Genomic DNA, 143,807 nt, shown 5'->3' on the forward strand with positions numbered 1-143,807 from the left:
TTCAAGCTATGCTCTCATTCATGGTATGCTAGGCGTTATTTTTTTAGTTAAATTACCAGTATGGCTTAAAATCACGATCTTTCATTTAATATTATTTGTTATTGTTTGTGTTAATTGCTATTTTATGAATCATATTCATATGGCATCATTTCTCAATAAAGGTTAGATAGGAGTCAGCCTATAAATTAGATGCTAAAATGTTTAAGGCAAAAATATGTGGACGCAGGAGTGTTGAAGACAAGGAAAAAAAATTGGACTTTGAAGACCAAAATAAAACCTGGACGCACAAATATTCAAGTAAAAAAAATTGCATGCCCAAGGATTCAATCTTTAGACCACCATGCTCATTTTTTAGATGCACTACCATCACACCAAGTGTTAACGGTAATCAGGGGTAACCAATTTAATTTATATGTTTCATCTCGCCCACAAAGTGTTAACGGTAATCAGGGTAACCAATTTAATTTATATGTTTCCTCTCGCCCACAAAACCATCAAAAAATTGGGGCAGAGGGGGACTCGAACCATGCACCTGAGACTTTAAGTGAATCGCGTGTTCCATTGGGCTTGTAGTCCACTCGTGCTAGGCAAGCGCATTAGGAAGTTTAGTACCAATGCTCGTTGTTTGTCTGGAAAATAAAAAGAGTTTAGTACCAATGCTCGTTGTTTGTCTGGAAAATAAAAAGAAAACTTGACCTCCTGAGGAATCGAACCTGCGACCTGGCTATGGTAAAATCAGAGCACTACCACCGTGCTACACGCTTTGCTAGTGATTGTTGGGCATTAAAAGAGTTTTATTCTAGTGCCACGATGTGAAGAACACAACTATGATTGATATTTTTCTTTTTAATTCAGGATTAAAATTCGTAACTGGTATTTCTCCCTCGTATAAATTCCAAATTTGATGGTTCTTTTTCCTAATTTTTTCTAAAATCATGTTCTTTCGTGTAATTACATTTTTTGTAAGTTAATTATGATTTCTTGAAGCTTCTTCATATAGCTTGTTTTCTTTTATTTAAGCATAGAATAGCAATACATATTTTTACATAACAATAAATAATTTAACTTCATAATTTCTATTATTATGGTCAACATAATCTTCAGTCCAAATTTGAGATCCATACGAATTCGAAAATGTTATCAAGTAGTCTAATCTCAAAGATTGATTTGAGTTATAAGAAACTCTTTGAGAGATATATCCATTTGTGAACCATGCATGGTCCAACTTTACTAAAACTATTTAAGTTTTTTATCGTAAGATTGTAGACAAAAAATATGTTATCATGTGAAATTTTAGGATTTTTTGACCAAATTTAGATATTATTATAATTATTATGTGGTAATTTGGAGAAAGAAGTTTGAATTATCCATATAAGACAATTGAATTTGTCATCTATCTATAGGACTTGTACTGTAATAGAACATATGAGTTTAAATATAATTTTTGTTCGATTTTTCGAAAATTATCAGATGTAATTGTAGCTCAGCATGGAGTAATTATTGATAAGTTTGTAGAAATTCATTTAAATGATAGAAAATAGCAAATATACTAAAAAATTATTGAACCATCTACATAACAACTCCGATGTTGTCCACTACCTGTAAAAAATATTAGGTATTTATAATATAATTATTTCGCAAGTTATTTTGAAGGGTACCTTAATTAGGTGAAAATTTAAAAAAGAACAGTAAACTGGTCTGGATCTGGGCTGTTTTCTCGGTGTGCACCCAAGGTCCAACATATCGTGTCCGTCCATCCCTTATCAACGGTTTGGATCAAATCCTCATGTTATAAAATCACCTCCATCCGATACGCCACCGCAAACCTAGCTCCTCATCCTCCCTCTCGTCTCTGTGCCTCAGATCCACAGCCGCCGCACTAATCCTCTCTTTGTGCCTCAGATCCAGCCCACTGCACCTCGCTCCACCACCTCCTCGGCCTCTGGCGCCGCCTCCCCTCCTCCGCCGGCCGCATGGGCGCGGAGGTCGAGGTGGAGGTGGAGCCCCAGCAGCACTGCAGCAGCAGCTCGCGTCGGGACGGATAGACGAGGCGCGTGGCGGCCGGCGGCGGGCCTCTGGCCATGTGCGGCCATGGTGCGGGTGAGATCGCTGGCGTCCCAATCGTCGTCCCCAGCAAGGGAAGCAGCGCCTGAGGCCTGTTCTTCGGCCATCTTCCCCGCAGCGAGGATGGCACGGAGCTGCAGCGGCAGAGGCACGGCCGTCTTCCTCAACCTCAGATCCGCCTGACGAGCAAGCAGGTCGCACACGGCCTGGGCAGTAGGTAGCCTGGTGGTCCTCCATATCAACAGCCAGATGAGGCTGCTTCGCTCTAGCTCCATCCAGGTTGTAATTTCTATTCCCCCTTTTTTCACCTAGCCACGACTCCCCAAACCCACCGTGCCCTCCTCTCCTCTCATCCTTGCACCTTTAAATGATTATTGAACCCGCTGCCTTGTTGTCTCACACCCCACTGCTTGATTCGTATAACCTGATTCATATGCCTGTGTTATTAATCCATACTTCAGCTCTAAACCATGATGTGCAGAGATAAACGAGACCATGTTATGTTCAATTCATTTGGTTACTTACCAGATAAAGCAATGCAGTCAAACACAGATCTGATCTCAGCATTGCAAAATACCTTTTTCCACTAATCCTCATCCTGACTCCACCATGACAGCCTCTCCTTAGTTTCTTTCAATTATATTATTATCTGTTGTTGTTTGCTTGATTGTTCCACGATGCATGCCTGATTAGCATCTCTCAGATTTGATTAGCATGTCTCTGAATATTATCTCCTTGCCTTGGCAAATGTAAAAAAACTAATAAGTTGTCTTTCTTCTTTCAGGTAGCATCAAGTCCATTGAGGAAGCCTTCTGTGTTTCTCATTTTAAACAGGTATTAGGAGGTTGTACTGCAGCTTTGTTATGGAGTAGGACATTCTAAATTTACCTTTGTACTGCAGCTATTTGGTAACAGGCTTTTCAATACATTGTATATGCATTTGCATTGTCAAATATTGAGTCCATTTTACTGCAACCTTGCTATATGTAAACTGCACTCTAATTTTACACCAGTAATATGCATATTTTTATAAATTTGGTGTTCAGTAACTAAGCACTTATCTTTTGCAAGCCTGGTCGTTTAATTTTATTTTTATCTTGAGTAGCTGCTCGTGCATGTCATCGAGTACAGAAGATGTTAGATTGTTTATTTGTATGACTAGCACTGAAGCTGTTAAGTTGTTTATTTGCATGACAAATCAGCAATTCTTCCATATTGAGTGAATGTTAATACAAACTATAATACCCTTTTGTTTTGCAAAGACTAATTTCTTGTATCCGAGCCACTTTGCTTGGCTTCTCTATTTTTCCTTTTCAGAAAGATTTAAGTTCTTTGCATGCTTGCAATTTTCAGGGAGAGAAGTACAAAGATCAAGAACAAGTGCATCGAATTTGTTTGAGTGCCTCTACAGGAAAAAGAGAAATGATGCACGTTATGTACATATTGCCATTGCATATTAGCTTTCAAATACAGCTTATAGCAATTCTGGATGAAGTTTTTTTATGTGATTTAATGTTGTATGTGATTAAATACTCGATCAAAATTTATTTATGTGATGAGATGTTAATTTCTTGTTGATATATCTTGAGTTCGGCTGAAATGATCATGCAGTTTATATGAGCTGTGTAAATGAGGCCCAAATTGGTTCACGTGCTTGCTGCCACATCATTGTCCATGTCAGCGTCCATGTGGTGCCATGTCATCACCACTTTCCACGTCACTGCTATGTCATCGATCATGTAAAATTACACGTCATCATTGTTATCCACGTCATCGCCATGTCAGCAGCCACGTCATCTTCCATGTTATCATTGTGTGACATGGCAATTGAATCTGTGACGAAAATTATGCTGTTTGTGACGTTAATTTTCGTCATAGAAAACAGGCTTGGTTGGGCTTCAGGGGCCCGGGGACATTCCATGACGGTTTTAAAACATCATGGATCATGCAATCTATGACGGAAATTTAAGAAACGTCACGAGGTGTGATCTATGACGCTCAATATATGACATTATTTGAGATCGTTATAGATACTGTTTTATGACGGTTTTTCAGTGATCTGTGACGAAATTCAATCGTCATGGATCAACAGATTTTTTGTAGTGGGAGTGCCGCCGCGGCCTCGTGGAGGGGCAGGGACGGATCTACAGGGTATGCCGATTTGGGGCCACGGCATACCCTGCACTTGCGGCCAATACAAGGCAACTGTTATGTACTTACCGATAATTAGCATCAACTCTTTTTTGCTTTTGGAGTGCTGCTTGCCCACCCCCCAGGCTCCAGCGACTGCAAGCGGCAGCATCTGGACTAGAACCCACAGGCTAACTCAAGTAGCAAAACTCAACGTGAGGACGTCTATTGGTTTTGCATGGTTCTGTATATGAGAATGGCAATGGCTGCATTTGTGCCGGTGATAAAATGACCAGCGACCACCACCGATTGAATTGCTTCTGTTATATCAATTTTTAAACTTCTTCTGACAAGACATAACTAGCAATTGTTACTATATGGTGCAAAGTTCGCTAGGTTTCTGATTTGGAGAAACTGCTGGGGTCACCAGATCAAGTCCAAACTAATCCAAAAATTTTGCTCTGTCGTATACTCAATTTAACATAATTTTTCATAATTTTGATCACATAACTCATTCTTGTGTTCTAGAGAGTGCTTTTCAATTCATCTTTATGGCGATCTAGTAGCCATGCCGGCTTGAGTCTCCTCTTGTTCATTGAGCAATTTTAGATATTAAGATATATAACCATGCTTTTAGGTATTTACCCTTAGTTATTAAATTGCTTGGCAAATTTTAATTCTTTTTATCAAATTGTTCACTGTATCTTACCAAATTATATGTTGTAGGAGCAGCATGACTTGTAGTTTGTTTTGTATTTTTTTTACTCAAAGAATGTTTTGTACTCGTTACTCAAATACTCTCTTGTTGGGTTTGCCGGCTATAATGGATGTTATTTTTAGCGGATAGACCTATGCACAAAATCCACTCTCAGTGGCAAGCTTTTTGTTTCCCATGACTCTTAGTGTCAAGTTATGTGAATTTTTTACACGCAAATAGCGTCTGGATTCAGCTATTAATAACTGAATAATGTTCTCCCGGGGATTTTGATGCCTAATCATAGCGAATTTGATGCCTAATCCTAGTGAATTTAATGCCCTAATCCACTTAGCGAACAACATCCCCTCACGAAAAATGTTACAAGTTGTGTTATTCTTTTGTATATAAATAGTGTCAAGTTACATAATGTTGTAGCGTCAAGTTTGCAGAGTTGTGATATAGTGTCATATTAGGGTAAGGGCACCGTCAAAAACTACAATATAAAGTGTCAACATAGATATATTTTTTTATCTACCATTTTTCTGCACCACAAGCTATTTGTGTTATAGTGACATGTTTTTACTCTTTCTCTATGTCTCTTCAGCATGGCTCGGAAACAGAAATTTCAAACTTTGGATCATCCTTCTCCATCGAGAAGGAATATAAGAGCATATTCTAAATCAGATTTGGGAGTTGGTGCTGGTGGTGGTGGGAGAGGAGGGAGCTCACAGGCACAAGATGATAGTGATGATGCTCCCTGGCCAAAGAGTTTTTTTAGAAAAAAAAAACTAGCTTTGAACAATAAGGTCTTTATTTTTTTTGCGTGCTTTTTTTAGACAACAAATGAGATGTGTCGAAGTTTTTATGGTACACCTGTATCAACTTACATAACTCGTAATATCAAGTTAGTTATATGAGGTATCAAGTTATATTCCATTTTCACTTGTAATTATTGGTAAGCCTGTATCAACTTAGGAATTTTTTTTTAATCTCAAGTTAAGTTATCTGAGGTATCAAGTTATTCTTTTTTTTCTACATGTAGTTATGATACACCTTGGTTTGTGCTTTTTTTATACTGCAATTGAGATCTCGGAGTTACGGTACACCTGTATCAACTTAATCATTTTTGTAATCTCAAATTAACTTTTCTGATATATAAGTTATTTCATATGTCATGTGTCAACTTATGTCAAATATGTCGCGTCTTTCTTTTTTATCACAACATATTCATTTTTATCATAACCTGCATGTCCTTTTACTATCACCAAGATATTCTGGTATATTTATTTTTTTTACAGCATGGCAAGAAAGAGAACTTAAAATGCCAGACCTACTCCCTCTCCGTGGAGGAAGATGAGAGCAATGTCTGGGATGAAAGTTGAGGAAACTCAACAGACCCAACAAGATAGCAAAAATGCTCCCTCCTCGAGGAGGGTGACAAGGGCAAGTTGTCAAATATCAAGAAAAATTCAATAAACGAAGATGCAGCAAACAAGTGTAGGACTATCAAGGTAAATCTGGAGATGCTACAAGCTCAACTTCTATAGTTGAAGGGGTCAAGGCGAGCGCTCAGAGATAAGAAAAATAGTGAAACACTCCCCTAAGGTTGACAAGATTTATCTTATGTGGACACATGACAATTTGCTATTTGTGTTTCTCATATTTTTTTTCACGGTTTGTTTGCAAGTTTAGTAGCAACTTACAGTCATATATTATGTAAACTTGTGTGGTTATATTTGATAATTTATATAGTTCAATATACCAAACACAACTTTTTTTTTAGATATTGTGCTATCAATCTACATTCATTCTGATATCAACTTGTATAGATTGTTCACTATCAATTTATGTATGCTCTGACTATCAACCTACATCCCTTCTGACTAACAATTTTATCAACCTACACATATTTATGACTATCAGTTTGTGTATTCACACTGACAAATTGTAGTAACAATTTTCTATGCCATTCATCTTTTTATATAAATTGATACATTATCTCTACATAAGTTGTTACTATATTTTCATGAGTGTTAAGCAATAGAAGTTGTAACACTTTCTCTACATAAGTCAATACTAATAAGTTGATATGAAGTATCTATTTAATTTAAATTGCTATGTGTGTGTGCACATGAAGGATAAATTATTGTTTGTAAAATATAACACAAATTGTTATATAAGTTGTACATATGTTGTGACTACATATTCAACATAAATTGATAATTGTATAAAATAGTCTGAAAATATACCTAATATGGATCTAGTTTTGTAGATCTCTTCGTAAAGAATACAATGGTACAAACAGATTTAAAATATGATGTGTGATGAGAGAGTTATACTCATTTGAAGTTAATATGCCTATTTCGTAGTGGTGACATCAGCAATGATGTCAGCTGAAAGCATTAGCTTCTCCTAGGTGCTGCACGGCTATTGAGAATCAACCGGGACCAACCATGCATGAGCACGCGTCAGCAGAAGAGAGGGAGGTGCGCTTGCGTATGCTTTGATTAGATGTGGGAGCACAGGATAGAATAGGGTCGCGCGGTCGCATATAGCGCGACCGGTCGCGCCTTATCCCGATCCAATGCCTAAACCGGAGACGTTGGAATGTTTTTGGCCCGGGAACTTTGGTTGTGATTGTTGGTAAGCAATATGCAATTTCGCACGTCCGATAATTATAGGCAGCTAAGCTACTCTCTGTATCCTCATTTCATTACTACTGTATCTCATTAGCCATAAATATTGTAACGTCCCGACCCGGGATAACGGCCAAGATCTACTCTGCACGTTGAGTAAATCACACCTGCTAAATAACTCTCTTGCGCTTTAGTCCTCGCTTCGCGCAAAAGATTGCAACCAGAGTTATTCAGCCTCCCTGGGCCTGGTATTTAAGTTGGGCTGAGTTCACCTCCATTCTCAGTATGGGACTAAATCCCGGCGCTACTGTGTTTTCACGATGCTACAGTAGTCCTGCTATAGTAACTCGGAATTTGGCCCAGCCCAGCTAGCCCACGGGCTGTTACAATCACCCCCCTTAGGACTCGACGTCCTCGTCCACTACCAGAAAAAAGCTCATTCATCCCTGCACGTTAGTACCGGTTGCATATTGGACCGGTACTAATAGATCAATTTAGTACCGGGCGGAACGCACAGTACCCCTGGGAGCCAGTTAGTACCGGCTGGAACCCCGAGCCGGCACTAAAAAGCGCCACCGACACGAGCACCGCAACTGCTAGCAACCATTTAATACCGGCTTGTGACTCCAGTCGGTACAAAATACACCTAGAATATTTAGTACCGGGCATAGTCTACATCCAGTATAAAAAGTACTCTGTTAGTACCGGGTGGAGCCTCCCCCCGGTACTAATTTCAGCACGCGAAAAAAATCAACGGACGAGTGGCCAGCAGCGGCTCTTTATCTTCATCCTTTCCCTTCTCCCCTTCCCCTTATCTCCTCTCTCTTCCCCTTCTCCAATCCCTTCTCTCATCTCTCAGCTCGAGCAGCCAGGCCACGACGGCGGCACCAGGCTGCGGCAGCGGGGACGCGCGCGGCGGCGCGGCCAGGCTGCAGCGGCCGGGGACGCGCGCGGCAGCGGCACCCGGTCGCGGCGGCCTCGAGATCGACATCTCCAGGCTGAACCAGCCGCTCCCGGCCTCGCAACTGTCCTCGCTGCTCCGCGCCACCGAGGAGCACAACCCGGAGGTGCTCGTCTTCAAGGTGACCGGCTTGGACCACTACCTCGGCGGCGTCCCCTTCCAGCTGCCCTGCTTCGCGAGGGCCACCTCCATCCACCTCCGGAACTAGAGCCGCAGCTTCGCCCTGCCCCCCGCCGGCACCTTCGCCAGGCTCGAGCGCCTCGCCCTCTCGCTCTGCTGCGTCGACCCCGCCGAGTTCCTCCCCCGCTGCCCGCGCCTGCGCGTCCTCCACATGGACTGATTCTAGATGCAGCATGCCGTCGAGGTCCACTCGCCGTCTCTCCAAGAGCTCGCGGCGGCGGACACGCGCACGGGCGCGGCCGCGGCCAGGCCATGGCGGCGGCACCAGGCTGCGGCGGCCGAGGACGCGCGCAGCGGCGAACACGCGGACGGGCGCAGCTTGTAATCTTTTTTTTGTAATTTTAGGTTTTTATAGTCTTGGCTTGAATGTTGTAATCTAAGTGGAGCTTTTCTTGTTCCTCGTTCCTTTTCTGATCTCGGTTTTCTTTCCACCGTCGCTTGCTCATCTTTTTTCTCTGTTCTTGACGAACAGCAAGAACAGAGCAGAGCTGACAGTGGTAGAAAGAAAAACGAGATGAGAGAGAAAGAGACGTGGGGGTTCCCGCCCGGTACTAATAGCTTATTCTCTAGCAGTGGTCGAGTACCATACCAACCTAAATATCAGGATCTCCTCTCTTGGCCACGTCTCATACGTCTAGTGCTAACGGTCCCATGTCCCATACGTCTAGTGCTAACGGTCCCATATGCCACGTCCGTGCGTCCAGTGCCAACGGTCCCTGTGCGACGTCCGTGCCTCGCACGCGCCCGTCCACATGCCTTGGCATCTGCAACCACGCGCCCGTGCTCATGCCCGCGCCCTTATGCCCATATGTGCTCGTGAAACCGCGAGAGTCGGCTCTGATACCAGAGTAACGACCCGGCCCGGAATAACAGCTAAGATCTAGACTGCACGTTGAGTAAATCACACATGCTAAATAACTCTCTTACGCTTTCGTTCTCGCTTCGCGCAAAAGATTACAACCGGAGTTATTCAGCCTCCCTGGGCCTGGCATTTAAGCTGGGCTGAGTTCACCTCCATTCAGTATAGAACTAAATCCCGGCGCTACAGTAGTCCTGCTACAGTAACTCGGAATTTGGCCCAGCCTGGCTGGCCCACGGGCTGTTACAAATATCATCCGCACTGCGCGCGAGCCGCCGGTGGCCGCGCGCCCCGCGTTGCTCCTCCGCTCCACGGCGACTGCCCGGGTCGGCAATTGGGTGCCGGCTGCGGCCGTGCCTCGCCCCAGCTCGCGGCAAGATCCGCAGGCCGGCATAGTGAGCTCGCCCCTTGAGCACAATCACAAAAGTTCCCTGACGCCATCGCTGCTCTCCACGGCTCGGCCACCCCGCTCTGCTCGATCGGCCACTCGGCGCTCGCGAATCACCTCCGCCGCCCGACGCAGTCCGATTCGCCGCCGCTCGCCGGCATCGACCTACTCAGGGCTCAGGCGCTCGCCCACCTTACGCCGCCGCCGCTGCCCCCTCCGCGCGCTCTTCCCTCTCGCATCGGCTCCGCCGGCGGCACCGTCCCCCCGCCGCGCATCGGCAGGCTCGGGGCTCAGGCGGTCGCCCCACCTGCCGGCCGCTCGCTCCCCCTTCTCTCCTCTAAGATCCATTTCTCAATTTAGCACGATGGCGTCCCCCACGATCCTGCGATCGTACCGCCTGTGTTCGCGATCCGTGTGAATGTGCCCCTGAGCGCCGCCATCCCAGAAAGGTACTACGAATCAGAAGAAGCTTACCTTGGGTGCAGGGAGGAGGGAGCGGACACCGCGTCTGCAGGGATCGGAGCGGCGGAGGAGGGAGCGCGTCAGGGATCGAAGCGGAGGAGGGAGCTGACACCGCGGCCTGGCCGAGCGAGTGAGCGAGAGGCGTGCGAGAGAGGTAGAGCGAGAGGAGGGCGGAAGGAGAGACGGGCGGCGAGAGGGGAAAGCAGGCGCGGGGCGAGAGCTAACCGGCCGTGAGAACGAATATGCCTGCCGGCCGGCGGTGAGGTGCAATGGCCATCGCCAGTGGGTGCGCTGCTTGCCCTAACCAGCCAGACCGGCTGAAAAGGCATCCTTCCCGAAACGGGAAGAGGACGTGGGGCGCATGGGCATGGCTTTCTTCTGCCAGCGGGACCCACACAGAGAATTTCAGATTAGCGATTGCCGTGTACTCTACCTCCGGTTCCAGCAGTTTCACAATCATTGCCATACAGTAAACTGGAGTAGTACTAACTCACTCTATCAGACTAGATTGCGAGAACTGCTTCTATTCGTCTTATTCAAAAAATCATAAAGTCTCAACGATTTTGTTTGTGACACCCTTTATTATTATTGTTTACTTTAAACATGCATGCATGACTCGTTTTCTATATTTTTACACTAAATTTTTGAATAAAACGAATGGCTCAATGCATTCACTCTCATTGGACTCAAAATTTCATTACAATTCGTATAGATATGCATTCATTGATTTCATCCATTCCATCACAAACTCATGTAGACATAGATCAATGTCATCATAAATTCATATAAAGACACATCTATTTTTATCAAACAGTTTAATATACATCTCTTTCATAGCACCATATATGGGCCAAGGGGCAGAGTCAGAAAGTTGATTTTTTTAAATGTTGGGGGGTGGGGGAGGGAGGGACCGTGTTAAATTTTCAAATTTTCTGAATTTCAAAATTTTCAATGAAAATGTAACATTCGGTAGTTGTGTCCCAGGCAACCATCCTGGCCCCAGGCTGAGGAAATTGATGGCCTGCCTGGCACACATAGCTTTGCTAGCGGCACAACCAAACAAGCCTACATGCTGGGGTGGTAGCCCAGCCACTACACTATCTGCAGGGCCGGCCGGCACAAGCACCATGGCCATCGGACCGGGCTATGTTAGAATCGTGCTTTTTACAGCAGTGGCTTGGAATTTCTATCCTTCTTTCTGTAGATCTTGGCTTACCCACCTTCCAGTTTTGAGATTTGTGCAAACCAACTATACAACCCTTGAATCCCGTCCAAACCCTAACACCCACCTCCTTCTTCCTTCTCCCTCTTCACTCCCCACTGTCCGCCATCCACCCATGCTCTGCCCGCTGCCAGCCGCCGTCGGTCGACGCACCGACGACCCACGGCTCTGACGGATGCGCGCCGCCGTCTCGCGGCCCCGAGCCCCTATCTTGTGGCCCCAAGCCGTCGTCCCTGCGTCGCTGCACCGGGCCGCCGCGCGTTGTGCGCCACCGCCTGTAACCCCGCCGCCGGTGCTGCGCCGAAGAAGAATCCCGCCGAGGAAGACACTCACCGGAGAAGGAGCTGCGGAAAAGCAGTTCAACATTTCAATTTTACCATTTCAACATTTTGTTATTCTAGTTTCAACATTTTGTCTTCACAATTTCAACATTTGAACATCAAATGTTGAACATATTTAATAAAAATGTTGAATCAATTCTATCAGATTATTTAAGTAATTTCTATTTTTTCCATCATATCTTAAGTTAATTGTGTCAAAATATGGGTTTTAAAGATAAATAACTTACCTATCTTCCACAAGATGGATAGGAAGCCCCACCGTGCCTCGGACCATCCACTAGGCCCAGCCTATTGGGCCATCTATATGCTGATGTCATCTGCGTCTAATTCCCCATCTATTCCTTGTGTAAATTTTATTTTTCTGCAGGTTACATTGGTACGTCAAGCTAGCGAGGGTCTAGATCGATTTGGTTTTAGTTAGTGCGATATGTTCTGTATATTTTATCTTGCTTTAATAATTTCCTTTGGATAATGACCTGCGTTCGTATATATATGGCCGGGCCGAGGAACCGAAAGCAGCAGCCGTGCAGTCACGAGTAGCAGGCAAACAGTACAGCTAGCTAGCAGCAAGCGCAACACAAAAATCTTCCGGCTGCTCTGACACACGACATTCGTTCGATCTGTGTCACGACTTGGTAGCGCCGGGCAGCTGTTCGATCAGGTCTCCCTTGCCGGCCGCTTAGCTTGCCGGCCGTCGCATGACACGACAAGCTGCCAACCCTCAGCTAAGCCTGATAGTGGATCGAGATCCTCCCCTAACCCTGCTTCGGCCCTAGTTACGCTAGAACGGATCCTAATCCTAACCCAGCCCACTGTTCACTAGCTAAGTCCGATCCTGCTCAAACCTTCCTGTTGGAAATGAACGCTCCAATCATAACTCAAGTGAGATCCTTGGATCCGGTCCTTTCTTAGCCCGTGGGCTGTCTGCATGCTGTACGCCTGTACACCATGACCAAGTTAGCTTCAATCCGTGGGCTGACAATCTGACACTTGAACAAGCTAGATTCAATCGCACAAACAAGCAAGCATCTACTGGACACTATCACTAGCTAATAATGATGCCTAATCTAGATGGTAATAGTAATAGATTACATCCACTTCGGTTACATTAATATCTGAAAAATAGAAAATGAAGGAGCGGCTGCTGCTCGTTGAAGATACCTCAGTCAAGACCTACTCATCATCCGAATCTTCTGAATCAAACATCCTCTTTCCAGTCATTGGTTCACCTGATTGCAAAAGGTAAATATTAGACATCCACAGAATAGGAGTAAATAAGCAAAATCTAACTTTTTATATGAGAATGTACCTTCTTCTTCATCATTGAACCCAATTAGCCAATCTTTAGCACAAACTAAGGCTTCAAGAGTTTCTGGAGAGAGTGATGTCCTATTTTTTCCAAGAATCCTTCCTGCAGCACTAAAAGCTGATTCTGAGGAGACTGTACTCACGGGAATAGCAAGAAAATCTCTAGCCATCAGGGACAAAGTTGGATAGGCATCTGCATTCTTCTTCCACCAGGCTAGAACATTGATACTATCATCCGCTCTTTTGGGCACTCTAGGATCCTCCAAGTAAGCATCTAACTCCGATCTTTCTGGGTGAGCACTTGAGTTTTGAGATGCAAATTGCTCAAATGCAAACTCTACTCGTCTTTTACCACAAAGCTGCCCTGATCCTGATGGTGAACAAATGAAGGTATCCTCACTTGTATCTTGCTCATCAGGTGGAATGAAGACATGCAAGCTTTGACACCTCACAATTTTCTCATATTCTAAGTAATACCTCCTCATGTATTGTTTCAGCTCTCTCATCTTCACCTCAACATTTTCTCCTATAGTGTAGAAGTAGAACTTGATTAAGTCCAGTTTTTGAGATGGATCTAGCACAGCCGCTATGAGAAGAACCATATTGGGTTGAGCCCAATACTTTTGAAACTTGGTATACATAGCATTGGCTATTGCGTTGAGAAGCTCATTAGAGTTCCATGCTTCATCAAGCAACACAAGTCTAATAGCCAACACCATCTTCAAGAAGAAGTGTGCCGTGGGATGTCTGTCCGCAGAGAAAGCTTTAGTTGCCTCATTGAACTCTTGGAGAAACCCATGGAGCGCTTCAGCTTTTGCCCAGTCTTCGTCTAGTGGAGAATCCATGAAATTTTCTCGTGCGAATCTATTGAGAGCAGTCTTATACTTTAGGGCTTCATGTAGCATGTCAAATGTTGAATTCCAACGATGTGCAACATCTAGGACTAGACCTGACTTTGCTTTGAGGCCCAATGTTTGAACAATTGCATTGAAACTCTGCAAGCGAGAGGGTGTAGATATGACAACTTTAATAATATCCCGCACCCTGCCAACTGCATTTGGGATCGCCGGGGGCCGCCGAGCGCGCTGCGGCCGAGCGGGTTACGGTGCTGCTGATGGCCCCGCCCCTCGCTAGGCCATGCCGGCCGTCCTACTTAGGGCTGGAAACGAGCCGAGCCGAGCCCGGCTCGGCTCGGCAGTTTGGCGAGCTCGCCGAGGAGGCTCGGCTCGGCTCGAAGCCGGCTTGCGATCCTGGCACAAAATATATAGTGCATATATATATATATATATATATATATATATATATATATATATATATATATATATATATATAACGTATACATATGTTGAAAGTAATCAATAAACAATAATCATGTTAAGCATAGATATAGATTAATATTGATATTGTCACACCACAAGTTAGTGTTAGAGTGTTTCAAAATAACTTATGGGTCATTATGAGCCTCAGTGGACTGAGCTCGCGAGCCGGCTCGCAAGCCGGAGCGAGCCGGCTCGGCTCGGCTCGTCATTTTCGCGAGCCTGAGAAGTAGGCTCGGCTCGGCTCATTGGAGGCTCGCGAGCCGCTCCGAGCCGAGCCGAGCTGAAGCGAGCTCGAGCTGGCTCGCGAGCCTCAAGCTATTTTTCCAGCCCTAGTCCTACTCTCATGCTCCGAGTACGCAATAGCATACACTCCACCGGTTTGCTCAAATGCCTATGGGAGATGGAAATCAGTTTGGCCTAGGAGTAGCATGCTGTAGGATCCAAGGATCAAGGTTAGACATCTCTTTGGAATATCATTGGCTGATCCAGTAGGTGCATACTGATCTATCCATGCTAATTCAAAGTGTAGTGAATGGTGATTAGCACATGTGTAATACTCCTATATAGACTGAACATTCCAGTTGAGCAACAAAGCAGGATTAGTTGATTCAGTAATACTGATATGTTTTCATTATGTCATTAAAATCTTTTATATCGAATATGAGCATTTCACCATATGCTTCTGTCTTGCAGAATACATAATTGGATATTGTTTATCAGTATTGTCTCTTATTGCTTGACAGCAATCTTCAGACGGTACTGTGATACCCCCAACAAAATTGTATAGAAATAATTGATGTCATGGTTTAGAAGAAATATTCACCTCACTATTTCAGGAATTCTAGAATAACTATTTCATACACTAGAAGATTAACCGTCTTCAATCAATATTCAGTATTTGGTATTTCTATCGCCATGCAAAAGAAATGGTAACCATATGTTAAATATTAGATTCTAGGAGAATAATTGCAGGAGTACATATATTGTACCATGTCTTTTAATCAACAAAATTTGCGATGTTCAAAAAGAAAAAGCATATTACTTTTGCAAAGAAGACAGAACTGCTCCTAAGATGCTAACTTCCACCAATAGGTTGTTCATTTGAATCGTGACAAGAAAATATAAAATGCAAAACAAAAATTCTTGCAGTGATGAAACTGTAAATGGGCTACATGTATACTATGTAGCGGTGTAGCCAACTAGCCATTTATAATCTGTAGAAGTTTGGGAATTGAGAAGATCGCTAAGTGTGTGGATTTCAGCTGGGCTACTTATATATTAATAACTCGAACACGCTCAGCTCAACACCGACAAACTCAAAAACAATATAATTTTAAGATTATAGGTTAGTTTATGCATGATAGGCCATGTTTGGTTTCGCGTCCGTGTCGAGATTGAGCAAAACAATGCAATCAAGAAAAATCCACCTAACGGTTGGCGGCGAACGCTCTGCAAAAGGAACGTAGCCAGACGATTTCGAAATGGCATCCTCCGAGCCATGTTGGCTCAAACGCGGCCAAGCATTCGCAGATATGGGAAACAAACAAGCCCTGCGTACACTTAAGATATATCCAACAAAATTTCTAAAATGCTCTACCTCTGCGAGAAGAAAAAAATATCCTAATTTAAACCAATCTAATTATTTAGTCATACCCCATACCTAAGGTGTATATTTGTCAATACTGCTCCCTTTAATCTTAATTGAACGACATTGCTAAATTTTCAAATACAACTTTGACCATTCATCTTCATCTAAAATTAGTGCAAATAAATATAAATATTAGTCATATTTAAAGCATCCCAATGATAAATAGTGTCTAAAAATACTTATATAAATTCTCTGCATAATGCCAGTAGTCAAAGATTTATCTAAAAAATCAACGATAATATACATTTGAAAATCGGGGGACAGAAACTCAGAGTTGGCATCAACAAAATGCATGGTTGCTAATTCAAATATAATTGCTCAAATAGAGGAAAAAGGAAAGAAAATATTATTGCATCTCCGTTTCTGCTTCCGTAATTCTAGCCTTTTGTGATCTCACTGAGACACTGATAATTTACACAGTTACACCTGAACTATATATCCCAACACAATGGCCATGCGCGGCAAAGCCGGGTGCAATTTCTAGTTCATATAATTGGTGTTGAGCCGGTGAGGAATGGTGATATCTATACTTGTATGTGGATTGATAATATCTTCTGCACAACTAAAATATTACTCGCTCCTTGTAGTGGGACTTACAACTGGTGAAATAGTACTGCAGATGTCAATGGAGCAACATAAATACTACTGTCAAAGCCAAAAAGGTTTCCACAATAGCTTCCTGACTTTTGTTGATCAAGAATTGATTCACTCCATTGATTTCCACTTTGCCCCCAGGACAACAATTCAGCAAAACTGATAGAACCATAATTAAGCAAGCAGTCTTCTCAAAGCCAACCATTTCCGCCTTCCTCAACTTTGGACCGAATTCATTTTTCCTCCATAAACCACAAAACCGGTTATTTAGACTCCTTGAACTTCCGAAACCGTTCGCGCGACCTCCTTTGAGCGGTTTCAGGGTGACGTGGCAGCGGTTTTATCTTTTTCTTTTATATTTATTTTGACTGAATCTTTGAAAAATTATATTAAATAAAAAAATCATAAAATAGAAAATCTAATTTTGTTGGACTCCACATGAGTAGATCTATGCAGTGAATATATTATATAGTATACTTTAGTATAAATTTTTTATGTAATTTTATATATATACTTTTCTATAATTAATTTATAGATACAGTTTCGGTTGTCTAATTATGGTGAAATTTTTATGGTGGGCTAATCATTATATGGTGGAGCTGTAGCAAATACTGTAGCTTGAGTACGGTAGTCGGTGGAGTACTATAGCTTCGGCACATTATTCCCAGAGATAGTCCCACACTGAAACGGTAGCTGAACCAGACCAGCTTAAAAGGCTGGGCCTGGGAAGCTAGTAACTCCGATTCGAACCTTTTACGCGAAGCGAGGACGAAAATGCAAGAGAGTTATTTAGCAGATGTAATTTACTCAATATGCAGAGTAGATCTTAGCTGTTATCCTGGACCGAGTCGTTACAACACCGTATTCATATGTGTGCACCGGAGTCAGGTTGAGCAGAGCCAGCATGTGTGTGCGTGCAGGCAGGTGTGATTGGTTGCTCGGTTCACTCAGGCCAGGCTGATTTCGGATGGTGATTGGTAGCATGTTCAATGGATTGGGTTCCGTGTGTGCTGAGTCACTGATTTCCCGCGCCCGCGTGCGCTTGCACCGTGCCAGCCAGGACCGCGCGGTACGCTGGCGTTCCTCTCGAGCGGTCGAGCCTGGCTCGGAGGCTACATTTGCACCGCGAAAGCCAGGCCCGGTACCCCATGCAGGTAACCAAACAAATCTAAACTGCGCCTCGCGAGCTTGGTCCGGGTGGATGCGAGCAACCAATCAGGTCCTACTAAATTTGAGTGAGTAAATGTCCATTTAGAAATTAACTTCTAAATTTTACTTATTCAAATATGAGCCTTCACTCCAGTAGGCTGACTAAATTGGGTTTCTATTTTTTTCAACTAACAACTAGGCCCCATTTGTCATTCCCTCGGCACCCCACCCACCTCTCCCACCTCCTCCGCGGTGTTTGAGGACCAGAAGCCCTAGGAGCCAGCATGCAAGGGAGGCGATGAGGAGGAGGCGTACGGCGTGGTGGACCGCATCGTCTCCAGCCGCACGGTCAAGAACCCGGTGTTCGCGGAGGACGGCTCGGCCACCACGTCCGTCGCCACGGACACGGAGTACCTCGTGGAGTGGAAGGACACGGAGTACCTCGTGGAGTGGAAGGACGGGCACGAGCCGTCCTGGATCCCCGCGGAGGCCATAGCCGCGGACGTCATGGCGGAGTACAAGAGGCCGTGGTGGACGGCGGCCAAGAAGGCGGACGCCGAGGAGCTTGCCGTGCTGCTCGTGGACGAGACGCTACAGTGGGACCCGGACGCGGAGGACGCACAGGGGCCCACCGCGATGCACTTCGCCGCAGGGCTGGGATCCGAGGATTACCTGTGCGCGCTCGCCGCGGCCGGGGGCGGACCTGGGCCACCAGAAGCGCGCTAGCGGCGGCCTCACGCCACTGCACATCGCGGTGGGGTACGGCCGCGCCGTGGCCGTGCGCACGCTGCTAGAGTTGGGCACCGACCCGGAGGCTCCCGACGGGCAGGGCCGGACGCCGCTGGAGCTGGTCCAACATGTCCTCAAGAAGACGCCCAAGAGCAACCCGGCGGCGTTCCAGCTCCAGCAGGGGCTGGAAGCGGCGCGGAAGGGGCTGGAAAGCCGTCTACGAAGGGGATGGACGGGCGCGGCGAAGGCAAGTGGCGCGAGCAAGACACGCGAGTACCTGGTGGAATGGTACGACAGCGAGGAGCGGGAGTGGGTGAAGGCGCCGTGGGTGGCGGAGGACCTGGTGAGCGACTTCGAGGCCGGGCTGGACTACGCCGTGGCGGAGGCGTGGTTGAGAAGAGGCAGGTCGCGGCGGAGGACGGGAAGAAGAAATTGGTGGGGCCATAGGTGGCAGACCAAATAGAGGGCCACCAAATTTTAGAGGGGGTAAGGGGAGAAATTTGGAAAACCTGTCAAAATGGCAGCTCATTTGCTCCCCCTGGTGGAGATTATTTTTTATGTGCACCGACTAAATATTTATATGATAGCCTATTTGCTCTCCCTATTAGAGTTGCTCTAAGATAGCGCTGGAAGCCCCGGAATTCACGAAACATGAATTTAGGCTCCAAATACTAGTAGCTAGTAGTAGTACTCCAGCAGTTAGGCCTACCAATCAGTGAATACACTAACCTGATTCGTTGATTAGGCAAGTACTCCTAAGGATTAACCTGATAGAAATAAATATTAGCACTCCTAAGGATTAACCTGATAGAAATAAATATTAGCACTCCTTGCCGGGGGCTCCTATATGTCTTCTGGTAGGTAGTTAAGCAAGTTATCTTTAGCCCAACAGCAGCCCACAAGACAGCCCACGGCCCATAATTCGTTTCGGCATCACCGTGTCCTGCAAAATTCTGTAGACAAGCAGCACCGTAGATAGATAAGTCAGATGTTCAGTGGATAGAGAGGCCATCCTACCCCTTCTTTTCTTTTCCCTCCCTTTCTATCCCGTTTCTCTTTTAGACGATTTTATTCAAATACTTCAATTAATTCATCAAGTGTGCAGTGTACATATGTGCCATTCAACAATTTCAAATGGTTAATCAACATTTTTCTGTAATCTAATTCAACATTCAGTATAAACTAATTCAACATTTTATACGAAAATGTTCAAACAATATACTAAATTGTTGAACTAGTTAATTCCAAATGTTGACTTTTAAAATTTAATAAAAATATATTCATATTGGATCTCATTGTGTTGGATTAATTCTTAAGAATATAGTGGTTTAAAAGGATTCGAAATTGAGTGTACCATTTATGAGAAAAATACATTTGAACTTCCGAATCCAAAAAAAACCTACACCTACATGTGTCCAGCTAACTCCCTCAACGTACCAACTCTCGAGCCTGCTGCCCGCTGGGCGCTGGATGGCTGGATGGTCCGCTCTTGCTCTGTTGCCTTAAATCCGATGGTAGAAAATATTTGCACGGATTTCAAACATTAGAAGATACGTAAACAATTTTCTTCCGGAAGATGGACATGATCCCTGCTCCTTGCCAGGGCCAAGGGATAAAACCGGGAAAAAAAAAGAGTCAATCCAGCCCAACGAAAGCCCATACTCATACTTTGCCACTGTCAAGGCCCATAATTCAGGCCGGATTGTCAAAGCGCGTGCAGGCCCACTGCTGGCGTAGCCCAAGGCGACCACGGACGGCCCAGCCCAGCCCGCGCCCACTCGCTGCCCACCCCCTGTATCTATAAAAATCACCCATCATCCCTGCGCGCTGCGCCTCTCGCCCAAAGCCCTAGCCCTCGCCCTCGCGCCGCCGCCGCCACCCGCCAGCGCGCGCCGCGACGTCACCATGAAGGTAAGACCCCCGCGCCTCCCGCTCTGCTCCGCTCAGCGCCGCCGGGATTCGTGGCTGGCTGCCTGCTTGTTTGATCTCTGATCCGTGCGGGTTTTTTTGTCTTCCCTTCGCAGTTCAACATCGCCTACCCGCCCACCGGGTGCCAGAAGAAGCTCGAGGTAGATGACGACCAGAAGCTGTGAGTGCCCCCCCCCCCCTGAATTCTCCCTGCTCCTTGTACTAGCGCCCACTTGCGTAGCCGCTGCGCGCGTTCGTTTCCGTTAGTTAGATCCGCGGGCGTGCCGGCCTTGGTTTGATCCGCCGTTCACTGTTGTTGGCTGTCTCTGATGGCGGCGCGGTGGCGGAAACCGTAGTGTTCTATTAACATTCGCCTAACTCCTTTGCTGTTCGGAACCCGTATGGTACCATGTTTATGCTTGTTGATTTTGCGTGCCGGTGTCTCCCCGCTTGGCCTGGCTATCTGGTGGTTAGCGTCAGGAGCGGTAGGTGTTTGAACTGCTGATTGTTAAAATCTAGCTGAACATTTGGAATACTATTGTTTCATTTTTGGGGCAGGTTATTCTTGTATGTTTTGGTATGCTGTAGCTTAAGTTTTAGGGTCTCTGCGACGTTGTGCAGTAAATTGGGATTGAATTGTTGAATTATGTCTTCATTATTTGTTTTCCTTGCATCCCTTCTGTAATGATTTGCAGGCTTTGTAACTCTGCAAGTCTTTTGTGTTTTATAGAAACGAAATGAGGTATTATGGAGGAGTTGAAAACTGCTGTTTAAAGCTGTCCATTGAATTTTATGGCAATGTTCCTTTAGGAATATGATTGTTTTGTCTCGAAGAAACAACTTAAACTACATTTCCAAAATCAATGTGATAGCTGACCAGTTGAATGTTACCCTTTTGTGTGGCCTGTAATTTTACAATAGTTTACCCTTTTGTGCTGTGAATTTCCCATGCTATTTTCTCGGACTGTTCGGTAGTTGTATACTGTATGTAAATCAGCTGCTTATTCATATAGCTAATGCCTTTGTATCAACTACAGGCGTCCCTTCTTTGACAAAAGAATATCCCAGGAGGTCCTTGGTGATGCTTTTGGCGAGGTAAAGGCTTGAATATCTATTTCTTGGTTGTTCCACTCACTAGTAGTGCCTGAATGTATCCATATGTGACATTTCTTAGTACTGCAGGAATTCAAGGGCTATGTCTTCAAGATCAATGGAGGCTGTGACAAGCAAGGTTTCCCAATGAAGCAAGGAGTGCTGACTTCTGGCCGAGTCCGCCTTCTGCTCCACAGGGGTACAACACTCCTGCTTTTGCTTCCAAGGACTGAGATATGTTTATTTTGCCCTGTGTACTGAGTTTCTTACCTGAGCATTTGGTATGGGTTATGTAGGCACTCCGTGCTTCCGTGGGTATGGTAGGCGTGATGGTGAGCGCAGGAGGAAGTCGGTCCGTGGTTGCATTGTCAGCCAAGACCTATCTGTTATCAACCTGGTGATTGTCAAGAAGGGGGAGAATGATCTTCCTGGGCTGACTGACACTGAGAAGCCCAGGATGAGGGGACCCAAGAGGGCATCCAAGATCAGGAAGCTCTTCAACCTTTCCAAGGATGATGATGTACGCAAGTATGTCAACACATACCGCAGGACATTCACTACCAAGAATGGTGAGTGATTTTTTGCATTGTCACTTTGGTCCCCTATACTTGTTTGGTCTACTTGCATCTGGATGTCTGTTGGTCTAATATCTGTACAATGTTCTATTGAATCAAGATGTATAATTTATTTTAGCCCTTGCACACCTGTGATATAGTTAATGTTGGGATGGACTGTCTATTCTGACTACAGTTTTGCCAGATGTTCTACCATTATAGCTTTCATGTTATCTGATGGTTACTTGTGCTGCAGGCAAAAAGGTTAGCAAGGCCCCCAAGATCCAGCGTCTCGTGACCCCTCAGGTGCTGCAGAGGAAGCGCGCCAAGATTGCGGAGAAGAAGAGGAGGATTGCCAAGAAGCAGGCTGATGCTGCAGAGTACCAGAAGCTGCTGGCCCAGAGACTCAAGGAGCAGAGGGAGCGCCGAAGTGAGAGCCTGGCCAAGAGGAGGTCCAAGCTCTCTGCCGCTGCCAAGGCCTCGGCTGCCACATCCGTCTAAGGAATGTCCAGATGCTTTGAGTTGTTTTTAGAAGCCTTCCTACCTACCTAAGAACAATGTTATAGCTGAAAACCCCATGCACTATGTTTGCTCTGTTCCAAACCTCTATTCTCTAGCTACATCAGTGCAATTTTGCGTGGACATGATGCTGGCTTGTCAAAAAAATTCTGAGTACCTGAGATTTATTACGTTGGTATTGTCTTTATCTTGGAACTTTATGCAAGTCGTCCTAATATTGTAAGTTAATTGGTATGTTGAGCCCATAGTCACCAGATTCGGGGTCGACCTCACGTTCCTCGACCCGGGAACGTCGTCCCAAATCGAGGGTCGGGGACGACGAGGGTTGTCGACCCAATTCTAGCTGGTTCACGTCTCGATTCACCACCGGAGCGCACACGGCCGGCCTCTCAGTAGAGCGCAGATGATGGACCATGCCGGCGGGTCTCGCTGGTGGAGTGCGGACTGCGGAGGCATGAGAGAGCCATGGACTACCAATTTTGTTCTCGGATGGTGCCAGATGCTGCAGTCAGCTACCATATTGGTGAAAGCGGTGCAGAGCAGAGGCAGAATGGGGAGGAAAGAGATGGCGGCGGCGGCTGCAGCAGCCAGCGACTCAAAAATAGGGTTACGTTAGATGAGTAATGGGCTATTTGGGCCAGCATGGGCAGCCCAAGTTTCTTTTCTCCTTTTTTGCTTTTATATCTTTGCCAGACCACACATCTCTAATTGTAGGACATATGAGATCTACGTGACTTGTGTCATCGATCCGGAGGGTCGACCCGGATTAATCGGGGTCATTCGTTCCAAACTACTCCCTTCGACCCGCATTTTTATACACATTCGACCCTCGATCCTCGACCCCGATCCACGACCCGATCGACCCGGGAACTATGTGACTATGGTTGAGCCTCTCTACTCACCAAAATATGTAACTAACATTTGCCAGTGGTTTTCTGCACACCATCCACAGTAGTTTTACAATTTGTTTTGTGCTCGAAATTATGCAAACATGGAAAGCTGGTGCCAAAATTTAGAATTCTATAACTTTCATATCTGTGTTGCAAAATCAGTCGATGAACGGAATGAGATGCTAATATTTTGGAGCTCTGCTTAACTCCAGTGTAGGTTAGCAAAATGTAAACTGTTCAATCCATGATCCATCTAGGCATTTAAGAACATGATGCGAATTTGAGGATAAGCAAGATTCATATGTTGCCAGTTTGCCACCGATCTTACGGTAACCTTTTTCTCTGACAGTATCTTCTTTTCTTTTCTTCAGCTTGTCTTTTGTGTTGTTGCATAAACAAAACAAGGCCAACAAACTAAAATCACATTTGCAGTTGAAATGAAAATGCTACAGAAATGAAAGAGGAACAGATCATCAGAGTACTGTGTTGATTGTGTCTTCTGGCAGTAACTTAGAAAAATCACACGTTATGCTGGGAAGGCTGGCCATATTACAGCACTATGCAATCATACCCACAGACGGAAGGTAACGAAGGTCGAACGGGGCCATTGCCCACTCACCAATCTGCTAAGCATGTAGTCTTAAACTCATCAATAGATTAGAGAGAAATTAAGGATTTGAATATAATGGTTCGACAAAAAGAGAAGGGGGCAATCAGAAGTTGAGGACAGAACAAACTCGTACAACAATTGATTAGTCTTTAATATATTGGTTACACAGTTCTAATGGCGTTGGCTTTCGCTTTTCTTTTCCAAAGCATAGGACTGCCACTCTCCATTCATAGGCTCGTAGCAAAGAATGCCAGATACTATGCCAATGCACATTTCCTTCTGTTTCTACTGTTGCACGACATCTTCTCTGATTTTCTTTGACCACGGAGTGAAAACATTTATATTTACATTTTCAAATGAATACGAATAAACTTGTATACTAAAACAAAATCAGATTATTTGACTTCCCAATATCAATATACTATTGTTGATTGTGGATATCCTACAACTTCAAAAAATGTATTATCGACAACAATTAAACATGAAGTATTGTCTTATCCATATCTGCTTGGTGGCCACTTCAACCTTTTTCGAGTATTATTTGTTCATGCAGCTAGTGGAATGCCGCTATTACAAATTCACAAATGCTTTACAATTCGTGCAACCAATAATTAAGTGGAAGGTTAACTAGAAACGAAGGTTAACTAGAAACAATCTGTCTACTAGACACTATGCACGCAACACCACGTGATGACCCCATCCATCCCTTGCCCTTGCCGCCCAAACGTAACCACCACATGCCCCTGCGAGACCTGACCACCACTGAAGCCACCCTCTCCTCCCCCATCCTCCTCCAGTTCACTCGGCACCAGCAGCAAAAAGCTCACGGAAACCGCCGGGAAAAGGACCGGTGCATCAGCTCCCCCACTACCTCAGGCTCCCCCCGGGCGTCGCCTCCTTCCCCTTGTCCCTGCACAAAAGCTTACACGCCTCGCTATTCTATTGCCACTCGCCGGAACGGGACAAGCTTAAGGCCTAGCCCGGGAGCAAAAGCTTACACTGCTCACCTAATCCCTGGATCAAGCACTAGTTTATGCGGCGGTGCCTGTAACTAGCCCTAGAAAAAAGTGGCCTCCAGGACATGGGCTCGGCTGGGGAGTGTCTTTGGAGGCTCTTTTTAAGGTTGCCCTCTCTGTGTGTGAGAGTGTTGTGATTAGGAAATCATGAGGAGGAGAGAAACTAGGCTTCCAAGAGAGATGTTGTGTGTTGTGTTGTGTCTCAAGGGGGGAGTAGGAGGAGGGGAGCAGGGTGTCTGGAATGGAGGCTGATCCAAGATCCCCGGGTGCGAAAACATTACGAAAGCCTTGTGGCGAGGGCCTTTCGGTTTCGCGGTGCTACCGGGGATCTCGGACCAGGCTTCATTCCTCACACAATGGTCCCGGTGGTGAAGGGAGAGACTTAACAGGTTGTGATAGAAGAAATCGCCCTTCCGGGTTGCATGAAGATGATGTGGTTGCATTATTTGCAATTTTGCAGACGATGATTTGTGCTTTTTGTGGAATGCTTCCCTTTTCTTAACCATGAGTTTCTATGCTCGCTGAACTACGTACTCTCTCTCCGGTCAGATGTACATGAAGTTTGATCAGACATCAAGGTTGAACCGCATGTTCTGTAATGTCATGTAAAACTGACCGAGAGTAGTATATTTTTAGCCTTTTTTTCAGCTTATTTTTGCAGTTTTAGAAAAATACGTCTCCGTTTTTGGATAACTTCTGATGCCTTGCAGCATTTCACACTGACTTGTCTCAAACTCCAGCACATTGTATTACTCACTCTGTAGCGAAAATGGCCTCTCATGCCATATTTCAATATATTGTTTTGGCGATTGATGACACACACAACACTTGGACTAATATGATTGTTAAGATGATCATTCTCAGGCTTTTAGGTTCAAGTGATGACAAAGAGAAGAGAGGCAAAGCTCTTCGGTCGGTAGCACCGGAAGAACCGACGCATGAGCATCGGTGCATCCGATGGTTGTCGGAAGAACCGACGCCATTGTATTTTGGTGCAGAGGGGAATCGAAGCCAAGTCAGCTTATAGGCACCGGATGAACCGATGGTTCAAAAAGGGGCATCGGTGCATTGGGCGTACTGTGTTCCAGAGACGATGCAAGTCGCACAAGAGCCAAGTCTTCAGCACCGGTTGAACCGGTGAAGCATCTGTGCATACCATCGGTGTAATGACGTCAGCTGTCAGGAGTTCAACGGCTACTTCGGGTTATGAGTGACCGGATGAACCGATGCTACCCCATCCAGAGGCATCGGTTCATCCGATGATACGCAGATTTTCTGCTGACCGTTGGAGCAACGGCTACAAGACTTGGTGGCCTATATATATACGCCTCACCCCGGCCATTTGGAGTTTGCTGGAGTTGCTAGACTTCCCACACATACTCAAGAACACCTCCAAGCCATACAAGAGCATCAAAATCATATCCTTAGCCCTTAGCACACTTTGAGAGTGTTGTGTAAAGGTTAGCTCTTAGTGAGTGTGATTGCAAGGCCTTGAGTCTTTGTGCTGTGGTTCTCTAGTGAACCAAAACAAGAGCTTGGTGCGCCGGCACCTTGGAGCTTTGAAACTCGCCGGCAACGTCATCGACCCTCCGACTTGGTGTGGAGCGGCGACGACACTTTGTGCGGGGGACGTGGAGACCCCCATCCTTTGTGGAGAAGCTCCTTAGTGGAACCCGGGGCCAAGGTGACCGTGATTGTGTTCACGGAAGAGATTTGGTGGCCGAGTAGCAATACTCTTAGTGAGTGCTACAACAACGTGGATGTAGGTGTGCCTTTGTGACTAACCGAACCACGGGATAAACACTCACGTCAAGAGTTTGCTATCTCCTATCCCGCTCATTAAGCTTCCGCATTTCATACTAGCATGTGCCTTTACTTTCATAGAATAGTTTCTTGATAGGAAATGCTATAGATTGCTAAACTCTTTTGGAATAGGGGTTTCACACTAGAACAACCTAGTTGCACATCTAGATAGCATATTTTAGTTTAAGTTTTGTGCAAACTAGTTGGAGCCATATGTCTAAGTTTTAATTAGTGCCTAATCCACCCCTCCCCTCTTAGGCTAGAGCACCCGATCACTTTCACACTCACCTTGGTTTTATTTTGGAACAATTCATTCATATTGTTTTTCATCTGTACTCTAATCTTTCTCTACTTCTTGCTGCAAAACCAAAACACAATGAGAACTACCAGGTTAAGAAAATTCAAGTGATCCCTTAATTGCACATTATTTTTTTCTGGGGCAGAATGTTTGGCAGGTCACCATGGTGCCCGTGTACTTTCTTTCAGAGTGCGGAAGTCCTTGAGAGATGTCTGTAGACTGACTGGGTTGACATGCATGGCTGAGGAATTCTGCACAGATCGTTATTAGATCTGGTCCACGACTGTTTTGAATAGCTGCCCCACAATGGAGATTTCGTGACTTGAATTGCTGTACTTCTTCTGGTTCTCGAAACTTGTTGACTTTAGTTACCTGCCCCACAATGGCCCAATATTGTCAATCCTAAAACTCGACTATATAGCAGGTGTAAATAAATGCAAGTCAAACACTCCTCCAGTTGGTCAGATGTCGACATTAACATGGCTTGTGTTTCCTTCCAATGTCTACAATTACAACTTCTCCTACACATTTCATATTCCAATTCCAATTCGATGCAATTCCCATTTAATTTGTACATCTGGTGAGGTATGATGAATACGGTAAAGAAAACACTACAGTTTTTTTCAGGAACAAAAATGCAAATCCGAATTCTGTACGTGTGGTGTGAGTGACCATAATAAATCTCATAGGAACATCTCAAAAAAGAAAGAAAAAAAACATTGGCACACCATTCAGACTTTCAGGTTATGAGAGTGACGCACACGCACCAATGGTTGCGTTATATTCTGATGTTCATTTCACTTTTTCTTTTTGTGCTGATAATAGATGGTCATTTAATTTCGAGCAAAATATCTAGCTGGCAAGAGATATTTGAGTTTTTCGAGGTAATTCATAGTAGAGCATCATAAGTTTCAAACTTTGAAACCATTGTCTTGATAAATATCCATAAAGTGTGCACCCATTCTAATTATGAGAATGGTGTCCTGGGCCCACATGCCAACTAAAACCACTAAAGATAGTGTACATCTCTCTGAAGTGTCAACCACAAAAACTTGAGATTAACGTCTATCTAAAGTAAAGCATCTGCCTCCTTCCTAATGTTCTAGCCTGATTGTTTGGCACCCGTTACGAGCTTCTGATGTCATCATATACGTACCTCAACGCTTCACAAAAGTCACACTACTATTTGTGTAAGTAGTTGTGGAAAAAAGAGGCAAAACTAGTTGTATCTAAAGACACTAAGTAAGACTACACAAGCTGATAATGGAACTGCATCCTCTGAGCAATACTTCAAACTGACAACGCTTGTTCAACTCGATCACTTTGATCCTATTTACTTTTGCAAGTATTTCATTTGGCAAAAACAAATACGATTCATTTCAAGCATATCGCAATTTTGCTGCCCATAAAACCGTGTGCAACTCATACGCTAATGTTTTTAATGGTGTTGGGCTGCACTCTGGTGCTCCTTCTCATTTCGTAATTCAAATCCAAGTAGTAAACTTTCTAAATTTGACTAGTGAAGTAGTGATATGTTTGGAACTAATATTATTAGCTGTATGAGAGCTAAATCCTCATATATATATATATATATATATATCACTATACTTTTGTCATTATTAAATGTAAAGAGTAAATTGCACTTTAGGTCCTCAAACTTGTTCCGAGATTTCGCTTGTGTCCCTGAACTCTCAAGTCGTGCATCTAGATCCCTAAACTCCGCTAAGTGTTTCATCTAAAGTCCCAAACACATCATGCAAGCGTCCGAAGCCGACGTGACATGCCACGTGTTGCCACAGTGTCAAATATTTGCAAAAATCCTCCTGCATATTTTTGTCTTCTCCTGTTTGCTCCTTTTCTCCCTCCCTCTCCAATCTCTCACTCTCCCTTCCATCTACTCTGCTTGCATTCCGTTGAGCACCTCCGCCCACACAGGCCGGCGGCGTCGTGCGTTGCCTGCGGCTGCAGCCCACGCAGGCCGCCGCCGCTATGCAGACTCCCGCCACGCCTTGCCCATGGCCGACGCGTCAGTCGTACATGCCGCTGCCACGTTGTGCGACTCAGTGGAGGCTGAGCCCAGCTTAGACTCCTAGTCCTTGCCAAGGCGCTCATCAGCCACCGTGTCGTGCCCCTCCCTCCGGCCCCTGGCGCTGGCACCGTCCGAGGCGAGCAAGTGGTGGCCATGGCCGTGGCGGCCCTGCAGCTGATGGCACATGGAAGTTGGCGAGGAAAAGGCCGACGAGGATGAGGGGAGTATAGGGAAGGTCATTGTGCTCTTGATTAGGGCTGATGGGGCCACATAACACGGTCGTCGGTGAGGGGCGAAACTCGTGTGGCTCCAATGGCGACTGGCAGTGGTGCACCCATTCCCGGCCATGGAGCAATCGGAATGAGTTGGGAAGGGGGTCAGGCGGTGGAGGAGCAAGTGAGAGGGTGCTTAATTGGTGGAGGAATCGAGTGGGAATAACTGATGGATTTGGCCTGCGAGCGGTTGACCTACGGTGGTACAAGAGGGAAGAGAAGAAAAGGGGAAGGGAGCAAAGAGCTCCGCAACGGAGCGTGGTAGAGCTCACGGGCAGCGGTGCGTCCATCGCGGAGGCCACGCACTGCGTCCTGCACCTCCTCCTCATCCTCCTTCCCTGCATGTAGGAGGCGAGGTCGAGGACCACCGCGCCGAGTTCCAGAGCCACAGCCAGAGGAGCACATCTGTGGCTGCCGCCGGTGCCAGAGAGAGAGGATCAAATGGGAGAAGATGGAACTCTGGACGTGTGCTTTTGTAAATATTGACCACCGTGGCAACACGTGACATGTCACGTCGGCTTCGGACGCTTGCGTGGCGCTTTTGGGACTTCAGATGAAACACTTAACAGAGTAGTTCAGGGACTTAAATGCACAATTTGAGAGTTCAGGGACCCAAGCGAAATCTCGGGATAAGTTTTGGACCTGGAGTGCAATTTACTCAAATCAAATGTAAATTCATGATACAAAAGATTACTACTATGCAACTTGAATGTTTCTTTCTTGCAAAATAAAATAGATGTATAGTCAAAGCGACGTCCCAGAGCTATTAAACAAATCAATAACGTTGTAAAAAAGAATTGAGAGATATGGTACCACACCAAGTACTTCGCCATTTTACTCAACAATAAATCCAGTAGCAGATTGTACATACTACACACCTAATGAGCTTGCACTTGCATTGCTCTTTCAGAACCCAGAAGTAGAATAGTTTGCATTTAATTATAGGTTCCTTACAATCCAACGTATCCCTTTTTCACATGATACAAGAATGGATACAAATTTTAATGCCTTCTTCATGGTGAACCCTTTCGTGGAAAATGTCATAGTTAAAACTTAGGCAAACATCGCAGTTGTGCCTGTGACTACTAAACTTAGGCAAGTTTAGCTTAGTGCTCATCTATTGGTATTAGAATACACCTATATCGATAAATTCGGACTATAGCCCTTTAGCCTAATAATCGCTACACACTGAATCTGTTTTGGGCATATGCAGTACAGTTGGGGGCTCGCGTTACACTTTTCGGCATAGTGACGCCATGCTCAACAAGCTGCGTCTACAATGTTCAAGGCTTGTTGAGGTGACCTTACTATGTGTCTGTTTTGATAGGCTAACTTTACTCAGCTACAAAAATAGCTCTAGATAATCTAAACAGGGGCTAAATATGGCCTAAAATTAGCTAACTCTCCAAGCAAATTTTAGTTCATTAGCCCTCCAAACCCAGCTAATGAGAGCTAATTTCTAGCAGTAGATAGTAAAATATCAAAGTACCTTAGAAAAACATTATTCTCTGGCAGCGCGGGCATGGTACAGGATATAAACAACTTTTCATATTACAACTAATGTTTATCCTAGGCATCCAAACAGGACATGACTAATTTTAACCAACTAAAATTTAGACGTCTAAACTTTAGCTATGGCTAAACTTTAGTTTTAGTCCATCTAAACAGACCCTATAGCTTAATAAGATGACAAGAAAACTACATTAAGTCTTGAAATGGAATTTATGGGAGAAAGGAAAGGTTGTCGGGGAAGATAAAATCTATATATAAGCAGAGGCTATTATTTAAAATCTTTCTCATACTTTTGGCTTGCCTAGTTACACATATATCCAATTGCGTCTAATCTTAGCTAAAACTTCTAGCAACCAAATATGGCAGCTAATAATCACTAGTCAATGTGTTCTTAAAATATTTGTTGTGCAAAAGGCTAAAACGTCCAATAGGTTTAAAATGAAATTTTGGCAGCTCAACATCACTGATCAATGTTCTCATATTTTCTAATTTGCGTGTAAAATTAAAGAATAGAAGTTGCCATAGAGAAGGTTATCACTAAGCCCTTCCTTGTTGGGTTCTTGCAGGTGCTGCCATTACTACCATGAAGAATATATAAAATTCCTACCGTTAGAAATTGATTACTACAATTTTGTATATCTAGCCTAATAGCCCATGGATACGGTTCACATGGTATCAGAAACCCATAGCACATGCTCTATGATCTCATAAGCCAAATATAAATGTTAGCGTCCATGGCACATTCAACACTCTCTAGCCGATGGAAGTGGATCTGACAAGTATCGGAATGCACAATAACTACTGTTTTGTAAAAAAAGTGTTTAATTTAACGACATGCAGTAACTAATCTAGCTAGTAGGTTTGTATCTGTCAAAAACCCAAAGTAAACATGTCACGGCAATCCATAAGAGGATACCATAACTACAGGTAAAAAAAATGTTACAAAAATGTAACTTTAAATTGTTCCAACGCCTTGAGTCCCGAACGAGCAAGGTAGGCTGCTGCTGCTGTTGTGGACTCTGCTGGGATGAAGACGAGAGAGCTCCGAGCTCAAGTCCCAAACACTCCTGAGCTCTGTGTCCTCCTCCCCCTTGCCCTGCTGGACCCAGCGAAATCCCCAAATTGCCCTCCGACAGCACGCGACCGACCTCTCTGCCCCCTCCCCGCATCAGCAACTTCCCCTCGCCTCGCCTCGCATCCGCCCCCGACCCTCTCCCAACCCCTCCTCCTCCGCCCCCTCTTCCCGCCGCCGCCCGCCGCCTGGCGGCCGCCCTCTCGCGAGTCCACCGCAGTCGCCGGAGACGACGGCCCCATGACTATGATGACGCCGCCCCCTCTCGAGGTACGTGCCGCTCCCCCCTCTCACTCCGCCCGCCCCGATCTCGGCGGCTCGCCCCCCTCGCCAGCCCCGGTCCCGGCGCCGATCGGGTGGGGCTCGGCTTCGCTCTAGGGTTCGCGCGCCGCGCCGGATCTGACACCCCCGCGTGCCGGCTCCCCGCAGCAGCAGCAGGAGGACGAGGAGATGCTCGTGCCGCACCAGGAGCTCCCCGTCGCCGGCCCCGAGCCCGCCCCGCAGCCCATGGAAGGTGAGGACCAGGGGCCTCCTCGCGATTAGCCCCCCCCCCCCCCGCCCTCCGTCCGCCCTTGCGTGTGTTTGCGGGGTTTATGCGTTTCTAGCTCGCGGTTGATCCCATCTTATCTCACGCGTGGTGGTTTCTTTTCTACTGTGGTTTCTGCTGCCAGTCGTTGCGCAGACGGAGACCGCCAACACCGCGGAGAGCCAGCCGGCGGAGGACCCGCAGACGTCGCACTTCACCTGGACGATTGAGAGCTTCAGCCGGCTCAACACTAAGAAGCACTACTCCGACGTGTTTGTCGTCGGAGGGTACAAATGGTGAGCCTGGGATCTCTTGCCACTGCAACCGCTACTGGAAACACGGGTAAAGGTCTCGGGGGGTTTTGATGGGAGAGTGCTGCTTTTTGGTTGCAGGCGTGTGCTGATTTTCCCCAAGGGGAACAATGTGGATCACTTCTCGATGTATTTGGATGTCGCGGATTCAGGGAACCTCCCATATGGGTGGAGCCGGTATGCTCAGTTCAGCTTGGCCGTTGTGAACCAGATCCATCCCAAGTTTACGATACGGAAAGGTATCTATTTCGTCATTTATTTTTGCCCGCGTGTCTTGTGAATGACATTCCATCATGGAAGTTTTGAGGGGGCTATAGCGTACATGTCCTGAACTGAGCTGGAACATGTTGAGAGTATTGGCAGCTATTTGATCGTTGCCAAATGTCAAACTTTAATCACGATAGCATGTAGGTTGCTGCAAATTTTAGTAGTGCAACTGAAGGCGAACCGTGAACTTTGGATAGGAGCACTTGGAGACTAGCTATCAATGTGCCTGAACCGTGAACTTATTTCTTTCGGGTTTCATCTCTAGCCTACCCCAACTTGCTTGGGAAAAAAGGCTATGTTGTTGTTGTTGTTGTAACTGAAGGCGAACACATTACATGCCTGGTTGTATGGGTGTATATAGTGAGTCAAAAATCCTGCCTGCTTGCATGAAGTTATAACTGGAAATAATATGCAAAATAATAAGACAACTATTCCCCCTCCCCTTAATGATGAGACGTGGTTTACTATTCTGAATCGAAAACAATATTCAAAACACGTACCACATGCAGGGCACATAAAGTTCTTCTAAAGCTTAATAATTTCTTTTTAAGTTACTTCAATTTTGAGGGGGCCAATTCCCTTATAGATAAGTATTTTGGTTTTACTTATTTACTTTATTTTTGTAGGATACTCCTCAGCTGTGAGCATCTTTTTTAATTGCCTTTCTGGCAACTCAAACTATGGTTACTGCATTGGTTTTTCTGTTTTGAAAAATGTCAGTCGGTTGTAAAAGATTCTTTTTTGACTTATATTTCTATATAAATAGTTGTGTCAATATTGTTGAATGTGGCTTTTTGTTAGGATCAATGTAGATCATTAAGCATATGCGTAGTTGATTGTTGTTATAATGCATGATAGAATACTCCGAATGATGATTCATTCAAATAAATAGAACTCTGGATAAATGCTTCTGCAAACTCATGCTGTTTGAAAATTGCCAATAGATGTCTTACTGACGTGTGGACAGGAGTACAGTGCCCGCATTTCAGCCTCAGAGCATTTTTTTTTGAAAACTACGTTGGTTGCAGTTAAGCTTATTTACATTTTCCCAGCAGCTCCTAACATTTTTGGTTCTTATTTTGAACTTTTCTGCTCAGTTGCCAACTCAAAGTTGCTTGAAGCCCTAATCTTCAGTTCAGTTGCTATTTGCTAATAATCTATTAAGTGATGTATAGATACAAACACAATTGTCTTAGATGGGTTTGATTGCCATTTTACTTCAGTTACATTTTAGTTTTCCAGTATTTCTGCAATATTTCATTTGATTGAATATATATGTTGGTCCCATGTTTGGCAGATACCCAGCACCAATTTAATGCACGTGAGAGCGACTGGGGTTTCACATCATTTATGCCTTTGAGTGACCTGTATGACCCAAGCAGGGGCTATCTCGTGAATGACACAGTTGTTGTAGAAGCTGAGGTTGCTGTCCGAAGAATGGTTGATTATTGGACTTACGACTCGAAAAAAGAGACAGGTTATGTAGGCCTCAAGAATCAAGGTGCTACCTGTTATATGAACTCTCTGCTGCAAACATTGTACCATATACCATACTTTAGGAAGGTGAGATCAAGCATTGTTCTATCCCACATGTGTTTGTAAGTGTTTGAATATCAAAACTAATTTATAACTGTTTTCTTAGGCTGTATATCATATGCCAACAACTGAGAATGACATGCCATCTGGGAGTATTCCTCTAGCCCTGCAGAGCCTTTTTTACAAGCTCCAGTATAGTGACAACAGTGTAGCAACGAAAGAGTTGACCAAATCCTTTGGATGGGATACTTATGATTCTTTCATGCAGCATGATGTGCAAGAGCTCAACAGAGTTCTTTGTGAGAAACTTGAAGATAAGATGAAGGTAAATATGACAATAACAAGTTGCAATACGGCTATTACTTTTTATTAACTTTATTTTCTTCACAGGGAACTGTTGTGGAAGGAACAATTGAACAATTATTTGAAGGTCACCACATTAATTACATCGAGTGCATTAATGTGGACTACAAATCCAGCCGAAAAGAATCATTTTATGGTAGGCCTTGTCATTTTAACTATACTTGCATGATCTATGGTATAATAATTGCTTATGTCATGGCCTTGCAGATTTACAGCTTGATGTGAAAGGTTGTCGTGATGTTTATGCATCATTTGATAAATATGTGGAAGTGGAACGTCTAGAGGGTGATAACAAATATCATGCTGAGCAATATGGCTTACAGGTTCCCACAAATCCTGTTCAGTGCATTGCTTTGTAGCGGAATATTAATTACCTGATTCTTGGAGTTTTAGGAAGTTCTAGGTGTTTCAATTTATATGATGAATATTTTTCTGACCTTTTTGTTATTATAATTGTACCTTGATTTCATTTTTTTTTCATTTTCAGGATGCAAAGAAAGGTGTGCTCTTCCTTGATTTCCCTCCTGTTTTGCAACTTCAACTGAAGCGTTTTGAATATGATTACATGCGAGATACAATGGTTAAGGTTAGAACTGTGCTAAATGTCACTGTAAAAATGATAAATCACTTGCATTAGATATTTGTGATTGTTTCACGTAAATTTCTTAACAAAATGCTGGTTACCATGGCATGCATCTGGATTCGAGGGTTTGGCATTGACTAAACTGTAAGGCTTTAGACTGATGAAAAACAGACATTATTATGAGATTTCTGAACCTGTCCCCATTTTGGCACTGGTATCGATTTTGCTTCTTTCAAGTTACATGTAGTATTTTTAGATATTTGCAAGGCTGTGTATTTCTTTCAAATTACATGGAACAGTTCTCTAAAGGTTGGCAAGAATTTGCATAAAGTAATGTGATCGTATCTGTTACACCTATGTCATGAAGTACGTGGCAATCACTGTTACTTGCTAACTCTTTGAACCGAGAACAACACAATGGGGCTATCTATGCATTGGTAAACCTAGTGTTTTATTTTTCGGGCTCCTGAACTGAACCTTTTATGAACCTACTTCTGCAGATTAATGACCGTTATGAATTCCCGCTACAACTTGATCTTGATAGAGATGATGGAAAATATCTCTCACCAGATGCAGATCGAAGTATTAGAAACCTTTATACGCTTCACAGGTAATTTTATTTATCATATGTTCCAATTCTATGAATGGTTTTATATAGGCACAATGGCTATACTGAAGAAATCTAATCCATGCATGTAGAACTGAGTTTCTGATCAATGTAGCACTTTAAAAGGTGTCCCTTTTCTTACTGGAGAAATAGGTTTGTGGCACAATGTTAATTACTGTTTTGATATTTGCGACTGCTTTTATAGTATTTAGACTTATTCCACCACTGTGTAAAACTTATTCTGTTTATGCCACTACCGTACCTCTTTGAGGGGCATACACTAAAATTGGTATGGCAGTGGCATAAACTGAACAAGTTCCATACAGTGGTTGCACGAGTCTAAATATTACAAAAGGCATGGCAAATATCAAAACTCTAATTGACACAGTGCCTCAAACCAACTTTTTCCTCCCTATTCTAGATGATGATACCTTGTCTCGTGTAATTGAAAAGAATCTGAATGTAGAAATTGGTCGATAAATTGTACGTATTCAATATTGTTCGCCTTCTTAACAAAGATACTCTGCTCTCCTGCATGTTCGAGAAAAAAATATTGTTCGTCTGCCTTATATTGTGAAGCTCTGTTAGAAAATGTGCAAATTTGAAAGTTTGCTCTCGCCCTTGTATTGACTGTTAATACAAGCACATTATTATTATTTTCTTATGACAGTGCTCACACAGACATGATCCATTTTTTCGATGCTGATGTTGCCTATGTTTTGTTCAGTGTTCTTGTTCATAGTGGAGGAGTACATGGAGGTCACTATTATGCTTTCATTCGGCCAACTCTCTCAGATCAGTGGTGCGTTTTCATCTCATGGGTTCTTGTATTTTATGGTACTGTGTGTGTTATTTTTTTGCCATGAACCGCAATTTTGACTGTGGTCCGACATTAAGCTTGAGAACATATAATTGTGAGTTTGTGACTATCTAGTTCTGAAAATGCCTCATGTTCTTGTTACCTTGGGATAATTGGTATGAAGATAATCTCTCAATTAGACTTGATGTCTATATATACAACGTATGTGCTATTATGGGCCTAGAGTGGTTGGGCCTGATATTTACATAACAGTTTCATGCTCCTCTGCTCATCATTTCAGTCTACTCATTTCTGGCTTCACTATCTTGTGTCAATATGCAATCCTCTGAATCTGTTAGTTAGCTTTATCAGTATCTTCTATCAGCCTTACTGGTTGACATTTCAGAGTGTTGTGTTGAATAGCCTTTCACAACAATTTCTGGCTTCATCACCATTTTGTGTCAATATGCAATCCGCTGAACCTGTTAGATATTTTTATCAGTAGGTTCTACGAGCCTTACTGTTATGGGCGGCAGAGCGTACGAGCGTAGGAGTTGTGACTGAAGGAGAGGAGTGTGCCCACGTTCCGCTAGTTGCTTTGTAATTTGAATTGTGATCGAGTCGGTTGTATCCTGTGTCCTATATCTTGTGTATTGAACAACTAATGGAAGTTATGCTGAAGATCAATTAGATCTTTGGGCGTCCAGTTGTGCTCTTGCTCTGTTCTCGCTCGACGCCGGCCACCAGGACGGCGTCGCGCGCTCGCCGCCGGCGGGAGCCGAGTTCCCGGCCAACCGTCCACCACCACTACGCTCTGCGACGCACGTACCCTAACAATCTGGTATGAGATGTTATGGGCAGCAGAGCGTACGAGCGTAGGAGTCGTGACTGAAGGAGAGCAGCGTGCCCACGTTCCGCTAGTTGCTTTGTAATTTGAATTGTGATCGAGTCGGATGTATCTTGTGTCCTATATCTTGTGTACTGAACAACTAATAGAAGTTATGCTGAAGATCAATTAGATCTTTGGGCGTCCAGTTGTGCGCTTGCTCTGTTCTCGCTCGACGCTGGCCGCTAGGACGGCGTCGCGCGTTCGCCGCCGCCGGGAGCCGAGTTCTCGGCCAACCGTCCACCACCACTACGCTCTGCGACACACTTACCCTGACAATCTGGTATCAGAGACCTCGACGATGCCTGGGCACCCCACCGCCGGGCTTCCCACCGCCACCGCCGCTTCCACCGCCATCCCCACCACCTCCGCTCCGCCTGCAGCCACCAGCAACACATCCCGGTCCGATTCTGCTCTGCATCCACCCAATTCCGTGCCGGCGCATGTCGATTCGCCTGCCGCGGCTTCCGTTCCGGTGGCCGCCCTCGACACACTCACCACGGCAATCTACGGGCTCCAACGACAGATGGGTCAGTTCGTCGCTCGCCTCGCCGTTGTGGAGCATCGGCCTGGTCCGTCCGTGCCACCAGGGGAACCGCCGCCTTCAACAACCGTCATCTACGGCCTCCAACGCCAGGTACATCAGATCTCCTCTCGGCTCGCCGATGTGGAGAGTCGGCCGCCAACCGCCGGCGGAGCACCTGCCGCCGTGCCGTACCCCACCCTGGGGCTCGGTGTCCCGCCCCTGCCGCTCCTCTAGGGGGCGTTGCCGTCCTCCGCGCTCCACTCCGCCGGACCTTCTTTTCCTCTTCCGCCAGCCCCAACCACGGTATGCCCAATTTCCATGGCCTGTATAGCCAATTTGTTGCGCCGGCTACTACACCCAGTCCGTCCCCGCCACCTTCCCACCCACGGACCGCGACGGCACCCGCAAGCCTTCCATATGGCCTGCCGGGCTACGGCGGCACGCCCCAAGCGCCGCCGGCCACCTCCGTCGTCGTCCACACATCCACAGCAAGCCACCCCATCCCAATTACACAAATCTCCTTTCGACACTCCCCATCACCGATTCCATCACTGCCATACCAGCACTCAGTCCACCAAGCTCCTGCAGCACACTCAGATGAAGCTCTCAGCATCCCCCGATATACCAAGCTTTCCTTCCCAGCATTTGACGGCAAAGAAGACCCTCTCGGCTGGCTCAATCGCTGTGAGCACTTCTTCAGAGCACAGTGTACCAGAGACAACGACAAGGTCTGGCTCGCATCCTTTCACCTCACAGGAGTTGCTCAGCATTGGTTTTACATGTTAGAGCGAGATGCAGGGGATATCAACGCTATTTCCTGGACCTTGTTTCATTCACTCTGCCAGCAACGTTTTGGACCTCCGTTGGGCACTAATCATTTGTCCGATCTAGCAAGGCTGCAATTCAGAGGATCAGTGGCAGATTATCAAGAAGCTTTTCAGAACCGGATGGCTCATGCAGGCTATTTATCACCTGAACAGCAAGTCCAATTGTTCACAGGAGGCTTACCGGATCCCATTTGCACGGATGTGGAACTTCAAGCACCAGCCGATCTACAACGCGCCATGTCTCTTGCTTGTGCATATGAGCGACGTGCCTCTTCGCTAGAGTTCACCTCATCCAAACCTCCACGGCCACCACAACAAACACCAAATCTATCTCAACCACAGCAGCTAGTGTCGACCGCAGCTCTGTTGGCAATCACTCCAGCCCAGTCAGCTCCTTCACGGCCATTCCGCCGTCTGTCGCCACAAGAAATGGCAGAACGCCGTCGCCAAGGACTTTGCTATAACTATGATGAGCCTTGTGTTCAGGGTCACAAATGTCAACGTTTGTTTTACCTAGAAGTGTCTAATTTTGATGCCAAGACCAGACCAGTCAAGATGATTAACCTGCAGCAGACATGCCACCACTAATTTCTCTTCATGCTCTCACAGGCATTCGGACAGCTGACACTATGCAAGTTAAAGTACGCATGGGAAATCATCAAGTCACTGCCTTGCTCGATTCAGGGTCCACTCATAACTTTATCAGCGGCCCAGCAGCGCAGCATGTCGGCCTTAGCTTCTTGAAAAGCCATGGTTCCAATGTCATTGTGGCCAATGGCGATCGAGTTTCATGCCGTGGCTTAGCTAAGGATGTTGCCATCCACATTGGTGAAGAATATTTCACGATGGACTGCTACACCATTCCCTTGGCTTGCTACGACATGGTTCTAGGGGTGTCTTTTCTTCGTACTCTAGGACCGATCCTGTGGGATTTTGATGATTTGTGCATGGCATTTTGGCATTTCGGCAAGCGTGTTCTTTGGAAAGGGATTGGGTCAACACGGTGGGACATTCCATCCACTAGTACATTACATTCCTTAAGCAAGGATGACAGACCAGCACCAGCAGCAGTTCGGCCATACAGGTCTCTTCATCTTCACAAGGATGAACTGATGCTCAAGCAAGGCATTATTATACCGAGCACCACGCCTTTCTCAGCCCCAGTTCTATTAGACCGATTCCTGGAAGCACAAGACTGTGCAAAGAATCATTACGATGCCAAACATCACCCCCTGAACTTCGTTGTTGGTGACTGGGTATGGCTATGGACCCCTCATCGCCCAATGCAATAACTCCTGCCAGGAACACGCGGAAAACTCAGCCCAAGATATGCTGGTCCCTTCCAATTACTTCAACGAATTGTCGACGTCGCCAAATGGACTGGACTCGCTGATACTGACGCAATGTGGGAGTCTGTGACAAACTTTTGCGCGGCGCTTCCCGACTTCCAGCTCGAGGACGAGCTGTTTCCTGAGGGAGGGAGAGATGTTATGGGCGGCAGAGCGTACGAGCGTAGGAGTCGTGACTGAAGGAGAGGAGCGTGCCCACGTTCCGCTAGTTGCTTTGTAATTTGAATTGTGATCGAGTCGGTTGTATCCTGTGTCCTATATCTTGTGTACTGAACAACTAATGGAAGTTATGCTGAAGATCAATTAGATCTTTGGGCGTCCAGTTGTGCGCTTGCTCTGTTCTCGCTCGACGCCGGCCGCCAGGACGGCGTCGCGCGCTCGCTGCCGCCGGGAGCTGAGTTCCCGGCCAACCGTCCACCACCACTACGCTCTGCGACACACGTACCCTGACACTTGCTGTAGGTTGATAGTTCAGAGTGTTAAATAGCCTTCCACAACAATTTCTTATTTAACCAGATGGGACATGGATTCCCTTTCTTTGCTTATGCACACCACAACATGATCCCAGTTACTATATTCTTTAAAATATTTTGCAAGTGTCATGCTTTATGAATTTTTCTGGTTGGATACTCACATTTCAGGTACAAATTCGATGATGAGCGGGTTACAAAAGAAGATACTAAAAAGGCACTTGAAGAGCAGTATGGGGGTGAGGAAGAGGTAATATTCTTTTTGACAAATGTTAATTCAGTACAATACAATTACTTGTTGACTTTAACTCCCCTCATCTTGCTTATTTTTTTCTTCTTTGCATGAAACAGTTGCCTCAAATAAACCCTGGTTTCAATAACACGCCATTCAAATTCACAAAGTATTCAAATGCTTACATGCTTGTCTATATTCGTGAGAGTGACAAGGAGAAAATTATGTGTAATGTTGATGAGAAGGATATTGCGGAGCACTTACGTGTAAGCAGTTCGTGTATACCCCCCTCCTTTTTTTTTGAAAGATAATGACTGATTCAGCTGTGCTTTTACAGATAAGGTTGAAGAAGGAACAAGAAGAGAAAGAACACAAGAAAAAGGAAAAGGCTGAAGCCCACCTCTACACTATCATAAAGGTCTGGTCTTGTTTCAGTCATACGGAGCTTCTCTCTCTTGATGACTTTTTCTGATAAATTGTTGTTTGTAAAAAATGATCATAGATTGCTCGAGATGAAGATTTGAAGGATCAGATTGGTAAGAATATATATTTTGACCTGGTGGACCATGAGAAAGTTCGCAGCTTCCGCATTCAGAAGCAATTGCCTTTTACTTCATTCAAGGTAATGATCCAGAAAACTGTACCTGTCTTTTCATATAAAGGTTTCCCAGATAATATTTTTGGATATTACTGGCCTATTTGCAAGGGATTGAGCTGCTACATTTGTGGTGGTTTTGAACTCAGTTTCAAGCCCCTCCATACACAGCCTTATTTTCTATTGTGATTCTGTATATAACTACCAGAAATTTAGCAGTGCACTTGCTTTATAGCCTGGCTGATTTCTGAACAACCATCTATCTCATTCCAGATTTCTTTAGTTTTCTAGTTGTGCCCTATAATCAGCGTCAAAGCTATAGTTTCCTATATAATATAAACAATCATGCTTTGACTTGAATTTAGTCTCACTTGTTTTTTCAAATGATTTGTTTAATAGGAGGAAGTTGCAAAGGAATATGGCATACCTGTACAGTTTCAGCGCTTCTGGTTGTGGGCTAAGAGGCAGAACCATACATACCGGCCAAATCGTCCACTGACCCCTCATGAGGAAGCACAATCAGTGAGTCAATAACTTTTAGAAGTTCACACTTATGATCCTTCACGTACTTGAATAAGTGGGACACTATTTGGTTCGTCATTAGTGAAGTCCTCGTTTCTTAACTTCTGTTCAGGTTTTATTGTCATTTGCTTGCTTGATCCTTTTTTTTTCTTTTCCATTTTGCTAATATGTGATGTAAAAAAGGTATATTTTATTTCCCGGCAATACCTGCAAGTTCTATGTTCACATATCACTTGTAATCTGGAGACAAAGACAGGTGAAGTTGTGTGCATTTCATAACGCTTGAGATCTACTTTCATGTAACATGCACCATTAGTTTATTTGAACTCATGATCAGTTTGGTTAAATTGCAGACAATGTTCAGAAATATTGAAAAATTAGATGCATCTTAACTTAGCCTTTTAGTTCTTTAACTTGTATTAATTCATTTGTGATTTTAATTCATCATTTTTGTTGCAAAGGTCGGGCAGCTTAGGGAAGTCTCAAATAAGGCACACAATGCTGAGCTGAAGCTGTTTCTGGAAGTTGAACTTGGACCGGTAATAGCATAAGCAATTGCAGTATTTTGTTTCTTTTTCTCCTATTTCTCTCTTTATTATGCATTCCAGATTTGAAATGCATGATTGTGCCTAATTATTACTGTTATAGGAGTTATGTCCAATTCGTCCACCAGAGAAGAGCAAAGAAGACATACTGCTTTTCTTCAAGCTTTATAATGCTGAGAAGGAAGAGCTCCGGTATATGTTTCTTGTTAATCTATTTGTCAATCATTGTGTTGGAAAATAATCAAATATTACAGATGGCTGACATGGTGACATTGGTCTGTTACAGTTTTGTTGGTAGACTTTTCGTGAAGGCTCTGGGAAAGCCATCTGACATATTGACGAAACTAAATGAAATGGCTGGATTTTCTCCAAATGAAGAAATTGAGCTATATGAGGTGCTTCACAATTCTGCATTTATTTCTCCAGATTACACAAAGTATTAGAACTTGTAGTATGCATGTTCTATCATGTGCTGATACAATTCTGTTCTAGTCCTTGATTCTTCAATTGTACCTTGCCCGGTAGTTAATGTTAGTGGAGCATAATGTTATGCACTTTATTTAGTAATAATGCTGTAGTGGTGCTCTTCGCAAGATAAATTTTCTGAGTCTTTGACATTCTTATTCTGCAGGAAATTAAGTTTGAGCCAAATGTGATGTGTGAACATATTGACAAGAAACTAACTTTCCGTTCTAGTCAGGTTTGCATAGTTTTTCTTTTTTTGATACAATTTTTTCCTGTAGTTAAAGGCATTTATTGATTTTTCAATTTGTTCTCATGCTTTAGCTTGAAGATGGAGACATAATCTGTTTCCAAAAGGCTCCTGTTCCTGATGGTGATACACAAGTGCGCTATCCAGATGTTCCTTCATTTTTGGAGTATGTTCACAATAGGCAGGTATACTTCAGTATCCTGCATTTATCCAGGATAAAACCAGAACTTCACTCAGTCATACATGAATAGCTTGATTCTTTGTAATGCTGGTCTTGTATATTCTTTTTGTCACCTAGTTGTTCTTGTAAATAACTCTCTGTTTTGTTTAATTTAATTATGTATTTGTGGTGAGGATGAGCTTCCGTCCCAACACCATTATCAAAGTAGCATATTTGGAGGACCAAATACCAAATTAGCTCGACTTGTTTTCATGCAACATAATCTTTGTAAAACAGTTTGTCATGTGTTGATATACAAGGGTATATCTGGTTCTTGTTTGTTTTACTATGAAAACATAACTATGCTTGATGTTTTCTGTGAAGTTCGAACTAATTTACTGTTACTGAGCTCACTTGTAACTTTTCCCCTGCAAACACAGCTCACTTGTAACTTGTGTTGTTTATACTATAGGTTGTGCACTTTCGGTCTCTGGACAAACCAAAAGATGATGATTTTTCTCTGGAATTGTAAGTAATAGCAAATCAAACTGATAAACTGATTTTATATTTGAACTATTGTTTTGATCAACTTACATGTATGCGTTTCTTGTTTTCACTTAGGTCAAAACTTCATACTTATGATGATGTTGTTGAGAGAGTTGCGCATCAACTTGGCTTGGATGATCCATCAAAGATTCGGCTTACATCTCACAATTGTTACTCTCAGCAACCTAAACCGCAGCCTATCAGATATCGGGGAGTAGAACATCTACTGGACATGCTTGTCCATTATAATCAGGTCAAATTTCCTTTCTTTGTTTATCCATTAAGTAGATTACTGCATTTGAAAATACTTAACATGACACTGATTTGTGCTACTTTCTATTTTTATGCTCCATTGGACAGACTTCTGATATCTTGTATTACGAGGTTCTGGACATTCCACTGCCAGAATTGCAGTGTTTGAAAACACTTAAAGTTGCATTCCACCATGCAACAAAAGATGAGGTTTGTCTCATGCTTCCTTGTAGTTCCTATGCTCATCATTTATTGCTGAAGTATGTCACTGAGACACATGAACTTGTCAGGTTGTAGTTCATAGCATAAGACTTCCAAAGAATAGCACTATCAGCGACGTGATTGCTGACTTGAAAACCAAGGTGATCACTCATCTGTATTTCAGTTTATCCAGTTATTTGTTTCTGTTGAAAACTCTTTAACTGAATTGAAATGTGATGGTTTTAATTGGGTTGCTGCATAATAGCTTGACCTTGTTACTACAGTATCTTATTTTTGGTTGAAGCATGACTACGATGCTCATTTTAATGCACACCAGGTTGAACTATCTAATCCTGATGCTGAGCTCCGCTTGCTTGAAGTATTCTACCACAAGATTTATAAGGTTTGTGCATTTACATTAGTGAATTTAGATCGTTTATGTGAAATATTTCCCCAATGAAGGTTCCTGTATACTTTGTTTCGATGCAATGTTCTGGAGTTTCTGAAGAACTTTCTAAAATTAGTGGTATCTTTCCTTAAATTTGGCATTGTTATGGAAGATAATTATTCTCCACAGATCTTTCCGCCTCATGAGAAGATAGAGAACATAAACGATCAATACTGGACACTACGGGCTGAGGAGGTTTGTATTGTTTCATCTTTCTTGTCATTAATAATGTTACCCTTTGATCTGTCGACATTTAAGTTTTATTCATGTAAACATATATATTTGACTGTGATACTTCTGTGAATCGTCATGTATGACATTGCTGCTAACAATTTTGAAACAGATCCCAGAGGAAGAGAAGAATCTTGGCCCACATGATCGATTGATTCATGTTTACCATTTCATGAAAGACCCTAATCAGAACCAACAAATTCAGAATTTTGGAGATCCTTTTTTGATGGTTATCCGCGAAGGTGATACTGCTGCCGAGGTAATGGAGCGCATCCAGAGAAAACTTAGAGTTCCTGACGAGGAATTCTCCAAGGTAATCTATTTTTATGTTCATTGTTATTTTTTGAATTGATTTATTGAGAAGGGTATTGCCCTTTTTATACAGATATGGATATTGTGGTGACTTGAACATAAAAAAACTGCCTATTTCTCCAACTTTTTATGGGGTTGTTTTGTTTTCTCACAAAGGTTGACTCGTATTCATCAAGTTACAACTAACTTTGGCTGCTTGTTATAGTTCTTTCTGCCACTCTGGAGATGCCATCTTAGCTTTTGCGATTCTGGCCCCTTCCAGGGTGACATGCTTTGGGCAGCTGAGGCATTGGCAAACTCTGAAATGAAACCAAATTATGGTTGCAAAACTCTGTTGTCTTGTATGTGGCTATGTGCAATGGGGCAAAACCACATCAAGGGGTTATTGTCTCCAGTCACAATATTAGTTGATAGGAATAAATATCAAAATTTTAGTTTGTGGGGAGACATTGAACACCTTTTGTTTGTTCAGAGCAAAATAATGAATATCCCCCGCCAGAAATGAAAGAACTTGTTAGGTGGGATTGTTGGAGTATATTGGGATATCTCCAGATATGGTAGATTAGGATTGTGTATCCCGACTTGCCTTATCTCTAAGGGAGGCTTCTTGCCTCCTAAGCAATGCACTCATATATAATCTGCCCATGAGGCTCAGCAATACAATCATACATTACCTCTATTCCGCTAGGCGCCAACTAGGCGGCGATTAGGCGCCCTAATCGCGAGTCGAAGGATCAGCGCCTCGCCTATGGGGGTAGGCGGACCCATAGGCGTCGGCAGCTCGTCGGCGGCGCCGATGGGGGTGGAGGAGCATCCGGCGGAGGTCGCCAATGGGGGAGGAGCTGCGGGCGCTCACATGGGCTTGTGCAGGCGGCGGCGGGCGCGGGCGGCGTCAGGTGTATGCAGGCGGCGGCGGGCGCGGGCGTATGCAGGCGGCGGCGGGCGCGTGCGGGACAAGGAGAGATGCGAGAGAGGCAGAGAGGATGCGGGAGAGAGGGTCTGAGGGTTTAGTTGGGCCTTCAAATGGGCATTTTTCCCTTTCTCCTTTTTCATGACCACTCCTCTCCTTTTTTTTTTTCTTTTCTTTTAAGTATTTATACATGTATTATTCATCGCCTAGAAAAACACCTAGCAACGCCTAGGCGCGATTACTCCCGACTAGGCGCTAGGTTGAGGGTCAGCGCCTAGAATCCGCCTAGCGCCTAGCGGAACCTTGTACATTACACCAATTCTACTATCCTACATGGCATCAGACGCCTAGGTCACGAGTTAGGGTTTCGACCTAGGCTTCTGCTTTCGTTGCAGCCGCCGCCTCCCCGCCCCCGGGGAGATCGATCTTCGCCGGGGGCAGCGCCCCCGTAGGATGCGCCGCGGATCAATCTGATCCGTCACGCCGTCGTCATGGTCAAGCACAGCAGAAGGACCTACCTCCCGTGGTGATGCGATCTCGTCGGCTCCCTCGTCGCCCCTTCCACGCTGACTCGCCCCGTGCGCACGGCCCCGTGCTGGCCCTCTCCTGCGCCGTCACTGCCCTGTGCACGACCGCGCAGCTGCGGAGGAGGAACGAGGTGTGCCAGGCGACTGCGCCATCGGAGCCGCGAGATTGGGCCGGATTACCGTGCCGCCAATCGATTTCGGCGCCGCCCGTCGAGATCCGCCGCCGGGACGAGCTGCAGCGGGGCCACCCTGCTCTGCCCCGGCCTCCACGCTCCACCACGTCGCTCCATCGTGGGGGCTCCACCCCATCTCGGGATCCCCAGCTCCTCGCCGCCGGGCACCTCCCGATCCACGCGCGGGCCCCGGCCGCTCCCCGCATCACCGGAGGGCGTGCTGCCGCGCCGGAATCAAGGTGGCAGCGCCGGCGGCGCACTCCCTCCTCTGCCCGATCTCCTTTTCCTTTCTGCACGTGTTTACCACGGGAGGAAGGGATAAGGGAGGGGGAGGGGCACCGCTAGGGGTACTCCGAGAATGTACCCATGGTTTCCCTGCTGCTGCTGTGTGATTTTTTAGTTTTTTTCCGATTCGCTATCGGGTTTGCGTCGCCCTGCCGTTCGTCGCCGTTTATTGTCGACACTCCCGAAGGACGAGGTTGTTGCTGCGCCCGGAGGGCTGCAGCGACTGTTAGTAGCTCAATTCTAACTCTCATTGAGCTGAGAGGATGACAATGAACTTGGGGCAATTTTCTGGTTTCCTCATATTCATAAACTCAAAGCCATGCCTACCCATGGGGCTGGGGATACATATTTATAGCTGCAGCAAGGCAGCAATCAAGCAGATGCTAGCTGCTAATCTAAGATGCTAGTCAAAAGCTAGATGCTGTCCTAGCAAACTGACTGTCCTAGCAAACTGAAAATATGCTAAAGGAATAGATGCTCTGGTCCTTGCAAGGACCCTATGCCTTATCCATCCAGCACACAGACTTATCCATCATTCTCCCCCTAAGTCTTGTGCGTCGTCTTGTGGGAAGATTGGACCATCCCGGTCCTGGAGCAGAGCTCAAGGAAATTGATCCTCCAAAGGGGCTTGGTGAGCAGGTCCGCAAGCTGGTCCTTGGTGTTGATGTAGCTCGCCTTGATGCTCCCGTCCTCCAAGCAGCCTCGGATGAAGTGGTACCTCACCCGGATGTGCTTGCTCCATTCATGAAAAACGGGGTTCTTTGCCAGGGCCAGAGCGGACTTGCTGTCCACCCTGAGCTCCACCGCTTCAGTGTCTCTGCCGAGAAGATCACCAAGAAGTCGAGCGAGCCAGAGCGCCTGAGTCGAAGCGGTGGAGGCCGCTATGTACTCAGCCTCGCAGCTGGACAGAGCCACCACTTGCTGCTTGACCGATTGCCAGCTAACGAGGCACTCGTCGAGGAAGAAGAGGATCCCGCTTGTGCTCTTGCTGGTGTCGATGTCGCCGGCGTGGTCGCTGTTGCTGTGCCCGATGAAGTGTGCTGCCCCAGGGCACCTCGGGTAGTGGAGGCCGTGGTCGAGAGTCCCCACAATGTAGCTGATGATCCTCTTCACAGCCTGCTGGTGCTCCGTCGTCGGTCGCTGCATGAACCGACTAACGTAGCCGACAGAGAACACCAAGTCCAGCCGTGTGTGGGCGAGGTAGCGAAGGCTCCCCACAAGACGCCGGTACGGGGTAGCGTCCACCTCCTCCGCTGTGCTGTCACGGCTTAGCTTCAGCCTCTCCTCCATTGGAGTGAGAGCTGGGTTGCAATCGGTGAGCCCAGCTAGCTCAACGACGCGCTTGGCGTAGGCGGTCTGTCGAAGCGTGATCCCGGAGTCGTCCTGGTGCACCTCGATCCCCAGGTAGGGGAGAGGTCCCAGGTCGCTCATCTGGAAGGTGGCCTTCATCTTTTCCTTGAACGCCGCCACCTCCGCATCCTTGGTGCCGGTGATCACCAAGTCGTCGACGTAGACACCCACCACCACCAGCAAGGCATTTGCTCCATTGCCCCGCCGGTAGATGGCCGCCTCGTGCGGGCTTTGCTCGAAGCCCATCCCCTTGAGCGTGGAATCCAACTTGGCATTCCACGCCCGTGGTGCCTGCCGCAAGCCATAGAGGGCCTTGCGCAGGCGTAGCACCTTGCCCTCCTTGCCGGGGATCGCGAATCCCGGCGCGAATCCCGGCGGCTGGTGCACGTAGACCTCCTTCAAGTCGCCGTTGAGAAACGCCGACTTGACGTCCATGTGATGGATGCGCCAGCCCTCCTGGGCAGCCAACGCAAGGAGGAGTTGCACGGACTCCATCCATGCCACAGGAGCGAAGGCATCGTCGAAGTCGACTCCCTCCTGCTGCACGAAACCTCGTGCCACCAGGCGAGCCTTGTGCTTGATGACGGTGCTAGCTTCATCCCTCTTCAGCTTGAACACCGACTTAAGGGTGATCACGCGGTGACCACGAGGGAGATCAGCAAGCTCCCAAGTGCGGTTCTTCTCAACCGCGTCCATCTCCGACTGCATCGCGGCACACCATGCCATGTGTCCCTCGGCCTCTGCGAAAGACCGAGGCTCGCCGTCGTCGCATGCGAGGTGCAACTGCGCCTCCAGGTCGTGAGGCATCAGTCCCGGCACCGGCTGATCGCCGAGAAGGTCCTCCATCGTACGGTACCGCAACGGCTCGCCGTCGTGGTACGCGTCGACGCGCTCCTCGTCGTGAGAGAACGGAGTAGCGAACTCCACCGGGCTGTGCTCAGCACGAGCAGGTGTCGGAGTAGACGTGCCCGGAGGAGTGCGTGGCGTCGCCGGCTGTGGTGGTGCAGGCGAGGAACTCGTCGCAGCCGGAGTCGCGGCTGGAGAGCGTGGTGCTGCCGGTGTAGCGGGCGCCGGAGTCGGTGAAGGCTCGGGGACTGGGGAAGGCGCGCTCGGCGAAGAGGAGCTGCCTACTCCCCCAGCTTCCTCGAAGTGGACGTACTCGACGGTGAAGTTGTCGTACGTCGAAGCCGAGCCGTTGTCCATCGCCTTGTCCCACGCCTATCCTCGCCCTTCGTCGAACACAACGTTGCGCGCCGTGCGCACACGCTGTCTCCGGGTCGAGAATGCGGTAGGCCTTCGAGCCCTCCGCGTAGCCGATGAACACTCCCGGAGTTCTCCTGTCGTCGAGCTTGCTGATGTGGCCAGGCTCCTTGGCGAACGCGAGGCAGCCGAAGACCCTCAGGTGGGAGACCGCCGGCTTGCGCCCGTGCCAAGCCTCATACGACGTCATGCCGTCGAGCGCCTTGGTGGGCGAGCAGTTGAGCATGTAGACGGCCGTCACCACCGCCTCTCTCCAGTACAAAGCCGGCACCCCCCTCTGCTTGAGGAGGGCCCGAGCCATCCCCACAACCGTCTGGTTGCGCCGCTCGACGACGCCGTTCTGCTGCGGGCTGTACGGTGCAGAGTAGTGGCAACTTGCGCAGTACGCCGCGAACTCTGCTGCCGTGAACTCGCCGCCGTTGTCGGTGCGCAGCACGCGCAACTTGCGGCCGCTCTCCGCCTTCGCAGCAGCCTGAGTACGCCTGATGGCGTCCGCAGCTTCTCCCTTGCTGCCGAGGATCACCCACATGTAGCGGGAGAGATCATCGACGAGCAGCAGGAAGTAGCGCCGTCCTCCTGGTGTGACCGGTGTCACCGGGCCACACAGGCCCCCGTGTACGAGCTCGAGCCGCTCCCTGGCTCGGAAGCTCGCCTGCTGGGGGAAGGAGTGCCGCCTCTGCTTCGTCAGCACGCAGACGTCGCAGAGCTGCTCCACGTGGTCGAGGCTCGGGAGGCCTCGCACCATCTCCTTGGCGCTGAGCTGCTTCAGGGCCTCAAAGTGCAGGTGCCCAAAGCGCTCGTGCCCCTGCCATGCCTCGTCGTCCCTGCAAGCTGCAAGACAAAGAGGCTGGGCCACCTCGACGTGGAGGATGTAGAGGCGGTTCTTCCCTCGAACCACCCTGGCGAGAAGCTGGCGACGGTGGTCCCAGATGCGGAGGACCCCGCTGTCGATCACCATGCGGGAGCCGCTCTCATCGAGCTGCCCAAGGCTGATGATGGAGTTCCGCAGCGCCGGGATGTAGTAGACTCCGGTGAGCATCCGGTGCTCTCCGGACTTGGCGGTGAAGATCACGGAGCCCACGCCCTTGATCTCCACGACGGAGGAGTCCCCGAACCTGACGGAGCCACCTACGTCGACGTCCAGGTCGGAGAAGAACTCCCGCCGCTCGGTCATGTGGTGCGTGCCGCCGGAGTCGAGGTACCAACCGTCGACCCTGTCGTCGTCGGAGCCGTTGCCGAGGACTCGAGCGCGCGGCTCGTCGAGGTGGAGTAGAGCGGTGCCAGGCGGTGCCGCTAGATGCGGCTCCATGTCCCCGTGGAGTAGGAACAGAGCCGGCTCGTCATCCGGCTGGGCCTCCGCGACGTGGGCTTGGCCCCCACACCTCCGCTGCGGGCAGTCCCTGGCCCAGTGGCCGGGCCTGCCACAGTTGTGGCAGGCGTCGTCTCGTGCAGCCTTGGGCCTATCAGCGGCGCCGCCCTGAGCATCTCCGTGGGCGCCACTCTAGGCGCACCCTCGTGCCCCGGCTTGGGCACCTCCGCGCCCCTTTCGCGGCTTGCCGCGCTTGCGGCCACCAGTCGAGGAAGAGGGCAACCCCCTCTTCCTGTCACCGTGTCGGGCCTCCCACTGCTCCTGAGTGAGGTGGAGCTTCCAACCGATGGAGATGCCTCCGGAGGGAGGCTGTGGCTCATCGCTGTCGACGACCTTGAGGCGACATATCGCCTCCTCGATCGTCATGGTGGAGATCCAGCAGAGACTCGATCGAGCGAGCGGCCTGCCTGTACCGCTCGGGGACGCAGCGGAAGAGCTTCTCGACAGCTCTCTCCTCGTCGTAGGTGTCGTCGCCGAACTGCACCATCTTCTGCAGCAGAGTGTTGAGACGGAGGGCGAAATCATCAACATCCTCACCTGGCTTGAAGGCCAGGTTCTCCCACTCCTTGCGAAGTGCCTGCAGAGTGGTCTTGCGGGCGCGGTCGCTGCCGATGCGTGTGCCGCAGCGATGGAGTCCTAGGCCTCCTTGGCAGTTCGCTTCTTGGAAAGCGTGAACTGCATCTCGGGCGGGGCTGCTGCGATGAGAGCATTTAGCGCCCGTTGGTCCTCGTAGTTGACGCCGCCATACCGGACTGCCTCCTACATATGCCGCACCTGGAGCTTCACCTCCATGACCACGGCCCACTCGACGTAGTTAGTCTTGGTGAGGGTGGGCCACCCACCATCGGGGGCGCCGCCGCGCGCGCCCCAGCCGGGAGAGCTGGCTCCGCCCTGCGCGCCGCCTCCTGGGCCACCGCCGCCGCCAGGGGCGCGGCCGCCGGGCACGCCGGCGTCCAGGCCGACGCCCCCCTCCGGGCCGTCGCCGTGGGGGTGGGCTGCTGCCCACTGCGCGGTCCGCGCCCTCTCCCTCGCCAATTCCTCAAGGTCCCTGTCGGCGGTGGTGTCGCCGGCGATGGAGCCGCTGAGGCTGCCGCGCAAGGTCTCAACTTCAACCTCCGCCGCACGTGCTGCATCTTCCGCCTCCTCTGCTCCCACCTCCGCCCTGGCCGCTGCCAGCTCCGCTGCAGACAGCCTGGCCGCCCTCGCCGCTGCTGCAGCGGCTTGAGCCGTCGCTCGCCTGCATTCCTCTGCCGCGGCGAGCTCGGTGTCTCGCTGACGCCGTGCGCTCGAGGCGACCGAGCGCTGAGACGGTGCGTCGGACATGGCGCGCCTCCAAGGGCTGCTGCGTGGAGAAGGGGAAGGGAAGGGGGAAGCAGCCGGTGCTGCTGCAGCGGCTGCTGATGGTGGTGGCTGGGCTGCTACAAGCGCTTGGGAAGGGGAGGAGCAAGAGATATCCAACCTACAGGAAAGTACGGCTCGGATACCGGTTGTTAGTAGCTCAATTCTAACTCTCATTGAGCTGAGAGGATGATAATGAACTTGGGGCAATTTTTTGGTTTTCTCATATTCACAAACTCAAAGCCATGCCAACCCACGGGGCTGGGGATACATATTTATAGCTGCAGCAAGGCAGCAGTCAAGCAGATGCTAACTGCTAGTCTTAGATGCTAGTCAAAAGCTAGATGCTGTCCTAGCAAACTGAAAATATGCTAAAGGAATAGATGTTCTGGTCCTTGCAAGGACCCTAATGCCTTATCCATCCAGCACACAGACTTATCCATCAGCGACGACGTTCGTGATCAAGCCATCCTACCGGTGTCGTCGCCTTTTCAGGCAGTGGCGCCACTCGCCGCCTGTCTTCGTCAAGCAACCGCTCGATCCGCCTCCGCACCTCCAGCCGTTCTCGCGCTGACATCGCCGCCGATGTTCCTGAAGGAAGACGTTGTCGCCACCCCTGATCTGAGCGCGACACTTGCTGCAACCTGCGCCGTCGCCACCCCTGTCCTGAGCGTGACCTAAGTCGCAATCCGCGCCGTCTACCATCGTCATCCGCCGCACCGTCCTGCTGCTGTCTTCGGCAAGAAGCTGCTGAGTTTGTGTACTCGAGCACCTCGACGACGCTTCGACCCGCGCCCCCTCCACGGCTTCGACCACGTCCACCTCGACTTCGGCTATTACGGCACTAAAGGGCTATCATCTGCATGAGTCTTCAATAAAAGCTTTCGCACCGGCGTTCCGATTGCAGGGGGGATACGTCTCCATTGTTCTCCAGTCTGACTGTTCGTGTTGTTACCGTTACGACTGCGGGGGGATGTTAGAGTATATTAGGCAACTCCGGATATGATTAGTTTAGGATTGATTGTAATCCCGGGATAACCTTCCTTATCTCTAGGAGAGGCTATTTGCCCTCCAAAACATGTACTCCTATATATACCGCCCAAGGGGCTCAATGCAATACAATCGACCACGGTATACACGCATCCTACTTTCCTACATGGTATCATGAGTTTGGGTTCTAACCCAAGGCCTCACCCTAGTTTTCCGCTGCTCCCCGGCGCCCTCGTCCTCCAGGCGCCGCCGGCTGTCCCTGGCTCGCCACCAGCAAGCCCCCGCGATGGTCCCCTAGCCCCATCCCCCCCGGTGAGATGTCGATCTCTGCCGGGGGGCGCGCCCTCCACCCCCTCCACGGCAGATCCGAGGATCTGCCGGTCTTCTAGGTGTCACGGCAGATCGATCTGATCTGCCGCCGTCATCGTCGAGCAGCAACAGATCGTGATGAACTCACCCGGGTGTCGTCGGCAGCGAGCAGGCCTTGGTCTCCCTTCTCCTGCTTCTCTCTTGGCGGAATCCGCCGCCGGCGAGCTGGCTCCGTCGCTCCCGCCTCCTTCGGTGGATCCGCGTCGGTCTCCTCCAACGACGGCGAACCCGCTCCGCCCCGTCCATCTACCCCTCCACTCCACGCCGTGCGCCAAACTGCCTCCGCTCCGCCAGGCCTTGGCCTGTCGGCGACAGCGGCCGCAGCTGGCCATGCTCCTCCCCAGGGCCTGGGGAACTCCCTTCCTCCAGGCGGGATCCGCCGCCTCATGGCGACTCCGCTTTGGCGGGGATTCGTTGCCGGCGCCGACTCCTCCACGGCGCCCCTCCCCTCCGTCTCGACCGCAGGTGCCCGCCCCCTCTGTTCTCTCACGTGCGCGCACAAGATGACTGTGCTGGCATGTTGTGCTGAGAGGATAACTTTTTAATCCTAAGTTTTGCCATTCTCTGTTACACGGATACATCACTGAAGCAGCGTATCGCGTATCCGATACGTATCGAATACGGATACGTGTTCGATACGCCTTGGATACGTATGCTCGAGGTATCCGAATTTTTATTATTTTAGCGAATATTGGATACGTGGGCTGATACGTATCAGCCTCAAGGATACGGCACAGCCCCACAGCTCCTCCCGCTGCAAGCCGCCGACCCGCGCCGTCGCCGCCGCGACCGGCGGCTCCTCCCGGCCGCCCGCCGTCGCTCCTCGCGCTGCCCGCCGCTACGGCTCCTCCCGCGGGCCATGCACTGCCGCCGCCTCGCTCCTCCGGCCACGGCTCCTATGCGCCACGCTCAGGGGCGTCCGTGTGAGCTGCGCGGCTGCGCCACTGCGGCACCTCCTAGGCTTCCCGACCGCGGCGCACGGGTCGCCTCCGCCCCGCTGCTCCCGTCGCCGCCGTGCCCCATCGTCATGTGCGTGGGTCACCTACCAGGAGCAGCAGGGAGCGAGAGGAGAGAAGGGCAGCAGGGAGCGAGAGGAGTTGGGATGGCGGTGAGGCAGAGGGGGTTGTGGCCTTGTGAGGGCGTCGGCGTCGTGAGAAGTCTACGGAGGCAGCGAGATATTTTGGTGCTGTCCAGATGGGCACGTGAGCTGCGTAGATTGGACGACGAGATAAATTAGTAAAATAAAGTTTATACTTTTTTCTTGTACTCACTTCATTTTTTTTGGCCTTTTCTTTAATATGTGCCATTATTTATTTATTTAAAAAATAGTAAAACGTATATGCGTATCGGGTTTTTTAGAAACTTGCCGTATCTGTGTATCCGTATCCGTGCTGCATAGGCCATTCTTGTCATAAAAATGTACTAGCATGGGATTGATGAACCTTAAGTCCAGTAATGTCATACAGTTCTTGCCAGTCCCTTTCCGTGTCTTCCTTGTATTGTAGTTTGTTACCTGATTTGTACTGAATTTCTAGGAAATTATAACATTTTCTTCACAGCAATTTGTACTGCCTTATGGATCTCTATTCCTGAATTCCTGATAATACTTATTTGATCAGTGGAAGCTTGCATTCATATCCATGAACCGGCCAGAGTACCTCCAGGATACTGATGTTGTATCAGCACGATTTCAGGCACGTGGTTTCTTCAGCATACATAAATGCATACCTTCTCTTGTCCGCTATATTAATACACAATGCTTGATGCTTTTCTTTTCATTGTACAGAGGAGAGACGTATACGGTGCTTGGGAACAATACCTTGGCTTGGAGCACACTGATACAACATCAAAAAGGTCTTACACAGCCAATCAGGTAGGCAATGCTATCCTGTTGTGAAATGAGTGAAATAGACGTTTGATGTGTCTTAGAACTCCATTCCTGGTCATGTTTATGTGCATCTTGCTTGCTTTGCTGTTATCATGCTAGCGCTTACCTGCTTTTCTGTTATTATTTCTTGATTCTTTTTGCCCACCTACTGATTTGGTGCAGGGTATGTAGAATATTGTTGAACATGAATGGCTTTTCTGTTTTTTGCACTAGCAATTAAGTGGTATAAAATGTTTCATTCATTTGGATGAGGGCAAATAATTAAATAAACATAGCCAGGCATTAAAGTGACTCCACATATGAACTGCTATGGTTTATGTGTAGTTGTGTACTGTGCAAATAATTTGAGCTGCCCTATGGTATTATTCCTTTACAATGGCCATTTTCAGAGTGTAAATCTTCTGTGTTGGTTTGCATTGTCTGCAGAATCGTCACACATATGAGAAGCCTGTGAAAATTTATAATTGAGAAACCTTCCTCTGGACTTCCATCCAACAAAGGCCTCATTTGAGTCAGTATGCCGAAGATTGTAAGAGACGTCCCAGAAAGAAAAATGGCAGAGAAATCAAGTGCTACTTGTGCGCCGAGGCCTACATGACTCAGCAATGGCGCCAACCATCGGTATCCCTCCTGTTGTTGATTGGCCGAAGGGTATTCTTTTCGAGGCTTTCCCATCTTGCTTCCAAGCAACCAAACATGTGTGTTGGTTTTTTCATCGTGTGGAGTATGATGGCCCCTGCTAGGATAGGTGTTTGCTTAATTTGTAGAGCGAAGCTAGTACATAAGAAAAAAGATTTTGGTAGGGGGCATGTATACAGGATTATAGCCAGAGACTGATTGCTGAATTGGCGCCTCTTGTAGCTTGGGGGAACAATGGGAGAGATTGTATAATGGGTTTGGTATTGGTTCCAATTTTCCGTGTTGTTGAGAAATGTAAGATGATGACCGCGCAGATAGTACAGTTTTGAGTTCCAGCGTAGTCTATCTTGTTGGCAAACTTGGCATCCGCTCAGATAATACCTGTTATAAAAAATCATGCCATACATTTGGTCCAATAATTCTGCATGCCCATTTGGCAAACTGAACATTAGAAAATCCATCATACTAGATCTTGTACTAAATGACAAGCATGCAGTTGAATATTTGAAACTTATATCGAATGCATGTGTCAGCCCTATGGTGACAAGCTCGTTCGTTTTTTTTTGTGTGGCAATGCCCATGGAGTGTAATGGCGCAGTTAAACAGTGGGGTTCTAATGAGGTCGTTCCTCTTTCTTTTCCCTTTTTTTTTTGTGGCTATGAGCTCTTGGGTCTGTGCGCGTGGGTCGTGACGATGGGCTCGGTATAACTGGCTCCTGCCTCCGTAACACGTGGCAAAACACAGGTATGGATCAACGAAATTGGCATTTCAAGCCATCCATCTAACCTGGTACCCCCTTACAGTCTAACAGAGGAATGGGATGGTTGATAAGATGCCATTGCCATTCAGATGTTCGTCCTCGTCCTATTCCTTTCCGGAGCGAGTAGCCATCGTTGAAAACAAGCTTTTGTCCAGGTTTGCTATATTCCTCTGGGCTAACTGGTTTTTTTTAAAAAACTTGGCACGGTTATAGTTATGTCTAGATATACTTGTCATAAAAGTTGAGGTTCAAAGTTCATACGAAATGACATTCGGGCTAGTGCATATTCATCCGAAATTTGTTATTTGTGCAAACTTGAATGACTTTGTATAGAACAAATTTTGGGACGAAATGTATCGTCAGATGCTATGGATATGGATGCCATTTTTATTTGAAATCAAATGCGACCGTTTAAATTAGTTGCCCATTTTATAGATGCTCCCTAACTGATTAACTATTTGACCTGAGGTGGTGTTTTTCTGCGGGGAGTGCTGATGCCATTTTTTTTTTGCCGAAAGGGAATGGAATACTGTATTAAGCAGACATACAGTACAACCCTGCGTATTTGCAGGAAACACCCTGGTGTACAAGATAATTAAACACACACACCCAGGAGCTTCCACCATCTTCTTGAACGCCGGCGACTCCAGCCCGCCAGAATCCATCCAAGTCCACCGTCCTCCTTGCCATGGAACCCCAAAGCCTTGGATATGTCGCAAGAGCCGTCGCCGTAGTAGATCCACGACGAACCGAAGCCACTGAAAGAACATCGCCCGTTTCATCGACAAAGAAAAACAGGGACATCACCATCCGCCACCACCACCAAGAAAACCGGTGGCTGGAAATGATTCTCGTCCCGCTGCACTGAAGGACACCAAACGCTTGGCAACTGCTGCAAAAGCCAGCACCTCAGAACGTCCTAGGCACCTTAAATCCGACGAATGCACACAACCATCCTTGCAACGCAAACGAAAGAAGAAAAAGGTCCGCCCCAGCAACCAACAAATCACCGGTCGGAAAAGGAACCTGCGGTCGTCGCCACCACAACAGCAACCCAGGACAAACATAGGGAAATGGAGGATCCAAGTCCCTTTCGCAGCAAAAGAGAGGGGCCATACCTCACAACGGACTCACTGGAGAAGATCCAGCAATCGCCGGTACCCCCCACAAACTTTATTCACTGACGAAGCCGCACCGACCTGCCGCGACTCCCGGAACCAACCACCGCCGCGCGCCGGACACCGACGACGAGGAGAACGTATTCTTAGATAGGCTACTATCTACCATATATACATCCGCACGGCGATTCCGTGGTCCATCCCACTCTCCGACGCCAGACCGACCGTCGGAGAGGAGGAAGACCACCGGAATCGCCGCCGGAAGAAGCAGTCGCCCAGAAATCGCCCTTTCCGCCTCCTCCTTACTGTAGCAAGGGGAAAAAGAGGGGACGAGAGGTGGAATGATAGGCCTATGATGCCATTTTTAATTGGCCTCAATGTGAACGAATAATACAGTATGTGGTTGGTTTGTGTCTGTATTCCTTTATATTATTAGCATACATTTTGTTGTACCGTCGAGCCTCCTGAGTGTGGGGTGCTCTAACTATTTCTGCCTTTAACTTGTACGATAAATCCACAATTTTACTGGTCTTCTTTTTTTAAAAAAAACTATGCTGCATGATTTCTTATGAAGAACACTTGGTTTCACCAATTATTTTACAAAGTGGATATAAAACTACTAAACTAGCACCTTGTTTCCAAATTAAGAAAGCAAATTCATGATATCGGACAGCTCAAATTTGAGCCTAAGTGATACAAATTTCATGATATTTCACCTGTGATATCTTAGGATCGATTCTATTAACATGTCATGAAAGCAAATTTCATGACATGTTTTACTCATAGTGTGTGTGAAGCTGTAGTTGCTACTATTAACATATCTTTGCATAGTACTATGGCTTGCTTTAAAGAGTAAATTGCACCCACAATACAATAACTTGTCACATGGGTGCAAAATGATCCAACAACTTTTAAAATGCTCAATTTAGTGCAATAACTTGACAGGTGAGTGCAGATTGGTCCAACAACTTGTAAAATGCCCAATTTAATAATAACTTGATAAATAGGTGCATTCACAGTCCAAATATTACACTGTTATGTAACTAACGCAAGGTCTCAATAAAGAGTATATTCACGTTGTGACAAATTATTAAGTATTATTTGACCATTAATTTTTGTGCTGCGCCTGCGTGGCAATATATTTGGCCAAGATAAGAACCCTAAGTGTTTAGAACTTAATGTTATATCTTTACATTAATTATTTTTTATAGTGATTTAATTTTGAATAAAACTATTTAATTTGATATTCAATATTGAAAAATTCACCCTCACTGTTTTCGATATGTTTGATTATATGCACTAAGCTAAAAAATCAATATGTTGATACAAACAATTGATACCTTTTAGGAGCTTGGTACATATATTTTTAAAGCCTCCTATATTCGTTAGAATGGAAAATGAGCAAAATAAAGTAGTAAACAGAAACAAACATGAGCATAGTTGAATACATGAGCAGAAGCGCAGAAGAAATCTAAGGTTTCAGGGTCTCTCTTATCGACTTCAGTGTTTCGCTGATGCTAATGGTGTAGTTCTAAAATGTGATTGAATTTGAACTAATAAAAAATTATACATAGTTAAAAAGTAACAACCGGATCACCATCAATAGTTTCCATTTATTAAATTTAAGAATTATTGACGTTCATATACTGTGCTTAATATGTTGCTGTTGTAATGGTGGTTAAATAATATATTATTTTTAATAAAACCATAATTAATTTATTATGAGAATAAAATTATTGGCGTCCATTGCGACATGAAAATTTATGGTCAAATAATACATTTTCACGTGAATTTACTGTTTATTGTGATATGACGTTAGCAAATACATTGTCGTGTAAGGTTTGGATTGTGAATGCACCAATTTACCAAGTTATTGCACTAAATTAAGCATTTTCTAAATTATTTATCAATTTGCACCTAGTTGTCAAGTTAGTGTACTAAATTGAGCATTTTACAAGTTGTTGGACCAATTTGCACCCACCTGTCACGTTGTTGTACGATGAGTGCAATTTACTCTACTTTAAATTACCACGTTATGCTTTAAGTTAACAATGGACAGTTCTCCTGAAAAATGAATTAAATCGCCAACACAACGTACATAGACTTTAGCCTTTGCTTACATATTAGTGAAAGGCACACAAATTGATGATTGAGGACACATAAGGAACAACATTTCCAGCCTCTGATCAAATTCTACATCATCTCAAACGGATGCCGTTGACACATCTTGCATGATTTGGTCATCTCACAAGATGTGATCCATCTCAACAAGGACTAAGACCCTAATTACTAGGTACTTTAATCAGACTGCTGTTGCCCCACCCATCCATGCTGTCATCACTGGCCAACCTCTGGAAAAGGAATGCGAGGAGGCCTGGAGAAGTCGATCCAGCAAGATCACACCTTGATCTCTTCCTCGGCGGATTTCGGGCGGTCGGATTTCTTGCTGGACATGATGCTGTTGAAGTTCTCCGATTTGCACAGCAGGATCTCGATCTGGAGCCAATGCAGGAACACGCGTTCAGAAATGAGCCAATAATTTATTATACTCAGACTGAAACTTTCCCAAATTTTTTTTACAGGACCCGTCACATTGAATCTTTGGACACATGTATGGAGCATTAAATGCAGTTGAAAAAATAACTAATTATAATTTACACAGTATAACTATTTCATACGAGATGAATCTTTTAAACCTAATTAGTCTATAATTGAATATTATTTGTCAAATAACAACGAAATATACTACAGTACCAAAATCCAAACTTTTTCGCGAACTAAACACAGCCTAAAGGGGTTGAATGTGGTCAGATGAAGAACAAGTTAGCAAAAATCATATCTCACCTTGGCTTTACGAACAAGCCGACCCTTAGACTCGTCTTTGGTGCCGATAGTTGATGTCAGGATCTCTGAACAAGGATAAAAATTGTGAAACATGTGCCAAGAAATGTGTCGAGTTTCAGAGAGTGACAATTTGCCATGACGGCACGCCTTACTCTTTTCGGTGGCGAGGCCATTGTTCTTGAGGATCTCGGCGACAGTCACAACGGTGCCAATGGCTGCAACCAAAGACGACGACACAGACAACTTTGAATGAAACAATGCAGCAGGAAGGTGATGGAATAGTAGTAGAGGAATAGATTATTATTACCCATCCCCAGAGCAGAGAGTTCAACCTCGTCATAATTCTGCATGTACCTCTGCACCCAGCATTCATGTTCGTTAGTTCAGTTTAGAGACTACTCTTGGTTCAGATGAGAATTCAGAGACTCTCTCTTGCTTTAGATGTTGCTAATCTTACTATATAGTTACTATATATACGAACCTTGGCGAGATTGACGTAGAAGTAGAGCGGCTTCTTGTTGGTGGACACCTGGATGCGGTTCTTCTTGGCCGACGCCCCGGCCTCCCCCTTCACCTCCCCCTCCACCTCCCCCTCGGCCTCTGCCTCCGCCTCCGCCTCCTCCCCGACCACCGCCACCTCTTTCTCCTCCGGCGCCGCCTCCTCCTCGTGCGCCTTGGCCACCTCCCTCTTCACCTCGGCAGCGGCCTCCTCCCTCACCGCCTGCTCCTGCGCCTGCGCATGGGCCTCCTCCTCCTCCGCAGCCGGGCGCACCGCCTGCATGGTGTCCGCCGGTCGATCGATCACCTGCTCGCTCGCTCGCCTTCCCGGTGGCAGTGGTGGTGATGGGGAATTCGCCAATTCGGTCGCCGGTCGATTCCGCGCGCGTCGGAGAAGGCCGAGATCGAGAGCGGGAGGGGGTGGTGGTGGCGGTGCAGAATTATGTAGCGCCGGGATGCGTGGCGCCGGCGGTTGCGCGCGGACGCGCGGCTGCCCGGGGCTTGCGGGTTGCCCCGGTGGTTGTAATTATTTCGAGACGCGCCGGCCACTCGCATGCATGCAGCGTCAACCAGCGGGTGACACGTGGATAAATTAAGATTAGTTATTTATTACTACTTCAACCACAGCAAACTTGCCGAGCTGTAAAAAAGGTTAAGTACCACTATTCATTATGACTTTTTTTTTAAAAAAAATGTACTCCAACAGCAGAAACCTCCACTACTACTGGTTTTAAGTTGTATGTGTGATGATGTTAATGTATTTTTAATGAAATTGGTTACAGTTCGAAAAGTTTGACTTATGTCAAATCTAAAGTGAACTATAGTTTAGGATGGACGGAGACAGTAGTTTTCCTTTTATGACGATTATTTGATTAACGAATCATGCATATCAATGCAACTATATAGTATTACAGAAATGATATGTAGATCTGAAAAGAAATCTATATTGATATTAATACCATCTCTAGCCTTCCCTATAAAAGCAGCTGACTGGGGGTACACCAGGTCAGAATGGAGCATCTAGGTTGAAGGTGTCGTCTTAAGGGAAGTTTATATCGTCCTTGGGTCTAGTGGGGTAGCAAGGGAAAAAAGAAGAGCCAAGGTACACCAAATTGTGCCACAAGTATGGTAGACAACGAAGGCCATAACCGCAAATCAATTGAAAGGATCGAGTGCTCTAGCCTAAGAGGGGGAGGAGGTGAATTAGGCACTATTAAAAACTTAGATCTATGGCTCCAACTAGTTTGCACAAAACTTAAACTAAAACATGATATCTAGATGTGCAACTATAGTTGTTCTAGTGTGAAACCTCTATCCCAAAAGAGTTTAGCAACCTATAGCCTTTCCTATCAAGAAACTACTTTATGAAAATAAAGGCACACAAATTGCTAGTATTAAATACAGAAGCTTAAAGAGCGGGATAGGAGATAGCAAACTCTTGACGCGGGTGTTTATCCCGTGGTTTGGTTAGCCACAAAGGCACACCAACATCCACGTTGTTGTAGCACTCACTACGAGTATTGCTACTCGGCCACCAAGTCTCTTCCGTGAACACAATCACGGTCACCTTGGCCCCGGATTCCACTAAGGAACTTCTCCACAAAGGATGGAGGTCTCCACGTCCCCCGCACAAAGTGTTGTCGCCACTCCACACCAAGTCGGAGGGTCGATGATGTTGCCGGTGAGCTTCACAGCTCCAAGGGGCCGGCGCACCAAGCTCTTCTTTTGGTTTACTAGAGAACCACAGCACAAAGACTCAAGGCCTTGCAATCTCACTCACTAAGAGCTAATCCATTACACAACACTCTCAAAGTGTGCTAAGGGCTAAGGATATGATCACTAAGCTCTTGGATGGCTTGGAGATGCCCTTGGATGTGTATGAGGTGTCTTGGGACTCCAGCAAGCATCAAATGGCCGGGGGATGCCATATATATAGGCCTCCAAGTCATGGAGCCGTTGCTCCAACGGTCAGCAAAAATCTGCGTACCATCGGATGAACCGATGCCTTTGCATGGGGTAGCGTCGGTTCATCCGGTCACTCTCAGTCCCGAAGTAGCCGTTGAGCTTCTGACGCGCTGTCTGCGACACCACCGGTTGAACCGATGTCTGGGTGTCCGTTGAACCGGTCACTCACAGCACTCAACTAGCCGTTGGCCTCTTTCTCTCCTGCTGACGTCATTACACCGGTGCTTTGCTCCGATGCATCATCGGTTCAACCGGTGCTGAAGACTTGGCTCCTGCGCGCTTGACATCGTCTTTGGAATATAGTATATCCAATGCACCGATGCCTAAATTGACGTCGTCGGTTCATCCGGTGCTGTACTTCTTTCCTCACTTGATCTCCAGAGGCGCACAGGCTTGTGCCACAGCCAAGCCGTCGGAACTTCCGACAACCATCGGATGCACCGATGCCTGTAGCATCGGTTCTTCCGGTGCTGCTGATTTCAGTAGAACTCGTCCAATTCAGTGTTTCTTTGAGTTCTTTCTTCGTGTTTTACTTTGCATGGCCTTTTTACTTCATCCTTGGGATCGAGAAATGTTCACTCAATAAAACTATTAGTCCCATTGATTACGTTGTCATTCGATCACCAAAATCACTCGAAATGGCATAAATGGTGCCATGTTCGTTACAATCTCCCTCTTTTGGTGATTGATGACAACACAATCAAAGCAAGCATAATATTTGCAAAAGTTGACAAAATTAACCGCTTGATACCCAATTGAAACAATTGAAACCACTTACACTTGATTGGATGCTTACCACCATCCAATGATGGTTTGGCCTCCCCCTAAAACCATGATTCCCCCTTTGATCCTCCCCCTTTCTTGCTACTTCTCCCTCATGACTTGATTCACTTAGGTATTTCTCCTCCTTTGGGATGTGCTTCTTCTCCTTGAAAAAATACCTTGCTTTGATCCACATTTCTCCCCCTTTGGAATCAAATCACCTAAAAGGTCTTGCAAAATAATATATCTCAAAGAGAAAGTTAGTAGCTTAGGGAGTTAGTTCCATGACTCATAATCCAATTGTATGATATCAATGAAGATTCCAATTGAAAATTTCACTACGGTGGATCACAAAATCACGGAACTAGCATGACATGAGCTAAGCTTTCCATAAGTATGTGCATAAAATGATAATGTGAAACTCAAGTGCACAACTAGATGTTATAACTAGAAAGCTTAGATCATATCATGCTCGGAGGTAGCTCTAAAATAAACAAGATTTGAAAATTATATCAATTGAATGAGTTTAAAACCTTGCATACCTCTGGGGATTATTTGTTTACCTTGTATGTACCAATTGAAAGTGACTTGCAACCAATTGAAAGTCTTTAAACTAAGAGCACTTGGTACACCAAGGTTAAGCAAATGTATGAGCATATAGCTTATGGACTTAGATATGAGCATTTAAGTTTAATAGAGCATGACTCAATATGCATGAAGCATAATTTATCTAAGCACTCTTATAGAGTTGTTTGTTCACATTAATCGTGAATAACATTCTCTTAGATTGTTAACTCCACGTGAGACTACAAAAGATAAACTTGCAAACATGTTAGTCTCAAAATCACAAGCCATAGAGTGAACTCCCCCTAAATGTGTGCATTTAGTGTTTGAATCACCAAGAGAATGTATGCACATAGTTATTGACAACAATTGAGAAGTTTACCCTATAGCTTGTGCTCATGATACACATATGAAAATTATACCTCTTGAAGTCCATGTACCATGAAAGGTAACTTTGTGTAGCTTTCTACACACTTATCAAACCATATAGGTTGCTCATGGGTTAGAATCATGACACAAGCAACCCACCATATATAACACTAGGAAATGCAAGATATGTAAATATCCTAGCAAGAGCAATGGAGCTATATGATGCTTGAATTGAAATATAGCTTCCATTACTTTATGGGGAACTTGGGCAACAAATGTCCAAGTTGTGAGCTTAGCTTGTATTGGCTTGAACCTTCACTTCCACTTGTAAGCTATAAGCCTCCAAATCCCCCGAAGCCATTCTTGGGCTTCAAGTCTCCTTTGGAACCCACACCATTTGAGGCCCCTTCATGTTGGTGATGATGTCCTTGGGCACCCAAATGGGGTGGTTCCAACTCCTTTCTTGCTTCCCAATCTAGTGAGCAACCACTTTTCCATTTGTTTTCTTCTTGATCACATAGGTGGTGCTATTGCTCTTGTTCCTCCGGTTGAGCTTGGTGTAGATTAGAGAACTCTTGATTGTGAGTTTCTTTTTGTTCTTCTCATCCGAAAGCTTCTTCTTTGGTTGAGTGTTCTTGTTGGACTTGTGGCCTTTATGATGGCACTTCGAGCAAGTCACGGTGGACCCCTTTTCAAGCTTCTTCACCATGTTTTCACGGTTATCTTGAGAAGGTTGGACATTGCTCTCTATGCCTTTGCCCTTCAATCTATACAAATCCTTCATGAGCCTTTCCACTTCTTGCTTGAGCTCATCATTCTCCTTGGCAATGAGATCATCACATGATTCTACAATGACATTCTCATAGCATTTCTCATTGCAAGGGTTAGAATAAGATTCATTGATTAAATCAATGCAAGAAGTTGAAGCATCTACCCTAGATATAGGAATTACACAAGGGATAATTTGCTTCATTTCCAAAGAGTTATTATCATCATTAATGCTCTCAAATTTTAACTTGAGCTCTTCATGCTCCTTGCTAAGTAATTTGAATTTGCACATTAAATCTTTAAAATTTATAGTAAGAGAAGTATTTAGATCTTTGAGAGCATTAAGGTTTTTAATTTCTTTTGATTGCTTCTTAATTACTTTTTGGTGCTCATGAATAAGGTCAAAAAGTTCATCAATTGAAGGAGAATCGGAGTTATCATCACTTACATCGCTACCCATACCTTTGGCCATAAGGAAAGTGTTTGATGATGATCCGAAGTTGGTGCGGGTGGTGAATCTTTTGCTTGATTCATCGCTTGAGCTAGCACTTGAATCTTAACCACCACTAACCCATTCACCAAGTATGGCAAATGATTCATGCTTGGGCTTCTTCTCCTTCTTTTGCTTTTTCTTTTTGAATTTTTTCTCAACCTTCATAAGTTGATGGTGAGGCCCGTCCTTGAGGAAGACTATGTACCCCATTGAGTTGATTTCTTGCAAGCATTTGTTCATTTTCTTGACTTGCATGTAGAGATTGGGGTCTATTGGCTCTTTTTCATCATTTGAGGAGCTTTGACATGCCTCCTCTTCTTCCTCTTCACTTGAGCTACATTTAATGACCATCTTCTTCAACTTTTTGACTTGCTTGCATGCAAGTGCACTATGTGTTGATGAAGAAGGTGGCGCTCTTGGCTTGATATCATGGCGTAGCTCATGGACGATCACCTTGTTTAGGACTTTGTTTGGTGTCATTGTGTTGAGATCTTTCTCATATAGAATTGCTGTCACCAAATCATAGTCCGGCCTTCGGAGCGAGTGAAGGATCTTGCGAATGAGTTTCAAATCTTCAATTTTCTTCACATCTAAAGAGTTAATCTCATTCACAAGAATATTCAACGTGAGTACATAGTTTCGGTATTTTCATGATCAAGTTGCTTGAAACTATTAAATTTATCAATGAGAACATGATATTTTTCATTTGCAACATCTTTTGTGCCTTCATGGTTCTCACTAATAGTTTTCCATAAAATTTTATCATTTTCGCAAGCAAACACACGGTTGAAAACATTTTCACCAAGAGAATTTAAAATAGCACACTTGGCTATAGCATCATATTGCTTCTCTTGTTGACTATTGCTTTTAGTTCCTTCACTCGTTACTCTCCAAACATTTAGGCCCTTTGCTTGGAGGTGTGATTGCATCAAAATCTTCCATCATTGGAAGCCCGTGCCATCGAAACGTGGAGGAGGTCCTAGAGAATCTATCCCTTCCCCTAAAAGAGCTAACTCACTAGGCGGTGAAGCCTAACCGATCAAGTGAGCTGGTAAACACAAATTGCCAACAGAATTGGCTTTGTTTGTGAGACAAGTGAGTCCCGGCTCTGATACCACTTGAAAGGATCGGGTGCTCTAGCCTAAGAGGGAGAGGGGGTGAATCAGGCCCTATTAAAAATTTAGACATATGGCTCCGACTAGTTTGCACAAAACTTAAACTAAATGTGCAACTATGGTCCTATCTAGATGTGCAACTATGGTTGTTCTAGTGTGAAACCCCTATTCCAAAAGAATTTAGCAACCTATAGCCTTTCCTATCAAGAAACTACTCTATGAAAGTAAATGCACACAAATTGCTAGTATTAAATGCAGAAGCTTAAAGAGCGGGATAGGAGATAGCAAACTCTTGATGCGGGTGTTTATCCCGTGGTTCGGTTAGCCACAAAGGCACACCTACATCCACGTTGTTGTAGCACTCACTAAGAGTATTGCTACTCGGCCACCAAGTCTCTTCCGTGAACACAATCACGGTCACCTTGGCCCCGAATTCCACTAAGGAGCTTCTCCACAAAGGATGAGGGTCTCCATGTCCCCCGCACAAAGTGTCGTCGCCACTCCACACCAAGTCGGAGGGTCAATGATGTTGCCGGCGAGCTTCACAGCTCCAAGGGGTCGGCGCACCAAACTCTTCTTTTGGTTCACTAGAGAACCACAGCACAAAGGCTCAAGGCCTTGCAATCTCACTCACTAAGAGCTAATTCTTTACACAACACTCTCAAAGTGTGCTAAGGGCTAAGGATATGATCACTAAGCTCTTGGATGGCTTGGAGATGTCCTTGGATGTGTATGAGGTGTCTTGGGACTCCAGCAAGCATCAAATGGCCGGGGGATGCCATATATATAGACCTCCAAGTCGTGGAGCCGTTGCTCCAATGGTCAGCAAAAATCTGCATACCATCGGATGAACCGATGCCTCTGCATGGGGTAGCGTCGGTTCATCCGGTCACTCTCAGTCCCGAAGTAGCCGTTGAGCTTCTGACGTGCTGTCTGCGACACCACCGGTTGAACCGATGCCTGGGTGTCGGTTGAACCGTTCACTCACAGCACTCAACTAGCCGTTGACCTCTTTCTCTCCTGCTGACGTCATTACACCGGTGCTTTGCTCCGATGCATCATCGGTTCAACCGGTGCTGAAGACTTGGCTCCTCCGCGCTTGACATCGTCTCTGGAACATAATACACCGATGCCTAGGTTGACGTCGTCGGTTCATCCGGTGCTGTACTTCTTTCCTCACTTGATCTCCAAAGGCGCACAGGCTTGTGCCACAGCCAGGCTGTCGGAACTTCCGACAACCATCGGATGCACCGATGCCTGTAGCATCGGTTCTTTCAGTGCTACTGATTTCAGTAGAACTCGTCCAATTCAGCGTTTCTTTGAGTTCTTTCTTCGTGTTTTGCTTTGCATGTCCTTTTTACTTCATCCCTGGGATCTAGAAATGTTCACTCAATAAAACTATTAGTCCCATTGATTGCGTTGTCATTCGATCACCAAAATCACTCGAAATGGCATAAATGATGCCATGTTCGTTACATCAATCAACGTGACATTTGATTGTGAAGTACTCCCTCCGTCCCAAAATACTAGTCATTCTAGGATTCAAAATTTGTCCCAGAAAACAAGTCACCCTACTCTATTTAGAAAGTGTATATGTATGTAAGAATCAATTAGTGCTAAATATGGATAATATATAGATGCAAATATGATCATTTTACCTTCTTGTTAATTTGTCTTAGAATTCCTAGGATGACTAGTATTTTGGGACGGAGGGAGGAGCTTGCTAGAACAAAATTGGCGGGAATATAAATTTAAAAAAATAGCAGAAAAGAGATTCAAACTCAAATCGATGAATTTTTTGGCGGGTTGAAAAACCCATTTCCAGAGGGGCGGGTGAGGGGGTGACCCTCCCATGAAAATGAGTTTTTGAGAGGCGAGTGCGTTACCCATCCTCGCAAACAGCATTTGCAGCTACGAGAAGGAGCAGGTATCACATTGGTGTCTACAAATGAGTTTTTACCTGCCCCAAAAACCATTTTTGTAGTAGTGGAAGGTGTCACTGGCTTTAAGGTCGCTGAAGCTAGGGTTGGACATGGCAGTGGCGCGGTGGTGGGAGTGGAAAAAATGCACCCACGATGAGAAATTCCACACAGGATAGAGATAGATTGAAAGCCGGAACTACATGGTTTGAGCTTGAAAATGAGGACCATGTTAAATTTTCTTCTGGTTGATCCTGAAAAGTAGGATGAATTTTCGGGGAATGTTGAGGCGATGAACAATGCATTTAGATGGCTACAGTTCTGTTTTTTGTTCCTGTCCAGATGATGAAACAGTGGTGCAACTGTTTCTGACCTCCCCTTTCGCCCAACTCTGCTGGAATGCAGTTGGCCTACAGGTAAATTAACGATCAACTAGGGGCGTTGGATGTTCTGCAAACACTTCGGCAGCAAATTTCACAGCCTTTCTTCATGGAGATAATTATTCTATTGTCTTGGAGTATCTGGACATCAAGAAACAACTTCATCATCAAGAATGAAGCTTACTCTGTTGATGGGGCGAAGGGTATTCTCAAGGAGTTGCCATGGTTATCCATCGGGCCAAACCAAAGTACTTTCCAGGAATAGATCAATGGCTAAAGTCTTGCTTGTAAGTTGTTCTTTTTTTTTTTCCGTTTCCTGTAAACTTTTTTTCCTCTAGGAAATAGCTGCTGGTGCCTGCGCTCCTTGATAAGATGAAAAGAATTCACAGTTTCTAACATAACGTAGTAACACACTCATCATTTCTTAAGATTGTTCACAGCTGGCATCAGATTAATCAAATCCAGTTTCTCCAATTACACTAGATAACAAAACAGAAGTACAGAACATCAACAGTTAAAGAGTGTAGGCAACCATCAAACTGTGCCCGTTGCGCTTGGCCTAGCGGCGATCCCGGCGTGCACGAGCAGCGCCCAGACCAGTGTTATCAGCTCGCCGCCACGGGCAATCGCCGCCGCGTGCCCGGCAAGGTTGTCGGACGGAGCGATGTACAAGATCATCCCTGCCCAAAACCTAGCCAACCACTTCCACGCCGCCTCCTCGCCTTCCGGCAGCTCTGCCAGCTCCCTGCCAAGCTTCAGGCCATCCCTGAGCACCTCGTGCTCCGCCCTTTCCTGCAGCAGCAGCACCAGCTTGTCGTACTCCGGCTCTGTCGCCACCGCCGCTAGCCCGCCGCCGGCAAGAGCGCGCTCGGAGTCCTTCTTGACGGCCTTGTACAGGCTCGTGCACCACTCGTCGTCGTCAGGGAGCAGCTCCGGCACGTACGCCACCAAGTACGCGCAGTACCTGGACAAGTGTGTGGTGATCACCATGTCCTCAGAGAGAGGCCGGTGGTGCTGGTGCCTCACCCCAAGGATGCTTGTAGCAATGTGCCACATGAGTATGAGGCCAGAGATAGATTTACCCTCATCTCCTACTCCCAGGCTCGGGTGCAAACATGCTGAGGGATGGGTCAGGAGCCCATTGTTGCTTCTGAGTGTATTGACAATCGCCTTCGTCACCGCCTTCGGCACCTTGACTTTGTTCTTTTTGTCGGGGAGGCGTAGGAGACGCATGCCGAGAGCAACCGGATCTGTTCTTGAGTGGAGCGCCAGCACCGAGCACTGGTCCATTCTGTCATCCCAGTGCTTCATCAGCCGCGTGCACCGGCATTGCAGCACGCGCCTGATCCACTTCTGCAAGGTAGGAGATTGCTGCAAGGCACCATGGTTATCTACCACGAGGTGACAGATGAGGGCTACTTTGGTCCAGTTGGAGCAGATGTAGGAAGCAACATGCCTTGCCTCACCGAGCACAACTACCACAAGGAGTATTAGAACCGGAACCATTTCAAACACTATATGTCCGAAGCTTTTGTTGAAATCCTTGTTTAGGTCAGATGAATGCAGACCACACCAGATATGACATATGACCTGAGGTTGTAGTATGACACGTGCCATCACCAATCCAGCAAGTAACAAGCAGCAACCTATGGTCAAGAGCGAAGCAGAGATGTTCAGCATGGGCATCCAACGATTTGAGTAGAGTACTGCGGTTGATGAATAGTAATAGGCGTGCAGGAAAGACAGTTCCTCAGTGATGATCGCAAGGGCTCTCTCATGATCCCTGTCCTTGAGCAGCACATGTAAGCAGAAGCTGTAGGCTTCCGGGAAACCAGCTTCAGCAGCTGTGTAGCCTGCAAATCGACACCGCAACAACTTGAACAATGAGAACCCCAGGCATACATCTTTGAGCCACGGCTCTGACGTCAGAAGTGTGTTGTCCAACCGCCACACTCTGTCAATGGTCACCAAGCCATTGTTGCTTGTTGCGGTCGTTGTCATGCCGTCTTGTTGGTCACCCATCGTTTTGAAGATGAAACCGTAAGGCTGCCTCTCCACCTCAAGCCTGTCCTCTCCCATGAGTATAAGTGGAGGAGGAAAATGGTCAGCTGCTCGGATACCAAGCTGGATTCCATCTCGAAGATGCTTCATGTATCCGGCGATGAGACGGGGGCTGCGCCCAAGAGCAACGGAACTCCTGGCCACTTGCAATGTGCAACACCTCAGTGTGATTTTAGCATAGACAAGTGCAAACATCAAGGATATGAGACACTGAAAGACGGCCCTCATTGGTAGTATCACTGGCACCCCAAGGTAGGAGGTCCAGATTGCTCGTACCAGCAGTATCACAGGGAGGCCCGTGTTGAGACGGCCTTCTCTTTCATCAGCAGCGACTATTGCACACGTATTGATAGCAACAATCAGGACAAGGACTGCCAAGATTATGCCTAGGGACCTGAGCCAATGTGTATAGCAGATGATTTTGTATTGAATTTCAATACCAGCAGAGCTCTGGAAGCTGTACATTTGCGGCTTGCCAAAGGCCGAGTAGGCGGATGCGGAATCAGAGATGACATAGGAGAGGATGGGCAAGAACAAGGTGGTGGCTCCCTGATATAGGCTGCGAATGATGGGGCGGTGCTGATAGTGAGGTCTGTAGGTGCCTATTCCGACCAGGATCCCGGCAAGGACCACGTCGACGACGGCGAGACCGTTGACTCGCAATATCTGCAATTTTAGCCCTGCCGTGCGCTGGGAGAAGTTTTTCAGTACTTCTGATGAGCAGTTTCCGGTTCTGGAGAGTCCATCGCCCATGACCTGCAGACATGAGGAAAAGCAGCATAAGCACTGGTAGCGTGGTTACTCTGAAAAAGAAGTTTTGTTCCGCTGCATGAGCTAGCCGTGAATTGATTTGTTCGTCCAGGGTGAAACAGAAAAAGGAACAGGAGGACAGATATGCTTATTAGAAGTGATATCATAGCTTATAAGGAATGAGGAGAATCTAGGATCGACCTCCTATGGGAAAAAGACCACCACCTGACCTTTTCGGGTCGTCAAGATCTCCAGTCCAATATAGATATACCTTTGGCCATGCTTTATATATACAAATATGATATTCAAACAAAATTAAAGTAGTGTCAAATTTTTAATGCCCAAGAGCTAGCTGATAATACTTTGGTTGTCCAGATTAAGAAATATTATCAACTTTATGTGCCGGGAAAAGTATTGCATATATCACTATATATAAACAAAAGTGAAGCAGCTAGTAATTAAGTTGCTGTCATGCTAATAACAGCATGTACACTTACAACTATGATTAGTAAATTAAGAACTAAAAAAAGTTAAGTGCACATGTAAAAGGGTAGAGAATAGAGACCAGCAGAGATATGCTGAATGAAGGTACGATGTATGTGCAAAAAAGGAAATACAAAAAAAAAGCCTTCTCAATGTAACGAAGCTCTTGCAGACAAAATTACCACAAGAGATCGATGCGGCTGCCAAGCGCAGACCGGGATTCGGATCACCTCGCCCTTGGACTTTCTCAGATCGTACACCTAGTGTTCATTCCAGCAGGGCTTGGACGAAGAGGTGGTGGCTGCAACTTTGTTTAAGTTTAGATGGAGGCTAAGCGTTAGTTCCGGCTGCAATTAGCTACGCAGAGTATAAAAATGTGCAACTTAGCTGCTGCTGGATGCTTTTGATATTGATACATAGCAGCTAATTGGGTATTTGTTCGCGACGGCGATGGTGTTCCATCAGCCAGTGGCTGTGTGGCTTTGGAACATGTTCTCTGCTTGCCCCATTGCTGTCCATGGGCCACTGAAAAAGTCTAGTTAATTATTTGAGCCTTTTTGGGCGATCCGTTGTCGTCACAATCTCAGGTGAGTTTTTTTAAGACCAAAAGCCCCATGGCTCGACTTCTACTGAAAGACAAAGATAACAGACTTTCCACTGATGGATCAGCGTTACATGGTTGAAGCGCAAGACTCTGCAGGCCATCACAAAAAAGTCAGAAAAAACAGCACTCTTTCAGCACTCCTACTTCCTGACCCACCCAACTCACAACAGGCGACAAAAACAGAAAGAAAAATAAAGCTAGAAAGGCTCAAGTAAGAACAAACACAAAATTAGAGACTACGGCAACAACCCAACGCTTAGTTCCCGTCCACACCTTCACGCACCTTGCGCAATGTCACCTGCACACAGCTTTTGTCCTTAAGCTTGTCCCTCCACAACTTTTGCCAGCACTGTACAAAGCCAATCATTTTCTAAGCAATGGCATTTGGCGAAGGGATTGAAACCTTATTAAAAACCCAACCGTTCCGACTATATCACTGCTTCTACGTGACCAAATACTTCCTAGTCGATTTGGCTTTGTCTGGAGATTCCAGCTTCGATTACTATTTTCATTTTTTGTTCAACTAGTATTTTCTTGTCACACCCTTCACTGATTGGTACTAATACTGTTGTCCCAGAATTGCTAGAGATTGTACAAGGTAATGGAGGTTAGAGTAAAGGGGTGAAAATGCTGAGCAAATTACTCAAATTCACACCTGATGTAGTACTGCACAAGTCCAATATGATAATTATTTTGCCGATCATGGAAGTTCAGGATTTTGAGCTTTCAACGGAAGCCAGGACATCATGTTATCTCAAAATAAATAATTTAGAAATTTGAGTCTTAGTTGTTGATTCAATATATCTGTTTCATACAGCAATTAATTTTTATTTTAAAAATCTTCATATTCAGACAAGTCGGTGGTGATGACTGTTGATGTGTTGCAACATACAAATCTTGTTTCGCTTTTCATTGTTTTTTTGATTTTTTTGGGGGTGGGGGTGGGGTGGGGTGGGGGTGGGGGGGGGGGTGTTGCGGCTAAGAGTGGTAAAGGGCCGTCAAATTTGGCCTAGATAATTTAAGAGCCGGGTCCTAAAAAGACCGGGCTCTAATCTTATATAATTTTGAGTTAAAAAATTAAAGGGCCAAGTTGAATTGTAAAGTGACCACTAGGGCCAAGACCCATTACCACCCCTAGTTGCGGCCGCACAGGGCCTCATTTTTTTGGGGTCCCTAAGGACCAATGGTGAGTGATTGACAACATTATGTGGATTTGATATATCTCCTGGCTCGTGATGTACAGGTGTAGGATGCGATGTGATGACGGCCGATGGCATATGGTGAAGGGCGACCTCCAGCTTGGGTGCGATGGACCATGCTGTGATGACGGACAAGCAAGAGGCTTGGTGTCAATGCATCATGCGATGTTGAAGGACAAGTGGAGGCTTGGAGCCGAGGGACCCGAGAAGTCCGGGCGGATTCATGCGCAGTCCACATGGTGTACGATTAGAGCAAGAGTATATGGAGGGCGAGATGATGATGAAGATGGCGTCGGTCAAGTCAAGGTGGAAGGCGATGGCAAGCTCGAGTAGGCGGCCCGTGCGGCGGGAGTGCGAAATACTTGAAGGCGTCAAAGCTTGGCAGAGGCCGGACACGCGTTGACAAAGAAGGTGGCAGGTTTGCCGGTTTGACCTCAAAACCGGGCGCAGGCAGGTTTACCGGTTTAGGCCTTAAAACCGGGTCAGGCCCGGTCCTGAGTTTTTGGTGGCCCGGGGCGTAACTAAAAAGAGAGGCCCCCCTAACAATACTATGAACTAATAATAACAATAACAGTAGTAGTCAAAAACACTTTAAAGTGTCCAAAGCAACATTTATATCATACAATTTATACACATTAGCTTAAAATTTCTTTTAGCATTTCTCAATGTGAAATCATCGATGATGGCATTAGTGTTGATCTACCAATAATTTATTCTCAATGCATAAAGTGGCCAAACCATTTAATCTTTTTTGAGATATTACGGACCTGAAATAATTCTTCAATAGTTTTAACTTTGATGGGTGTCTTCTAGATGACATGAGGGCTCTGAAATTTTCAAAAAGATAATTATCACACGTAGATATAGAGGGTAGATGCTAATAGATGAATTCTGACTTCAAAGACGAAGGATCAATGAAGGGGCTAGTATCAGTCTATCAGATGATTTACGAGTTACGGGCAGTGAGATTGGAATCCAATCAGGGTGAGTGAATGAACAACGACAATGAGAATTCAAGGAATCGATGAGTAGGCTGGCAGCGTGGTGCCAATTAGACAAGCATGACTGCGTGATTAGCTTGTAGGCTTTCTAGCGTTGCTTCTTGCTTGTCGTGTGAACCTAGCCCATTTACAAGTATACGTATATATGTATGCGTGTTACCTTAGGAGGCCCCTACGTTTTGGGGGCCCGGGGCGGCTGCACAGCTCGACCCCCCTCAGGGCCGGGCCTGAACCGGGTGCGCGTCCGGTGCGGTCGACTGGCAGTGGTGGAGGGCACGTGGCGTCATCGTGAAGTTTGTGTCTAGGCGAAGAAAAGTCGTGAAGGTGGCGCGTCCGTCCGGTGGTCGGGTAAAAATTTAGACGGTTTTACCCCTAATGGCTATTTGGATTATGTGCTTTATGTAAGAGCATTTTGGTCATTTGCCAGATGACTATATGTATGTGGTGGGCTGTTGGGGATGCCACTTCTTGCATCTCTTTTGGAGGAGGTCCTCTCATTTTGCTTGTGAGAGTTTGGGTTATGATTAGAGAGAGTGAGAGAGATGTGGTTCTTTATTTGAGCTTTTTGCCATCTAACATTTGATTAGCCTTGGAGTAACTTGTAATCGGACCTCATGAATATTCTAAAGACCAATCTCGTGTTCATCTTATCATCATGAGTGTTTTTCTTTTTCACCATTTTTCGGATCATTTTCGAGTGATTTTTGATTCGCGAGATTTAATTGATCTTTTCGCAAACTTCTTTTGGATCTGTTAGGTCTCGTAGCCATGAATCTACGGCTGCCAAGCACAGACCGGGATTCGGATCACCTCGCCTTTGGACTTTCTCAGATCGTACACCTAGTGTTCATTCCAGCTGGGCCTGGACGAAGAGGTGGTGGCTGCAACTTTGTTTTAGATGGAGGCTAAGCGTTAGTTCCGGCTGCAATTAGCTACGCAGAGTATAAAAATGTGCAACTTAGCTGCTGTTGGATGCTTTTGATATTGATACATAGCAGCTAATTGGGTATTTGTTCGCGACGGCGATGGTGTTCCACAGCCAGTGGCTGTGGCTTTGGAACATGTTCTCTGGTTGCACCATTGCTGTCCATGGGCAACTGAAAAAGTCTAGTAAATTATTTGGGCATTTTTGGGCGATCCGATGTCGTCACAATCTCAGGTGAGTTCTTTTTAAGACCAAAATCCCCATGGCTCGACTTCTATCGAAAGCCAAAGATATCAGAGTTTCCACTGATGGATCAGTGTTACATGGTTGAAGCGCAAGGCTCGCAGGCCATCACAAAAGGGCAGAAAAAAACAGCACTCAAGCTCTCCTTTTCAGCACTCCCACTACTCCTTGACCTCCACCCTACTCACAACAGGCGACAAAAACAGAAAGAAAAATAAAGCTAGAAAGGCTCAAGTAAGAACAAACACAAAAGAGACTACGACAACAACGCGCTTGGTTCCCGCCCACACATTCGGACCTTCACGCACCTTGCGCAATGTCACCTCCACACAGCTGTCCCTCCACAACAACTTTGGCCAGTACTGTACAAAGCCAATCATTTTACAAGCAATGGCATTTGGTGAAGGGATTAAAACCTTATTAAAAACCCAATTGTTGCGACTATAGTTATGTTGACGCAAATCTGGTCAACATACAAGTGCTAGAGCGCACGGATCGCAGCGATCAATCACCAGTAGGCTCCAGACGGCGACCGGTCACGCCAACCGGTCAGACCGGTTAGATACAGAAAACCTGCAAAGACCTAGAACCTCAAGCTCGGGAGGGACCCCGTTGGAGCTCGAAGATTTAGGATTGTTTTGAGGTCGGCAGGCCACTCAAGACGCCCTCGAACACCGTAGAGACGCAAGAAGAACAGCAAAGGGGTTGAAAAAGCTAGGGTTTGGAAAAAAAAAGGTAAAGAGAATTGTATTGGTTCGATTGTGGTTAAAAACCCTCAATCGGCCGTAGTCTTTATATTTATAGGCCGGGGAGGACGTACCCCTTCCAAATCGGGTTACAAAAGGACTCTAAATTACAAATCTAACTCGACTCGGATTACACAGGCCTAGACCGGTCTGACCGGTCGGCCCGACCGGTCTGACTGGTTGGCCACGGTATTTGCCAATTTTGGCCGCCAACATATCCCCCTGCCTTTTTGGTGAGCTTTGCAAGTCAAAAAGTAAGTATCAAAACATGCTCTTAAGAATACAGAATTACGAAAACAAGCACTGGCCTAAAAATAATGCTAAGGGCGATATCCAAATATCGGCCATTTTCATCTTCAAGTGTCTTGCCAAATACTGGGGTAGCATTTCTTCAGGTATCTCCCATTCAAGACCCTGGGTAGACGTTCTCCTTGTAGCGTCTCCTCCATATAAGAATTCCTGAAGATAACCTTGACAATCTTGTGCGGTACTTCCCAACTTGGCGACCACTTGCCAAACTTATTGTTCTTTGTCCCAAGAGGTAGAATTGTCTTCCAAACCAGTTCACCAACATTAAAAGATTTGGCTCTTACCTTCTTGTTGTAAGCTCTAGCTACCCGAAGCTTGTCTTTCTCAATTTCCTTCAAAGCTTCCAACCGCTTGTCACTCACCTCATCAATGTTATCCATCATCAAATTATGGTAATCAACAGCAGAGAGGTCATTTTGTTTAGCCAATCTATAAGCGTCCAGATTCACCTCAATGGGTAAAACGGCCTCTTGACCATAAACAAGCTAAAAAAGAGTAACTTTAGTAGTACCATGTCTAGATATACGATGAACCCATAAAGCCTCGGATAAAACTTCATGCCACCTCCTAGGATTTTCTTCTATCTTTTCTTAATAAGTTTTATCAAAATCTTTACTAGACTCGGTCTGACCATTGGCCTGAGCATAATATGGAGATGAATTGAGTATTTTAATCTTGTAAGATTCGGTAAAATCACGTCCCTCCTTCGATATAAATGATGAACCTTGATCCGTTGTCAAAGTTTGAGGGATGCCAAATCTATGAATAATATGTTCTGTAATAAACTCAATTACCTCTCTATGTGTTATATTCTTTAAAGGAACCACTTCGGTCCATTTAGTAAAATAATCTGTCGCAACCAAACGAAGCGATGCCCCTTTGAAGAAGGATGATTAATTTGACCAATAAAATCCAATCCCCATCCTCTGAACGGCCAATGCTTAATGATAGGATGTAATAACGCAGCAGGCACCAACCGAATATCACCAAACTACTGACATTCTTCACACCCTTTATAATATCTAAAACAACATGCAATCATACTTGGCCAATAAAAACCGGCTCTCCTAAGCAACCACTTCATTTTAGGAGCCGATTGATGTGTACCACAGATACCCTCATGAACTTCTCCCATAGCAACGCGAGCCCGATCAGCACCCAAGCATTTAAGAAGTATATCATTGGCGGTTCGACGATAAAGCTCACCATCAATAAAAATATATTTAAATGCCAAACGCCGAATGTTTCTCTCTGCATCACGACCAGAATCTCTTAAACACTTCATGATAGGCACCCTCCAATCCTACACCTCAACCTCAATCTTTTGATCAGAATTAACGGCCAAACTGTCAACTTCACCCCCTCGGCGGTCAGACCGGTCTGGGTGGTCAGACTGGTCTCTGCGACCGGTCGGACCGGTTCGTCCAGAACCAGCGACTCGGCTTTAATTCGCGTCAGCTTTCTAATGCTGAAATATTTCTTTGCAACATTATAGCCAGATGCTTGCTGAGCCAGAATGTTAGCCTTTTCATTCTCTTCCCTTGGAATATGTCGAATCACAAATTCATTAAAGCAAGAGATAATATCAAGACACTTATCAAGATATGCATTTAAAGCTCCATTATAATTTTGTCATACCTTGGATACTTGCTGCACCACCATAAGTGAATCGCCAAAGGCTTCAACATGTTTCACGCCCATGGTTTGCAAAAACTCCAAGCCAAATATAAGTGCTTCATATTCAACTTGATTGTTCATGCAAAATTCTTCTAATCGGTTTGAGAATTCAAAAACAGCACCACTTAGAGAGATAAGAACATTTCCAATACCAACTCCTCTCCCATCATGACAAACTGATCCATCAAAATATAATTTCTATGGTGTGCAAGTAATATAGCCGACTTCCAAATTATGCTCATCATTAATTCGATGCTCAATAATAAAATCCGCTATAATTTGTCCTTTCACAGATTTTAATGATTCATAGGCCAAATCATATTCCACAAGTGCATAAGCCCATTTACTGATTCTTCCACTCAAAATCGATTTTTGTAACATATGCTTAATAACATCGGCTTGACAGGTAACTATGCAAGTACTAGATAATAAATAATACCTCAATTTGGTGCAAGCATAGTACAAAGATAAGCACAACTTTTCAATAAATGTATATCTTGTTTTCGCATCAATAATTCATCGGCTTATATATGTAATAATGTACTCCTTTCCGTTAGTCTCTTGAGTTAAAATAGCACCAATAACTCTATCCTCCGCAGCCACATAAAGCCTGAAATGAACCCTTCTCCTAGGCGCCTTAAGCACTAGCGGCGAAGACAAATAATTCTTGATCTTTTCAAATGACTCTTGTTGTTCTGCCCCCCAAGTAAATTCGGCTTCATTCTTTAACCGAAGAATAGGAGTAAAATAATCAATCTTCCCAGACAAGTTAAATATAAATCTTCTCAAGTAATTCACCTTGCCTAGGAACTTCTGCAAATCTTTCTTGCAAGTAGGAGCCTCCACACGCTTCATGGTTTCGACTCGCTACGGATCAATCTTTATGCCTTTCTCATGAATGATGAAACCCAAGAACTTTCCAGCTGATACACAAAAAGCACATTTAAGTGAATTCATCTTCAAACCATACTAACGCATCCTCTAAAGAGCCAACCTTAAATCAGCCAAGTGATTTCCCAATCCGGCCAATTTAATCACAACATCATCAATATAAACTTCCAATATAACACCAAGTAAATCATGGAAGATTAAATTCACAGCTCTTTGATAAGTAGCACCAGCATTTTTCAAACCAAAAGTCATGACAACCCACTCAAACAAACCAACAAAACCCGAACATCTAAAGGACGTTTTAGACATATCTTCTTCAACCATGAATATTTGATTGTAACCAGCATTACCTTCAAGAAAACTGATAACACGATATCCAGAAGCTTCATTGATCAACATATCGGCAATAGGCATAGGATATTCATCTTTAGAAGTAGCTTTATTAAGATTTCTAAAATCAATGTACACTCTAATCTTGCCCGAATCTTTTTTCTCAACGGGCACAATATTAGAGATCCACTCTGCATAACGACAAGACCGAATAAATCCAGCATCTAATAAGCGATTAATTTCTTCTTTGATTCGGTCATAAATAATAGGATTAAATCGCCTAGTAAGTTGTTTGTAAGGTCTAAAACCGGCTTTAATCGGCAGTCAATGCTCAACCAAATCACGACTCAAACCAGGAATTTCAGAATAATTCCATGCAAAGCAATCAACATATTCTTTTAATAATTTAATCAAATCAGCTTTATATTTAACTGATAAATTTGCATTTACAAAAGTCGGCCTAGAAATAGTACCATCTCCAATATCTACCATTTCTAAAGGATCAGTCGACATAAACCCCTGGCCTAACTTATCTATGTCTTCCAGATCTTCAATGGCCTCGCACATATCGTTCGTCCACGCCCGATAGTACTCAATCCTTTCCTGCAACCAATCTGCGTCAGAACGGTCGGACCGGTTGAACTGACCGGTTTGACCGGCCGGCTCTGTGCGCCGATCTGGTGACCGGTCGGACCGGCCTGGACATCCGGTCTGACTGGACTCGCCTGAGTTATCTGCTGAACTCATTTTATTTACAATAATGCAGCCGATTCTCCATCGGCTTTAGAGTAGCAGGTACAAACCCATCCTTACTGCAACTGATTAGCTCATAATCGAACAAGTCCAAGCCCGATAGACACTTGATGTCATCATGCACACCAAGCGTATTTGAATCGGCGATTGCAATGAAGGACGAAGTGTCTCCATGGACCACCTCAATCTCATCGCTGATCCACTAAATAAGAAATTGGTGCAAGGTAGAAGGCACACATTGATTGGCATGAATCCATCACGTCCAAGTATTAAGCTAAAATTACCTTACACCTCAGAGACGAAAAAGGCTGTTGCAAGTGTCTTGCTACCTATAGTCAACTCTATAGAAGCAACACCTCTACTGCCAATGGGATCACCTCCACCAACGCCGCTGACCGTCATGTTTGTCTTGATCAGCTCCTCGTCCGTCCCCCAAGCTTATTGTACAATGAATAGGGCATCAAGTTCATAATAGCCCCACCATTAACAAGCATGCGAGAAATCGACTTTCCATTGATGTGACCCCTCATATAAAGTGCTTTCAAGTGATTATCTGATTTCTTTGGCTTCTGAAATACGGCCTCACCTGGCCCGAAGTCCAGATGATCCGCATCCTCCTCCGACACTGCATAGTAATCTTCAAAAAATGTACAACATTTATCTCTATGTTGCTACATTCCAGTGAAGCCTCGTAATCCACTAGTTTCTCATCGCCTAACACCGAAGGAACTGCTGGAACCTTTTCACGCAAAGCCGAAGTAGAAACTTCGGCTGTCTGCTCAACTTCAGGTTCGACATGTCTGACCAGTTGCTCCCGGCGGTCAGACCGGTCATCAGCACCGGTCAGACCGGTCGCCTAAGGTAGTTCGACCAGTCCTGCTGACTGTCCAGCCAGCGTGACACGCTACTCTTTGCCCTGAGGAACCATTAGCCTGTATTTGTTAAAGTGCTCATCCCTAAGCTTCTCGGCATGTTGTTCCTTCTGCTCCTGACGCCGCAGCCGCTGCAACCTTCTTTTCTACAAATGGCTCAAACCCGGCGGGCACCACCTAGGTTGATGGTACTTGCTTGCCGAGCTTCTGCTAGCCTCGTGATCATTAACCAACATAGGCTTCTGGGCATCAGATTTGACCGATTTGCCAAACACCATTGGTCTTTTGCCAACATCCTTAATGACCACATTAACATCGCCGACTTTCGCAATGTTATCGGTGGTGGTCTTCTCAGAATCAACCTGCATAGGTTGGGCTTCGCTCTCCTTTTGATTGATGCGATATTCCTGCTTCAGAGGGCGAGATTGGACCGGTCTCTGCTGAGACCGGTCTGACCGGTCAGGCTGGACTGGTCTGACCGGTGTAGCGTGATGCTGCTGACCTGATTGGCGCGGGCCCAATCGGTCATGCACCGGCGTCTTGGAACCTTCCCCATGATAATGTGGCAGGTATGGCATTGGGAAGCACTGCATCCACACCCCCTCATGCTCCCACACTGGATTTGTAGAATTTGACACCGGCGGCGCCCAAGGCATAGTTGCATATACCTTTTGTGGTGGGAACACAGGGCTAGCATCACTCCTGCGCTTGCTGGGCCCTCCCTTTTGAGCACAAGAACCACCTTGATGCGGGGGTGACCAAGATCTCTTTTTTTATGGCCGATCTTATTGAACGGCTTTTGTGTATTTGTTTAGAAGCTGACCAAAGGTTGGTTTCTGATTAGCAAACCTCCCCTGGACCTTTGGTTCATTCTGCTTCCAAGTACCCACTTTCGGGCTCTTGGGTTTGAAAGTTCTTGGTCGGCCCTGGGGCGGACCGGTCTGACCGGTCGGTGAAACTGGTATGACCGGTCGGTACTGGACAGCAGGCCAACTTGCAGCAAAGGAAGAACTTTCTTTCTCCCCGGGCACACGAGCTTTGACAGTAATTTTTATTGACTCCTTGCCATCCTGAGTCTTTTCCAGTACCACTTCCCTGTCCAAAATCTTATCATCGGTGCTTTTTGGTTTTACTTCGCCGATGATCACTTTTTCCCTTTTGCACCTTCAGCATGTTCAGGCCGAAGCAACACCTTGGCATTCTTCAGATCAATGGTATGCGTGTTGGTGTGAACAGGGAACGGTGTCTTGTTAACTTTCATCTCAAGAAAAATCAATCGTCCTTTATTCATGGCCGATTGAACTTGACGACGGAAGACATTACAGTCGTTAGTCGCATGAGAATGAGAATTATGAAATTTACAATATGTTCGCCGCTTTAATTCTTCAAGTGGCGATATAACATGCGAAATTTTAATGTGCCCCAAATGTAATAACTCATCAAATTTATGATCACATTTGGAGACGTCAAAAGTAAATTTCATCTCTTCTTTCCGACCCTTTTGAGTCGGCTTAAGTGATGCACAAGAACAAGGTTTGGTCGCGGATGGCCAAACAAATTCAGCAGTATAAACTTATTTATCCTCATCGCTCGATGAATCAGAATCATATTCTACAACATGAGTATTTGAACGATGAGGATTATATGTTTCTTTAGAATTTTTAATCTTATACTCTTGGTTCATTGCCCGAAGTTGTAAAGTATTAAGATTGTAATAATCAAATCCTTTGAGCTTTTCTTTCAAATATGAACGCAAATCACCAAGAGCAAGATCTACCAAATCCTTATCAGAAATTGACAAATTAAAGTATCGGTTTTTAATCTCTTTGAATCTTTTAAAATAATTGGAAACAGATTCATCCCTTCCTTGCCTAACTGATGTTAAATTTGTCAATTTCACTTCATTATCCCCACTATAAAAGTGATCATAAAATTTTTGTTCTAATTCGTTCCAAGAGCAGACCGAATTCGGAGGTAACGAAGAAAACCAAGAAAACACAGTCCCAGTTAAAGATAGAGAAAGCAAGCGAACGCGCAAAGAATTACAGGAACTCGCTTCACCAAGCTGAGCAACATATTGACTAATGTTCTCCCAAGTTGATCGATTATCGTACCCAGTAAATTTAACAAAGTCGGGAACACACCACCCCGTAGGATAAGAAACCAAATCGAAGGCATCGGGGTACATTCTGATGAGGACTAGGCCCGATCTTCCGAGAGGTAAAGGTACGTTTGATTGGTGGAGAACTCGATGTTGACGATCCGGCTTCAAATAAGCAAGATTCGAACCCTGCAACCGCTACACCACTGCTCCGTTGGTTATCAACCAAGCACAACTTGATTGACCTCGCCGAGAAGGCTTTTCTTGCAAGCGAATCGAAGAAAAACACAAGACTAAACAAAACCCCAGTCTAAACAGTGGCGTCTACTGAGTTTTAATGGCCAGGGGTGAGTAGGGTTGGGGGCGACCAGGGAGGGGTGCCCACAACATGGGCTTAAGGCCCGACACGATACAAAGCCTGAAAAGGCCCAAAACAGGTGACACAGCTCCTTTTCGTGGATACACAGAATGATACACATGGTTTCTAGAGCTGGGACTAGAACCAAAAGAAGCATCTCGTCGTCACGATTCCAACGCATCCAAGATCACCTCATTTGGATGCCGTATGAAGGAGATATCGCCGAAACCGTGCAAGGGTGTCGGCTGAATCCGAGACAAACGCGAAGACCGAGTTGGTGACGACTTATAACTTGGGGAAGACCATGGCAAGAGCGTGTCCAGCATGGCGATGTCCTCATCATCCTCCCCTACTTGAATTGGAGTCGTCCTCAACTCCATCCCATTATCAATCTCCTGCAAAAGGTTAGTGACAATAGGATGCAAGGTACAAGACATAGGATCATGTGTGGAAGATACATATCGACATAGCATAGTATAGCAAGGTACATCATGGTTATCACAAAGCTCAGTAGCAGCAGAATTAGTTGAATGATAAACACCTTCTTTCAATTTAATTCCTGTAGGTTTAGCATCAGAAGACTCATTGGTAGGAGGTGTATTTTTTTCAATATCAGCAAGCTCTTTAAAATGTTTCCTAATATCAGCTGGCAGCTGGAGATAAAGGAAGCAAAGTAATCTTTTTGTCCTTATGCATGAAAGTGTATGTATTAGTTCTATCATGGTGTGCAACATCATTATTAAATTCCCATGGTCGTCCTAACAACAACGAAGATTATTGCATAGGTACAACATCAAAATCAGCATAGTCATGATAAGAACTAACAGAAAAGTGTATGCGTGCTGATTTAGTTACCATAGCCTTACCACTATTGTTGAACCATTCTAGGTGGTAGGGGTGAGGGATAGAACGAGTGGGCAAACCAAACTTCTTGACCAAATCTGAACTCACCAAGTTGCTGCAACTCCCACTATCAATTATGGTGAGAACATGGCAATCGTTGACTTTGAGAAACATGTGGAACAAATTCTTGCGTTGGAGCTTCTCCTCACCTCATGTTTCTCTTTAGAACTCAGCACACACTGCACAAGAAGACTTGGAAGATCCGCCGTTGCAGCCACAGAATCAATTGCCTCACCCTCATTGTCCTCCGAATCTACAACAATGTTAGCTGCAAGAACCAAATCATCTTCAACATCACTAGTACTTACATATCCATTACCATCAGGTGCAGCGATGAAAGCATAAGTACTTGGACAATCCTTCATGACATGTCCCATTCCCTTGCAGCGGTGGCACATGATGTTTGCAGATCTACTCGAAGAACCCTTTTCCAAAGTAGTATGCTTCTTGTGTGGCTGGTTCTGCACAGTAGACACATTGCTTACCTCAGAAGCGGGCACAGGAGCTGGTGGTGTTGCTGGTGGCTTAGCAACAGGCACCTTGGGCTTCTCAACATCAGAACGCTGCTGAAACAATCTCCCAGTGTTGGGCCTAAAAGAAAGTTGGTCTTTGCGGCGTCCCTGTACTTCCCGTTCTGCCTTAAGAGCAAGATGATACAATTGGGAAAAATGAGTCCAGTCTTTGTAATCAAGAATGTCCTGTATATCACGATTTAAACTACCAAAGAACCTAGCACTAGTTTCATCATCATCCTCACGAATACCACAACGTGCTAGACCAATTAGCAATTCCTGATAATATTCCTCTACTCCTTTATCACCTTGTTTTAAAGTTTGCAATGTTAAACGTAGATCACACTGGTAATAAGGAGGAACAAAACAAGACTTCATGCGTTGTTTTAAAACAGGCCAAGTTTGAGGCACAGCAGCAGCATTACCAGCACTCCAAAGATCGTTCCACCAAAACAGAGCAAAGCTAGTAAATTCACTAGTAGCAAGTCTAACTCTATGCTCAGCAGAAACCAAATGAGAATTAAACTTTTGTTCAACAGCAAGTTCCCAATCTAAATAAGCCTCAGGATTAGCAGTACCAGCAAAAAGAATCATGGTAAATTTAGCTTTAGCAAAAGAATAATTGTTACCACGATTAAGATTACCTCCCATACCTTGACGATTGTGCCGAAGACGGTACGCATCACGATCCTCATCATCAAGGACGGTGTGACAATCCAGGTTTTAGGGGTTAAAAATATAATTTTTGTGTTGATTTAAAAATTTAAACCATGATTTCCAGAGCAAGGGTATTTTTGTTATTTTGGAAAAATGCAAAGTTCTTTTTACAAAATAGTTTTGCAAAAGGAAAAATTTGAAAATTTATGAAGGGTTAAAATGCATATTTTGTTTTTCACTTTTACCCTCATAAAAATATAAATTTATGCTTAAGTCTACCCTTGCAATTTTAAAACTTAAATTGTGTTCTTTTGTATTTTAAAAGATTTGACAGATTTGAAAATATTTCAAAATTCTTTGATCTAGTGAAAATTTGCACAACAGGAAAGTTGTAGATCTTAAAAAGTTACACAACTTTCATGTTGAATACATTTTCATTTGAGCTCTAGATCAACGGGAAATTTTTTACTTTACAGTTTGACCCCTGGAATTTTGGAATATTGCAAAACCACCTTCGCTGCTCTTCTTCTTCCTCTGTCCACTGAAACAGGGCGCCGCCGCCTCTCGCCGTGGTTTTGCCCCGTCGCCTCTGTTCCCACCCCTAGGCTGACAGCGCCGCCTCGGGGCACCGCCTTGGCCGCTACACGCATCGCCCTCAAGCCCCCGCCGCCTTTTCCTCCACTTTGCTGTCCTTCCCTGCCCGCTCTATGCTGGATTTGCCCTTCAGCGAGCTCAATCCCCCGCGCCCTTTCCAGTACTTATCCTTCCTCACTTTGGCCTATAAATAGCTGGCCAATCCTTTCCCCTTTCCCGGCATCCCCCACCGCCGTCTAATGGATCCATTAGCGCCGCCGCTCGCCGGCCGCACGCGGAGCCGCTCCTCCTCTCTTCCACTGCCCAAATCAAGAAACCCACGAGTTTGTCCTCGCCCTGCTGAAGCTTCTCAGCCCGGCCATCTTCTCCTTGCCTCACTAGAACGCCGCCGCCATGGCATAATGCCGCCATAGGCCGCCTGCTCTCGTCGCGCCGCTACCTCAGACCCTCCCAACCCCAACCCAGCCCCTCGACAGGTTCGCGCAGGCCTCCTCTTCACTTTCCCCAAACTCCCCCTTGCCGTCATGGCCTAGGCTCACCGGATTTTGGCCGGAGCCGAGCTCCACACCGCCGGCCATGGCCTGAGGACCTGATTGCAGTGATTTCTTTCTTTCTAAGGGCCTCCTTGCAAAAAGTCCAGAACCTTTTTTATGTTTTTCTTGTGAAATTTGAAAATTCCTAGACAAATGTAGAAAAATTAGAAAAATATCAAATTAATTTTGTTGTGTTCCTCTCAACTAGATCTATAACTTTGGCTACTAAAGTTTGTATGAAACTTTATATTGTGTGCTCTAGTTTAATTGTTAGCAAATGAGTGTTTTATTTATATCTTTTTAACCATAGCTTTGTTATGCTTGATTTTTGGAACCTAGCATCCTTTTGCCATGAATAGTCTTGTGTGAAATTTGTGGCCCAAATTCATGATTTTTTCTTGTTATTTCATGTGTTTTATTTTAAATACTTGGGAATTCATTCTTTATTTATATCTCATGTTCCAATACTGTTTTGTTTGTGATCTTTGGACCATGTGTTATCCATGCCATGAGTAGGACTGTATAAATTTTGTAGACCCAGTACTAGCCTCTAGCATGGGTTCTTAAATATTTTTGATATATGATGCTTGATTCATGTTTATTTTGTGAGGCTTGTTCTTGTTAGTTTTTGTAGCTGAAATTTTTATGTCAGCCTCTACTAGACATGTGTAAGATTTGGTAATTTTTGAGATAATTTTTACACTATTTAGCTTGAGTTTTTGATTTATTCTTGAGTTCTAGAGTTAATTCATACATGCTAGTGTTGTTATTTTATGGAGTTCCTTGTGTTTACTTTTACTCTGTAAACGATTGCCCAGTAAAGTAACACTTTTAAGCTTAGTCTTAAATGTTTACTTTATTAGATAACTTTTTAGTGAAGGAAAGCTATACTCAAGCACTTCACTAATTTCGAGTATTGCATTGCATATAGAAATAATATCGCTAGTCGACGGAGCGTACGAACTCATCCAGGAACCAGACAAGGATATTTCTGAAGCCCAAGTCAATATCACGGAAGATAACAAAGACCTGAACGTGAACCCAATGTCCGAGAGTGAACTACATGAAGTCCAATCAACATTGCGGAACTAACTGAAGTCTCGAACTTCGATTCGGAAGAACTAAAGCTTAATGACTTTTTAAACATCACTAAAGGCAAGCCCCGGTGCATAATCCCAGTATTTTAAATTATGAAATTTATTTACTTGTGCATTTAAGTTATTGGAGTTGAATGAAAACCTTAGATGCATAATCTTAGGTACCTATTGTTTGAACACTAAAAACAGAGTTCGGCTAGATGCTATGCTAATAGGACCGGTAAAAGTCGAGTGATTGCCTGTCACTCGCGAGCTTTATAGGAGTTGATTGTTTACATTTCTGCAATCACTATAAGGACCATGGACGGATTGAGTTACAAGTTTCATATTGAAATCCGTCTGTGTTGATAAACTATTAAGGCCGCAGTGTGTGGTAGTGTTGGTTAAGTGTTTGAAAGTACTAGCTACATGTCGTGAATTATGGGTAATCGGCAAGCCTAGTAACTGATCGGCCCGGCAAATGGACATACCTCCCACTCTCTCTTAGAGATAGGAAGTTAATTTATGTTGGAAGTTAAATTATGATGCATCACTATGGGTACAGGGATGTGGGCTATTCTCTGTACTCGGGGAGAGTGGCCCAGATCCATGAACTGGAATGACCAGCAAACGGTTGCTTGGGAGTGACTCGTCAGTGCTCCAAGCGTGTGTGTTAAGTTTACCTTGCAAGGATTGAAATTCGGTTCGAACTGTTCCGCCTCTCACGAATATTGAGACTGCTTAATCTCTTTGCTACATAGAGTAAGAAGTGAAACAAAATGATACTCAATATGGTTGGATGAAATTAATTCTCTACATGTTTGAATAGATAGGTGCAAATCTAGAATGGTTAATAAAACTAGAACCTGAAAGCTAAAACTTGAAATTAAGAACATACTTTTATTGCTTTTCAGCAAAAGAAACCCCAAAGCTTTTATAAGCCTTGCATGTCTAGTTAAAGGGATGTTATATACCCTTAGTCGGGTCAGCCTTGCTGAGTATTAGTATACTTAGTCTTGCTCTTAACTTTGTTTTCAGGTAACTTTTGGAATGCTTAGTGAGATATTGACGTCATGTATGGACTTCATCATGATGTCATATATCGTCGTTAGTTATTGTTATCTTTTCCACTGTTTATAAACTCTGAAGAACTGATCTACTTTAAATTTTCTGAGGTACCCTATTTAAACTCTCAAACTCAATTTATAATAACATTTACTATTGAAATTTGTTATTGTAATCTCTGGGCTCACTTTCGAGTGAGGTATGTTATTTCGATCCGAAATACAGTGGTTTAATCGGAATTTTACCCGACATACTATCAAATTTCTCCGTTTGAAGTATGTGTTAACTATTTTAGTAGTAATAGTGATGGTTAGCGCACTTAAACCGGATTAATTTAGGCGGTTCTGCCACAGACGGCATCCTTATCCTCGTCCTCATCACCATAATGAGGGTGGCGTTGGTGTCACTGTCGTTGTCGAGGGGGATGTTGTTCAACATGCTCAAGCCGGGTGACTAGTCCATTGATACTGCGCATCAGCTCGTTAAACTTCCTGTCAATGTAGGTGCACTAGTCATCAACAAGTTTCTTAAGCTCATCCTTGGAGACGCATTCATTGAAGTCCGAGGGGGACTCCCCTCCTTTTCCTGACCCTGTCATGGTTAGAAGACAGCAAAAGACAACACCAAGGTATTATCCCTATCAACTAATAACTACTGGGTGGTGGTGAAAGTGGAGTGCAAAATCTCGGGCGGCTTACCACCCTCTTGCAAGTGTTCTTACCAAAGCCAAATAGGACGGTACAATCTATTATCGAGCTGGGTGTAACAGTTGCAAGATAAACCTGTACTGACCGAAGTATATGTGGAGCTGTGGGACAGGCACAATATGTAGCAAGGAGTAGCAAATAACGAATGCAGAGTAGCAAAGTTCAATAAGTATCTAGAGTACAAGTCACAATTGCTGGCTAAGATGTGTCGTAGGCTAACAACAAGTTGTAACAAAGGACGGCGGAAAAAGCTCAAGGAACAAGCAAACAACACTCTATGCACTTGTTTTAATCTTTTTGCCGAAAAACCTACAGGACTAGTAGGAATCAAGATTTCTTAATTTTCCAACTATTTTTTTATATTTTTCTTCGAACAGATGTAACACAAGATCCAACCACAAAAATTTGCACCTGAAACAGAGGTGGGATGTGGTCTACAGAAAATCAGGAACGTTTTCGGAAAACTCGAAAACAACTTCGGAGCCTGAAAACTCTATCTTTCTGATTTTTTTAAAAAATTCTGAGAACAGCCCCAAATGGCAAAGCAATTTTATCGTATGTGCAGAATTTTATCTTCTTTCTGCTGTAAAAAATTGAGCCCAAACGGAGCACCGAGTGAAAAGTTATGCATGTTTTATCGAAGGTAACTCGAGTTAAGGTTTTGAGAGGCACAACTTGGCAGATAAGGCGGCGGCGGCGGCTAGGGCAAAGCTTCCCTGAACCCTAGCACACGAAACATCTGAGCAAAGCGTCTCAGCTAGGGCAAAGTATCCCTGGTATATGCAGTAATAGGTATCGCCAGATGAAATCAAGAAGGGCTGCGATGCAAGGCAAACACAACACAAGGCGGCTTGCAACCTATCTAGGGCTGGCGCGGCAGGAAGTCACACAAGGAGGCTAGCGAGGGCAAGTTGAGTAATGGGGTGGATTGACTTGGTGTTTGGGTAAAGGTGGATGGGATAGTGGCGGAAACAAACACACAACGACGGGCGGTTGAACTACGACGAAGAACACACTAAACCAGAACAATATTTGACCACGGACACAAACTCAACAAAGTGAATCTGAAATGAAATTGCAAAAGCCAAAAAAAGGTTCTAGGACAGCAGAAATTTTTTTTGTAGGTTTTCGTGGACTCTAGGTATATGACACAAAACGAATCTAAGGGGAAAACAAAGGGTAATACCTCACGAGAAACCTGAAATCTGATACCACTTGATGAGGACTAGGCCCGATCTTCCGAGAGGTAAAGATACGTTCGATTGGTGGAGAACTCGATGTTAACGATCCAGCTTCAAATCAGCAAGATTCGAACCCGGCAACGCTACACCACTGCTCCGTTGGTTATCAACCAAATATAACTTGATTGACCTCGCCGAGAAGGCTTTTGCTGCAAGCGAATCGAAAGACACAAGCAAGAAGATATAAACACGCAATCTGATATTGCAAATATGGATGAAGCGAATCATAAGAGGGGTTCAAGAACTCGATTCCAAAGGACTAATCGATACAGTGGAGGAGATCAAGAATGGGGGCCCTAGATCAATGTATAAGGACTTGTCGCCACAGATACAACGATGCAATGTTTGTTTCTCGAAGGAAAACACAAGACTAAACAAAACCCCCATCTAAACGGCAGCGGCTACTGAGTTTTAATGACCAGGGGTGAGCTAGGGTTGGGGGCGACCAGGGAGGGGCGCCCACAACATGGGCTTAAGGCCCGACATGATGCAAAGCCTGAAAAGGCCCAAAACAGGTGATGCAACACCTTTTCGTGGACACGCAGAATGATCCATGCAGTTTCTGGAGCTGGGACCAGAACCAAAAGAAGCATCTTTTCATCACGATTCCAACGCATCCAAGATCACCTCATTTGGACGCAGTATGAAGGAGATATCGCCGAAACCGTGCAGGGGTGTCGGCTGAATCCGAGACGAACACGAAGACCGAGTTGGTGACGACTTGTAACTTGGGGAAGACCATGGCATCAGCGTGTCTAGCATGGCGATGTCCTCATCATGTTTGCTGGTACAGTCGATTCTTACTAGGATTTATACCTAGTTGACTAAGCTTAGTACTAAGTAGTATATTCAAATCCGCTTTCATCCTAGCAAGATCGGCTTCATTGTTACCACTAGTGGACGTTTGGGCATTAGTGGCTAGGCGATTCACTGCTGGATTAGTGGTGCTCATTGTCTGTATAGCATAATGAGGATTACTTTTAATCAAGTCATCCCAAACATCTTGTGGCATGGTGGGTCGAAAAGGTGGTTCGCCGTACGATTTAGTAGTGTACAGCAGTACAAAACCCTCCAATTCATCTATTCGGCCAGGGGCAGCCGAACTCGGAATTGGCGCAAGTGACGGAGTTGATGCCGAGGCCAGTACCATGGCACCGATCTGACATGTTCGGTCCTGTGTGGCCGAACTGCGCCTAGCGGTGGTGTCTGCCCAGCAAAATAATTCAGTGGCATACCATATTCTACCTCAGTTGTAGATGTAGGTGCTACTGAAGGATTAGGGTTAAGATCTTTAGTGGAATATGCATGGCTCACACCCTTACCCTTATCAAACTTATCAATCCTTTCAGTAAGCTCAAGGATTGAATCTTGCGTGTATTGATGAGAGGCATCAATCTTCTTCCCAAGGTCAGACATTAGTACACTATAAAGATCTTGGGGAGAAGAGCTTACATTGATGACATGAGAAGTAGGCGAAGTAGTAGATGGGAACGTCGGCATGACAAATTTCTCCTTCTCGACCACTCCTTGCCGAGCCTTCCCATAGCATGACAACAACCTCGCCTTCATCTCATCATTCTGCCATATGAGCTTAGCTTCGAACTCTTGGCGGCGCTCCTCAGGTAGTTCTTCATAGTTGACACTGATGGTGTTGGATGCATATACCTTGGAAGGATCTACCTTTTCACCGGCCATTGGGACCGATGCAGATTTTTTCTTTGATGGGGACGTGGGTTCCCGATCTTCCGTCAGGTTCTAGATAACTATCGCTGTGTTCGGAGAGCGACACATCGATCCGGCTTCAGATCAACAAGATCCGACCTTGCAATCTTAGCACCACAACTCCTCTGGTTATCAACCGTGTCACAACCCGGTTGACCTCGCCACGAAGACTAATCCCTGCAAGCGCAACAAAGAACACAAGCAAGAACTCGAAAGAACGCAGCTCAATTGAAGTGACTCTGCAGATGAATGATTAATCTCACAAGTTGGGGTCTCATAAATCGATCTAGCGGCGAACTGTTCTTGACAGAATAACTTAAGCAAAACCCCAAGCGTCTAGGGCGGCGGCTACTAAGTCTTATACATCCAAGAGGTGACGGCCAAGGGGGTGGACGATCTAGGGCACCCTTGGGGCGTGCTCCTATTGGTGGGGGCGCACAACAACTTGGCCCTGGGTCCCAAGCAAAATTACAAGGCATGTGGCCCAATAAAAGGTGAGGCAGCACCTTAGCAGATTTTGAAGGTCCAGTTGTTTCGATGATTCCTGCTGACTCAGAAGGAATTTTGAAGCAAGACCGGTACCATTGGAAGCCGTACAAAATTATTTTTCCAACCATATATGGATCATCGAAATCGGACTCCGTATGTGACCTGGACATCCAATCTAAGATGGATTATTCCTGAATTCCGAGCTGGACTCGAACTTGAGATGTATTGGGCCTCCAACTTGGCTTGAACATCCTTTGCTGGCCCTTTTTCACCAATATGGCTATCTTTATATACTTTATGATCCTCTCCATAATTCCTAGTCATATTAATATCATTAGGTAGCAATCTATTATTAGAATTACCAATAGTACATATGAACGAGCTCACCTTAACTTAAGCAAAACCCCAAGCGTTGTGTTCGGAGAGCGACACACCGATCTGGCTTCAGATCAACAAGATCCGACCATGCAATCTTAGCACCACAACTCCTCTGGTTATCAACCGTGTCACAACCCGGTCGACCTCGCCACGAAGGCTAATCCCTGAAAGCGCAACGAAGAACACAAGCAAGAACTCGAAAGAACGCAGCTCAATTGAAGTGACTCCGTAGATGAATGATTAATCTCACAAGTTGGGGTCTCATAAACCGATTTAGCGGCGAATTGTTCTTGACAGAATAACCTAAGCAAAACCCCAAGCGTCTAGGGCGGCGGCTACTAAGTCTTATACATCCAAGAGGTGGCGGTCAAGGGGGTGGACGACGTAGGGCACCCTTGGGGCGTGCTCCTACTGGTGGGGGCGCACAACAACTTGGGCCTGGGTCCCAAACAAAATTACATGGCCTGTGGCCTAATAAAAGGTGATGCAACACCCTAGCAGATTCTGAAGGTCCACTTGTTTCGACGATTCCTATTGACTCAGAAGGAATTTTGAAGCAAGACCGGTGCCATTGGAAGCCATATGAAATTATCTTTCCAACCATATATGTATCATCGAAATCGGACTCCGTATGTGGTCTGGGCGTCCAATCCAAGATGGATTGTTCTTGAATTTCGAGCTGGACTCAAACTTGAAATGTACTGGGCCTCCAACTTGGCTTGGACGTCCTTTGTTGACCCTTTTCACCTATATCGCTGTCTTTATATATTTTATGATCCTCTCTATAATTTCTAGTCATATTAATTCATCCATCCACTGAAGGACCGATGCAAATTTCGCAAGGTCCGCACAAAAAAACTCTCCCCCTAAGGAGCCACAGCATTCTGCACTCGTGAATTTGTACCCAACAATTCATCCGGATCAGGATCTACTGCTCACAGCGATCCTTGCCAGCGCTCAATGTGATCCGACGGGCAGCCCATGGAGCTGCCCCGTTGTTCCGGATCCGAAATTTCAATCGTCTGTGGTTCCCTCGCATCTCACATCCGCCCTCACCCCACGCCTTCTGCCGCCTCCCCCGCACCTCCCCGCCTCCACCCATCTCGCCGACAGCAACCCCCTGCCATGCCACAGGGCTAGGGCGACAGGCCGGGCCGAGCCAACGGCAGGCGGCAAGGCGATGCACCGGGCGGAGCGGCCGGCGGGCGCGACGTGGCACTCTCGGCGGAGTGGGCGGCGTCGGCGGCGAGGCGGCGCTCCAGGCGGAGAGGCGGCGCGCTGGCCGCATGCCCGCCGTAAGGATCTGGTCGGCGACCTCCAAACGGAGCTCGATGGCCGCCGCGAGCCAACGCGCCCGGCGGAGCGGCCAGCAGGCAGCGGGGTCGCGTGCATATCTCTCTTCCTCCCGCCTGATCCCTAGATCTAGGATGGGGCAAGGGCGGCGCGGGCGAGGGAGGCCGCGGCGGCCGGCACCGGCGAGCGGCAACCCCCTGCAAGGGCGCGCGCAAGGGCGCACACAAGGGTGCACGCCGGCCCCCCGGCGGCACGGCCATGATCTGCGCGGCGGCGGCCCCCGGTGACGGCGCGCGGCGCCGCCTCCCGTGGAGGCCCACGCGACGGCAACCAGGCCGCCGCCGCGGCGGTCTCCAGGTCATGGCGAACCTCTTCTTCCCGTCGCCCCTCCACCTCGCCCGCCCCCGACGCCCTCCTCCACTCCGACTCCTCCGCCGCCATCAACCGCGCTCCCCTCCTCCGCTTCCAGGAAGGGAGCTCCAGGTTATTCCCTGTTCTTAATCGAGTGTACAGATTGAAAGATTTTGTTTCTTCCGTGCAAAATACCTGACCAGCAGCTTCCCCGAACGAATGCGCCAGTTCTTCTTCAAGATCAGGATGCAGATGTTCGACCCGCCCACTGATCTCCCTCGCTGGTGTGCATGGCGAGCGCGATGGCAACGGGCCGTGGCCACCGGCGGCTAAAGCTGCCTCGATGCACTGTCATTGAAGATGAAGCGTGAGGCAGCAGAGGGAGCGCCCGTGATGCTAGCGTTGATCTGCCTCAATGTATGTGTACTCAAATGGGAGCTCACTTTCCTGAATTTCTGGAATGCTAGCGTTGATCTGCCTCAATATGTGGTGCTGACCGTAATGCATTGCGCTGTGAAGCAGCCCACACAGTCTTCAGGTAATTCAGTCTTACTCCTTCCTGCACTGCTCTGCAGATTACTATTACCCTTCTTGTTGTGTGCATATCAGAGACCTTTGGAATGTATTAATTTCAGTGGATGATTGGCATCATAAATCACTGGTCTTGGAGAATCATACTGAAATTTGGATGCTGGGATAATAAGGTGCAGTGGATTCAGACGTCACCTTGGCATGTCACCTTTTGTGCTTGCAGGTTCTCCAACTATTTACTGGTAGCCATGTCTTTGATATATTTCTTTGGATTCCAGATGCAGCACTTTAGGTGGTGATACTAAATTATCAATTAATCACATGAAGCGTTTTACATTTTGAAAAGGTTTTTTCCATATCGTGAGATAATCAACCCAATATTATTGGCTGAGATTGCATCAACATGTCTTTTCTAGAAAATTTCGTTTTGGCTCCCACTGTAAAGAAATCATATTATCTTTTACCCTGTTTATAAGTTCTAGAGTGAGCGAAACTATGAACGGTGATTCTGGACATAATTAAATATCTTCTCGATTTTTTTTGGATTTGATGATTCAGATGCCTCTGCTGGTGATATATGACTGCTTGCATCGCTTCATTCAGGATCAGCTTGTGGGACAGATCCACCTTGGTATTTTTTTTTGGTATAAACAAAGAACAATCCCTTGGCATTTGTCTCCAAAAGATGTTCATATTATTGACTGACGAGATGTAGCAATAAAAATGCTGTCAATTCTGTCAGCAAGTCCTGTTCTTACTGTCATTGAATGCTGATGTTTTTTTTCTCACATTTATTCTTTACATGGTTCCTTCTTATGCAATCGTTATCTTTTCATTCATTGTCGATCTGCTTATTTGTCTTCCTCACTCTGACGGAATGCCTGTGTTATGTCATAATCTTTATTATTGTCCTACGACACTGTTGATTTATCTTTGATTAGGAACTAACTGTACCAATGGTGCTATTTTGTAATTGTGATTGGCTCTAGGTGCTCAAAGGCTAGCCATCCTGTCTCTCCACGCCAGCCTGTTGCAGTTTGTAGATTAACAAGAGCATTTTCTGAATGTGTAGCCATAACTCTTCCTAAATAATGTGTAGATTGGCAAGAGCCAAGAGCTTCCTGAAATTTTGTTTTGCGCACCTGAAGCTACAGAATTGAAAAGTTTGGCACCTTCAAGCTGTTTATATTCAGGCTATATTGGTATGTATACTGATGAGTGGATTCTTTTTTTTAAGCATATCATCTGACATGGTCTTCTGATAACTTAAATGCAGTACATATTATCAGTGATTATATTAGGTGCCTTTCCCAAACTCTTTGTTTCTGATCCTGTTTTCAATCAGTGCATATATTATGTATTCCTAATGAGCAAAATTTTTTATACTGTTGCAGGTTTTAAAGATTGGCAGAATAGAACTATTTAGCGTGGTGTCCCAAATTCTTTTGTTTTATTTAGTGTATATTATTATTACACATAAATATTACATGTGTTGTTTTCTTTTACCCGTAGTGTTAGCACGGGCCAACTAACTAGTATCATTAGGTAGCAATCTATTCTTAGAATTACCAATAGTACATATGAACGAGTTTACCTTATCATCAATGGTCGTATCCGAAGGTATCATGTTCTCATCATTCTTCCCCAGCGGAGTCGCAAAAAATATGTTGACACAAATTTGGTCAATACACAACAAGTGCTAGAGCGCACGGATCGCAGCGATCAATCACCAGCAGGCCCCAAATGGCGATTGGTCAGACCGGTCATGCCAACCAGTCAGGCTGGTTGGATGCAGAAAACCCGTGAAGACTTAGAACCTCAAGCTCGAAGATCTGGGGTTGTTTTGAGGTCAGCAGGCCACTCATGACACTCTTGAACACTGTAGAGACGCAAGAAGAACAACAAAGAAGTTGGAAAAGCTAGGGTTTGGAAAAAAAGGTAAAGAGAATTGTATTGATTCGATTGTGGTTTAAAACCCTTAATCGGCCGTAGCCTTTATATTTATAGGCCGGGAGGATGTACTTCTTCCAAATTGGGTTGCAAAAGGACTCGAATTATAAATCTAATTCGACTCGGATTACATAGAGGCCGGTCGGCCACGGTATTTGCCAATTTTGGCCGCCAACAAGTCACTGTTTGTACGTGACAATACTTCCTAGGAGATTGGGCTTTGTTCGGACATTATTATTATTTTTGTTTTTTGTTCAACTAGTATTAGCAAGCATAAAATTAGCACATTTTTAAGGCAGCCAAACAATTAAATTTATTTTTTTGGTTTTGGTTTTTCACACCCTAAAATTGTTGGAATTCAAGATATGATTTTAAGGAAAATTAAAGCAACGATTTTTCTCGTAATCTTAAAATTTTCTCAACATTTATTCTCTTTACAAGAAATTTTGTATAAAAAATAATTAGTTTTTTTCTAAATTACATAAAGTTGTTCCGTTTGTCTTGTATTCATATTGCATTGCATTGTTTTATTGTTTGAGTTGAGTTGAATTTAAATTCTCCAATTTAAATTCAAATGAATGTGCCTGTCCTTTTTCCCTCTCTTTTTTCCTTCTTTTAGTCCAGCCCTCCCTTCCTTCCTACCTTTTCTTTTTCTCTTCCCCCGCCAGCCCAATCCTCGGCTCAGCTTCCCCTCTTCCTTTTTTCTCCCTTTTCCCGCTCTCTTTCTTTCCCGCCGCCCCGCCCAACCGGACTATTTTCCTTTTTCTGGCCCAACTTGGCGCGCCCCCTCCCTCAGTTGCCGATAGGTGGGGGGCTCAACTCCTTTCCCATGCTCGACGCGGACTCTAGCCAGAGTTCGGTCGGCGCACGCCTGCCCGCACCATATCTCGGCTCGCACGCCGAGGTCGCCCCATCCCCCTTTCGCCCCTATATAAGCGCCGCACGATCTCCTTGGGACCCCTTCGACCCTTGCCGCCGCCCTTGCCTAGCAAACCCTAGCCGCGCCACCATTGGAGCTTCGCTTGAGCTCGAGCTCACCTAGAACCCGTCGCTCCGTCGCACCCTCGCCTCCACAAGCTGTCGCTAGAGTTTCGCGTCATGGTGAGAACCCTCGTTGGCCACTTTTCCCTCTCTCGCATGCCTTCTCGATGCGGCAATCGCTCGTCGTCATTGCCGCTATGCCTCTCGCCACCGTGGCCTCCCACTTGACCACCTGAACCCCTAGATGCATTCCCCATCATTCTATCTTTCTCCCAGGCCAACCCGCGCTCAAAACCGTGCCTAGACGGCCGATTTCGGCAAGTCCGGCGAGCTCGTAGCCACGAACCTCGCCGCCGTCGGCACAGCGCCGCCGCTCGCTCCGCCTGATCTTCACTGAGCCGCCCAATCAAGATCGAACGACCCAGATCAGATCTGACCGGAGTCAACACAGCCCTAGCCGGTCAACCCAAGGATGTTTTGCAAAAGAGACCCTCAGTTTATCCGAAATCAACCCTCAGTCCGCCGTTGTTCAAAAATATTTATAAAACAATCCTTTCTTTTCTGTTTTAGCCCCTGATCTTTTGTAAAATAGAACCCGCCGTCCCTAGCCCCTCTATTTTTCAATCTAACGCCTAGATTATAGATTTAATCATGTTTAGACCCTCGGTTTCTTCGTTCAAAACCCTTTTTATTTCAAATCTCTTACAAATAAACCCTTAGAATCTTGTTTTAACCCTAACTTTTTTCATTTTAACTCCATTGTTATTAATTCTTTTGCTCATGTAATCCTTGCAACGTGTGCGATAGCTTTATCACCTTGTTATCCTCTGCGAGCACAGTTTGTTGTGTCTTGCAAATCTTTTCTGCTTGCCCTTAACTCTTTGGTTAATCGTGGCTAGATCCCTGAATCACCGTTTAGTTCGTAGAATCGTCGTTTTAGATCCTTTTGAACACGTTTTTGTTGCGTTAGTCTTATAAGAGGCTAAGCTTGATATCATGGATATGATGGCCTTTAACTCGAATACATTCGGATGGTGCGGAGCAAGTACGGTTTGGAGCCCAAGTCTACATGCCCTTTTGTACCAATTATGCATCCTCTGCATGTAACTTGGAAGATCCCTAATTGCCCTATCCGGTAGAAAGTCTTTACCGCAATGAAATTTTATAGGAGCATCCTCTAAGCTCTCCGTGTCAATGCCGGGCACGGAAAAGCCCGACCGTCTGCTGCCACTAGACTTTGGATTATCCTTTGACTTAGACTTCTCCGTAGATTTTTTATTTCTAGTGTGCCATCTATCCACAATGTCTGACCCTTCCTAGAGCCCCCAACTCGAAGGAAATCAAGTTTAAAACCTCCCCCCTTTTTCCTTTTTTTTCTTCAGATTTTTGGGGAGCTCCTCCCTCGAGCAAATAATGGCTTGTCAGGAGGAGGAAGAAGGGGGTTTGTAGCTTTTGATGGCTATTTTTAGAGGTGGGACGGGTGGTGAATCGAACTGCCCCTGGAAATCAATTTGTGGAGCGGTTCACCCACCACCCGCCCCTACAAATGGGAACCATTTGCAGGGTCGGTTGGGGGGGGGGGGTTGAACCGCCAGTCCAAATGGCATTTCCAAGGGCGGTTCACCCCCCACCCCCCTGAAAATAGTGCCCATTTGTAGGGGTGGGTGAGGGGGTGAACCAACCCTAAAAATTGATTTATAGGGGCAGCTCAATTGCTACAGTACCACCATCTCCCTTTGTAGCAACTAGTGCAATTATGGTCCGCATCTGAAAAAATTAGGGCATTGCTACAAATCATTTTTGTAGTAGTGCCAACTGAATGAGAAATATGAAGTAACACAGCTTCACCTCAGATTCTCATTTGCTTCAAAATGACTGCACAAGTACTGATAATTGAGGAGCAAATCAGAGAGGAATCAAAAGGGAAATGCTTGTTCCTCACCTAATGTAGTTGCTTCATATCAGATGTTTAAAAGAGCAAGGAAATATTCTAGACTATTCTCCACCATGTAAGATATTATCCATGAAGCACTCTAGAATTAGTAATAAGTAAAATTAGAAAATATTAGTGTTGACACTATTTTTTGGCACATGTCAATCTGTTGGATAAGCGGCCAATGGAAAATGGGCCGGCGCAAGACTGAGAGAAGGAAGAAGACATCGGTCCTTTGGGCCAGGATAGGCGTCACAGCCGATGAAGCTAAGGAGCCAATAAGATCTCGTTAGCAAGTTATCTTTTAGGTTCTATTATAGTTTGTTTAGGTAAGTGTGTTTTCTTGTATTTCAAGTCAAATCTTGTTGTATCGGCAATGGTGTTTAGGTTTAGGCTATAAATAGCAGACCTCCAGCATTTGTAAACGTTGATCAACTACATTCAAACCAAAACTCTACTTTTCAGCACATCTACTTTTCATGTCGGCAACTTCGCCAAAACCGTAGTTGCAGTAGCGTTTTCCCTTTACGAGTTTTTCTCAGTAGGCACGTTCATCCTTTGCTAGTAAGTTTCGAGTCGAGTTGCGTAAATATAGGCCTAGGTTGACGGCGCATCACTTCTTCCTCTTTCTATGGCATTCAAAGTTATCGAGCATGTTAGATCCGTCCGGCGGGGTCTAGCTATTCACCAATTTATCAAGCTTGTTAGATCCGTCCGGCGGGATCTAGCTTGTTCACCAATTTACCGATAGAAGTTATCAATCTGTTAGGTTAATTGATCTGTTAATCTAGCTTGTTGTTGCTTTTACCACAAGTAATCGACATCTGCTTAAACCTTGCTAGTTTAATCCGTTTAATCTAGTTTGTTTTAAGTTTTTTTGTCACAAGTTATCCAGCCTAGATCTGCTCGCTATTGGCTTCTTTTGTGTCGTCCTGACCATAGCCGATCAGATCCGGATCTAGGTGTTGTCTGCAGGTCACGTCGTTCTAGGTGTGGCTTGCCTCCTCTCAAATCGGCTGAGTGATAGCCAATTTGCTTACATCCTCGAAATCAGCTGGCTAGCCGATAGCCCCTGAAATTTAATATTTATCCTCCTTGTCAATTGCAGATTAAATAGACTATCACGCCAAGCGCAACACACGCGCACCGATTGGGTTCGGTACGACGGACCGAAGCAGGTCTCTCCGGCCCTAGCGTACGTGGAGCGTGAAGATCCATCCGGTGGGATTTCCACGTCAACACGCCTCTTGGCACGCCCAGTGGGACATGTCATCAACATCATGTACGTCTACATCAACATGGTCGAATGCAAATCGAACGATGGTGACACCCATGCGGAAATCAGGGGCGACAACGTCCTCAATGTCACCAAGGAGCAACTCAGTGATGATCAGAAGCAGCAGCTGGCTTGAGTTGTTGAGGGCTTTGAAGATGCATGTCTCTAGACGTTCAGCATGGTTGGCAGAGAGGGCAAGGTAATCTAGAAAGCCAACTTCCCTACGGCGTGCCATGTCACCGTCACAGAAGATTCCGCCAAGTTCCAGGAGATGTTTGGTCAGGCTATGCATCACGTTTTGATCAATTAATCTAAGGTCATGACGAACTCGGTCCAGAATGCCATCTACGAGATGATGAAGGGCAACTGGACTCCTAGATACACAGGGTTGTGTTACTCCCAATCAGAGTCATTGTTGACGCTCAATAAAGACCAATTTCAGGCGTTAACTTGATCAGAAAATTATGAGAGTTTGCATTTCTTACACGCATATATCTCCAAATAAAGGCCAAAACACATTTTACCCCTAGAAATATGCAAGACTTGTTTTTGAGCTAAAATACTGGTTGCAAGCTCCTCATGATGCAAGATGAAATCATTGACAAACCAGAGCGCGGGATTCAGGCTCAAATACATCAAAGGAGGCCCAAATGCAGCAGTTAACCACTTAGGACAAGATCTAGCATGTGGATTAAGAACAAGGGATGTCAGGACAGTCCACTGGCCAAAGTTCAGGGTGGTTCACGCCAGTGGGCTGTCGGTCGACCAGCCCGGTCGGCACACCGGCCCAAGGCACAACTGCCTTTGAGCTTTGACGTGGCGGTCTCAGATTAGCTCCCAATGTTGGTTTGAGGAGGCTTTGCTGCAGCTCGGCCGTGCACACCCCGATTCCCGCCTATATATATGAGAGAGGGGGTGAGAATTAGAAGACACCTCAAGTTGAAGCTCAAGCTCTCCTTATTTAGCTCTATAGGTTAGTGGAGTTTAGGCCGAAAGTAGTAGTCATCGGGTCCCCGAAGTTGCTCAGGAGTTCCGGTATGAGTTCGTCTCTAGCTATCCTTTGTAATTCTCGGTTATTTGTAATAGACTTATCTTATAGTTACCGATATCTGCATGAGTTATATCCTGAGTTGTCAGACATATACTTCATGATCTGTGTGCTTTATTGCCCTGTGCTTGAGATGATTAGCATGTTATCTTTAGAACTCTGGTACCCGTTCCGGTATTCGTATGTTTGCTCTAATATGATGTCTGTCCATCCGAAGGGTGGCGGCTCTACGCGGGATACTAGAGTATTGCTTGTTAATGCAGACGTGGTGTCTGGGTTAATTAAGTGTTGCTGGATGTCGCCCTTTCCCACGGTGTGTAGAGGTAGCCGGCAGGTAGTGACAGCCCTGTCTGTGCCCTGTAATCCTCCATGTTCGGAGTGGGGGGTAGGAGATCCATAAAGAGCCGTATGGTTGTCAGAATTTATTCTGCCAGCTAGTAGCGGTCTTCCGGTAGTACTTGGTTAATCTAAAGCTAACTTAATCATGAGATAGTATAGATATAGCTAACTTAAGTACATAAGACCCGAGCTTCTAACTTTCTTCCTTTCTCCCTGCCTTAAGAATATTGTGAGCTAAGTATAAACTTGTGTGTCACACTACCTTATCATACCATTTATCTTACCCCTGTTTATGCAAATGAATATCCAATCAAGATTAATTCATTAACTAGCATATGCACCTTTAACTGCCGCCTCCCTTGCGGAAATATAAATGACACCTCGGAAGACTCTCGGGTAAAATGCTACAGCGGTATTTCGTGCGCTTGCGGATTTATTCGTGGTTCAAAAAATACCTGCCACCCCACTTGTCGCTCGCGGGCGTTGCTGTCCGGGATCACCCAGTCCTAGCGGCGACGCTGGTGGGCGCCAACAGTCATCGGCCGCCGTAACTAGCAGGGCAACGGCATCTGCTGCAGCAGACATCGGCTCTCTGCCAATGCCAACCAATGCAGCATCGCCAGGCGTAGGGGCTCCCTCTATGCCGCCTCCACTCTTCCAGATGCCGACGCTCCAAACAGTTGGAACTCCGATGACCACATCGGTGTCAAGAAATCTACTCAGTACGCCTCTTGGATATATCCCGACCTCTTTCTTTGGGATGCCTTCGGAGATGTTGGCAGGCGTATGGCCGCAGAGTCAGAACACTGCAGGCCAGATGGGGTTCACTCAAGGTGCTCCACCTTCGCCCTTGAGGTCGCTACCATTGGTAACCAATCAGTAACTTCCTAAGCAGCAAGCAGGTGGGCCGCAAGTATTGCCATCGGCTATGCAGCCGATAGCTCCACGTCCACAGTATGATCCATCGACTTTCTGGTCGATGATGAACGCCATGGCACAAATGATGAACATGTAGACTCGGGGGGGGGGGGGGGGCAACCAAGCAACAACAACCTGTTCCCGGGTACCAGCAGCAGGCGCCAGCACCACCACTGGAGCAACCGCAAGCACCGGTTCAACCTCCTGTGTCTCCAGCTCCACAGCCAGCGCAATACGTGCAAGCCCAGATACAACAACCACCTGTTCCACAACAAGTTGTTGCGCCTCAAGTTGTTGACTGGTCAATGCAAATAGCCGATCTGATGAGGAATCAATTTGGATTGAAGCCCAAAGAGCTAGCATTCATGTATCATAAGCCTTACCCTGAGGCTTATGATCAGATTGCTTTACCTCATCGATATAGAGTACCAGATTTCACCAAGTTTTCTAGTAGAAATAGTAGCTTCCATGACATTTTTTCGTATGATATTTGGAACTTCATCATTGAACAGTCCACATCTATGATAAAAATCCTAGCTTCGTCATAGGTCTTCGACGGCAACCCTCGAACACTATGCAACCGTGATGAAAGTAAAAAAATGCGTCACAAAACAACATAGGTTTCGTTATAGTTCATCGGCGTAGCCCTCAACCCCTGCGGAACTATGACGAAAGTAATACATGCGTCACAGAATAACATTTCATATTGTCACAAAAACGGTGCGCCATCAACTCCTCGTACCTGGGATGGGCGCGATTCATCATAGAACGAGACCGGCTGCCACGTGTGGCGACTTGGACCTGCCGGTCCACGTCCTTGGCTTATTGGTCAACTATGTCAACGCGAGTCCATTGCGGGAGGTTTGACCCGAGTGTCCACTTGTACAAGTGCGGGCCCAGCAGGCTGACGTGGCTAAGATGTGGAACTGTAGATCCTAGTTGACTGGTCCAGAATGTCTAGCTGGCAGCCACGTGTGCTGACTGGGACCCGAAGGTCCACGTGTTAGGGTTGTGGGTTAAATATGTCAACGCTGGGTCCACTAGATAGGAGGGACCCAACGTCCATGTGCATGAGTGCGGGCGACCAGGCCGTCATGTCTAACACGTGTTAATGTGGGTCCATAGGGTGGGTCTATGTGGCAGCCATGTGTACGTGTAGTGGGTCCGGCAGGTAGTCAAGCAGCCATGTGTTGTTTGCCTGGTGCAGCTTGTCCACATCGTGGCTACGTGTTATTGTGGTGCCCATAGATATAAGGCCTGGGCCTGTTTCAAAATCAGGCCCAATAAGAATACAGGCCTGTTTCAACCGTTTCCTCCCAGCTGCTACCTCTTTAAGGTATTGAGCCTCCCGTGTGTCAACGGTCATTGCCTGCCCACTTATCTTATCTATTTATTTGGCTTACCCCCATCAAGTTAGTTGGTTGATTTAACCAGTACGGTTGTCATTTGATTCACGATATTCTTTACCCATAGTGCTTCCCTGAGGAAAATTACGATACCCTAGAATACTCCAAGGTGAAGTGCTACAGCGGTAATTCTGTGCGCTTGCGGAATTGATATTCTTTTGGGCATAAGAAACGCCAACAGGCCCATTGCACCTACTGGCAGAAGGGTTGTTGATTACTCTGCTAGTGGCATGACTAGAGAGGAAACAAGATTAAGGAAGATTAATCCTTACAGCAGCCCCCGGGAATCAAGTGACCATAGGTTCCATAATCTCTTTCAGTAGCATTTCAATGAGTCTGTGATTCTTAGCATGGGCAAAATCACAGTGGTAGATTGAAAGCACATGGAGGATGCCAATGATCCTATGTCTAATGAAATCATTAGTGCTTGTGCGGATAAGAAGATTAAGAAGCTCATGGGTTTCAAACATGACCAGAACAAAGAGCTCATTGCCCAGTTCTATGCCACCGTGTACTTTGGCTACATTGACGGAGACAGAGCCATGTTTTGGATGACAGAAGGGACTCTCTATAGGATCACATACCCACGGTTTGCCAGGTTATTTGGATTTGGAACGAATGATGCAAACCATCCAAAACTCCATCTCCAGCCACCTCTGCCAGTTGAGGAGATGAGATTCATGTATCCTAGAGACCAAGTTCATAATGCAGGAAAGGTTGCTGGTCTCTACACCTATTATTCCATTCTCAACCAGCTGCTTAGAAAGACCATCACAACTAGAGGTGGCAATCCGGCAGATATATCACTTCATGCAAGAAAGTTGCTTGCTACTTTGAGGCTGGGTGGACCGGTTTTTTGTGTGGCTGATTTCATTTGGGAAGAAATCATGTATATTTAAGAAAACCCTTTGAAAATATGTGGTTATGCACCATATTTGATGACTTTGATTGAGAGTGTGACAAAAGTCAAGTATGATGCGGATACAAGTCATGAGCGTCTTCGCTCCTCTGTGCCCAAGAAAAGAATCATTCCCTCACCTCATAGATATTCAAAAATTGAAGATGAGATGGAAATTGAAGAAGTGGGAGAAGGAGGGCAGCCTCAGCAGCAGGAGCACCCTCTGCCTGTGTTGGCGGCCATTATACGCCCATTTTGGCCGTCAACCATTGCCATTAATGAGGGAACTTGAAGTAGTTTGGACATAAAGTTTTATTTAAACTAATGAGTTCAACGAGTTTTGTGTCCCAACATGTTTTGCAAAGAATATAGGTAATATGGAACACAAATACCATTATTTGGTGAAGTAGCAGTTGAGGCCATACAAATGAAGGTTCACTCAAACATCTCGGTACAAATGACACTTGGGCATGGTACAAAAGTTACTCAAATCATAAATTTGACAGCACCATGTTGAAGAGCTCTCTGAGATGATCAAAATGGACACTTGGATGACCCAATTCGGAGTCCGGACGGAAAAGTTACGCCTCCGGGAAAATCACCGACACGGCCCTGTCAAGCCGGTCGGCTTGGCACCTCCCTCAAAACACTCTCCACTCAGTGTCATGGCCTTGGGGACTTACCAATAGTCCCCTAACACATGGGAGGCAAGCTAGAAGTGAAACTAAGACCGAAAGGACTCATATGTCCCTCCAATGGGCTTCCGAAGTGACCAAACTAAGTGTCAAGACCCAAACCAACTGGAGAAGGAACATACAACCATCGATAGACATGTCGGTGCAACGGAGGCCTGAGAGGAGCCAACTCCAGGCCGGCTGGCCTAGGAGAGGCCGGCCGGCCTACTAACTGCCACGCTTCAAACCGACGCAACCACTACCGACCTCCAGGAGTGATCAGGAGCATCCACGAAAAGGCGGTGCAAATTTGGCAGAGATCCCAGGCCGGCCGGCCTAAGGGAGGCCAGCCGGCCTCACTTTGTCTTGCCACGTGCCCATCTTTCGCATGAGAGCTAAGCAGCCGACCTACTTGCTGAAAGTGCACGCGCTAACTTCAGCACCGCCTTGGAAGAGCAATAAAAGGACACCCTCACCTCACTTCCAAATTGCGGAGAATTGGGGCAAGTCCAAGGCGAAGCGTAACTGCCCACATATCTTTAGAAAATAGGGAGAGAGGCGAGGTGAGAGTCTGGAGAGGAGCCGGAGTGTCGGCCCCTCTCCAGCTTTGTGCCTCCGAGGAATGAAGCTTCGGTTCGAGTAATTTCCTCCTCTTTCGTCGGTAATATTGTTTTCTCTCCTTTACTTGAATACTTGGTCTCTCTAGTTGTGGGATCCCTTGTCTGCTTGGGTAGCAAGTTCTATCCATTTGGGGTTTCTTCTTGCCTTAACATGAGGCAGAAGTCAGTGACTTGATAGTGTAGGTGTGGTGCCTAGGCTTGATAGTTACCTTGGGTTGTGTTCCACCCCACGGAACCGCTGTGGTAGACGGCAGGTGGTGACAGCCCTGTCCATCCTTTGTAGTCCACCATGTTCGGATACTTTCATAGCAGTAGTTGCCGACTGCCGTTGGACTCTCTTCTCATCCCTTTCTGAGTCCTTCCCTGAGGCCGTCGAAGCAACTAGAGTATAAGTCAAGTATTCTTGTTAGGAGTACTTAGCAAGACGATGTTAGATTACCTCTACCTATCTTATCTGAACATCTTCACTCCCGTCACATCCCCTGGATAAACAAGAGTCACTACTAGTACACTTCTCATTCCTCGAGGATTCGATACCCTGGAATACTCGAAGGTGAAAGCTACATCGGCATCCATACACTTGCGGATTTATCTGTAAGGCTAAGGACTGCCAACAGCCTGGAACCGGTCAGACCGGGTCACCTGACCGGTCAGATCGGTCTAGGCAGGCAGGCACTTTGATTCTTCATCTCAGCGCGAGAAGCTCTCATCTCCAATGAAGAAAGTGTTCAAGATGTTTGCTGGCCTATGCAAGAATTAGAGAGATATTATGGTTACACAACAGCAGCAGAGGAGATAGCAAGAGGATTAGAGACAATCAAAAGAGGACACATGCAGCGCTGAATCTTCAACCACCTTTTTCTCCTATCTCTCCTGAGCCAGAAATCCCTCTTTGGAGGATATGGTTGTAACATTCCGTATTTTTATAGAATGTTATATTCTTCAAAAATGTGAATTTTCAAAAACTTTTTGCGTGGAAGTGCAAATAGCTAGAATCATTTAAGGATTAATGCTATCTCTCTCTAAAACTCTTAGGAAATTAAACCAAATTAAATATAAGGACCTATTGCTAGTGTGGAATATTTGGAGTTTATTTGGATTTATGGTCAACCTTGTTTAAATTTATTTGGGTGATTGTTGTTTGAATGGAGTGGTGTTTTATTTGAAAAGGCCATTCAAATAAAACACAAAAAGAGCTAATACTAACTAGGTCTAAACCCGCTAACCAAACCGGTCCGAACCACCTTTGCCGGCCCAAAAACCTTTTCCTGCAGGCCCAATCCCCCCGCGCGCACCCACATGCGCGGACGTCCCACGCGGCCCACGCCGGCCCGCTCGCACGTGCCCAGCACTGTGCACCGCCCGATCCCCTACCCCTTCACCGTGCCAGCCACTGACAGGTGGGGACCACCTGTGAGCTTTACCCCCTACCTCACAACCACTCCCTCAACCTCTCACCGGCTCGCCTCCGCCTACGTCCCCCACGTTCTCCGCCGGCTCCGCTCTGCCCCGCTGATGCCACCACCTGCTTCGCTGTCGGCCACGACCGCCCGCGCGCACTCTCGCGATCCACCCGTGCCCAAAAACCCTAGCCGCGAAGGGCATGGATGGCGGCCACATCGCCCTGAGCCGCAGCCGTCCCATCACCGCCGCTCCCGCGACGTCCAGGCTTGCTGAATCCTAGCACCTCGCCTATATAACCCTCGTGGCCGCAGCCCCAAAACCCTAGAGGCCCCCCAGGGGAATTTCCCCTTTCCGCCACCGCCGCCAAGTGATAGGAGAAGCAGAGGAGGGGAAGAAGGAAAGGAGAAGGAGGAGCCACCACTGGGAATCTTCGCCAAGCCGCCGCCCGTACGCCACAATCGACGCAGCAGTGCTGCACAGCATGACCTCGACGTTCGCTTGCCTCGCCCTGCCACCGCGTCGAGCCCCTCGTCCACGAGCCCGAATGGTGAGCGCCGCCATTCTCCCTTGCCATCCCTCCCTGCTGCCGGCACTGCCTCTTGTCGCCGATGAGCCTTCCATAGCGAGCTCTAGGACCACCCCTTCTCCCCTTGTTTGCACCTGCAGGAGCCCGACGTGCCTCGCCACCATGAACCGCAACTGCCGTCGCCCCCTTTCCTGCGCCGCCGTGCAACCACGGCCCTGGAGCTCCAAGTGCCCGCGCGCGTGCAAGTTACCCAGGCCGGGCCGCCAAGGCGACGCCATTGCTCGTCGAGGTTGGACCACCGCCACCCCGCCTCACCGGCTGCGAGCCTGGCCTTGCCATGGCCAGTGACCCTGCGCCGAGCCACAGCTAGCCACGCCATGCCTTTCCATGCGCGTGTCTGGTGCACGCGTGCCCGCGTGCTGGCACCCATGGCCGAGCCTTTGCCCCCACCTTGGCGCCGGACCTCATTGCCGCCATCACGTTCTGCCGCTGCCATGGCTGCCGCGCCGTCCGCCCTTGCCGTCCCTCCCTGCTACCGGCACTGCCTCTGGTCGATGATGAGCCTTCCATAGCGAGCCCTAGGACCACACCTTCTCCCCTTGTTTGCATCTGCAGGAGCCCGACGTGCCTCGCCGCCATGAACCGCAACCGCCGTCGCCCCCTTTCCTATGCTGCCGTGCAACCATGGCCACGCCGCGGCCCTGGAGCTCCAAGTGCCCACGCGCGTGCGTGTTACCCAGGTCGGGCAGCCAAGGTGACGCCTTTGCTCATTGAGGTTGGACCGCCGCCACCCCGCCTCACCGGTGGCGAGCCTGGCCTTGCCATGGCCGGTGACCGTGCGCCGAGCCACCGCTAGCCGCGCTATGCCTTTCCATGCGCGTGTGTGGTGCGTGCGTGCCCGCGTGCTAGCGCCCAAGGCCGAGCCTTTGCCCCACCTTGGTGCCGGACCTCATTGCCGCCATCACGTTCTGCCGCTGCCATGGCTGCCGTGCCGTTGTGGCCTCACCATGGCCATGCCATGTGAGTGCCCATGTGCGCGCACCCGTGCGCCGTGCCCAAGGTAGGGCCTTTGCCCGCCTTGCCGCCGGTGCACCAGCCGCCACCGCTTCGCCATCGCTTGCAGTAACCGCACCCACGCCGTGACGTTGCATTCGCGGCATGGCGAGCTCGTTGGGGCATTCGATCGAGCTCTCTGCGCGCGTGCCACACACACACACACCGGCCACAGCACACACATGCCCTCACGCACGCGTCTGCGCCACACCGGATCTGACCCGAGCCACACGAGATCTCGTTGAGGCTGCCAAGTGGAGCCCAGCTGTAAGAGGAAGGGGGAAGATGCTAACACGTGGGACCGGGATGTCAGCCGAAGAGGAGAAGAAATAGAGAAAAAGAAAAGAGGAGTGGTGGGCCGGAACCCGTCCAGGCGGCCCAAGACCAGAGAAGGCACAGCTCAACTTTGAGCCCGTTAACACCCCTTTCCCTTTTCCTTTTTATTTTCGCTACACAGCACTAACCCGCGGGTCCCACCTGTCAGTGAGACCCGGAGGCTGACACATGGACCCCGTTGACCCTTGACCATTGACCCATTGACCGGCCAATGCCCATGCTGACGTCAGGACCAGCCGACCCTTGGATGCCGTCATGCTAATGTCAGCATGCCATGTGGCACACCCAGAGGCTGCCATGTGTCACTGATTTGTTTTTATGTTTTCTGAAATCCTTTTTATAATTTCAAAAATGCTTTTAACATTAGAAAATTCATAATAAATCAACCAGAGCCCCGAAAATTATGAAACCAGTTTCATAATTCTTTAAAAATTATGATCTACCCATTAGAGTAGGTCTTGCTGTCATTTGGATCTTACATGGAACACTTTTGTGCACTTTTGCACTTTGGCCCTTATACTTTTTTGTATTCACGAATAGGACCCGACGCCGAGGAGCTGACCGGAGGCCAGGACTACCCCGAGACCCAAGAGTACTATGAAGAGCCACTAGGTTCATGCCCATCCTTATTTTGAATACCTATTAGGAATTGCTTGATAGATGTGCTATGCTTTCATGTTGGGATGAGATAAACCTGCATGGCCTGTTTAATTACCGTATTCCTTGAATTCCCATGTTTACCTTGATTGATTATTGAATGCTTTGGTTACAATGAGTGTAAATGTGTATGCGTGGGATTTTGTGATTATGATATATAGTTTTGATGTGAGTGGAGATCCACCAAATAAGGAGTCGATGATTAGGGCTTTTGTAGGGGCGAGCTAACCTTCTGTCACACCCTGAAATTGTTGGATTTCAGGATGTGATTAAAATTAAAAATAAAACAACAATTTTCTTATAATTTTAAAAATTTTCCAACATTTATTTTCTTTACAGAGAATTTAGTGTAGAAGAAAATAGATTGGTTGTTTTTTTAAATTAAATAAGGTTGTTTTTGTTGTTGTGTTGCATTCATGCTGCAATGCATTGTTTTATTGCTTGTTGTTCGGTTCGAATTTGAATTCTTGAATTCAAATTTGAATTGAAGTGTTTGCGTTGTTTTCAGAAAATGCAAAACCTTTTCCTTCCTCACCCTGCTTTCCAGCCCAGCCCACTCTCCCTTTTCTTTTTTTCCTTTTCCGCGGCCCAAGTTCCCTTCCACACCGGCCTGTTTGCACCAGCCCAGCATGCCACCTCACTTCCCATCTCCCTCTCCCACCGACAAGCGGGGCCCGCTCGTCGGGCCCTCCTTCTCCCTCCTCCCGTGCCCGACCATGACTCTCTCCAAGTACGGCACCGTCCGCGCCCCGATTCCGCGCCGCACCGTCCGCGCCTTGGCGCACATGCCAAGGTGGCCCCGCCTCGCCGGAGTTGAGCATCGCCGCGCCGCCGCCGCGCTCGCCTCCGCTGCCTCCGCGCGTCGCACCGAGCCCCTGGTTGAGTTCGCCAAGTCGTGCTCTCGCTTCCCGTACCAAACCCGAGCCGAATCCAATCCTGGATGGCCGTTTCGACCAACGCCGGCGAGCTGCGCCGCCATGCAGTGTCGCCGTCTGTGCCTTGCGCCGCCGCTACCCGCCCGATCCAATCCTGGCTGTTCGATCGAAATCCAGCGGCCCAGATCCAATCTAGCCCGAGTCAAACCAGCCATATACCGGTCAACCAAGGAACTTTTGCAAAAGAGCCCCTCAGTTTTCTTGAAATCAACCTGCGGTCCAAGCTAGTTCAAAAATAATTGCAAAAAGGTCTTTTCTTTTCTGTTTTAGCCCCTGTCTTTCCCAGAAATAGAACCCGCTGTCCCTGGACCTTGTTTTTGCTTGTTAGCCCCTGCGTATAGGGTTTAATTGGGTTTTTAGCCCTGATTTCTTTGATGCTAGCCCCTGGAAATTCAAAACTCTCACAAACAAGTCCCTGGTGCACTGTTTTAGCCATAACTTCTTCGTTTTAGCTCCGTTTTCATCAATTCTTGTGCTCACGTGATCGTTGTGACGTATGCAACAGCTTTATCACCTCGTTACCCTCTGTGAGCACACTTTGTTGTGTCTCACAAATATTTTCCATTAGTCCTTAACCCTTTGGTTAATCGCGACTAAATCCTTACTCATTGTTTATCCCATAGTTTCCACGTCCTAGCTCCGTTTTCCATGTTTCTTGCACTCTCATAACCATAGCAACGAGCCATATCCTTTAGTACGTTCTTTTAAAATGTTTCTTTTGTTTTGATGTAATGTTCTTAGTTGTATCTTTTTGTTTGCTTTGTATGGTTGCTAGTTGATTGCTTCGAGTAGAAGGATCATTGTTCGAAGATTGAAGATCAAGAATTCCAAGTGAGCAAGAGCAGTAAGAGTAGCTTTTTGTTAGAGAAAGGCAAGTGATCCTAACCATACTTCTATCTATGTTTATTTATGAGAATACTTGATTTAACTAGAACATGGAGAACCACCCAAGAAAACCGTACAACCACAATACTATATGGCTCTGGTCTTGGCTAAGTAATTAGGTGATCTATATGTCGTGCTTGGGGCGTTTGATTGGTGGATTTTTGGGTTATCAATATTTGAGGAGCGGGTGAAGGAAGCTTCATCTTCTGAGGTACCGCAGAAAGTAAGGGACCAGTGCGTACATATAGTGATTCTTTGGAAAAGCCTCGTAGCATCCCTATGCAGTCATACCTAAGGAAGTGTGATATGGTGCTTGGCCCGCACTTGCATGGTTGGGTTCAAAGTTCTTCGGAACTTTTATGCGAATTGTGGTGAAAGTGTACGACCTCTGCAGAGTTAAAAGTAACCGGTTAGCCGTGCTCACGGTCAAGAGCGGCTTGGACCCTCACATGATTAATTTAATTTAAAGATGGAATTGAATCACTTTCTGGTTATTTCTTGCGGCCTTGCTGAGTACCAACCATAAGTGTACTCATCCTTGCTTAATGCTGCTCAGAAGAAGAAAGTTGTGGTGAAGTCAATTGAAGATGTTGCTGAGTTCTAGGCGTACACAGCCCCCAGTCGATTGCCTGTGAAGTTTGGAGTCTTCATTTCCAGGATAAGCTGTATAACTCTGATAGTCTTTTATTTTTTTAGTTCTCTTTTTCGTGATACTGTTACTGATTATTCACTTATAATGTCTCTATATGTATGAAACTTGATCCAGGCATACATATAGTTATGCATTCGGTTTTGTCCTTAAAACCGGGTGTGACAGAAGTGGTATCAGAACTGTATCGACTGTAGGATGTAAGTCTATTTAGCAATGGTCGTTTTCTAAGGTTTCCTTTGATACAAAATCTATTTCTGATTATTTCTTGACCCCATCTGTTGAATATTCTCACTCCTTAACTATTTTTTTCTCTCAATAAGCCTTGATAACTTACTTTATTTTTCACCTGATCTTCTTTTCATTTGCACTTTCTTAATTGCAAATGTAAAATAAAATCCACAATCTTTGTATTTTGACCTACTCTGTCCTTTAAAATTTCTTATTAATGCTTGACCCTTGGTGAATCACCCCTTTTTATGATTCTCGTTACCCTCTCCTTTCTTTTCAAATAAATGTCACTTTGGATCTATCCCTTTACTTTTGATTCAAAGTGTCTCTCCTGATTCAAAAAAAAATATTTAGATGATCCGTGTCATGTATCCTAATGCCCGCCCAAGTCATCTGAAGGTTGGAGCTGCCAGTTCATCATGAGGAGTCAAGTCGAAGCAATTGGAAATTGTATCACTTACCTACATTCTTGCTCAAGTTGGATGAAGGATTCAGAACTCCACCAAAGAATCAAGCCTGAGCGAGATTATGACACTCCCACTACCACTACAATCACAGAGGTGGAGCCAAGACTGGACAAGCTGAAGGATACACGTGTCGTCATCAATGACTAAGCTGGAAGATATAATCATGCTTAGGAGTACGCCATCTAACCCTATTAACAACATTTAGCATCGTTTCTTAACCGTGTTGACTGGTGGAATTCGGTGTTTGCATGATGATGTTTGACTTTATGATCTTGTCTGATTCGTTTTTTGTAATGATTGTTGGTGTATTGTGGGTCTTCTACCTACAATGACATCAGTTGCCTAGATGGGTTCTTCTTTTACTTCCTCCTCCTTGATATCCTCTGTCTTTCTACCTAGTCCTTTAATGGATGTCAAGAAGGAAGTTTATGGCGACACTAATAGCAATAGTAGGAGCCTCCAAGCATCTACAATGACCAATAAATGAAAGTTGCGGAAGCATGGAACAATGAAAAGCATAAGAGGAACTATGAAGCACCAAAGCCACTGATAGAGGAACAACATGAGGTTAATAAGACTCCGGGAACATGTCAGTGCTCCGAGCATTATGGTTGTCTGTATCTCCGAGAAGATAGCTTAATGACAGTAGAAGCAAGACAACGTTATCATTTGGATATCAAGAGAAAGACATCCACCCAATATCTAGTCCTAGAAGAAGTCGCACAAGATGAAGGCAGTACTCAGACTATATACCTCGAGAATTGGAGTGTCTCTTTCAAATAATGTCAGTATAAAAGAAGCAAGCAGCCCAAGAAACAAATTGGTAAAGCAAGCCAAGAGAAGGGCCAATGAAGCCAATGAAGGAATGAATGGTTAAAGATGGAATTAGATTGAGTATCCATGAAAGGTTTGATGTGAGTTGGGGAAAATAAAGAAGCATGTCTGCAGAGGCGGTATGGTAAGAGAAAATGACCGAGAAGAAAGTTATATGTGTTGGAAGCTACCCACCTAAACCTATATCTCTTGCTAGCCTTGTGAATCTCGGGACGAGATTCCTTTTAAGGGGGTAGTTCTGTCACACCCTGAAATTGTTGGATTTCAGGATGTGATTAAAATTAAAAATAAAACAATAATTTTCTTATAATTTTAAAAATTTTCCAACATTTATTTTCTTTACAGAGAATTTAGTGTAAAAGAAAATAGATTGGTTGTCTTTTAAATTAAATAAGGTCGTTTTTTTGTTGTGTTGCATTCATGCTGCAATGCATTATTTTATTGCTTGTTGTTCGGTTCGAATTTGAATTCTTGAATTCGATTTTGAATTGAAGTGTTTGCGTTGTTTTCAGAAAATGCAAAACCTTTTCCTTCCTCACCATGCTTTCCAGCCCAGCCCACTCTCCCTTTTCTTTTTTTCCTTTTCCGCGGCCAAAGTTCCCTTCCACGCCGGCCCGTTTGCACCAGCCCAGCCCGCCACCTCACTTCCCTTCTCCCTCTCCCACCGACAGGCGGGGCCCGCTCGTCAAGCCCTCCGTCTCCCTCCTCCCGTGCCCGACCAGGACTCTCCCCGAGTCCGGCCGCGCCCCGATTCCGCGCAACGCCGTCCGCGCCTTGGCGTGCACGCCAAGGTGGCCCCGCCTCGCCCCTATTTAAGCGACGCAGCTCCCCCATGGAAACCCTATCGAACCGAAGCTGCCGCCTTTGCCCTCGCAAAACCCTAGCCGCAACCGCCGCCATTGTTGAGCTCGCTCTGAGCTCCGCGGAGCCGCTGCCCCGCCGCTCTTCTTCGCCGTTTGGACGCCGCTGTAGCTCCACCAAGTGGTAAAGCACCTCCCCGTCCCGTTTTCCCCTCTCCTTCTCGCTCTGCTTTGCTGGGGTTAGCTCGCTGAAGTTGGGCACCGCCGCCGCGCTCGCCTCCACCGCCTCCGCGCGTCGCACCGAGCCCCTGGTTGAGTTCGCCAAGTCGTGCTCTCGCTTCCCGTACCAAACCTGAGCCGAATCCAAGCCTGGACAGCCGTTTCGACCAACGCCGGCGAGCTCTGCCGCCGCGCAGTGTCGCCGCCGGCGCCTTGCGCCGCCGCTACCCGCCCGATCCAATCCTGGACATTCAATCGAAATCCAGCGGCCCAAATCCAATCTAGCTAGAGTCAAACCAGCCATATACCGGTCAACCTAGGAACTTTTGCAAAAGAGCCCCTCAATTTTCTTGAAATCAACCCGCGGTCCAAGCTAGTTCAAAAATAATTGCAAAAAGGTCTTTTCTTTTCTGTTTTAGCCCCTGTCTTTCCCAGAAATAGGACCCACCGTCCCTGGACCTTGTTTTTGCTTGTTAGCCCCTGCGTATAGGGTTTAATTAGGTTTTTAGCCCTGATTTCTTTGATGCTAGCCCCTGGAAATTCAAAACTCTCACAAACAAGTCCCTAGTGCACTGTTTTAGCCATAACTTCTTCGTTTTAGCTCCGTTTTCATCAATTCTTACGCTCATGTGATCCTTGTGATGTATGCAATAGCTTTATCATCTCGTTACCCTCTGTGAGCACACTTTGTTGTGTCTCACAAATATTTTCCATTAGTCCTTAACCCTTTGGTTAATCGCGACTAAATCCTTACTCATTGTTTATCCCATAGTTTCCACATCCTAGCTCCGTTTTCTGTGTTTCTTGTGCTCTCGTAACCGTAGCAGCGAGCCCTACCCTTTAGTACATTCTTTTAAAATGTTTCTTTTGTTTTGGCGTAATGTTCTTAGTTGTATCTTTTTGTTTGCTTTGTATGGTTGCTAGTTGATTGCTTCGAGTAGAAGGATCATTGTTCGAAGATTGAAGATCAAGAATTCCAAGTGAGCAAGAGCAGTAAGAGTAGCTTTTCGTTGGAGAAAGGCAAGTGACCCTAACCATACTTCTATCTATGTTTATTTATGAGAATACTTGATTTAACTGGAACATGGAGAACCACCCAAAAAATCCGTACAACCACAATACTATATGGCTCTACTCTTGGCTAAGTAATTAGATGATCTATATGTCGTGCCTGGGGCATTTGATTGGTGGATTTTTGGTTTATCAATATTTGAGGAGCGGGTGAAGGAAGCTTCGTCTTCTGAGGTACCGCAGAAAGCAAGGGACCAGTGCGTACATATAGTGATTCTTTGGAAAAGCCTCGTAGCGTCCCTATGCAGTCATACCTAAGGAAGTGTGATATGGTGCTTGGCCCGCACTTGCATGGTTGGGTTCAAAGTTCTTCGGAACTTTTACGCGAATTGTGGTGAAAGTGTACGACCTCTGCAGAGTTAAAACTAACCGGTTAGCCGTGCTCACGGTCAAGAGCGGCTTGGACCCTCACATGATTAATTTAATATAAAGATGGAATTAAATCACTTTCTGGTTATTTCTTGTAGCCTTGCTGAGTATCAACCATAAGTGTACTCACCCTTGCTTACTGCTGTTTAGAAGAAGAAAGTTGTGGTGAAGTCTATTGAAGATGTTGCTGAGTTCTAGGCGTACACAACTCCCAGTCGATTGCCTGTGAAGTTTGGAGTCTTCGTTTCTAGGATAAGCTGTATAACTCTGATAGTATTTTATTTGTTTTTGTTCTCTTTTTCGTGATACTGTTACTGATTATTCACTTATATTGTCTCTATATGTATGAAACTTGATCCTGGTATACATATCGTTATGCATTCGGTTTTGTCCTTAAAACCGGGTGTGACACCTTCCCAATCTTTGGATTGGGGGCTCGGGGTTGTTTGTTGGGCACATTCTACGGAGCACCTGTGGCGGGTGCGAGTTCCCTTTGGGGAGACCGTTCCTTCGGGAACTACGGCAGAGTCTGGTGGGCAATACCTGTAATGTGTGCCGATCGCGGACCGTGTTGACGGGAACTCACTAGGACGAAGATGCTCGCCTCAGTAAGATTAAGGACTTGAGTCAGTGGACCTGGTGACGAAACTATATCAAACATGCACACCACTTATCTATTATGGGCGTGGATCCGGTTCGAGCTAGCTACGCACGGCACCAAGCCTGTAGGAGGATAGGGTATCAGTGTTAGGGGGAGAGGGCTTGACTCTATGGCCCCCAATTAGCAGGATCCTGTATGATCCGAGTAGGAAGGCTTCACAGTCCCGAGCGTTCTCTTGCGGGAGGATGCACCCCAGACCGGGAAAGCAGGATGGTGGCCGTAGCCGTTAGTCTCGTGATAGGTGCCTCGGGTTCAGTCGGAGTTGCTTGCCGGCTGGCGTCGGGGCGAGTGGGTACAGGTGTACAACCTCCGCAGGGTGAAAACTATACGTATAGCCGTGTACTTGGTTATGTACATCTCTTGATCTGGTTTCACTTTCTAGAGTAGTGCCACTTGATATCTCTACCTTCCTCTAGTCTACTTGCCTACTCGGATAGTAGTTGAGGTGTGAGGAGTGGGAGTTCTCGCACCGAATCTTGGGGGGTTTTCTGTAGGTGTGTGTGACCGAGAGTCCGGGGTACCGAAATGGCCCGCATTGAGGTATGTTGGATGATCTATTTGCTGCTGCTTGCATAGAAAACCCAGCCTTACCTTTGGCTATACTTTTATACCCTTGCATGCACATAAATGCTGCATGCGGGTGGTGACGTGAGCCTATCCCATCCTTGGGGATAGTTTGGCGAGATGCAGGATCCGACCCCGAGTTCGACACCAACAATGATGGTTGGTACAATTGAAGCTCGTGCTACGCTCAAGGAAGCCTATGGTGGAGAAGACTCGAGATGAAGGATGGCCGGGGGCCTAGCTACCATTTTTGTTTTCTGTTTGCTTCGAATTAGCCCACCGGGCCTGTAATGGGAGCTTTGTACTACAAACTGGCCGAGGGCCTAGCTACCATTTTTGTTTTCTGTTTGCTTCGAATTAGCCCAGCGGGCCTGTAATGGGAGCTTTGTACTACAAACCCTTCGAGGGATGTAATAATTAAACACATGTATGCACTTTTACGATGGTACTAGGTATATGCCCGTGCGTTGCTACGGGCAACAAACTTATCCAAAATTGAACTCAAATATAGCAATACAAAATTGGAAACTATCAATTTCACCACTCAGACTGCAATAGACAAATTGCAAATGTACAGTGAATAGTTGAATCAATATTGACATATTATCAGAAGAGCTGAACTGATAAAGCCTATTATACATAGCATCTCTATGGCTTCTAAAAATCATTTTAATGTGAATATATATCAGGCATAAACAGCCCAAGGAAACAATCACATCTTCATTTATTTGCAGCTCCTTTTTATACTGTCGCTGTTCAAAATCTTCTCAACAAAGTGGATTACTTATTAGGGCCACGTGGAAACTACTTAAGACATCTATAATAGAAATAAATAATTAAGAAACTTGGCTGCTTCCTTATGATGATGTGATCTGCATTGGTGAGCCAGAACCAAGAAGCCAAGACACATCTTTTACTATGGCTAGGCACCATCGAGCCATAATTGGGAAGTAAAAGGACAGGGTGTACCATTGCAATTTGTTCAGCCATATGATGGTTTCCTTCTTCGAAGATGTAAATCCTTGCTTGTTTCATTGTTTCATCCTGTGAAACTGGAGTCAACAAAGTCAAAAGACGAACATAATATGTGCCTCAAGTAAAATACACCTTGAAATCCCATCTTGGTTGAACAAATTTGGCGCTTCAGCAACTTCTATTCATAAACTAAATTTATATAGCACCGCAGTCTTATCATTTCATCAGGTTTTTGTACAAGAAAGAGCCCAAGAAAATAATTAGCTCCAACCACCCCTGCTACAATTCCAATATGAAGGTTTCCAGACCCCATTTATATCAAGAAGATGCAGGGAACAAACACAAGTTTAGAAGCAAAAATAAAAACTATATACTTGCACTCAGTTCCTAGCTACAGTAAAAGCAAGTGTCACACGGTTAGTACATGATAACATCTGCAAAAAGAGAGTATTTACAGTGTACTTCAGTTCACACTAAAAAATTAAGTGACGCTTGAATAGAAGTCACACAACCAAGTTTAAATTGACTGTTGAAAAGAAATTACACAACCAAACTTACCCAAATCATCAATTGAAATTGGATAGTTCTGGAGTCCAACTCATCCATCACTTACCGTGCCACTTCAATCAGCTCCTAAGAAAAATAGAAAAACACACCCAACAATTAGACCACAGAAATGGTAAAACCCTCGAATTTTACATGAACCCACCCTGTGAGCCTGACAAGTGATGACCTCACCATGTACGTGTAAAGGTATTGGGTGAGGTAGTAATAACCTTAGCAAACAATCCATTACCTGGTATTATGTCAAAAACATAATTGGCCTTTTTGTGAGGATTAATGATAGCATAGTGCCTTCATGTTCTCTTTGTGTAAGGAAGATAATACAATAGGCATGTAGAGACAAGAAGCTAAAGTCAGTAAGACAAATAGGTCTTTGAATGGAGACACTCATCGTGTTTCGAAGATGCCATCTGCATGAAAGAATATGAGTGGTAGTTTTATTAGGACATTCCAATGACAGTCAACAAAATTGACTGAAAAGATGCATTCATTAATATGTGTGTAAAACAACATGAAGTTTGCACCAGAAATTAAGAAACATATGACCAAGTGAGCTAAATAGAATATTTTACATTAAGCCGACCTAGTAATGAGAACCAATTGAAACAATAGATCTGTGAGAGCAAATAAGGCATCACATTCTTTCCAAGGAAAGATGCAATCAACCCAATATCGGATGGATCAAGGAAGGAGGAACCAGGGGAGTGCAGTTGACCTTGCTAACAACTCACAATATTGTCGGCCCTTTCCATGCCTCTCCCAGCCCAGGGTTTCCATGTTCCAACCCATCTTTGAAAATCCACCTCTAATTGCGTTACCAGCAATTCATGGGCGGAAATAAATAAAGAAAAAGAACACCCACGTTGAATACAGTATATGACCAACCTTTCTTGCTGGCCCGGTTTCAGTGCTGCTGGACACATCCCTATTCATTTTGTAGAAGACTCGTCTGCATAAGATTTCAATTTCCTTCTATCTTCCATTGAATTCTTTGCCTAACACAACAAACTATCCTAGACAACACCTAACTATTGTTCGTAATACTACCTATCAGAAGCAATTTAATAGTCCATAATGTTTGTCTGAACTCTGATATAAACACATAAACACATCCATGTATGCGCAGTCATAAAGGAAATTACTTTTAGCATAATGACCATTTAATGCCTATAGCTTAATTAGTTGAAGCAAAGTTAAGTATCACTGTCATACAACATGAAGCAAAGTTAAGTATCACTGTCATACAACATGAAGCATTAGCTACTACTCACCTGATTGACAATTGAGAAGATAAGCTCTTTTTCGGCCAAGCTTAGCCTGATAGATTGGATGTGTTAGATAGAGAGAGATCATGGCAGGAGCAAGGTGATTAGGTGAAGATATAGCACCAAGGATCAGCACACCATAAATTCTGAAAATATGATGTCTCAATACTTTTTTCTAGATATAGCCCATGTGCAAGCTTGTTTGCTGGGAATTAGACAGATGCATATGTGCCTCTAGCTAGTTTAGCTCACTGCCGGTCGAGATGTCAGCACAGCAGGAAATCGATCACCAAAGTCGAACACCAATAGGAAGCCAGGCAAGAGCAGCAACAGCCAGGTTCGCCATCGCTTTCTTTAACGCAGCTGCCTGAGCTGAGCCCGTCTACATACCTCGTTCTTGATTACAAAGTGGCAACAGCCCAACAGCCCCTGAAACCATCCAGTGGCCTCCAAGCTTTTCGATGCAAACACCTGGTGACCAAATCGCATCAGATCAGTGACCAAGAGAGGGTCTGATGTTTCGTGTTTGCAGCGCCGGCGCCGAGGAAGACGAACTCGACAGATTTTTGTCGGCAAAGAAAGATGGAGAGGATACCTGGCCGCGGCGGCGAGGACGGATGGCAGGATCGGTGGAGGTGCGGCTCCGGGTCCGTGCGGCGGGGTCGCGGCGCGCGCAGCGTCACAGCGGCGCCGTGGATTGGGGCTGGGAGCGTCGGAGATTTTGGTCGGGGGAGCGTCGCAGCGGCGACGGCACCGTGGATTGGGTCTGGGAGCTGCGACGGCACCGTGGATTGGGTCTGGCGCCATGGATCGGGACGGCGACGGTGATTAGGGGTGGAGGCGAGCCGGGTTTGGGGGAGCAACGCGGTTAGGCTCCGGGTTCGTGCGGCGACGGCGCGACTGGGATTCGGGACGGCGGCGGTGTTTTGGGGTGGGGGCGAGGCGGGATTTTGGGGCGGGGGCGAGACGGAATTGGGGGAGCGACGCAGCTGGGCGACGCGGTCGCCGGGCGACGAACGAAGCGAGGGGGCGACGTACGAAGGGTGGGATGACGAACCAGTGACCCTCTTTTTAGTAGAAGAGATGACTATCATTACTGCCTGAGATATATTCTATATGTGATAGCGAAACTATCACGATGATAGTTCTTATAGAAATCCGGTTCGTTTCAATGGCTACGAGCTTTCAAGGAACATGGTCATTTGATCAGTTAGCCGGGCAATACTTTGGAGGAGCTTCTTTTTATACACCTCCTCCTCCTAGTGAAGGCATGTTTGGAGCTTATCTTGATTATTTCTATAGGGCAGCAGGACCTTCACAGCAGCCTCATCATCCCTAGGAGGCGGATCGTATTACAGCAAGGTCATCTGACACTATCTTTGGACCACCTCTTGGTGTTCATGAGTGGGATGGTCAATCTCCCTCAGGTGGAAATGGAGGTGGCAATGGACAATGAAGGGCCACCATGTTTCTTCTCTCATGAACTTTTTGGTGATAGATAACAAAGGGGGAGAAGAACATGAGATTAAAGCTTGAAAAGGGAGAGGAATCTCAGGGATGAAAGCCTAGAGAAGGAAGGAAGAAAGGAGATCAGTTCAGAGTAGTCTGTCTTAGCCAGACTAGTCTGACCGGTCAGAGGGACTGGTCTGATCGATCTGTAGTCTTTAAAAACTCTGATCTGTAATAAATTCAAATTTGATTGATTTGTGGACTTGAGGATTTGTGATGTGTGCTACTGGGTGTAATGAACTTATTTATGCTATCTATGTACCTTTTTGCTAGTGTGATGCATTTTATGAATAATGTGATGTTTTTGGGCATCTATCAGGGGCAGACCAGTCTGACCGGTTTGTGCAACCGGTCTGACCGATCAGTACCTAACAGATCCATCTTTGTTAATTTGTGCGGAAATGAGCTATCCCATCATATGCATCACGTGTATCTTTTGTAGGCACACATACACCTTCGCAACTCGTGGATTCTGATATATAGGGGGAGCTCCTATTTGTTTTAAATATGTGCAAATGACATTTGAGGCCTTAGTTATCAAATTCAATTCAAAGCACATATTAAGGGGGAGCTCATGATATATCTGGGAATTTGAAGCTTTCATTTGATTCATTTCTAAGCTTTAATCAGGGTTGTCATCAATCACCAAAAAGGAGTGGACTGAAAGTGCATCTAGGCCCCTAATGAGTTTTGGTGAATTGAATGATAACATGATTAAAGGACTAACATGTTTTATTGAAGATGTCATTAGAAGGAGTTTATTTATAAAAGAAATTTGTCGTTGGCTCATGTGATGAAGAATCAAACAAAAGGAAAATATGGTTGAAAGTCAAGCATATTGTGAAGAAAAATAGAAACAAGTGTTCATGCATTGATCAAAGATAGTTTCTAATTATGGCTTGGCATAATAAAGAGTTCTTTGTCAAAAGGATCAAAAGTTCATGATTACAACGCAAGACAAAGATATAAAGATATGAGAATTAAAAGTGGAATTCATTGTTGATATGCAAAGCTTAGCTCAATGAGGTAAAGGTAAGTGGTGAAGAAACCAACCGAGATGACTAGTACGAGGGACTAAGCAAGCTTTGGTGAAGCGATGGCTTACCATATGCGAATTGCTAGGGTAAAGTGGCTAGTATACATGGGATGTTCAATGTACCATATCTAAATCTTGTTGCGAGAAGCAATGCAATGCATCAAATACTTTTTGGAGTGACTTTAGGTTCCAAGGATAGATTTGCAAGAATGATGGGAATTCTAAGTCACTAGCTCAAGTATGGATTTGCTCAAGAAGAGATGCAATTCTAAAGTGCCAAGTTTGACAAAGTCAAAGTATGGCAAGATTGAAGTGTTTCAAAGCTCAAGTGGTTGAACTATAATCTATATTTAATCATGAGTATAGGTATGCCGTACTATCAAGAGGGATGCAACATTGGTTGATTGACAATGATCAAAAGTGATCATAGGTCACCCAAATGAGGATCCTTAAGAGTAAATCCTGTGAACTAACTCTGTGCTACTTGGATGATCAAGTCTCAGCTTGGTGGACCAAGTAAAGCACTTTAACTTGGGTTTGGTCTCCTTTGGCCCAGACCGGTCTGGGTAATCGGTGTCTGGCCCTGACCGGTTTGACCGTCTGGGGGACCGGTCTAATCAGTCTCAGGGCTAACGGCTAGTTTCTCAAACGGCTAGTTTTTGAGAGTGGGGTATTTATACCCCTTCTGCCCCCTCTTCCGTGGGTAGCTGGTTACCTGGCATCTTTGAGCTTTCTAAAGTTATTCTCTTGACCAGCAAGCTCTCCCCAATACTCTTTGTGAGTTGTGCTAACTAGATTTCATAACCTTTAGTTGGGTTGAGAGATTGAGTGTGTGTGTGTGAGCCTTGTGTTAGCTCCTTGAGAGCAGTAGTGAGCAATCCTATAGCTTGAGCACTCTTGGTTACATCAAAGCATTCAATTTGCATTTGTTGCTCTTGGAGGTGTGCCTCCTAGACGGCTAGGCGTCGCTGGCTGGCTCCCAATGGTGTGGTGAGCAGCGACAAGTTTGTACGGGCGTGATCTTGTCCCCTTGGTGGAAAAGGATCAACTCTAGTGGAAACGAGGAGTGGTTGAAATAGACCCAACTCTAGGGATCGAGTTGAAATAGACTTACGCCCAACGAGTTCCTCAATGGAGACGTAGGATTCACAGAGGTGAACCTGAACTTTGGGAAACAAGTCCTTGTGTCTCCTTTGTGGTTTGTCTCACTACTTGTGCTCTAGCTTTATTTTTGTACTTCTGTTTCGATCTGCTTTGGTGAGTTGTTTCTTTGTGTGTAAGGACTTGAAATATATTTGATATCACCTATAGAAGCACTACACCAAAATATTTTTGTGCTAGAGCTCGAGGAGGGGATACTCTAATTATTGTGCATGTTCTGCAGTAGATCGGTGTGACCAGTCACCCCAACCGGTCTGATAGGTTGGTAAGTTTGTCAGTTGTGTTAAGTGTTAGACCGATCTGACCGGTCTTCTTGACTGGTCTGACCAGTCAGTGTGCTGACAGCTTGCCAGTCAGTGTGCTGACAGCTTGGTTTAAGTTTTGTAATTTGTAGAAATGCTTATTCACCCACCCCCCTCTAGGCGACATCCGAGGTCCTTTTAGAGACACCTAACTGGGTTACGTGATCTACGAACATGATATGGAGGTGGCCGGCCGGCGGCGGTGCTTACCGTAGGTCGGCGGTCTAGGCGTGGCCGGCATGGTGTGGACTCGTAGTTCTAGTCGCCTTCGACTTTTTGTCGAATAGGTCGTAGGCGAGGCGGCTGGCGGCACGGGAGGGTCCAGGTGAGACGAGGACTAGCGGCACGGTGGGGGCTCTCGTCCGGCGACTGGCGGCGTAGCGAGGTGCAGGCGGCACGGTGGGGGTCGGCGGCCAGCGGTGCGGGAAGCTGAAGGCGGCGCAGCGGGGGGCGGAGGCCATAGGGTGGAGGCAACGCGGGAGGGGGGGGGGGTTGTGCATGTGCGTGCGTGTGTGCCTAAGTTTAAAAATGGGGGTTGGCCGAGTGCCCCTGATCTGGCACTCGGCAAAGCCCTAGTTTGCCGAGTGTCTGATCGGGGGCACTCGGCAAAGGACATTTTTTTTTTATTTTCTTCCCTCTCTTTCTTTTCCATAGCGTGTTTTGATAAATTTGTTCGAATGTACTTTAAAAATACCTTGTCAAATTCATTGAACAATGCATATTTCATGCTTCTACGAATATTATTCTATTATTTCATGCAGTTATAGCTCAAATTTAATTTATATGACTTAAAATTCAATAATTGCAGTTAAAAAAATAAAATTATCAAACTAATCCGAAAAATTACCAAAATTTCACATGAAATAATTTATGTTGGCTACGGCTATATAAAAAGTTTTGAAGTCAAACCCCAATTCGACCGTCACTTTGACTCCAAATCTTATCAAATTCTTCTCAATTGTACGATTCTTCTTCGGAGATGCTTCATTTTGTAAGCAACGTACATGTAAAATTGTGCAAAACATTCTTAATTTTTTACCACAGTCTCCACATATGATATCATGAGATCTTGACAAATCTCATGATTTTCAGAGTTTGTTTACTTTTTATAGAATTTAAAAGTAATTTTGCCACACGTTCGTGGTCATGTTTCGTGAACAAGATGTTTGAAATTTTTGTTTCATTTCTCGGTTAAGGCCTCACATTGGACTCAATAACATGAGTATCATTTTTCCATTTATTTTATTCCATTATTCGAATCACTTGTGGTTCAAATTTAACTTATCTCGGGAAATTCCTTTGAATCAAATAAATTAAATAAATATAGCAAACAGACCCAGAAATATACCAAATTTAATTTTAACATGGAGTACCACGTTTGGAGGGCAGAAGAGGGGAAAAATTATTTATTTGCTGAGTGCCAAAAAAACACTCAGCAAAATTAGAACTTTGCCGAGTGTCCGAAAAAACACTCGACAAACTATAACTTTGCCGAGTGTCCCGACAAAACACTTGGCAATGTTTATCTTTGCCGAGTGTCACTAATGGACACTCGGCAAAGTTCTAACGGCCGGCGCTGTGCTCGATGGCCGTCGAAAAGTGGCGGTCATGTCAGTGGCGGATGCAGATTACAAACTTTGGAGGGCTTGGTTCTTCCTCCTCCTCGTCTCCACTCATTTCCTCTCTTTTTCTTCATCTTTTTTCTCTTTTCTTCTCACTTTTATCCTTTGATTTTAGTGGAGGTTTTGGGTGGGGGGGGGGGGGCTAGAGCCCCCCAAGCCCCCCTTAAATCCGCCCCTGGGTCACGTGGCGGTTGTTTACTATGTGTATTTTGTTTGCCGAGCTAGTGCTGTGTCCTTTTTTGCTGAGTGCCCTGTCCACTGCACTCGGCAAATAAGAGTTTTTGCCGAGTGTTTTTTATTTGCCGAGTGTTTCTCTGGCGACACTCAGCAAAGAGATTGTTTGCTGAGTAACTAATGGAATGTACTCGACAAACTACTAGACAGTAGACACTCGGTAAACAACGGTTTCGGTAGTGCTCGCCTCCATGTGAAGTTTGAGTTGCTTGGTTGTTATTTGTCGGGGCTTTGCTGTATAATTGCTCTTTATAGATTTACCGCCTGTGCTACTACTGTGTTTAGTAGTTTTACTCCAGTTTTCCTTAAGATAACCGTTTGATTGTATGGTTTTCTTGCATAGTAATCCTCATAACATGGTCATAATTCTTTCTTCTATATAGTGAACAGCAGGAAATACCTGGCCGTTTCCAAGTCCAAGGTTCTTAAAATAAACAAGGAGACATCCACATTTACCGGGTGCAATTCACTCACAATAACTCGAGGAAATAGCTGGTGCCTGCGCTCCTTGATAAGATGAAAAGAATTCAAAATCTCTAATATAACACAGTAACACACTAATTCAAAATCCACATCTATAGTGAAAATATTCTCTTAGAGTGTTAACTCCACATGAGACTACACAAGATAAACTTGCAAACATGTTAGTCTCAAAAATCACAACCTATAGGATGAACTCCCCCTAAATGTGTGCATTTAGTGTTTGAATCACCAAGCAAATGTATGCATATTGATTTTGACACAATTAGGAAGTTTACCCTATAGCTTGTGTTCATGGTACACATATGAAATACATACCTTATGAGGTCCATGTACCATGAAAGGTGACTTTGTGTAGCTTTCTACACACTTATCAAATCATATAGGTTGCTCATGGGTTAGAATCATGACACAAGCAACCCACCATATATAACACTAGGAGATGCTAAACTTGCAAACAACCTAGCAAAAGCAATGGACCTACATGATGCTTGAATTGAAATCTAGCTACCATTACCTTATGGGGGACTTGGGCAACGAATGTCCAAGTTGTGAGCTTAGCTTGTGTTGGCTTGAATCTTCACTTCAACTTGTAAGCTAAGCCTCCAAATCCCCCGAAGCCATTCTTGGGCTTCAAGTCTCCTTTGGAACCCATACTATTTGAGACCCCTTCATATTAGTGATGATTTCCTTGGGCACCCAAATGGAGCGGTTCCAAATCCTTTCCTTCTTCCCATCCTTGTGAGCAACCACCTTGCCATTGGTCTTCTTTTTGATCACATAGGAGGTGCTATTACTTTTGTTCCTCCGGTTGGGTTTGGTGTAGATGAGAGAACTCTTGATTGTGAGCTTCTTCTTGTTCTTCTCATCCGGAAGCTTCTTCTTTGGTCGAGGACACTTGTTGGACTTGTGGCCTTTTTTGTGACACTTGGAGCAAGTCACGGTGGACCCCTTCTCAAGCTTCTTCACCATGTCTTCACGGTTATCTTGAGAAGGTTGGACATTGCTCTCTATGCCTTTGCCCTTCAATCTATACAAGTCCTTCATGAGCATTTCCACTTCTTGCTTGAGCTCATCATTCTCCTTGGCAATGAGATCATTAAATGATTCTACAACAACATTCTCATAGTATTTCTCAGTGCAAGGGTTAGAGTAAGAATCATCAATTAAATCAATGCAAGAAGTTGAAGCATCTACCCTAGAGATAGGAATTGCACAAGGGATAGTTTGCTTTATTTCCAAAGAGTCATTATCATCATTAATGCTCCCAAATTTTAATTTGAGCTCTTCATGCTCCTTGCTAAGCAATTTGAATTTGCACAACAAATTTTCATAATTTGTAGAGAGAGAAGCCTTTAGATCATTGAGAGCATTAAGGTTTTTAATTTCTTTAGCTTGCTTCTTAATGACTTTTTGGTGCTCATGAACAAGGTCAAGAAGTTCATCAATTGAAGGAGAGTCGGAGTCATCATCACTTACATCGCTATCCATACCTTTGGCCATAAAGCAAGTGTTGGATGATGATCCCATGCGGGTGGTGAATTTCTTGTTTGATTCATCACTTGAACTTGCACTTGATTCTTCACCACCGCTAACCCATTCTCCAAGTATGGCAAATAATTTATGCTTGGGCTTCTTCTCCTTCTTTTGCTTATTCTTCTTGAACTTCTTCTCAACCTTCATAAGTTGATGGTGAGGCCCATCTTTGAGGAAGACCATATACCCCATTGAGTTGATTTCCTTCATGCATTTGTCCATCTTCTTTACTTGCTTGTAGAGGTAGGGGTGCATTAGCTCTTTATCATCACTTGAGGAGCTTCTTGCATCCTCTTCTTCCTCATCACTTGAGCTACCTTTGATGGCCATCTTCTTCAACTTCTTGAGTTGCTTGCATGCAAGTGCACTATGCGTTGGTGAAGATGATGACGTTCTTGTCTTGATGTCATTGCGTAGCTCATGGGCGATCACCTTGTTGAGGACTTGATTTGGTGTCATTGTTGTGAGATCTTTCTCATATAGAATTGTGGTCACCAAATCATAGTCCAGCCTTCGAAGTGAGTGAAGGATCTTGCGAATTGGTACCAAATCTTCAATTTGCTTCACACCTAAGGAATTAATCTCATTCACAAGAGTGTTCAAGCGTGAGTACATAGATTCGGCATTCTCATCATCAAGTTGCTTAAAGCTATTGAGCTTATCAATGAGAACATGATATCTTTCGTTGGCAACATCCTCTGTGCCCTCATAGTTCTCAATGATAGTTTGCCATAACTTTTTAGCATTTTCACAAGAGAAAACACGATTGAACACATTGTCACTAAGAAAAGATAAGATTATGCATTTAGCGGTGACATCATATTGCTTCTCTTGTTGATCATTATTTTTTACCCCTTCACTCACTACTCTCCAAACATTTAGGCCCGTTGCTTGGAGATGGTCTTGCATTAAAATCTTCCAACGTTGGAAGCCCATGCCATCGAACCATGGAGCTGATCTAAAAGGATCCATCCTTTCCCCTAAGAGCTAGCTCACTAGGCGGTGAAGCCTACCGATCTAATGAGCCGGTAAACACAAATTTGCCAATAGAATTGGCTTTCTTTGTGAGAGAAGTGAGTCCCGGCTCTGATACCACTTGTTAGGACCGGGTGCTCTAGCCTAAGAGGGGGAGGGGGTGAATTAGGCACAAATAAAACCTTAACATATGGCTCCAACTAGTTTGCACAAATTTTAAACTAAAACAAGCTATCTAGATGTGCAACTACGGTTCACCTTAGTGTGTAACCCTCATCCCAAAAGAGTTATGCAACCTATAGCCAATCCTATCAAGATACTACTCTATGAAAGTAGAGGCACACAAGTTGCAATATAAAATGCGGAAGCTAAAGAGAGGGATGAGAGGAAGCAAACTCTTGATGCGAGAATTTATCCCGTGGTTCGGTTTGCGACAAAGGCGCCCCTACGTCCACGTTGTTGAAGCACTCACTAAGAGTATCGCTTCCCGGCAATCAAGTCTCTTCCGTGGACACAATCACGGTCACCTTGATCCCGATCTTCACTAAGGGAGATTGCCCACGAAGGAGGGGTCTCCGTCCCCCACACAATGTTGTCGACGCCGCTACACACCAAACCGGAGGGTCGTTGACTTGCCGGCGAGCCACCAAGGCTCCAAGGAGGCCGGTGCACTGAGGTACACATGTGGTTCACTCTAGAACCAGCCACAAGGAACTAAACCTTGCTTGTACACTCACTCAATAGCTAATCTAGCACTTTACACTCACAAAGCTAGTGCTAAAGACTAAAGATGTGATCAATGAGCTCTTGTATGGCTTGGAGGTGTTCTTGGGTATTTGTGTGACTTCTAGCAACTCCAGCAAGCTTCAAATGGCCGAGGGATGCCATATATATAGGCCTCCCTGTCGTGGAGCCGTTGCTCCAATGGTCAGCAAGATTCTGCGTACCATCGGATGAACAGATGCCTCTGCCTGGGTTGGCATCGGTTCATCCGGTCACTCTCAGACCCGAAGTAGCTGTTGAGCTTCTGACGTACTTCCTGCGACACCACCTGTTTAACCGATGATTGGGTGTCGGTTAAACCGGTCACTCACAGCACTCAGCTAGCCGTTGGCCTCTTTCTCTTCTGCTGACGTCATTGCTCCGATGCCTTGCTCCGACGCACCACCGGTTCAACCGGTGCTGAAGGCTTGGTTGCTGCACGCTTGACATTGTCTCTGGAACACAGTACATCCAATGCACCGATGCCCCTTCTTGGACCGTCGGTTCATCCGGTACTTTACTTCTTTCTTCACTTGATCTCCAGAGGCGCTCAGTCCTGTGCCCAAGCCAGGGCGCGGGATCTTCCGACAACCATCGGATGCACTGATGCTTAGGGCATCGGTTCTTCCGGTGCTACTGATTTCAGTAGAACTCGTCCAATTCAGCGTTTCTTTGAGTTCTTTCTTCGTGTTTTGCTTTGCATGGCCTTTTTACTTCATCCCTGGGATCTAGAAATGTTCACTTAACAAAACCATTAGTCCCACTGATTGCGTTGTCATTCGATCACCAAAATCACTCGAAATGGCATAAATGGTGCCATGTTCGTTACAGCCACGTCACCCGAAAAAAAATCGGCCATCCGATCGGGCCATCCATCGGCCACCATGCCGGCCGCCGCCACGTGTTCCGCGGGCAGGCCGCCGCCGCCCGCGCGCCGCGAGGCCTCGCCCACCACCGGTCCAAGCCACCGGGTGCCGCAGCTCCGCCGCTACGCTGCCCGTCGTGCTGCCGCGCCTCCTGCCGGTCACCATGCGCTAGCCGCCGTTGCACAACCCGCGAGCCGGCCGCGGTGCCGCGCCACCCACTGGGTCACCGTGGAGGACGAGAATAGAGGAGGACGACGCCACGCCAGCCGCTCGGCCACCGCGCGCCGCCGGGTCGCACACTCGCCCGAGCGGCCGCAGACCTGGCTATTTACAAAATAGTGTTTAAACAAAAAATATATAATAATATTCTACAATATAGTCTCTAGCTATTTATGATATAGTCTCCAAATAAGAAAATAATATAGCAACAAATTAGTTTATAGAAATGGTATTTATAATTAATAATAGATTGCATAGGCCTCGTTTGCCGCCAGCCCGAGCTACCGGGTGCCGTGGCTCTGTCGCTACGCTCAAGCTCAAGCTCGAGCGCGCACGCGCGCCGGCACTGCCCTCCCCGAAGACCATGGTGAGGAGGAGGAGGAGGCGATGGTGGCCGAGGGCATGGGAAGGCGGAGACAGAGCAGGCAATGACGGAGAGGAAGGCGGACGCGAAGAAGGCAAGGGCGGGAGGGAGGAGGCTTGGGATGGTGAGGGACGAGGAGGGCGCCGGATAGCTCCGTGACCACAGGGAGGAAAAACTATTTTATTTAACAAAAAAGAGGAGATTATAGTTTCAGATGGTTGAACAAAACATGTAGTAGTTCGTATAGAGGGAGATATAGAGTACGGATGAGTGCAGAAGAACTGGATATACAACAGAGAACCTCGATTATCAGAATAGAATATTCCTTCTAGCATATGAATTGCGAACAGCCTAGTACCAGACAACTCACGACAACAAATAAATAGATGCCAGTAAAAGTATGTGCCCTACAAGTGCACAATGCAGTGTATGCTTTCATGACAACAGGGGCTACCTGCGAACAAAAAAAAGAACGAAGATATCAAATTGACCAATTCGTCTCACATACGTTGCAAGCTTAAAAACAAAAAGAGTGTATCAACCTAAGAACATTGCTCTTTCTTGTATCTAATAAAATTTCATAGAATATAATTAAATGGTAAAAATAACATGCTGCGCGGCCTTTCTAGTAATATTTAAATTGCTGACCAGTCATGGAACTTGGTTAGATTCAGCAGAGTTAGAGTGTTTTATCATAATTTAGTCAATACTTGTTATTCTTTATTTTTTTATTTTTTAGACAGTACCATATAGTGGTACTGCTGTAGTAATTGTCATTTACAATTATGCATAGCTAGGACCAATTCGCCTACAAAATTCAAGCAATTATATTCTCCACCACAGTCCATTTCCTATCAACAGGACGGTGACCATGACTGTAGAAGGGGACAGGGCCGAAGAAGCCACATTATTAAAGAGACTAAGCTGGTTTTCACAGATACATGCACATGTTCCATTGTTTCTTTGATTCGAGACCCATTTTATGGTTCATTGGGAGACAGCCCATTATACCCCACTGGGCTAGTTTTCAACAACCACGTCAAACACGATCCAGTACACGACCCATGCCCAGCCGCTACTAGTGGAGTGCAAGCGGAATTTGGTGGCAATGATGGGAACAATTCAGCTAGTGGCACATTGCGGTAAGCTAATAACCGCAGGATGCCGAAATCTTTTATAAGAGTTGTGCGCGCGCGCTGAGGGCATAATTAAAGAGTGAGCTGAAGTTTGCAGTGCAATGTCAAACCAATATAACCTGGAAGAGCATGTTATGGATGTGAGACGATGATACAGATTTTATCAGTCAGAAGCAATGGACTGATTGCATTTCCAAAACAACAAAATTTGCTTGCCTGCCACTGATTAGATAGTAATGTACACATGATGGCTGCTATTCTGAAAACAGTGAAAATAACTCCATATTTCAGATATCAGGTTGCAGTTAATTAAAAGCTGTACCATATTTTCCTGATATGCTGCCAATTCTTCTTCTTTTATTTCATTATTTTCGAGTGGACTGTTTACAGAGTTTATGAGGCGTATCTACCCCCGCACCATGAACTCCAACAAGTTGGGCCAACTAAAATTGGATGTACGTCACCATCTTTTGCGTGCAGCCGAGTATGAGACGAATGTCACTACTACAAAAAATAATTTGTAACAATACCTCAAATTTTTTTTTGGGTCGGACCAAACAGTCACCTTTTCCTACAAATGGGCCGTAGGTACTGTAGCAATTGAGCCGCACTTGAAAATGCCATTTTTAGGGGTGGCTCACCCAACCACCCACCCCTAGAAATGTCTATAAAAATTTGGGCTTCTTCCTCCTCCCGACCCCCAATTGTTTGCTCGGGAGAGGAGCTCCCCAAGATCCAAAAAAAAAAAAGAAAAGGGGAGGGGGGAAGGTTTTCAACACGATTTTCTTCAAGTTTGGGGCTCTAGGAGATAATTTGATGCTAATTCTTTATCATTTCTAACCTCTTTTGTTAGATTTGTGGCTCAAATGGAGCTCTCTTTACTTCTAACTAGCTCTAGATCTCCATGGTGTGGATTAGCCATTTGAGACACTATTTGCCTCAAATTTTTGGACGAAGTTGTTGTTGGAAATATGCCCTAGAGGCAATCATATTTCCTTGTATTTATGGTTAATAAAGTGTACCTTGAATATTCATGGATGATAACTTGTATTGATTAATGCTTATGTGAAGTATTTGTGAAACTCTATACTTGTATGAATATTCTAAAATATTCCTAGTCGGAGTTCATGTGAGGACACACATGAATATTAGACATGGCACATGTATTAGTTGATTGACTACGTTTCACAAGTCATGTACATGGGGATGTCAAACTAATAATGTGGTCTCATGTGAGACATGAGACTGAACTAACCCAACACGAGATGATGACTTCTCATTATACAATATGTACGCTGTGTCCTAAGACTTAAGATCGTCGTATGTACTTAAGATGTGAACCAACTTACTTAGGAGCCATCAAACGCTACACCGTAACTGGGTAGTTATAAAGGTGGCTTTCGGGTCTGTCAAGAAGCATGCTGTGAGACATGGTCGGTCAAGATGGGATTTGCCCCTCTCTGCAAGAGAGATATCTCTGGGCCCCTCGAGTGATTCGAATCAGAAAATGCATGGCCATGCTGGGGTTAAGAGTTAACCAAGGATTTCGAATCACAGGATCGAGAAAGAGCGGTTGGCTTGGAGCTAGACCAAATATCGTGAGGCAAAAGGAACAACATATATATGACATTGTGATGGCTCGTCTGATATGATCTTTGCGTGCGTATAGGAGTTGACATGTCTTGCTAGAGGCCACTGTCTACTATTGGGCCGAGTAAGAGTACTCGGGCCATGTCTATTCGCATGTGAGCCCATAGGGTCACACACTTAAGGGAAAGAAGTCTGATAAGGATGAGATCCAAATTAGACTGGGTTTAAGTGCACTAATGGGCCTCTCAGGCCGAAAGAGGGAGCCTAAGGTGGGGCCCAAGAGGAGCCCACCTAAGGGAGCGCCCAGGGGCTATAAAAGTAAGGGGAAATGGGGCACCCAAGGCTAACCCTAGTCTTTTCTCACATGTGAACAGTACAGCCCTAGGACGCCCTCGCGGATACCTTGGTGGTGCCGCATCTGCTGCACAAGGACGAGCCACACGTGAGGAGGTTCTCGCAATTGCACTGCCGGCTTACATCGGCACTACACCGACGCGCTTCAGAAGTTCCGCATCCGCGCGTCTAGTGGTAATCCCGTGATCTATAACTGCAGTAATCCTGGTTTATGCGGTAGAAAAATTTTGTTTTTGCTACCCCATATTCCTACAGCGGTATCAAGAGCCAGTGCTATCTCGTTATAGATTTGGATATGTCCATATGGAGATATGCGTATTTTTAGATCGATCTATGACCTAGTTTCGTAAACTAGCTGCGAAGGTTGTGCTACGACATATTCCTACCGGTCGGTTTTCCGCCATCGGAGTTAAGTGATGCACATAAACCCGGTCGCTGCGGTTGGAGGTCAATGTGATTGGTCGAATCGAAACTTAGGGCATAAGCCAGATGCATGAGATGCATAGGACAGTAGATTGGATCTACTGCGAATTCCGTTTTTGTTGCAAAAGCGTGTTTTACAGTAAAACAGTCAACTTTTGCATACGAACTTGGATTTAGGCGAATTTTATATTGATTTGTATCTAGAGAAAAAGGTAGACTTGGTTCAGAACAGCATTGCTGTTTTCGCGAAATTTATATTTGTGAAATTAGGCCCAAAAGGTAGAGTTTTCGGTGTTTTAAGTTCGGATGTCGGAATCGCATAACTCGGTTTTGCAGGTTTTGTGATCGGTATGGCCCCTATGTGTATGTGATGCATGTGTGTAATTGTTCCATGACCTACGTGTCGTGATTATGACAATTTGGCTGGAGCCATATGAATTGTTGCATTTGATGTAATGGCCTGCGTGCCAACCTGTGATGATCCAAGTCGTGAATGTAATTTTATTTACTAGCTATTAGGTGTAATAGCAAGTTCTAGTTCTTGGAGTTTTCATCACATGAAGGATGGTGCACATGTACATGGAGATGGAGATCAACATGGTGAACAAGTTCCATGAAGATGGAGATCTACATGGCGAACAAGTTCTATGGAGATGGAGATCACCAGAAGAATAAGAGCCATACTGATTCACAATTATGTGCTTGCCGTTCTTGACGTTTTACTACTACGTGCGTCATAGTAGAAGTAGAACGATCCCTCACAAATTTCGAGCTATCATGCCCTACCAACTAAACCTTGCACTGTCACATGTCTTGTACGATTGGTGGTGGGTCTATAAAATTAGGGCGCCACTGATTTTCCTTGACTAGACAGGCTGTATCGGATACATACACACATAAAGGGTTGGTTAGCTTGACAAGATCATCTTAACGGTTAAGGACCTAGGGGCATAAAGGTTGGGAGCAAGACATGGAGATGTCAGCCAACAACAAGAGTCATATGTGATATGATTAGAAAAGAGTTGCGTACCGATCTATCTAGTCTTCTAGCGGTGATGCGAAAGCTCACTAGTCGACTTGATAGTTGTGGGTCTTGAATCGCTAAGAATCAATAGAGGGATATTGATTTTAGTGGGACTAAATTCTGTTAATTGCTTAATATTGTTCACTCCATTATGAATACGTTTGTCTTAGTATTTTGCATTATTATTTTGTTGTAGATCATGGTCCGCAATAACACCCAATCATTTTCATTGCGTTCGGTCCTTGAGAAGGAAAAACTGAATGGGACTAACTATGCGGATTGGATCCGCAACCTAAGAATTGTTCTCAGGGCAGAGAAAAGGAAGATGTTCTAGATACCCCATTACCAGAAGAGCCTACTGATGATGCACCTGCTGAGGAAAAGACTGCTTACAGAAAGGCCTGTGACAATAACCTTGAAGTAAGCTGCCTTATGCTCGCTTGCAAGGAACCTGATATACAGATGCAGTTCGAGGCAAACCATGAGGCACACGATATGATCGTGGCGCTTCAGGACATGTTTCAAACTCTGGCCAGGACTAAAAGGTTCAATGTGTCCAAGGCCTTTGTCGAGAGCAAGCTGGCAGAAGGCGCAGCAGTGGGTCCGCATGTAATCAAGATGGTTGGTTACACACAGAGGTTGGAGAAGCTGGGCTTCCCACTTGGCCAAGAGTTGGCCACTGATTTTATTCTCGCCTCTTTACCGCCAAGCTATGGGAACTTCATCTCGAACAACCACATGCACTGGACTAAGAATGGCTTGAATGAACTGTGCGGCATGCTCAAGACGGCAGAGAGTGACATCAAGAAAAGCACAAGTGGCGGCCATGTGGTGGCTGTCCCAAATATGCCTACTTTTAAGAAGAAAGGTTCTTCTTGGAAGAAGAAGAAGGGCAAGGCTAAGGTTGCGAACCCCAAGCCAAACCCTACACCCAAGGCTAAACCTGGACTAGCTGCAGACAAGGAGTGCTTTCATTGTCACCAGCTAGGACACTGGAAGAGGAACTGCAACCTGTACCTAGCCACACAAAAGAATCGTTCTTCCACCTTGGGTACGCTTGTTGTTCATATTACAGAAATATTTCTCGCTGACTCTTATGTTAATTCTTGGGTATTTGATACTGGATCAGTTGCTCATATATGCAATTCGATGCAGGGAATGACAAAGAGTTGCTGCTGTGGCCGTCGGGACGATGCAACTTCACCTACCGTCAGGATTTGTCTTGGAGCTTAGTAATTGTTATTTTGTTCCTAGTTTGAGTCGAAACATTCTGTCTCCTTCATGTTTGATGAAGGATGGTTATTCTTTTGCGAGTGAAAACAATGATTGTGCTATCTCTAAGAATAATATGCTTATGGCTTTTGCGTCCATTGTGAATGGGCTATTTGTTTTAAATCTTGATGATTCACCTATCTGTAATATTAATGCTAAAAGGCCTCGGCTTGCTGATTTGAATCCTACCTACATGTGGCATTGTCGTCTCAGTCATATAAGCGAGAAACGCATGAAGAAGCTCCATTCGGATGGACTTCTAACTTCGTTTGATTTTGAGTCATACGAGACATGCGAAGCTTGTTTGCTAGGCAAGATGACCAAGACGCCATTCACAGGTTTTCCAGAGAGAGCATCGGACTTACTGGAACTCATACATACTGATGTATGTGGACCAATGAGCTCGATTGCTAGAGGTGGATTCCAATACTTCATAACTTTCACTGATGACTTGAGTAGATATGGCTATGTCTACTTAATGAAGCATAAGTCTGAAACTTTTGAAAAGTTCAAAGAATTTCAGAGTGAAGTTGAAAATCAGTGTGGCAAGAAAATTAAAGCTTTACGATCTGATCGTGGAGGTGAATATCTGAGCCACGAGTTTAGCAATCATCTAAAGAGTTGCGGAATTGTTCCACAACTTACGCTGCCTGGAACACCTTAGAGAAACGGTGTGTCTGAGCGACGTAATCGAACTCTGTTGGACATGGTTCGATCAATGATGAGCCAGTCGGACCTACCGTTATTGTTTTGTGGTTACGCTCTAGAAACAACAGCTTTCACATTAAATAAGGTGCCATCAAAATCCGTAGATAACACACCATATGAGATATGGACTGGCAAGACTCCCAGTTTGTCTTTTCTAAAGATTTGGGGTTGTGAAGCATATGTCAAATGACTCCCGTCTGATAAGCTTGCACCCAAATCGGGTAAGTGCATATTCGTGGGATACCCAAAGGAGACCTTAGGGTATTACTTCTACAATCGATCTGAGGGCAAAGTGTTTGTCACTTGGAATGGATTTTTCCTAGAGAAAGAGTTTCTCAAAGGAGAGAAAAGTGGAAGAATGATGCAACTCGAAGAAGTTCGAGATGAGCCAATAGGACTAGACTCTACAAGTGACACTAATGCAGCTGAATAAGTTGAGATGCCTATGGCAATAGAAGCACCTCCGCAACCACGAAGGTCAGCAAGGCTCCGCACAACGCGGGAATTATTATTGTTAGACAATGATGAGGCTGCGACATATGCAAAGGCGATGGCAGACCCTGACTCCGAGAGATAGCAAGATGCCATGAAATCCGAAATAGAATCCATGAAGGAAAATCAAGTTTGGAACTTGATAGACCTGCCTGATGGTGTGAGAACCATAGAGTGCAAATGGATCTACAAGAAGAAGAAAGATAAGGATGGAAATGTTCACATCTATAAAGCTCGACTTGTCGCAAAAGATTTTCGACAAGTTCAAGGAGTTGACTACGACGAGACTTTCTCGCCCGTAGCGATGCTTAAATTTGTTCGGATTATTCTAGCTATTGCTTCATATTTCGATTATGAAATATGGCAGATGGATGTCAAAACAGCTTTTCTCAATGGAAATCTGACCGAGGACGTGTATATGATGCAGCCCGAGAGTTTTGTCGATCCGACCAATGCTGGAAAGATATGCAAGCTTCAAAAATCCATTTATGGATTAAAGCAAGCATCTCGGAGTTGGAATATTCGTTTTGATGAAGTAGTCAAAGGGTTTGGCTTCATTAAAAACGAAGAAGAAGCTTGTGTTTACAAGAAGAAAAGTGGGAGCTTTGTTGTATTTCTAATCTTGTATGTAGATGACATACTGCTGATTGGATATACTATTCCTATGCTTGAGTCCGTAAAGACTTCACTGAAAAATAGTTTTTCGATGAAGGATTTAGGAGAAGCAGCATACATACTAGGCATCAAGATCTATAGAGATAGATCAAAGAGGCTTATAGGATTAAGCCAAGATACTTACATTGACAAAGTGTTGAAGCGGTTCAACATGGAAGAGGCAAAGAAAGGGTTCTTGCCTATGTCACATGGCATACATCTTAGCAAGACTCAGTGTCCTACGACGACTGATGAGCGAGAGCGCATGAGCAAAGTTCCATATGCCTCAGCAATTGGATCTATCATGTATGCAATGATAAGTACATGCCTAGATGTTTCTTATGCTTTAAGTGTTACGAGCAGATACCAGTCTGATCCGGGTGAGAGTCACTGGACAGCTGTGAAGAACATTCTTAAGTACTTAAGAAGAACTACGACGACTGATGAGCGAGAGCGCATGAGCAGATACGAAGTTGTTGTTGGAAATATGCCCTAGAGACAATC

At 45.7% G+C, this 143,807-nt stretch overlaps 5 protein-coding genes, 2 long non-coding RNA genes and 1 pseudogene across 10 annotated transcripts; 4 read left to right on the forward strand and 4 right to left on the reverse strand.

The window, feature by feature from the left end:
* Positions 1–12,986: 12,986 nt before the first annotated feature.
* On the reverse strand, positions 12,987–14,269 carry LOC120701522 (zinc finger BED domain-containing protein RICESLEEPER 2-like). The gene is made up of 2 exons (XM_039985534.1): positions 13,250–14,269; positions 12,987–13,169 (listed from the first exon to the last, which is right to left on the reverse strand). Exons 1-2 carry the CDS (start codon positions 14,151–14,153, stop codon positions 13,114–13,116), a joined length of 960 nt encoding a protein of 319 aa, XP_039841468.1. The 5' UTR covers positions 14,154–14,269; the 3' UTR covers positions 12,987–13,113.
* A 3,507-nt stretch (positions 14,270–17,776) lies between these two features.
* On the forward strand, positions 17,777–19,134 carry LOC120701018 (annotated as a pseudogene).
* A 1,352-nt stretch (positions 19,135–20,486) lies between these two features.
* LOC120699500 (40S ribosomal protein S6-like) lies at positions 20,487–23,700 on the forward strand. The gene is made up of 7 exons (XM_039983504.1): positions 20,487–20,598; positions 20,712–20,776; positions 21,633–21,690; positions 21,778–21,886; positions 21,984–22,256; positions 22,498–22,995; positions 23,644–23,700. The coding sequence occupies exons 1-6, from the start codon at positions 20,593–20,595 to the stop codon at positions 22,740–22,742; spliced, it is 756 nt and encodes a 251-aa protein (XP_039839438.1). The 5' UTR covers positions 20,487–20,592; the 3' UTR covers positions 22,743–22,995; positions 23,644–23,700.
* An 8,652-nt stretch (positions 23,701–32,352) lies between these two features.
* LOC120699501 (ubiquitin C-terminal hydrolase 12-like) lies at positions 32,353–57,524 on the forward strand. Of its 2 annotated transcripts, none has more exons than XM_039983505.1 (31): positions 32,353–32,532; positions 32,692–32,776; positions 32,934–33,084; positions 33,181–33,338; positions 34,664–34,929; positions 35,009–35,227; positions 35,293–35,401; positions 35,473–35,588; positions 35,753–35,851; positions 36,349–36,458; positions 37,183–37,257; positions 41,484–41,562; positions 41,664–41,810; positions 41,882–41,962; positions 42,047–42,166; positions 42,539–42,661; positions 43,123–43,200; positions 43,310–43,398; positions 43,493–43,601; positions 43,838–43,906; positions 43,993–44,103; positions 44,551–44,606; positions 44,700–44,877; positions 44,985–45,086; positions 45,167–45,238; positions 45,415–45,480; positions 45,655–45,720; positions 45,869–46,069; positions 56,259–56,333; positions 56,426–56,512; positions 56,954–57,524. In XM_039983505.1, exons 1-31 carry the CDS (start codon positions 32,503–32,505, stop codon positions 56,993–56,995), a joined length of 3,369 nt encoding a protein of 1,122 aa, XP_039839439.1. In that variant the 5' UTR covers positions 32,353–32,502; the 3' UTR covers positions 56,996–57,524. The 2 variants fall into 2 exon arrangements, with proteins under 2 accessions (XP_039839439.1, XP_039839440.1); XM_039983506.1 differs by having other exon boundaries at positions 32,390–32,532; positions 32,695–32,776.
* Positions 57,525–61,094: 3,570 nt separating this feature from the next.
* On the reverse strand, positions 61,095–62,669 carry LOC120701523 (uncharacterized protein At2g34160-like). The gene is made up of 5 exons (XM_039985535.1): positions 62,370–62,669; positions 62,196–62,244; positions 62,041–62,103; positions 61,889–61,953; positions 61,095–61,540 (listed from the first exon to the last, which is right to left on the reverse strand). Exons 1-5 carry the CDS (start codon positions 62,667–62,669, stop codon positions 61,442–61,444), a joined length of 576 nt encoding a protein of 191 aa, XP_039841469.1. The 3' UTR covers positions 61,095–61,441.
* An 8,566-nt stretch (positions 62,670–71,235) lies between these two features.
* LOC120699503 lies at positions 71,236–74,487 on the reverse strand. The gene is made up of 2 exons (XM_039983507.1): positions 74,198–74,487; positions 71,236–73,538 (listed from the first exon to the last, which is right to left on the reverse strand). Exon 2 carries the CDS (start codon positions 73,533–73,535, stop codon positions 71,256–71,258), a length of 2,280 nt encoding a protein of 759 aa, XP_039839441.1. The 5' UTR covers positions 73,536–73,538; positions 74,198–74,487; the 3' UTR covers positions 71,236–71,255.
* A 22,402-nt stretch (positions 74,488–96,889) lies between these two features.
* LOC120699504 lies at positions 96,890–100,160 on the forward strand. 2 transcript variants are annotated; one of them, XR_005685462.1, is made up of 4 exons: positions 96,890–97,677; positions 97,774–98,083; positions 98,181–99,377; positions 99,471–100,160. It is a non-coding gene; the product is annotated as an uncharacterized LOC120699504 (long non-coding RNA). The 2 variants fall into 2 exon arrangements; XR_005685461.1 differs by having other exon boundaries at positions 96,897–97,677; positions 98,181–100,137.
* Positions 100,161–122,383: 22,223 nt separating this feature from the next.
* On the reverse strand, positions 122,384–125,666 carry LOC120699505. 2 transcript variants are annotated; one of them, XR_005685464.1, is made up of 3 exons: positions 125,180–125,631; positions 124,591–125,055; positions 122,384–123,729 (listed from the first exon to the last, which is right to left on the reverse strand). It is a non-coding gene; the product is annotated as an uncharacterized LOC120699505 (long non-coding RNA). The 2 variants fall into 2 exon arrangements; XR_005685463.1 differs by having other exon boundaries at positions 122,390–125,055; positions 125,180–125,666.
* Positions 125,667–143,807: the final 18,141 nt, after the last annotated feature.

This window comes from Panicum virgatum, chromosome 3K (genome assembly GCF_016808335.1).
Source record: "Panicum virgatum strain AP13 chromosome 3K, P.virgatum_v5, whole genome shotgun sequence".
In the NCBI taxonomy this organism is placed as follows: domain Eukaryota; kingdom Viridiplantae; phylum Streptophyta; class Magnoliopsida; order Poales; family Poaceae; genus Panicum; species Panicum virgatum.

What these genes read in the sequence shown, in the direction of transcription:
- LOC120701522 (XM_039985534.1), bottom strand. Translation starts at nt 14,153, where the DNA reads ATGCTACATGAAGCCCTAAAGTATAAGACTGCTCTCAATAGATTCGCA. An exon ending in GTTCAATGATGAAGAAGAAG is followed by an intron (nt 13,170 to 13,249) that starts GTACATTCTCAT and finishes TTTTGCAATCAG; the next exon opens with GTGAACCAATGACTGGAAAG.
- LOC120699500 (XM_039983504.1), top strand. An exon ending in TTGGTGATGCTTTTGGCGAG is followed by an intron (nt 21,691 to 21,777) that starts GTAAAGGCTTGA and finishes TTAGTACTGCAG; the next exon opens with GAATTCAAGGGCTATGTCTT. An exon ending in GACATTCACTACCAAGAATG is followed by an intron (nt 22,257 to 22,497) that starts GTGAGTGATTTT and finishes CTTGTGCTGCAG; the next exon opens with GCAAAAAGGTTAGCAAGGCC.
- LOC120699501 (XM_039983505.1), top strand. Translation starts at nt 32,503, where the DNA reads ATGACTATGATGACGCCGCCCCCTCTCGAG. An exon ending in CCAACTCTCTCAGATCAGTG is followed by an intron (nt 37,258 to 41,483) that starts GTGCGTTTTCAT and finishes CTCACATTTCAG; the next exon opens with GTACAAATTCGATGATGAGC. An exon ending in GATGATTTTTCTCTGGAATT is followed by an intron (nt 44,607 to 44,699) that starts GTAAGTAATAGC and finishes GTTTTCACTTAG; the next exon opens with GTCAAAACTTCATACTTATG.
- LOC120701523 (XM_039985535.1), bottom strand. Translation starts at nt 62,669, where the DNA reads ATGCAGGCGGTGCGCCCGGCTGCGGAGGAGGAGGAGGCCCATGCGCAG. An exon ending in ACTCTCTGCTCTGGGGATGG is followed by an intron (nt 62,104 to 62,195) that starts GTAATAATAATC and finishes CTTTGGTTGCAG; the next exon opens with CCATTGGCACCGTTGTGACT. An exon ending in TGGCCTCGCCACCGAAAAGA is followed by an intron (nt 61,954 to 62,040) that starts GTAAGGCGTGCC and finishes ATCCTTGTTCAG; the next exon opens with AGATCCTGACATCAACTATC.
- LOC120699503 (XM_039983507.1), bottom strand. Translation starts at nt 73,535, where the DNA reads ATGGGCGATGGACTCTCCAGAACCGGAAACTGCTCATCAGAAGTACTG.